This window comes from Nuphar pumila, chromosome 3 (assembly GCF_984573655.1).
Source record: "Nuphar pumila chromosome 3, dmNupPumi1.hap1.1, whole genome shotgun sequence".
Lineage (NCBI taxonomy): Eukaryota > Viridiplantae > Streptophyta > Magnoliopsida > Nymphaeales > Nymphaeaceae > Nuphar > Nuphar pumila.
The window spans coordinates 78,037,080-78,181,258 of NC_143251.1; the positions used below are offsets into that span (position 1 = coordinate 78,037,080).

The 144,179-nt window shown below is 37.8% G+C and overlaps 1 protein-coding gene across 2 annotated transcripts; it reads left to right on the forward strand.

The window, feature by feature from the left end:
• Window positions 1-16,470: 16,470 nt before the first annotated feature.
• Window positions 16,471-77,311, forward strand: LOC149843068 (exocyst complex component EXO84B-like). Of its 2 annotated transcripts, none has more exons than XM_089999574.1 (7): window positions 16,471-16,885; window positions 19,181-19,278; window positions 22,535-23,582; window positions 24,345-24,854; window positions 43,554-43,742; window positions 43,816-43,952; window positions 66,258-66,785. In XM_089999574.1, exons 1-7 carry the CDS (start codon window positions 16,721-16,723, stop codon window positions 66,418-66,420), a joined length of 2,310 nt encoding a protein of 769 aa, XP_089855700.1. In that variant the 5' UTR covers window positions 16,471-16,720; the 3' UTR covers window positions 66,421-66,785. The 2 variants fall into 2 exon arrangements, with proteins under 2 accessions (XP_089855700.1, XP_089855701.1); XM_089999575.1 differs by lacking the exon at window positions 66,258-66,785 and adding an exon at window positions 77,146-77,311 and having other exon boundaries at window positions 16,472-16,885.
• Window positions 77,312-144,179: the final 66,868 nt, after the last annotated feature.

A 144,179-nucleotide genomic window follows, 5' to 3' on the forward strand; every position in this document is an offset into this window, starting at 1 on the left:
ATGTCTCATGCTATATGACTTTTTTTCCTTTAAGAAATGATTATATGATATTGTTGTTGATCTTCACCAGCTCGCAAGAGTACTGACCCCATTTTATGGGGATACAGGTGGTGACTTTTCTAGGTGTGCGATGGAGCTCGATGTGCAGTGGAGGACATGAACCCACACTTCTAGAACGTTGAAGATCTTAGCAGATGTTTTTGTAAAAAGGGAAATGTGAATCATCTTGTAAAATGTGATTAATAAAATGTTTCAGATTCTTGTTGTTTCCTCTGTAACCCGCCCAGAGTTTCCACTTGTTTTCCCCTTTTTGGTTTTGCCGCTTTGCGCAATGCATTTCAATGTTTAAAAAAAAAATAACCCTAAAAATCTTAAGGATTTTCCAAGCTGGGATTCTGGGGCGTTATAGGGGAGGGGTTGGGCCTCCTCCTTGCGTCTTCTGGTTGTAGGGGTGGGGTCAAACCCCCTGCCTCCTTTGTTTGCAGGGGAGGGGTCGGGCCCCCTCTCTGTATCCTTTGTTTGTAGGGGAGGAGTTGAGCCCCTCCCTGCTCCCTCTATATGTTGGAGAGGGGCAGAGCCCCCTCCTTGTGCCTTCGGGTTGCAAGGGAGATGCTGAGCCCCCTCCCTGATTCTTCTGTACACAAGGAAGGGATCAAGCCTCCTCCCTGTGTCCTCTGTTTGCAGGGGAGGGGCTTTGCCCCTCCCTATTCCTTCGTACGTTGAGGAGGGGCTGAGCCCCCTCTTTCTGTTCCGCTATTGCAAGTGAGGGGTCAAGCCCCTCCTTGTTCCCTTTATACGCAGAAGAGGGGCTAGGCCCTCTCTTTTCTCTCTATGCTTTTCGATAGGTAGGGGCTTTGCCCCTGCCTCCACAACTCTTGGCATACAGGGGCATAACCTCTCCCTCCTTCCTCCTCCTCCCTTGGTGGACCGGGGTCGGGCTTGGCCTGGCAGTCGAACCCACCTTTGCCCCTTCTTCTATTCCTCTATTTATTGGCGGGTAAGATGTAGCCCTGCCCTATTTGGGGTCTCAACCCCCTTTCTTCTTTTTAAAATGTTAAGTATGATGCTCACTTTTCACTACAAGAAAATTGCTAATTAGCGACGGAAATTTGCGACGGATTTTTTCCGTCGCTAATTAGCGACAGATTAGCTAGAGATACAATCTGTCACTAATTCGCGACGGATCAGCGAGGAAACAACTTTTATCGCTAATCTGTCGCTACTTAGCGACGGATTAGCGACTGTAATTTTTTGTCGTTAATTTTTATTACAAGAACACCATTTTAGCGATGGATTTAGAGAGGGAACTCTGTCGTCGCTAATTCGTCGCTAATTAGCGACGGCGTAGCGACAGAATATATTCCGTCGCTTTTTTGGTATTTTGATTTACGACGGCTTAGCGACGGAATTTTTCCGTCGCTAAGCCGTCGCTAAATGTCGCGTAAATCCCTAATCCCATCCCTCTTTCTCTTTTTCCTGTTTCGTTGTATTGCTCCCGCCCGCCGCCCTCTCCCTCCCACCGCCCGTCGGCTCTCGCCACTGCCCGGCCACCGCCGCTCGCCAGCCGCCGCTCCCCGTCCACCGCTCGCCAACCGCCGCTCGCCAACCGTCCACCGCTCGCCAGCTGCCGCTCCCCGTCAGCCTCCCGCCACAGCTCGGCGACGCGCAGGTAATCACTTGCATCTTCTTCTTCTTCTTCTTCTTCTTCTTCTTCTTCTTCTTCTTCTTCTTCTTCTTCTTCTTCTTCTTCTGATTCCTCATCTGCAGCCTCCAGGTCATTATTTTTGCTCATATGAATGAATGGTTCTTTCAAAATCTATCCACAGTTAACGGTGCATTGAGATTCCTGTATGTTGCCAAAACATGGTTGGGCCCTTGGGGTTGCCAAAAACATCTGAATGGTGTTGAAGCGCGGTGTTTGGGCTGCCAAACTCCATTCTTAATGCAATGTTTTGACAATGCCATTGCTCTCAAACAACAGAATACATGAAAAATAAAAATAGATTGCATTTATTGTTCTTAGTTACGGTGGATTGCATTTATTTCTGTAGATCCGATTATATTGATAACGAATCTGAGTTTTTGTTTTTCGGCCATTTAGTTTGCTATATATAATGCCATTTGGAAATTTAATTGTTTTCATTTTCCCATTTAGATGTTCTGAAAGATAGTTGAACTCTCTTGTTGAATGCTCTGGTAAGTTCAAAGTGTAAGTGGCTACGTGGTTCTTTTCTCATCGTGTTGATTATATGTGGCTACGTGGTATAAGAGCTGAAGAGGTTTGGGAATTGTTTCATGTTTAACTGCCAAGGAAAATCTCTGGCTGGGGACCTTGAATTGCGGTTTCCTGAGTACCCTTGCTACTTGGGAACACTGCATTTGGTACTTTTATGCTGTAAATTGGCATTTTACCTTTTTTTTTTGGGCTAGGTTAGGGGTAAAAAGCCCCTGATGTAATCTGTTGCACATGGCCTTGAGCCCCCCCTGCTCGTTTGGAAGTACACTAAGGATGCAATCATGTAAATGTGTCGAATCCATCCTGTGGGTTTTACAATTTTTGGCGGTTCCAAATATGATTCCTGTTCGAATCCCATGTATTTATAACTGTTTCGGATCTGGGCCATTTTCCTCCCTAAATTTACACCCAACTCTAATCTTGTGACAAGGTTTGAGTCCGTGATGTTCACAAGTCATATGGACAAATCAAATAAAAAATAGCTACAATTATTAATAAAAATCTATCTCATATGGACAAATCAAAACTATCTATTGCAGTCTTTCTCAACCTCAACATAAAGTTCTTAAACATTATCTAATGACAATATATAACACTGGTGCGATAATTTGAAGTTCATAACAATGCATAAATTTTATTTATGACAAAATAAATCAAAATACAAAAGTATTAACTAAAATAGAACTCGACGGTTACCCGCAGCATAAAACTCATCTATAACTAAAGTCATAGTATATTCTCATTCGATGTAGAATGTCATATAGTCAGCAAGAAAATCGTCGTCCATTTTGTTACGAATTTTCATCTTACATGCTTCATCACTGAAAATGCTCATTCTGTAGTGATTATAGAAACTAGTAATGTCAATACAAAATAAAATAATCTAGTTAGTATGACATAACTTTCTGACTTTCCACTTGTAACCAACTTTTGATACAAATCAGGTAGAGTAGGTATTTGAAATCGAGGATCAGAAACCACATCAATTTGCTAATATTGTAACTTTGCTTTCAAGTTAAATATATCTTGGATATCAGAACATTAAAACACAAGTTAGAAATAAGGACTTTTCTATAATTCTATATAATTTGGTCATGCATTTCAAACTCATCCTTGTCACTGCTGATTTTTATAAGAGACCTATGCGATAAGGTATCAATTGCTATGTCAGGGTAGAAATCACAATCCCTCCACATGTGAATTGCTTCTTCTTAATTCATTTTTTCCATGATGTTCAATGCTTCTTTTTCACTTTATTTCATCGCATTTCATCATTAGATATATCATCAACAGTTTAGTTGTTTTTTGCATTGCATAAGTGTTTGTGTTTCCCTAATTAGCTTCAATATTCATTTTAACACAGTGTTTTTTGCAGATTTCTCAACGAAACTCGCTTGTGCCCCGCCACCCGTGGTAAGTAAGTGACAAAAACAATGCAAGTCGGGTAAATACCCGTGGTGAGTAAGTGATGCAAGCGCATCACATGTTATTTAAGTTATTAAATGTAACACTTTATTGTTCACACACTCACTTAGTTGTTGATATCTAGGACTGCTTTGTTGGAGTTTGGAGATCATGCTGAGCATGATTTTAATGTATGAATATGGAAGTGTTCTTATTTTTGGAGTACGGAGTCCATGCTATGCATGGTAGTAGTTAGTGGGATATTAAAGTGTGTTTGCTGCAGGTACATGTTTGACATTTGTTTGATATGAATTATTTTGATGTATTGCAATGTTTGATGTGATTGTATCCATGCTTACATGTAGTTACTTTCAATTTGATTATGTCTTCCATGTGAAATTGTATACTGAAAGCATGCTTCAAATGAATGTATCGTGTCATGAATAGTTTGCACATGAAAATATTAAGTTATCAATGCATGCATCATAATTCTTGTGATTGTATGACATCATATATTGCATGATAAATTTGATATTTTCTTCATCATAGCATTCTGATGGTTCTCTTTTAACTGGTTAGGATACTATTCGTAACATCATACGACAGAATGACTGCAAACCGTGAATGGATGTACCGTAGGATAGTGGACAATGAGTTATCGCATGAATATATGGATGGTGTTGACAGTTTTATTGAATTTGCAACGGCAAGTGTCAGTACGGTAGATCCCACAGGTCGGATTAGGTGTCCCTACAAGATTTGTAAGAATAATCGATTTATAGAATCTCATGGCGTTAGACATCACCTATACAGGAAGGGTTTTGTGAGTGATTATCAGAACTGGACGTTTCATGGAGAAGAATTTAGAAACGATTTTGATGCACGGGTGAATGTGGTGCACGATAATCCATATACGAATTTGATATTTGATGCCGCAGGAACAGAACTGGGTTCTGCTATGAGTTCTAGTGATGTAAGAACTGCCATAAATAAAGAATCATCAAACGATGCAGCTAGTAGATTTTATGATTTACTTAGAGATGCTGATGAGCCACTTTGGAACGGTTGTGAGAGTCACACTATCTTGTTTGCAGTTCTTCAACTAATGAATTTGAAGTCCGAGTATAATTTGAGTCAATCATGTTTTGACCGTTTGTGCATGATTGTAAAGAGTATGTTGCCTAAAGATGAGAAATTGCCACAAAATTTCTATCGTGCGAAAGTTATGGTCAACGCTCTAGGTATGGGTTACAAAAAGATTGATACTTGTCCAAATCACTGCATGTTGTATTTCAAGGAGCAGGAAAACGACATATCATGCCCGTCATGTGGGCATCCTCGGTTCAAGCCAAAGACAAGAGGCAATAGTAGCACGAGATCAAAGGAAGTTTCATACAAGTCGCTCCGCTACTTTCCTATCACTCCTAGATTGCAGCGATTGTATATGTCTTCAAGGACAGCTAAACACATGAGATGGCATGCAAATAAAGTTCGACACGATGAAAACAAGATCACGCATCCTGTTGACGCTGAAGCTTGTAAGCACTTTGATCGTACTCATCAGAACTTCGCAATGGAAGTGCGAAATGTTAGACTCGGTCTATGTACAGATGGATTTAATCCATTTGGGGGTAGATCAACTCCATACTCATGTTGGCCAGTATTTGTAACTCCATACAACCTTCCACCAAACTTGTGTATGAAACGTTCAAATATTTTCTTGTCTTTGTTGATCCCTGGTCCGACCTCACATGGCCAAAATCTTGATGTATATCTAAGGCCATTGATTGATGAATTAAAAGTACTGTGGGATGATGGTGTTACCACGTATGATGCCCACAAAAAACAAAATTTCAACATGAAGGTCGTTGTTCTATGGACAATCAGTGACTTCCCTGCATATGGTATGTTATCTGGTTGGAGCACACATGGGAGGTTGGCTTGTCCGTACTGCATGGAGGATTCCAAAGCTTTTAGATTGAGGCATGGAAGGAAGCCTTGCTGGTTTGATTGCCATCGTCGATTTCTACCCAGCGATCATCCGTTTCGACGTCAAAAGAATGCATTTAAAGCAGGCACAACTGAAACGGAAGGTTCATCCTCAAGATTGTCTGGCATAGAGATTCTAAGAAGATTGCGATACTTTCCAGATGTATTAACAGATGCCCGCAGTCCTACACCCTTCCGTGGATTTGTGAAGGATCACAATTGGACGAAAAAATCTATTTTTTGGGAACTACCGTATTGGCCGACCCTATTGATACGACATAATTTGGATGTGATGCATGTAGAGAAAAATGTGTTTGATAATGTGTTCAATACAGTAATGAATATTAAAAGAAAAATGAAGGATAATCCGAAGGCCCGTATGGATTTAAAATTAATATGTAAAAGACCAGAATTGGAACTCAAAGAGTATAATGGCAAAGTACTGAAACCAAAGGCGAAGTACGTGCTCGGACCTGATCAAATAAAACATGTATGTCAATGGTTGAGACAACTGAGATTTCCAGATGGATATGTCTCTAACATTGCTCGGGCTGTGAAGATTGACGATGGACAGTTATATGGGTTGAAGAGCCATGATTGTCATATCTTTATGCAACGATTGATACCCCTAGCATTCCATGATATGTTAGACAAACCTATATGGGGGGTATTGTCTGAGTTGAGCGGATTTTTCAGAACATTGTGCACATCGGAGGTCGTTGTATCAGATGTAAAGAATCTCGAGGACTCTGTCATCACCACTGTTTGTCTGTTAGAAAAGATATTTCCGCCAGCATTTTTCGATGTTATGGAACATTTGATCATACATCTGCCATATGAACTAAGGGTTGGTGGCCCTGTGCAATATCGATGGATGTACCCATTTGAAAGGTATATGTTTTTTTATATTTGTTTCTTTAATGACAGATATTTAAAATTTGAAATGTATATTCTTGTCAGATGCATGTTCGACCTAAAAAAAAAGGTTCGTAATAAAGCAAGAGTAGAAGGCTCTATTTGTGAGGCATACACTTTAGAAGAGATTTCAAATTTCTCATCTATGTACTTCGAACCTCATATTCCAACACGTTACACATGCCCGCCCCGTAACGATGATGGAGAACAAGTAACTGTAGCTGACAAGCTGTCGATATTTCAACCACTTGGGCATGCATTTGGTAGTTGCCGATCAAGGCTATTGACAAATCGAGAGCAAGATGCAGCACACATCTATATTCTTTTTAATTGCTCAGCGATCGACCCATACATCGAGTAAGTATATGTATATGCAACTCAATTATAAATCCTTTTATGTTCTATATGTGGATACATGGCTCGGTAATATAAGTATTTGTGGTTTGCAGACGATTTGATCTGGAGTTGCAAAGCGAAGTTTCACATCTCACTGATGCAGAAGTACAAAAAGAACGTGAAACTAAGTTTGTGGAGTGGTTGAAACAGTTGGTAAAGAAGCTAACATAAATTTTGTACTTATAAACAACACTAAGTTACTTAATTGATCGTGATCACAATAATTGTTTATGTCTGTGCGTAGGTTCGCCATGGTGATGTTAAAGATCAAGGAATATGTGATTTAGAAAATGGTCCGACCAAAGTTGTGCAATGCTACAACGGGCATATCGTAAATGGTTATCGATTTCATACAAAAGACTACGGTATAAACAAATCAACGATAAATAGTGGCGTGTGTGTCAAGGGTAGCAGCTATGGTGAAAATGAACATGATTACTACGGTGTTATAGAGGAAATAATGGAGTTGACTTACTTAGGCATGAATAACAGGGTTACGATATTCAAGTGTCATTGGTTTGATCCAACTGCAACAAGACTCGACAAAACTTCAGGTATTGTGGAGGTGAATCATAAATCCAGGTTTGGAACATATGAACCATTCATATTAGCCTCGCAAGCTCAACAAGTTTATTATACTTCATATCTGAGTATAAAAAAGTCAGATAGAAATGAATGGTGGGCAGTTTGCAAGGTGAAATCCAAACTATACCCCGAGTATGATCAGTTACAGGAAGATGAGTTAGTTGAAGACAGTGATTACTATCAATCAGATGATGTCTATGACTTCGCTTATGGTCACGATGTTGCGCATGATATGCATGTCATATCTCCATTGGCCGATGAAACATTCATAGAGGAATGTGATCCAAATGATGTACCAGGTGGATGGACAAACAATGAAGAAGAAGAAGAAGAAGAAGAAGAAGAAAGTCAAACTAGTGACGAGGAAGAATTCTCAAGCTAGTGAGCAAAATCTTATACTACAAACCTCTATTTAAATGCATTGTAATACTTGATGTGAGTTGTATTGCAATACTTGGTGTGAATTATTAAAAATTTTATTTGAATGTATATTAATACTTGATACGAATGATTCGAATGCATTGTAATACTTGATGTGAATGATTTCAATTATCTGAATGTATTATAATTTATGCAATTAACGAATGATTTGAATTAATGCAATACTTGATGTCAATGATTTGAATTATTTGAATGCATTGCAATGCTTGATGTGAATGACTTGAATGCATTGTAATACTTGATGTGAATTATTTGAATGTATTGTATGACATACGTTATTTGTTAGAATATGGTTCGTGGAGGTTATAGTGGTCGCTCATCCAGTAGTAGCCAGGCTCAGCCTTCATCTTCATGGGCTCCTGTGATAGGTATATCATATAACTAATTAGATGCTTGATTAGTTCAAATGCACATTCTGAGAATTTCTAATGTATTTTTTTACAGATGATGTTGCGCCTGTAGACGACCCACCTACACCAGTTGATCACACAAGTCAACAACCAACACAGGAAACAGGGTCTTCTCAGGCTAGAACAAGAAGACTCATTCGAATAGTGTATATCGATAATCGACCGTAAGTATTTTGTTTTCAATTATTGCATATCTTTTAAATATTTTATATTGATATTTATTGTGTAACAATTCATGTGCAGCACGAGGTTTGAGCCACAAGAAGTAGTACGGGAGATTAGGAATTCACTTCTTCAACATCTACCAGGACCAGTTGCTCAATGGAAAGAGTACCCAAAGGAGGTGTTAGACAGATTGTGGTCCTCATTCATGGTATACAGTTGTTCCTCATAGTTAATGTGTTTCATATTTAATTTATTTAAGCAATGTCTACTAACTTTCTGAAAATATTTGTAGGCTTCGAATCGCTTCGCAACTACGGTGGAAGAAAATGATGCAAGGAAGGTGTGGCAGAAGGTGGCTGTCAATCGATTTGCAGACATGCTGCACACTATGAAGACTGCATCAAAAAAAACATCTGGCGTAGTAGATGATCCATTACTGTGGAAGGGCCATGGTCCTATTACTATAAGGAGAGATTATTGGGATGAAATGTGCGATAAGTGGGCGAGAGATGCATTTAAAAATCGCTCTGCGAAGGCTTCACAAAATCGATCGAAGATGCCCGAAGCCCATCTACACACAGGTGGATCTAAGACATTTGGGAGCCACCTAAATAAAATGATAACTCATCAATATATAATATTAATTTTATAAGTATTGTTGCAAACTTGTGTACTAAATCTTTTGTCATTTAACTTCGCATGAAGCAGAAAAAGGAAGCAGTGTACCATATAAGGATGTGTTTGTAGAAACACATAAACGGAAGACCATGGGAGTCTTCGTATCAGAGAAGGCGAGAACGACAACGGTATGTATTAATTCTATTAATAATCATTGCAATATATATGCAAGTTATCATAATGTTATCATTAATTATTAATGAATACTTTAAACATTATTTTGTAGGAGGCATATGAGCAACAGATGGTAGAGCGATATGGCGATGACGCTACTCAGCATCCATCATTTGATCCTACAGCATGAGTGACTGCAACAGGTGAACCCAAAAAAGGTCGCGTGTTCGGGTTTGGGAGTAATATGAACACTTCACCAGTTATTGGTTTTTCCAGTTACGGCTCACCGACTTCTTGCGCCGACATAAGCTCCAAGCAGCCGACTATTCTTTCCAGTGATGATGTACGCCAGATCATTAATGAATCACTGAATAACTACTTTCAATACACCGTCGCCCCCTTTCTCCGAAATGAGATCAAGGCCGCTGTTCAGGATAGGGGATCTTCGATTCCAGGTCCCTCTCAGGTATAATCACATATTCAGTTTTTTGACTGCTTAAGAGCATATATGAGCATGCTATAATAACATATAGAGTTTTTTTATTGCATTAGAGCATATATGAGCATGCTATAATCACATATAAAGTTTTTTTGTCTGCCTTAGAGCACATATGAGCATTCTATAATCACATATAAAGTTGTTTTGCCTGCCTTAGAGCACATATGAGCATGCTATATTCACATATTCAATTTTTTGACTGCCTTAGCACACATACGAGCATGATCGAATCACATATATAGTTTTTTGCCTGCCTTAAAGCACATATGAGCATGATAGAATCACATATAGAGTTTTTTTAGATGCCTTAGAACAATATGAACATGCTATAATCACATATTCAATTTTTTGACTGCCTTAGCACACATATGAGCATGATAGAATCACATATATATATATATATATATATATAACTTTTTGTCTGCCTTAGAGCACATATGAGCATGATAGAATCACATATAAAGTTTTTTTTACTGCATTAGAACACATATGAGCATGCTATAATCACATATTCAGTTTTTTGACTGCCTAAGAACACATATGAGCATATTATAATCACATATTCAGTTTTTTGACTGCCTTAGCACACATATGAGCATGCTATAATTACATATAGAGTTTTTACTGCCTTAGAACACATATGAACATGTTATATATCATTTATGATAGAATCACATATAAAATTTTTGGCTTTGCCTGCCTTAGAGCACATATGAGCATGCTATATTCACATATTCAATTTTTTTACTGCCTTAGCACACATACGAGCATGATCGAATCACATATATAGTTTTTTGCCTACCTTAAAGCACATCTGAGCATGGTAGAATCACATATAGAGTTTTTTTAGATGCCTTAGAACACATATGAACATGCTATAATCACATATTCAATTTTTTGACTGCCTTAGCACACATATGAGCATGATAGAATCACATATAGAGTTTTTTTATTGCCTTAGATCACACATGAGCACATGATAGAATCACATATAGTGTGTAATTTATTTCATTATATTTTGTTTATCAATACTGACTGTTCTTTTCTTGTGTAGGCTGCTAGCGATAATCAGGGTAGTGGAGCTGAAGGGACAGATAAAGACAATGAACAAGAAGACGCACAAAATCTTGGCGATGATTAGAGGACTGTGTTGAAGAAGTTCTATTTTTTTTATTTTTCCTAATTGTAATTGTTGAATTGTAAATAATTAAACTTCTTAATTTTAAGGTGGAACGATTAATTGTTGTAGATTCTTGTTATATGATTTTTTTTTTGTGGTTTGTTTTTTATTTACAGGAAATAGAAATTGTACAGTTCTCGGTAATTAATTTTCAAATAAAATTTTTTAAATTTTTTTTCGTGTTTGCGACGGATTAGCGACAGAACCATCCATCGCTATTCATATTAATCTAGCGACGGCATAGCGACGGAAGTAAATCCGTCGCCAAGCCGTGGTCGCCGTTTAGTACCGGCGGATTGGCGACGGAATATAGCGCTCGTTATTCCGTCGCAATTAGCAACGGACCTGGCGACAGAATAATTCTGTCGCCAGTTAGCGTCAAAATATTCGCGACGTAAGCATACTGTCGCCTCGTTGTTGCTAATCCGTCGCTAACCATGTTAGCGACGGAATGTGGTAGTCGCTAATCTACTGCTTTGTTGTAGTGTTTTGCCTTTCGCAGCTCGCCTAATGGATCCCGCTCACTCCCCACGACCGAGACGTTGATAGCTTACACTCGAAGTCATGTGCACCCCCTGAAACCTCCAAGGTAGGGGAAAGTTGCATAACAAGGGCAATAGATGAACCAAATAAAGTTGAAATAATTAAAATGGTCATGCTAAATATGTTCAGATTTACTTAATTTTTTCTGTACCTATTTGCTTTGCGTATTTACATGCCTACATGCTAATTGGTCGAGGTACGGTTTTGTACATCGTGCATTATTTGCATATTTACTTGCTTGCTCAGATATTTGGCCGAGGTACAGTTTCGTACCTCATGCATTTTACTTATGCATTTTTCACTTAATGTGCGATTTCGCACATCGAGTATTGCTTAGTACTTTGCTGTCACGCTATAATATGCAAATTTTTGCAGTTATGATATACAAGTAAATACAATCTTTTATATATCCTGATTTTGCTTATCTTCAAAGGATGCGAGTTGCGCTTGTGCGCAACAGTTCTTTTTAAAAAGAATCCTTATGCGAATCCAATTTTCAAATGCACCATTTTGCAAAAGCAAAGATTGAAAGTCTCGCAGGTTGCGAAAGTGCAACTAAGTTTTCCAAGTCGGTATTTTAAAAAAGAATGTTTAACAACTATAATTTGATATTTTGATATGACTCAGAAACTTTGAAAAGGGTTACAACTTATCTAGTGTGCAGTCTTGCAAAGCAGCTCGAAGGTTTAAGGAGTTGCGATATAACAATCAAGTCTCCCAAATTGCCATGTCTTTGGAAAATGGAAGCAAGATCCGTAACGATCTTCTGCATGCAATATTGTATCATTACTTCAAAAGAGAGAATATGACATTTGAGCATTTTTCTGATTTGCATTGAGTCTTAGTGTAAATTTTTTATTGGAGTTTCTATTGGAAAACCTATACCCCTTTAGTCATAACGTACTTATAGACATGTGCGGCATGGTAGTATTACGATGATCGGATGAGAGATCTGATGCGATCTTCTATCGTGCAATATGCCATTATTGTTAATATAATTAAAAGACTTGAACTTGTCAAACTGAGTAATTATTGTATTACTTCTTTTATGAAAGATAAATGTTGGGGTTTCTTTTGAGAAATTGTTATCCTTTTATCATAGTCGTACCTTTTGACAAGTATGGCCATACCTTTGAACATGTATGTCACGTTGGTATTACGATGATCAGATGATGAGCTTGTGGCATCCTCAAAACGTATAAATGACATACATGAAAATTTTAAACTAAAATAATTGCATTGCTTCATGTTACCCTTTCATCGTAGTCATACTTGTAGACATGTACGGTCACACCTTTAGACAAGTACGTCATATGTGTGTTACAATGATTGGATAAGGAGGTTGTGACAACTTTGATGCATGCAAATGACACAATGCTGAGATCACATAAAATGACGATGATTTCGCCTTCACAGGCAAGATGCTGGAGTTGGGTTAAAAGATGAGGGCATGCAGAATGGATCTTCAGTTAACTAACCCTTGATGCACCCATTCGACCCGCTTACTTCCGTCAAGAGAGAGGATAGGAAGGTACAAAAACTTCGATGAACAGGTTGTTAACAACCACCCCACGGGCAAATGACTCAGCTTCCCCACCCATCAAAGTTAGAAGAAATGGACTACCGTAATTATCCTAGGTGATAGCTCCCCATGAGCAGGATGCATCCATTGTTTATGTATGCTTTGGGGAATTCTCGCTTGGTCACCGACAACCTCCTTAAGAGCGAACTCAGACAACTATTCAAGGTATCATAAAACACATAGCATAATAAACTTCTAGATCAGTCTCAGCTGTTTCTGCAGTCGTGCTTTATGCATACCCGCTTGACCGGTTAATATCAAAACATAAGTTAAATCTAATCACAAAATTTGTTGAGTTATGCCCGTGTGATAATTGTAGCATGTGACATGTTCTACTGCTTGTTGAATGGTGTGTGCCTGTCGTAACTTTGCTCTTGCTAGTTTAACTGCTTACGCAGTACTTTGCTTGTGGTAACTAACTTACTCGTGCCAGTTAAATGCTTGCAATAATTATAGCATTATGTTCATGATCATTTGCAACATGACACTTGTAATATTAAACTGCTTATCCTAGATTTATTTATTGATTTGCTTATATGCTTGTCGTATTAAATTTATTTTGCTTAATTCTGTTCTATATTGCTCTGTACGTGCATCTACCAGTTTTTCGTGAAAGTGGCCCATTTCATGGGTAGGTGATGCATAGGTCAATGCAACTTGCGATGGCACAATGACGTGACGAGATCAAGAAGATGCTCTTTTCCTGACGTTTCGCTCTTGAGAACATTTTGATAAATTTGCATAATAGTTTCCTTTAAAATCTCTTCTTTGTACAAGTCTTAAACTATTGAAAATTGTATTTTCATAATCTATTTAATTTCTTAAATGTACATTATTGCAAATTTGTTGTGCAAGAAAAAGTTTGCGCTGTAATACACCCAGGGTTCATTGACTTATTTTTCAAACACCATTTTTCGCTAAATTACTATTTAAAAGCTCTGATAAATGAATATTTTCAAAGCTTTCAAACTTTTCATAAAAAGTTACAAGTCCTAGATTTTGGGGTATTACATTTTCCTTTCTGTTTAAATTTCTAGAGAAATTCGTACAAAGGACTTTGGTTTTTACCCTGTATTTCAAAAATATTTCCAGGACCGAGAGTTCAGTGATGAAGTGACTTGCTACATGGAGCTTGCAAGTTTAGCATGACATGTTCTGAGTTCTCGAAAGAGTGACTCTATAGACTTTATTTATTTCTACTATTATGACATTTATTCTATTGATGAATAAAGTTAATTATTTTTTCGTTGATTCAATGCACTATATCTTGTGGTTTGGTATATGTTAAATCTGTGAGACCCCGAATCCTTGAGTTTTGTTTTCGTAATTATTTAAAAAAAAATCTAATTTTCATGAGGATAAGTTGGGGTCGTTACACTGTCTCAAAATCTGGACCTTCATCCCCGTTTCATGTCCTCCATCCCCGATCCAAACAGGGTGAGGCGGGGCGGGCCCCCGTTTCCCCTCGGTCCATTTTCATCTCTTAGGGGGATTGAAGGTGGGATGGGACGGGTGGGGCAAGGTAGGGATCGGGAAAGGATGGGGCGGGGCAAAGAAAAGCATAAGTCCATTCCTGCCTCCATCTCCGCACGGGTTTTGACTTTAACCTTCATCCCCGCTTCCATCCCGGGTCCAAATGGGGTGGGACATGGCCGTGTTTTCCCCCATCCAGTGCCATCCCTACCCACTGGCACATGGGTGTGTCCATAGCTTTCAGAGGTGGGCTACGTAAAGCAAGGGTGGTCGCGGGGCTCCACTCGGAGTTTTTTTTTTTTGCTTCTGCAAGGATTTTTCATCATAAAAAAAAGTGTATTTTTTGAAATTATGTTTAAATGTTAAGTACCAAAAAGTGCAGTCTGTACCAAGAAAAGTGAAGGGTGTAATTGAGTGGTGTAGATGTTGTTCATGTTCAAGAAAGATGGACTAAAAGACCTCCTACCCACTAGAATGTCCAGGGACAAGATTTGGTCGGATCCGTTGGTCGGCTGTGGAAACACTCAAAATGGCAGCGTCGATTATTAATAAGGTTTTTATTTAGTTGATAGTTTACCTCACAATCCAAATCTGAGACCAATTAGTCTCTGAATTCATTTACATTAAAATTCCATATCCAAACCACTAATCTGACCTGTTTACTAATGAAGGAAAACCATTTTCATGTTTGAGAGATCACTGACCGAGAAAAATGCCATTTGGTGCATTTCAAATGTAATTACCTATAATATATACAATAGCCATTTAATGTCTTCTCGGCTATGACCTGATTTATCGAAACCCCCCAATAATTAGACTCACAATCATACTGCCCCCACCCCATCAAGCAATGATATCATCACTCTATCAAGTAGGCAGAAAGGTCTCAAGATAGAATGCCAATAAAAAATAGAAAGCATATTTTTTAAAGAAAATACATAAAACTAAGAAATAATTTATTTTCAACTACTTACCCTAGAAGTCAAACTTTTAAGGGGAGCCTGGACCCATATAACTTACATGAGACCAGCCATCCAGACCCATATACAGGTCAGGTTTGGTTCGGGCCCAGATGGAATCAAACTTGGACCTGATTTTTGGGTATGGTATCGGGTACAAATCTGGGTGAAATAGGGTTCACTATAAGAAAAACCATACCTGGACCTGATAAGAACTACATGTACCTGACCCGGGCCGTAGCCGATAAAACCATATTTTTTTACCATTTTTTCATTGAAAATTGAGGGTCTTAATCAAAACTCGGGTTGGGTCCGGCTCTGATATAAAATTTCACAAACTATACCTGGGTCCATGCATTAATTTCGGGTCTTATTATTATTTATCATCATACGCGAACGCTGTAAGGTTTAATTCTTCCTGATAAACCTGACCTGTGACATATAAGGCTCCATTTTTGTCTTTTTTTATTCGGGATCCCCTGCCTGCCCGCCCACGCTTGGTTTCGGCCCAACTGGAATGGGATGAGTAGTTATTTAAGCATGTCTACGTACACGCTTAGAGCAAGGAGCCAGGACCATGGGACACTATATGGCACACTCTAAGTGTGCCTTTACACCTGTCGGGCAGCCGAGTGCAGAGGCACACTCAAAGTACGCAGGCAGCTCCGCTGTTTTTTTATTTTTTGGGGTGGTTTTCTCTGTGTAAAAAAAGTATACGCTTATGACTATGAATCGGATACCAGGCTCACTGACAGCCTTAGTCAAAGACTCGGCTTCCCAGGTTAGGGGGCAGCCTTAGTTTTACTCTCTTTCTTCCTTTCTTTACTGTTTATTAAATCGTGAAATTCCCATTTGCCTTCAAGAAAAACCAAGTATTTAATCATTTAACTATTTAGTTACTCAGAATTTCCTGTGTCAAAGAAAATCCCGCAAACTTGAAATTAGGGCAACCTCGGAAATCTGGTACGGTGGGTTGGCGGCTTGACGCCTCGTTTGAGGGATTTTGGTTACCAAACGAGGAAGAGGCGCTGCGGGTAGTTTGCCTGTGAAGGAAAAAAAAGGCCGCGCAGGGTTGGGGGGGGGGGGGGAAAGAAGAAAAAGAAACTGTGGGAGATCGGGATTAGGTTTCTTCGCGACGTGATCGATCGGAAATGGCGTCGGCGAAGTCGTCTCGATCGAGGGCAACCGGCGCCATCTCCGCAGACAATCCGCAGGAGAACGGAGTGCCGTTGGGAGACAAGCTCAAGGTTTTCAAGGCGGATTCCTTCGATCCCGACGCCTTCGTCCAGTCCAGATGCCAGAGCTTGAACGAGAAGGTTTGCCCCTCTTTCAGTCTCTTGCATCCTGTCTTGATTGTCGAGATAATCAATCGTTTACGCCGCCGTCCGTCTTTCGCGACGTTTTGTCTGCTTGATTGAAGAAATCAATGGATTGTGGCCTTGCAAGTTCGTTTGGATTGTGTGATTTAGGTCGTTGCTTGTTAAAATGGGGGGCGAAAGGGTTTGCCAATTTGGGATAGTAGGCATGTCGGGGCCTTGTTCGTTCGTTTCTTTCTATTGTGTTGATATCGTACGCGAATGGAGTCAAAGACTCTCTGGTTGATTGATAGTGTTTGTTTCGGTTTTGATTTTCGCATCAAATGCGGAAAACGGGATTCTTCGTCGCTACGTTTTGCTACTAGAAACAAATAGTTCCTCCCTCTGATGATGGATTCTATGATTTCTGGCCGTCTTCGGTTCAAATTGTCCTCTGTTTGTAGATCTTTATTGCTGATGGCTTTGGCTTGTACGTGTGGTTCCTCTTATCGTTGCTTCCTTTTATTTGATGGCTCCTTTTCTCTTATTCATTTGAATACTACAAAAGGAAGAAAATTCCTTCTCTATTGATACCTCTTCCTCTTAACCCTCTTCCCAATTTCATGTGCGTTGTGTCTTTTGGCAACTGATGGAGACAGATGGGAACATTAGTACTGGCGTATGCTTGCCTGGTATAAATATTTGGACTACAAAACCGGAAAATTTTTGGTGCCGTCTCACTTGACCAAAACGAGGACAAATCTCATCTAAAGGGGGAAACATAGGGAAAATACTGTGCAAATGATTTTTGGATGAAAATACGTTGCAAGAAATTCAAGCCTTTTGCTTTCAAATTTGGCTGAATTCCATGGGAAATTAGTGAATCAGAGAGGAAAACAGGAGGGGAAATCAAAAGCATATCAAATAGATATAGTATTAGCTCTCCCCTCTACAGCCTCTCAAAAATTTCCCTCATCCCTAAGAAAGTGGACATATGATGGAGAACAGATTTTGCTGTTTTCTGACTCTAAGCAAGGTCTATTCTTGGAATATTTTGCACTAGATAAACTTAATGGCTGTCTTAAGTCTTAACCAATTGATAAAATTTCTCGGTTATTTCTTACTTTTTGATAACCAAATATTGGTGAAAATGTCATAAAATAAAGAACGGTGTTGGTGGAAAAGGTGTATAAACCTTGTAACTGAAAGAATCAAACATATGGAGAAGCAGGAAGGGGCTACGGAAAATTGGTAAAAGGCTTTATTAGATTTAAGGAAACTGTCATGATAGGTGCTGGATGTCAAGGTCACCTCATTTTGGTTGAATCTCTTTACTATAGGATACTCTTTGGCTGCTTAATCTTGACTCTTTCCTCATTTCTTTAATGATATGGCAAGTAATAGGGAGGAGCCTGTTCAGAAAAATAATAGTCATTTTTCACTCACTGCTTAAATTTGGTGTCGTATGTTGAGATTCTGCTACATACCACTGAATATGTGGGTTAAGAAATGAATAGATGCCACAATTATGATTTAAAACCTACAGCTACGACTAGTGAATGATGTGGACATTCACAATGAAGCTTTTAAGGTGATTGAAATCATGCAACTCCGACATTAAGTGAAAATGTTGAGATTTAGAAAGGATGCTTCAGAGGAGTTTTAATGAGAAAATCTTCCTACAGCAAGCCATTTGATCTACCTGTGGAAAATCAATGCCAAGGGTAATGTGGATCTGGATTTCATCAGTTAAAGCATGGATCTTTTATTGGTTCGCTTTAGGAGAGGATATCTGCCTTGTAAATCCTTTATATACAAGAAGGAGGGTGGCACTGGCAAATATTTCAGATTTGTAACAATGCAGAGTTTTTTATGACAAGGTACCCTTGCCGAAGTGAGGGAAAATCCCCGGTGGGGCCCCACGACCACCCTGCCTTACGTAACAATTCTGAGTTGAAGATAGGTAAATGTTTTATCCTGTGAGTTGAAAATAAGATGGTTTGCGTTTTCTTCCTCTTCTTTCTTTTTGTACTGCAGGAATGCAATGCACCGGATTTTAGATAGTGTCAAACAAACAGTTGAAAAATGCTTCAATATTATCTTCTCACCCATAGGTACTATTGATTATGCTGCTTCAAAAGAACTGGCTTTCCACGAATGTAGTGTGGTCATATCTTAAATTATCTATATCCAAGTGATTTTGTGTTTCTCATCATGTTTTCACTTTTCACTTTATTATGAGGAGATATTGTTTTAAGGGAAACAGTTCAATTATGAATGCTCTTGTCATGATGATCTTCCTCCTTTCTTTTCTAGGAAATAAGACAGTTGTGCTCTTACCTTAATGATCTGAAGAAGGCTTCTGCAGAGGAAATGCGCAAAAGTGTTTATGCTAACTATTCAGCTTTCATAAGGTTTGTGCTTGTGTTCATTAAGCGTACCTTACTGGATTTCATATTAACATTGAAAGGCATTCATGTTTTCCCTACCAAGATTTTATTTTTTCTAATTGCAATGATGAATGTGGACTTTGTTCAGCCAAGGAACATACATAAATGAACACTTGTTTTCTTTTGCAAAATAATAATAATAATTTGCAGTATCCAAGCATGTGGATGATGAGGATACACAGAAAAATATGCACAATAATACCTTTTGAATCGTTTGTAACCCTTCCCTTAGAAAAAATATTGCCACTTCCATTGGGGCACATTTGGAAGTCAGAAAATGATAGAAAAAGTGGGTTTTTTTCTTATTTATAACCTGAAACCGCACCCGGCATGAAGACCTGGTCGTGCTGGCTCAGCCTGCCATACCTACGGTCGTCGTGCCAGTAGTGTAAAACTCTGAGGCGAGGACCCCTGCCCCGGGGCCTATGCTACACGTTGGCTTGCGCAGAGGGGCGACGCCCATGGGAATCGAACCTTGACTGCCCGTCTAGCAGCCAAGGCCCCACCTCACTACGCCAACCCCCCCTTGCGGCAAAAAAGTGGAGGTTGAAAAGAAAAATTTCCATTTTTGTCCATGGTTTCAAAGAGGAGAAATTTCCTCACATGATTTTTTTTCTAAAACTCTGTTCTTCATATGAATTTTTTTTGCACCTCTGGAGGTGGAGAAAATTTCCTTTCCCATCTTTCTCTCTCTCTCTCTCTCCACCTGTGAAACCCACCTGATGGATGTGAATTCGCGCTCCAACCCTCCTCTAAACCTTCTCGTCCTTGCCATGATCAATCCTCTCCCCACTGTCTCCTTCACTTCGTCATTCAAAACCTTGACCAACAAGAACTCCCCCTCACTCATCACCAACTCCTTGCCTAGGCTCAGCTCCCCTCCGACCCACCTGAACCAAGCCACCCGCAGATGCTATCGTCTCATGCGTTCCAGGTCCATCAGGGCCTGGCCTTGCTGCAGCATGCCGGGGCTACCTACAGTAAACATTGTAATCCCACGCAGTATGGGGTGCATCTGGGATCTACACCCACCATCACCATCTCCCCACTAGAGTGGTAGGCTATCTATTTTTGTTTCTAAAATCAATTTCACACAAACAAAATCATTTTTTTCATAAATATAAATTTTCATATGAGAACTCATATGTAAAATTTTCTTTTCCTGTCAGTTTTCTTTTTTTAACTTAGAAAAGTGGCCCTGATGTTGTGTTATCCTCATAGGTGTTTATCGGCGCTGTCAGGCATAATGATGAAAGGTGGTACAAATTTATTTATGCATCTTTGCCTTTTTTGGTTGGTGATGTGTGTGTGTATGCGCGCACGTGGGGTGGAGGGAAGGGGGGGGGGGTTATGTAGATTTCCTTGTTGTTTCATTATTGGTTGGTGTTTAGTTCACTTAATTAACTTAAGATGATATTAAGCTTTAAAGACTGCCTTATCTGGGAGAAGCAGTGAGTAAATAAAAGTTGTTGAACTTTGACAATCTTGGTACTGCTGTTAGATCATGTTATGCTGCAAAAGGGATGCCATATGGCATCGTTGCCTATGCTCTTATATATTTCCAGTTACATTTTAACTAGAAATACTTATTTGAACGTTCATTCAAACTATTTACAAGTTTAGCTGTCTTTGTAGATATCAGTGTTGTGAAAAGTGTTGAGGTGTAGCGAGGCGCTCCACCAAAATCTGAGGCGAGGCGTAAGCCTCAAGGCGTAAAGCGTAAGCCTCAAATTTTTTTTTGAAACTTAAAAAAAACTATAAAAAATATCTAAAATTATAAATAAAAAAATGCTTTATTGATGAAGGAATTACGCTTTATACCTATACAAGAATAGCCAAAAAATAATAAACAAAGCATGTTTGGGCTTGGCTCATTTACTAAGGGACAGAGCTAGTGACTCGTCTTCTTCTTGGAAGGACATAGGACATTTAGGAAGATGGTTTCTTGAGGGAACCATCCTTACAGGTTGCTGGTGTGTGGTGTTGGTTCAAGTCTATCATCTTTCCATTGAATGAAAAAATAAGAAATTCTTTTTCCTATTCAATAACCATGTTATGTTGACATCTGCAGAGTTTGCTAATTTCATAATATTAGTTATTTGCATTGATCACCTAAAGTTTCCTTCTTTGCCTCAATGAAAGGCAAACCAGAGAAACTTAAGCCTCAAGCTCCTCTTCAAGACAGAAACCAAAAATCAATTCTATGAGCAATACAAGTTCAGGTATCCAGCTTCCAAGAGGACCTGTACCAGTCATAGTGGAAAGCTACATGATCCTTCATGAACTACAGAACAGGTGCCTTATAACTAATTTCAAGAAAAATATGATAAAAATTACTCATGGTTATGAGGAATGCTTACAGCCAGTAGAAGTTTTACATTGTAAATAATCTGACACCGTACACATGAGCATTCAACATACCAATCACCTTTAAGGCTATAAAAGAACTTGTCAACCTGAAGCTGGAAAGTTTCATAAACTCGGACAAAAAACTACTCATAAATGTTTAAGTGGATTAGATATATAGTCAACAGACAAAACAGAAAGAATGAGTGAAGTGATTCCAGAATCATGTAGATACTGATGAGTTGTGGAGCCTGATTCAAAGTTTTTGCCCTTGCAGTAAGGGGGGTCCGGGGGCTCCTCCTGGCGCGAGTCCCGCTGCGCGGTCAGCGGGCGGGGGTCCAGGGGGGCTGCGCCCCCCGGAAGAAATTTTTTTTGGGCTTATGTTTGAGACCCGATTTCTTATGGATCAAACCCGATTTTCTTGGGCTTATTCTACTTTCGAAAGGCAAACTCAGGTTAGTTTGACAGACGAGACTGAGAGAGGTGGGAGAGAGCAGAGAAACCAGGGAGAGACGAGCAGAGAGGTGGGAGAGAGCAGACGAGTGCGAGACGAGAGAGAGGCTAGTGAGAGACGAGAGAGAGCAGACGAGTGAGAGAATTTGCAACCCTAAATTTTGGTCAAATGGGGGCTTTGACCCCCATTTGACCAAAAAAATGAGGCACCTAGGCGAGGCACACTTTTTGCTCCTTGAGGTGCATTTTTAATAACACTGGTAGATATTAAAGCATCTAAGTACTGCTTCTGCTGCTTGTCAGTCGATCTTTTCTCTAGTTGAAAAAGGCAATGCTGGTTTTAGTTCTTATAATGCTTTAATGATCATTCTTTTGTTTGATTTTGGAATTCACTTTCAATAACATGTGTATCTGATCTTAGGACTTCCAAGGAGATATCTGATCTGGAGGGAGAGCTACTGTCTATCAGGAATCTTCTCTCTACCCAAGCAGGTTTTATTCATGCTTTGGCTGAAGGTGTGAACATCAATTCCTTATCTACTGGATTTGATGGTTTGGCATCAGATAGCCTTTCTAATTTCGGGGAAGGAGAGCCTTCAGATATTGAAAAATGGGCTGCTGAGCTTCCTGATATCCTTGATGTTTTATTGGCGGAGAGGAGAATAGATGAGGCTTTGGTTGCTCTGGATGAAGGTGAAAAGGTAGCTACAGAAGCACAAAAGAAGAAAACCTTAAGCCCAACATCTCTTTCATCATTACAGACTGCTATATCTGAACATAGGATGAAGTTAGCAGATCAACTTGCAGAAGCTGCATGCCAGCCTTCTACACGGGGTGTTGAGCTTCGTTCAGCAGTTTCAGCTCTTAAAAGACTTGGAGATGGGCCTCGTGCACATACTTTGCTACTCAATGCTCATTACCAAAGGCTTCAATACAATATGCAAAGTCTACGGCCATCAAGCACCTCATATGGAGGAGCATATACTGCAGCTCTCTCACAGCTAGTATTTTCTGCCATTGCTCAAGCTGCTAGTGATTCTTTGGCTGTCTTTGGAGAGGAGTCGGCATATGCATCAGAGCTTGTTATATGGTCTAGTAAGCAGACTGAGTTTTTTGCTCTTCTTGTGAAGAGGCATGCATTAGCTTCATCAGCAGCTGCTGGAGGATTGAGAGCTGCTGCAGAATGTGTTCAAATTGCATTGGGTCACTGTTCTCTTCTCGAAGCTCATGGATTAACACTTTGTCCTGTTCTGTTGAAGCTCTTCAGGCCCAGTGTTGAGCAAGCATTAGAAGCTAACCTTAAGAGAATTGAGGAGAGCATTGCTGCTTTTGCTGCTGCGGATGATTGGGTGCTCATTCATGCACCACTTAGTAATCGCCCTCGATCATCTAATGTTGCTGTTGGTAGTGGTAGTGCTTTCCAGCCCAAGCTTTCAAGCAGTGCGCATCGGTTCAATTCAATGGTTCAGGTATTCCCTTTTTGCTTTTTGGTGAATTTTGTGATAAAATAAATAACGTTGCAGCCTTTTTACAGCCATTCACTTTTTTCCATATTTGTCATTTTGTCTTCTTGAATTATATAAAGATTCTTGACTGGAGTAAGTTGATTTTTGTTGCACTTTTACATCATCATTGTCACGTTTCATGTTTTTGGGTTCTACTGAAATCTAAATTCCCATTGCCCTGTTGGAAGATGGCTAGTATTCTGAAAATGCAACATAATTTCACTGATAAGTACAGATCAGAACTAATATTTTGACAGTCATGACAAATAGTTCACTTTTGAGTTATTGGTATTGCTTCTTAAGTTTATAAAAGTGCAGAAATAATTTGCCTAGAATCATCAAGTTTTTTACACCTCATGATTATGTTTATTTTACATGAGACTGGCTATCCCGCTAGTAGATTTATCAGTCAATCTTTGACTCATGTATGTTCTGGTCAGACACTTTGAAGCAAGCTGTCTTTCTCCTCCTGTTATGAGATTTCATCATTTCCAACTTTCTCCTCTTCAGGTTTATTTATCCCTTTCGTTTGCTCCCTTAATTTTACTGAAGCATATTCTTTAGGAATGTGTTAAAATTGCTGCTTGTGTTTACACTCAAACACCTTCTGTGTTTACGAGCATTCATGAATCTATAACTATGCGTCTTCTTTTAATCTTTTGTATGTAGCAGCTAGCTATCGTATTCTTGTCTATCCATTCTTGACCTTTTATTGTGTTCCTGCAGGATTTCTTTGAAGATGTGGCTCCGTTGCTCAGCATGCAGTTAGGCAATACAACATTAGAAGGTCTTTTTCGAGTATTTGACTCATATGTGAACTTGCTAATAAATGCTTTGCCTGGATCAATAGAAGATGATGGAGAAGGATCTGGGAATAAAATCGTTAGAATGGCTGATACTGAGGCACAACAAATAGCTTTATTAGCCAATGCTTCACTATTAGCTGATGAACTCCTCCCACGTGCTGCCATGAAGCTTGCCCCATCTTATCAAGCAAGTGCTAAGGATGATACAAGGAGGAGAGCTTCTGAAAGGCAGAGCCGGCTTCCTGAACAGAGAGAATGGAAAAAGCGGCTGCAACGTTCTGTAGACAGATTGCGTGACAGTTTCTGTAGACAACATGCTCTTGATCTTATTTTCACAGAAGATGGTGACACTCATTTGAGTTCTGAAATGTATATCAGCATGGATGGAAATGTAGATGAGCCTGATTGGTCTCCATCTCTTATCTTTCAGGTAATTCTCAAATGCACACAGCTTATGTAAATCTCCCTGCTACACAACGTATAATTCATTAATTTTTTTTTGAAAGGAAACATTTCATTAATATCTCATAAGAAACAGTCTACAAAGCAGAAGTCAGTAAGGAGTCGGCTTTTAGATCCTTTAGCAGGTTCGGAAAAGAGTTGTAGATCGGGTGAAGCCATCGTATAATTCATTAATTAATGCTGTTGATCATTCAGAATATAAAGAGTTAATTTCCTAATATCTTCTTGGTTACTTTTCCCCTTAAAGATCTATTGCAGTAGTTTTACATTTTCTTTGGTTTTTCTTTTTGGTTGAGGATACATGATGATGTAATATTTTTAGGATAAGGAGTGGCTAAAAATATGAACTTTTCAGATGCCGCATCTCTTTAACATTTTATGTAACATTTAAGACTGGAAGAGTGACAACAAGAAGGCAAAGAAGTTACATAAATCTATATGACAGGAAGAATCTGCAACCATGAAAAGAACCCCCTATTCTTGGACATCTGATGAAAATAAGCACCACTGTATCAGTTTCTCTGATTGCATAGCACAACATTGAAGATTGCCCATTATGTAATTTGTTTGTTTAATCATTTGCAGTACCATTTTTTATGCTTGCATTGTATCTGTTTATTTCCATTCTAGTTATAATTTGCATCATCTTCACCACCTTATACGCTGATAACAGTGCCCTATCCTTGTTTGTGGTGTATGTGGGGGCACCACATCTGAGGTCAATGGTTTTTGAAGAGGCTGTTTTTTTTCGCGCTCATGGAGTTGCTTGGATGATGCCCATAACCAAGTTAGGATGCTAGACCAGTTTACTAATGAATCAAGACCCTCACAAAATGTACGACTCTATCGTGGTTGGGACCTTAGTTTTCCTCAAGATATCCTCCACAATTTTGGATGTTTAATGTGTAAATTCCTATGTCACATGGGTGCGGGTGCGACACAGGTGCGGCACAATTTTAAAAATTTTGGACACGAGGACTCGGCTATATATATAGATATTTTTTAAAATATATATATATATATATAATAATAATAATATATCTAGTGTGTGCATATATGTGGATATTGTCCTCTAAAGTTTGGCACCAGCACGAGTGTTTTTACAAACTTTGCAAATTGTACTTTTGCCATTGCAGAAAGGGGGGTCCGGGGGCTCCCCCCGGCGCAGGTCCCGCTGCGCGGTCAGCGGGCGGGGGTCCAGGGGGGGCAGCACCCCCCGGAATTTTTTTTCTGGGGCTTATGTTTGAGACTCATGCTATATATATTTTAAAAAATATATAAAAAGATCATTTTTTTTGTTTTTTGCCCTAAAAATGGACATTTTTGGACTCAATCAACGTTGACCGAGTCCAAAACAAGGACACACTCGGCCTCGACTCGTTGACCGAGTCCGACTCAGCGTTGACCGAGTTCGGGCCGTGTCTGAAGCCGCACCTGTGTCGACTCGAGTGCGGCGCCTCCCTAGCCGAGTCTGTGTGACATAGGTAAATTCATGGTTTCAAATTTTTTTTGTCTTCGTATGTAGCTAAATTACACTATTTGGCCATATGCTGGAGGCTTTCTCTAATCAAAACATTTATAAATTTTGGATGAGTTGTAATTTCACAACCCAAAACTTTACTGGTATGAAAATAGATACATATAGAAAAGGCAGAGAATTGAAAAGAATAAACCTAGCTTAACTCTTATTGCCAAGGTTGTAAGTAGCGTATCTTTACCCGTATCGATCAACCCAGAGTTGTCAGTCGAGAAAGCGGGAGCGAGAAGTGAGGCACTTTCAAAATTTTAGGAACCGGGAAGCGTGGGACGACTTAAAAGCAAACCAAGAATCGTCTCGGAAGCGAACCAGAAGCCACCTAGGAAGCGAGGGGGAAGTGAAAAAGGAAAAATAAAAATAAAAATAAAAATAAAAAAAAGGAAAAAAGGGGAAGCGAGTTTCCCATAATTTGGGAAGCGTGCTTCCTAAATTTTTTGTGCACTTCCCAGCATGTTTCGGAAGCACAATGTTTCGTTTCGGGAAAGCATGCTTCCCCACTCTCTATGGCGCTTCCAGTAACTATGGGTCGACCCAATAGTAACATCGTATCGTATCGTAAATTTTTAATAAACAAATTAAAAAAACCCAAGAAAACTAAAAAAAATTATATCACATAAAACAATAATGAATTGCACAAAATACATACATAAAATCACATATGAAGCATTTATGTCTCTATTTCATACCACAAGAGTCATACTTTCATATTACATAAACAAAAACATCTCACGAGAACAAGTTTTTTAATAAAACATGATACATCAATAATCATAATCATCTTTATTATCTTCTTCTTCGACATCCATATTGTCTTCAAGATATGTGGGGTTTTAATCATCTACCTCATGTACTCCTTCCATGTTAATCCACTGAATGTCCTCTTCATTGAAAAGAATCTCTATTTCTTCTTCAACCCATGCATCCAATTCATCAAAATGTTCCAAACTGATGGGATCAAATTGCTTTTTATGCCTCCTCGCTAATAACTTTTCGATTTGCCTAAAAAGATGACATGAAAAAATTAAAATTAGTTGAGTTTTGAATGAAAATAATAAATAAACTTTATAATTCTTTATACCTCTGCTTCAGTCGTAAGTTGTAGCGAATGTAGACGAGGTCATTGAGCCTTTTGTGTTCCAATTTGTTTTTTCTTTTGATATGGATTTGCTCGATGATACTCGAGTTTCTCTTGCATCCATTTGCACTATATGTTTGACTTAGAATGCGAATGACAAAAACTCTCAGGTTTGGAACATTACTTTCAAACTTGGCCCACCACAAGTCTTAAAAAAAAACAAGAAAACGAGAAATCAATTATAAGACAATAACATATATAAATAATACAAAACATCATAACTAAATAATAATTTGAAATTAAAATTGAAATAGATAAAATAAATTACCTTGATGCATTGTGACACGGTTTCGCACTGCGGTAGGTCTCCCAATATCATATAATGCATTATCATAAGTTTTCATTTCTTTATGAATTTGATTTTGAATGCTATAATCAGGGTTTAGCCTTTCAATGCAATGCAAAAGTCCTTTGTTCACTTTCCTGTCCATTTTAAACGTAGAGAGTATCTAAATGCAAGATTTAAATAATATACTGCAACATGAAGAGGTTGATGAAGTTGTTACCTATGATTAATGATGTTCCATATAGGTATTTAGAATTTTTTCTTTTCCTTCAAATTATCTCTAACTTCTTTTGCCTTATATATGGTCTCATAGAGATAACCCATAGCCAGTCTGTCTTCATTGTCAGCCAATCGAAACACCTTCACCAAAGGTATAGTTATTCTCAATAACTTCACGCATGATTCCTAGAATTCACTTCTGAATACAATATTTACATTTTCTCTAGACTTTCTTTTTTATGCATGAGGATATGCATGCCACTCATCTGATGAAAACAATTTTTTAGTGCAACTTTATTCTTTACTAAACTTTGCACTGTCAAAAAATTCGTAGTAAATCATGAATCAACTCAGCCCCACCAGTGTGCTTTCTCATTAAGTTCAAAACCTATGCACAATTGTAAATAAATTTAGTAAATTTTTTATAGCATTCAACTGCTTGATGTACCTTGTCCATGCTGCCAACGTCCTCTAGCATGAGGTCTATACAATGTGCAACACATGGGGTCCAAAAGAAAATTTTCTGCCAATTTTTTACGTGTTCCCTATAATTTGTTGCATTATCAGTAATTAACTGTACAATGTTTTGAGGTTGGACCTCTTTCACAACTTGGTGAAAAACCCTCAATAATACATCTGCTGTCTTGGGCGTATCAGACAAATCAATTGATTTCAAAAACATAGTTTCTTTAGAGCAATAGACAATTTTTTTTATCAAGGTCCTTGACTTTTTATCTATCCACCATCTGCCATGATGCTACACCCAGTCTCTCTCCTACCTCATCTAATCACAATAAGCCTTTACTTTATTCACATTAGCATCTAAAATCTTTCCTCTTAAAGCATGATATGAAGGCATCTTGTATCTAGACCTGATAGTGGTTATGGCATCTGCCATGATCTGAAAATGAAAAGAATTTTATGTATTGAAAGGAATGAAAACATCATAGAATCATCTCCCAACCATGAGATCTGTCTCCTCCTCACCCGCAATGGTTCACATCTAACTACCAAAGTATCTCAAAAGTGATTTATGCATATTTTGCAAAATTTTAATTAACATGCAACATACACCTTGTTTCAAAACATGTTTACAATGCACATTCAAACACACACACACAACATGAATGCACATAAAGCTAAACGCATATGCATGCCAACATATGCTTGCATTACACATTATCACGATCAATTCCATGCATAAACACCCAAATATGCATATGATCATATCTATGCAATCATCAAAATAAACTTCAGATTCTGTGCGTATGATATGCACATTTGCAATATGGTGTTCGAATTCATAAGCATACCTAACCAAATTAAACATATAATCAGATACATAATCCTGCAGTCGACATGATTGTGAGTCTGAGCAGGGCAAAACTATTCAGATTTAACATACAAGGCACAATAACAGATATGATTAAAGTACACATAAACTCACATTGGCAAATATGATCAGATTGCCCAAGCCCCACATATCAGCAGTATGATCAGATTGCTCATGCACACTCCCAGGGACAGCCTGACCAGATTGCACAAGCACACAGACTGCCAAATCTGATCAGATTGCACAAGCTCAAAACCTTGACAAATCTGATCAAAATGCTCATGCACACTCATAGGCAGTCTGATTAGATTGCACATACATACACCTCAGCAGTATGATCAAATTGCATAATTACAAACCGTGACAAAATCTGATTAGATTTCACATGCAAAAATAGTGACAAACCTGATTAGATTGATGCACAAATAGTGGCAAATCTGATCAGATTGCACACTCTCAACCTGGTGGTAGATCTGATCAGATTGTGCACACGCATTGTGGTGCAGATCTGATAAGATGACACACACGCAACGTGGTGCAGATATGATCAGATTGAACCTACACACATATTGCAGATATGATCAGATGACACACATGCAACATATGCGAAATTGATAACATCAAAATGACACAAATAATTCCGATAACAGTCATAAAAAAGAACATAAGAGCATATCTGATAACAATTATCAAAAGAACATATAATTAAATCTGACAACAGTCATAAAAAATAATATATAGTTAAATTTGCTAACAGTCATCAAATTAACATATATTTGAATATGATAACAGTCATCAAAATAATATATAGTAAATCTGATAACAGTAATGAATTTAACATATATTCGAATCTGATAACAATCATCAAGATAACATGTAGTAAATCTGATAACATATTGTAAATCTGATAACAGTCATCAAGAACAACATATAGTTAAATCTAATAAGAGTCATCAAATTAATATATATATATATATATATATATATATGTATAAAGTCTGATCAACATAAAAAAACAACCTATAGGCAAGTCTGATCTAGTCATCAACAATAACGTATAATCGAGTCCGATAACAATAAACAAAATAACATATAGTTAGATTTGATAACAGTCATAAAAAATAACATATAGTCAAATCAGCAGATTCGATCAGACTGCTCACAAAAATATATAGGCAGATCTGATCAGACTGCTCTTGGAAACATATCGACAGACCTAATCAGATTGCTAAAACACTGCACAATGGCAGATTTGAGCAGGTTTGCTCATATGTTGAAATCAGCAAATTAAAGTCAGATCAAAACTGATCCCAAACAATATATATATATATATAGCATGCTTGGCAAAAAGAAATCCACAACAAAACAAGAAAAAATCGACATATAAACACAGGTATGCCTAGATTTAATACTCAAAAGAAATCAAGATCTCAAGAAATACATGAAATCGTCACTTAATATGTACACATACATATTTTTGAATCAGATTTTCCTTTTCCATCTAAACTTACACATAAAATTAGTTTATACGTATTTCTTCCCGTACAAACTTTAGAGAGAAACTTGTACCTTAATCGAAACGTAGAAAGAGATCAAAAATCGGCGGATGAATGGTGAGAATTTTTTTTCTTCCTCTTTTTCTTCTTCTTTTCTTCCTTTCTTTTTTTTCCTTCTCTCTCTCCCCAATGAGTTTGGGGTTCTCTCTCTCTAACTCTCTCCCTCTCTCTAGAATACGTTTTCTAGAGAGAGAGGAGACCAACCCCTCTTTATATGCTTTCTAGAAATTTTTATCTTCTTAATATTTTTCTTTTATTATTATTTTTTTAACTTAAGATATATCTAGAGGGTGACGTCCTTTCTAGAGGACTCTATTAGAGAGGTAGAACTCTACCTCTTCTAGATAATTCCCTTTTTAAATAATTATTTTAATTATTTGTTTATTATATTATTAAATATAATATTTTATGAAATATTCCAGAGGGTGTCACCCCCCTCTGGAAGCCTCTCTATAGTAGAGTTCTACTCCAGGTAGAACTCTACCTACTTAGTTTAAATTTTAAATGGATTTTAAAGTTTTAAATTGATCATATATGGATTCAAATCCGGATCTAAGATCCAAATCTATATCCAAAATCTATATGGATCCTATCTTGATCAGATTCTAGTTAATATTAGGTACTGGACTGGGTCGAGATTTATATCAACCTGGATCAAACAGAGCAGATCCAATCCAATCTAATCCAGAAAAAGCAAAAATAGAGGCAGGTCATTTTTGAAAAATGCGATTTTCGGGCCAACTGTAACTCGGTTTCAGAGAAACAGGGCACCAACGTGCTCAAAATTACGAGATGCATCTAACGTTTTACATACCTAATTTTTGCTTTTGAATTTCGCTTGAATTTAACTTAAAATTTGCTTGATTTTCGCTTAAATTTAAATGTTAAAAACTAAAATTTTCTCAAACTTTAATTGGCTCATCTAGGTCTTGTCAGTGGGCTCTGGGCCACGCCCAGACCCCACTGATGTCACCTTTATTTAATTGTGTTTTTCATGATTTTTATTAATTTAATTAAATATTAAATTTAAAATTCATATTTTTCAAAATTAAAAATCATAAAAAAATACACGATATTACACGCTCATATTGCAATACGAGTGTGTATCATATCGTTAAGGCAAAATGTAATGATACGTATCATACAATACGACACAATATAGACAACCTTGCTTATTGCTACCCTCGTGGGTAACCCTTAATAAAAAACTGTATTATTTTTTAGTTTTTAATGTTTTTTACTCATCTAACCCTCAGATGTGATCCACATATTTGGGTTGGTAGAAATCGGTGCTTGGATCATGTTATTTCAACATGTAAGATTTTGAAGGGGTTAAAACATCAACAGCCTACAATGTACTAAAATTTCAACCCTCATAAAATCATATTTTTTCATCGAAAAAATACGATCCAAGAGTTGATTCCTACCATTTTGACCATGCTTAACACATCCATGGGGTTAGATTTGGTTAAAACAACCACCTACCATGAGTTCCAATCCTTACCCATGAGGGGTGCCAAATACTTTCCTATATATATATATATATATATATATATATATATATATATATATATATATATATATATATATATATATACCTCCCCACACACACAAGGCAGAGTTTTGTGAGAACCTGGGTCATTCATTGGGTTGACTCACTAAGAGGCCAAGACAGGCTGAGTCAACTGAGTCACTAGGTTGACTTGGCAAGCTTTCAAATATTGGCTTATACATCAAGATAGTTGCAAAACTAGGTCTGAGCCAGTTTTCAAAATTGACCAACTCATCAAGTAGATCGATTTCATTTCATCTACATCTTTTTGAGTATTAAAGTACTAAATTCTGCCAAATGTATGAACATGATTGGCTGAATGAGAGCATGTGCATGATGATCAATATTACATTCTACATTTACTGCAATCCTTGGTAACTTCTGGAACTTCATTTAGCATCATGGCAAGACTATGTTAGTTGTACCATCTGGTGGCACCAACGGCTGCCTCTCCGATGCACCGCAGACCTCTCTCTCTCTCTCTCTCTCTCTTTCTATAACTGGGTCGGGGCCAGCCGCCTGCCGTTTGGCAGCTCTCCGGGTACGTGGAGGGGTCTTCTTTTTCCTCTTCATCTTCTTCTTCTTGTTTCTATTTTTTTTTTCAATTATTCCACGAATCATGAATGGATTTTTTTTTTTCAAATTATTCCATTAATCACTTGATAGGGTTTCGATTTTAAGGGTTTTAATTTTTTTTAACTAACATAATGTGTGATGTTGGTGTTTATGTTTTTCATTTAGTTGTTTTTTTTAATAGCATGAATGTTTAATAGGGATTAGGTTTTTTTGTGTTTTTTAGGAGTTTGGGTTTTGATTTGGTTTTTTAATGGCATAAATGTTTAGTTATGGTTTTAGGTTTTTTTGTGTTTTTTTTTTTCAAATAGCATTAGATATGACATGAATATTTAATTAGATATTTATGTATTTTTTTAATCAACATTAAACAAGATTCCATGAATGCATGCTTGATTTTGGTTAGAATTTTAGTTTTTTTTTTTCAATTAGCATATCTACTAGTGATATTTGTTAGGATTTAATGATTTGATTTGCTTTTTTTACTGTGAATTTGTGCCCACTCTAGTTTAGATTCCTGGCTCCGCCACTGATTTATTGCATGTTTGTTAGGATTACTGTTGTATCCTGTCATCCGTTGGGCATCTTGACCAGTTTTATGCGATCTGGCCTACCATGCCAATCTTTTCCTAGAGGTCCCTCAGAATTTACAGCTGATTCATAGTCCAACTTTTTTTGAGGCCTTGGTATCAATGTATTTGTGGGTAGGGTTGTAACTGGGTTGGGTATACCTGACCCGACCTGACATCCTGAACTGATTAGACCTGACCCAACCTGATATTCGTAGACCCATGATTTCGGGTTGGGTCCAAAACAGATTTACCGGAAGCGCCTAGGTAAAAGGGGAAGCGCGCTTCGGAAGTGCGAAACGTATACACGATATTGAAAAAATGAATTTTTATTAATTTAATTAAATATTAAATTTAAAATTCATATTTTTCAAAATTAAAAATCATAAAAAATACACGATATTACACGCTCATATTGCAATACGAGTGTGTATCATATCGTTAAGGCAAAATGTAATGATACGTATCATACAATACGACACAATATAGACAACCTTGCTTATTGCTACCCTCGTGGGTAACCCTTAATAAAAAACTGTTTTATTTTTTAGTTTTTAATGTTTTTTACTCATCTAACCCTCAGATGTGATCCACATATTTGGGTTGGTAGAAATCGGTGCTTGGATCATGTTATTTCAACATGTATGTAAGATTTTGAAGGGGTTAAAACATCAACAGCCTACAATGTACTAAAATTTCAACCCTCATAAAATCATATTTTTTCATCGAAAAAATACGATCCAAGAGTTGATTCTTACCATTTTGACCATGCTTAACACGTCCAAGGGGTTAGATTTGGTTAAAACAACCACCTACCATGAGTTCCAATCCTTACCCATGAGGGGTGCCAAATACTTTCCTATATATATATATATATATATATATATATATATATATATACCTCCCCACACACACAAGGCAGAGTTTTGTGAGAACCTGGGTCATTCATTGGGTTGACTCACTAAGAGGCCAAGACAGGCTGAGTCAACTGAGTCACTGGGTTGACTTGGCGAGCTTTCAAATATTGGCTTATACATCAAGATAGTTGCAAAACTAGGTCTGAGCCAGTTTTCAAAATTGACCAACTCATCAAGTAGATCGATTTCATTTCATCTACATCTTTTTGAGTATTAAAGTACTAAATTCTGCCAAATGTATGAACATGATTGGCTGAATGAGAGCATGTGCATGATGATCAATATTACATTCTACATTTACTGCAATCCTTGGTAACTTCTGGAACTTCATTTAGCATCATGGCAAGACTGTGTTAGTTGTACCATCTGGTGGCACCAATGGCTGCCTCTCCGATGCACCGCAGACCTCTCTCTCTCTCTCTTTCTATAACTGGGTCGGGGCCAGCCGCCTGCCGTTTGGCAGCTCTCCGGGTACGTGGAGGGGTCTTCTTTTTCCTCTTCATCTTCTTCTTCTTGTTTCTATTTTTTTTTTCAATTATTCCACGAATCATGAATGGATTTTTTTTTTCAAATTATTCCATTAATCACTTGATAGGGTTTCGATTTTAAGGGTTTTAATTTTTTTTAACTAACATAATGTGTGATGTTGGTGTTTATGTTTTTCATTTAGTTGTTTTTTTTAATAGCATGAATATTTAATAGGGATTAGGTTTTTTTGTGTTTTTTAGGAGTTTGGGTTTTGATTTGGTTTTTTAATGGCATAAATGTTTAGTTATGGTTTTAGGTTTTTTTGTGTTTTTTTTTCAAATAGCATTAGATATGACATGAATATTTAATTAGATATTTATGTATTTTTTTAATCAACATTAAACAAGATTCCATGAATGCATGCTTGATTTTGGTTAGAATTTTAGTTTTTTTTTTTCAATTAGCATATCTTCTAGTGATATTTGTTAGGATTTAATGATTTGATTTGCTTTTTTTACTGTGAATTTGTGCCCACTCTAGTTTAGATTCCTGGCTCCGCCACTGATTTATTGCATGTTTGTTAGGATTACTGTTGTATCCTGTCATCCGTTGGGCATCTTGACCAGTTTTATGCGATCTGGCCTACCATGCCAATCTTTTCCTAGAGGTCCCTCAGAATTTACAGCTGATTCATAGTCCAACTTTTTTTGAGGCCTTGGTATCAATGTATTTGTGGGTAGGGTTGTAACTGGGTTGGGTATACCTGACCCGACCTGACATCCTGAACCGATTAGACCTGACCCAACCTGATATTCGTAGACCCATGATTTCGGGTTGGGTCCAAAACAGATTTACCGGAAGCGCGCTTCGGAATTGCGAAACGTCGCGCTTCCGAAGTGTGAGGGGAAGCGTCCCCTTTTTTTGGGAAGCGTGCTTCCCCCTTGCTTCCCCATTTTTTTCATTTTTTTCGCTTCCCCCTCGCTTCCGGTTCACTTCCTAGGTCGATTCCGGTTCGCTTCCTAGGTCGCTTTCGAGACGGTTCAGAATTTTCTTCTAAGTGGTCCCCCGCTTCCTAAATTTTTGAAAGTGCCTCGCTTCCCGCTCCCGCTTCCCGTATCGCTTTCCGCTCCCGCTTCCTTGATTGGTAACTCTGGTCCAAAATATAGGCCCTAGAGAAAATGGGTTGGTTCTTGGGTATGGTGAATGTAAACCTAGTTTCATCTTTTTCATACCCGACCCATATGATTCCACTAATTGTCAAACTGAACCGATCTGAACCTGTTTCATACCCGAACCTATTATGTACCCAAACCTATTTCGTACTTGAACCGACTCAAACTCAAAACTATTTAGACCCGGCCGACCATTAGAACCGGTTCACACCCATTTTGCTAAGCAACATTAGCAAATAATATTCTTAATGAATAGCTGATTCCATTAAATTTTTTTCCATGAATGATGGGGAAACCACCCTCGGGATCGGAGACCTAGTCGTGTTGACTCAGCTTGCCATACTTACGGTTGCCTTCCCGACGGTGTAAACCCGTGGCGCACCCCTTGCCCCCAGGGAGTCGCCCGGCTTCGGCTGAGCAAGGGCATATCCCTTGCCCTCATTAATGCAAGAAGTTTGACATTCATGGGAATGGAACCCTGACGGTTTGTCTAGTAGCCAAGGCCCCTTTCACTGCACCAAACCCCTTGGGGCAGTTTATTCCATTAATTTACATTTTTAAATTTTAACTAGGGGATAATTGGGTTTATAATACCAATCATACTGACACCTGAGCTAAAACCAGCCCAAACTGATCATACCCGAACCCACTAATCCATATGGGTCTATATTTTCAACCATACTCGGACCCAAGCCTGGATCCGAATCAAAATGGGTAAGGTCTGGGTCTAATTCTTAGACCCGATTAAAAATAGGGTCTATCCAAGACCTGGCCTAGTACATACATGAACCTGTTAACTTATATGGGTCCACAATTTTCAGCCATACCTGGACCTGAATCAGATTGGGTCAGATTTGGGTCTAACTTTTAGACCCAATTCAGAATCGGGTCTAACAGAACCCAACCTGAACTGACCCAGTTACACCCTATGTCACCTGGGTACGGGTGTTCGTACACACGGCAATTCCAAAAAATGTGGGTATGGGGACATGTCTATCTATATATGCATATATATATATATATTAAATATCACATAAATACAAAATAAACTGAATATAATATATTATATACTAAAAAAATATATTATATAACTAAATATATATTATATACTAAAAATATAATATATAATATTTTTCCTATATGACACGCAAAATGGCATGTCCGGTACCCGTACCCGTGTCGACACGGGTAAACCACCTAAAGTGGTGTGTCCGGGTAACATAGGTTACACCCCTATTTGTGGAGGCTGTTAGTCTTGGACATCTCCTTTACCAAGTCATAATGGCATGCACTTTCTATGAACCTATGTCACAGATACGGATACTAAAACAGGATATGCCATGGGCATGAGTCGTACAAACAGAATTTTTTGAAAAATAGGATTCAGATATATATATATATATATATATGTATGTATGTATGTATGTATGGTACTGCCCTGAACACACTTGGAGTTTCTATGACAGATGGTGCATTGATGTTGGAAATGTAAAAAATTAGTGGTGACGGTGATGATGATTGATGTGGTATTATGGTGGTGAGCTGGTGACATGATTAGGATATCATTTTGATGACATATGCTACTTTAGGGTTTGTTTTGGAATTTTTTCTTTTCTTTTTTTGCAAATTTGCCACATGGCATTAAGTCTTTCTTGGGTTTGAATTTTAAATCTTTTATCATGTTTGGTTTGCAAGTTTAAGGGATATGGGATACGATTTTGACTTTATCCCCCCTGTATCCGACCCTTATCCATGCCATATCTGAACCGAATCCTTTTGGAGTGGGTTAGGCTTTAGACTGCCATATCCCTGTGACTTAGCTGTGGACCCAAGGACGCCATTAACAGTGGAGGTTTTGCTTTCCACTTGCTTCATTCTAGCATCTCTATCTCATATTCTTTTTCCATTCCTGTATCCCCCAAAGAATCTGACAATCCCTTGGTATGAAGCAAAAGCTGCTAGTGCATTTAGTAGCTGATTGATTAGTCTCCTAACCAAGTGTTGCCTGCCTCAGTTATCATCATCGATAGATTTGTACCTTATAACTGAGAAAGGTAATTACAAAATATGAACCGGTTTCCAAAATTGTTTTTCGCTAGAACCATGTAAAGGAGGATATGCTTACACATGATGTGTGCTATTGCTTTTGGAAACTTTGTGCTTTAACCCTTGCCATTTGAGGTGATTTATGCTACTAACACAACATATTAAACTTCATAATATAAACTTATTAGTTCTATGATTCTGTCTATCCTTGGAATGACACAGATGAGTAGTCTTCATTAGTGATGCCAGCTTATGATCTGTTTGCCTTTCTGTTCTACTTCGTAATCTTTGCTTAGATGACAATCACAAAGGTTGCTATGGAGTGGCCTTCAAACTATCATAACATCTGCTTTGATGAAACAAATAAAAACACTGAGGAATTGACCCTGTCTTCTTTGCTACCACTAGAACAACAATTCAATTTCCAATTAACTTCTTTTAACATATTTATGAGAAGTCTACAATACTCAAATAAATTGAAATTTATTTGTGATGATTTTATTAAGGTAACTCTTAAAATTTAAACAAATTCACAATTGGTTTTTCTGAATTTAGTTCAAAGAACACCCAGGATAACCACCTTTTGATATCAAGGATTTGTCACAAACTTTGCTGGAAACTATATGCTTAGAGACTTTTTTAAGGGGGCGTTTGTTTCACCCTATGTCACATGGGTGCGGGTGTGGGTGCGGGGATGCGACACTTCCAAAAAACCTGGGTGCAGCAGGGGAAAAAATGTAAAATATATATATATATATATATATAATTTTGAAGTTTTAACAGTAAACATTGTCATAATATGATTCATCATGCATGCAGTATATCAACCTAAATATCAAATTATCAATCAAATAAGTAAAGCAATTACATAAATCGACCTAAATATCAATCAAATAAGTATTGTATAAAAGAACTAAATTACATACCATAGTATATCCTGATGAAGTAATGGATGTTAATAATTTTCTTCTTCATCATCAAATGCATCATTAGAAGGAATACTGGGCTCAGCTAAATCTATGTTTGTTATGTTCAATTCATGTTCTTCCTCGAAGTCACACTCTTCTGGGTTTACATCCCAAAATTTTGATGTTCCTTGTCTGCGTTATAAACCCAATTTGAAAATGATAAATACAATACAAGTATATTTAAATAGAAACTAAGAAATAATCAAATAACTAAGAGAGCAAATTAGTACCTGTATTCATCATTGCTTGACAAAAGTAATCGAAGATTTGAATGAACATATACTAAATCCCCTGCACGCTTGCTGGTGGGTTTGTTTCTCTTCATGTTGTGGATTTGAGAATATGTGCTCCAATTTCTTTCACAATAAGATGAACTAGCAGGCTGCGATAGCAATCTTAATGCAAGACGTTGCAGAAGAGGTGTTTCTGATCCAAATGTTGACCACCATGTGATAGGATCTATATTATCTTCTTCTCTCGCGAATAATGCCGGTCCATATAATCTCGAAGATGAAAATTTTTCAAACTCTTGTGTGACTTGATGTAGAAGATATGCTTCTGGAAAAAGTCTTGTCATACACATATTTCTATGTCTTGATAGCTCTGGGTCTAAATTTGGAGGGACACGACCAATACCACCAGCCCGCCACTTATTTGCATAATATTTTGGATTAAGAGAATGTGCCATGCAATGCAAATGAGTGTTGCTCTTATCCCATCTTCTGACTAAAATTGAATGAATATGATTAAAAAAATCTGAATCATCCAATGCATGATTTTTTTCTTCATGCATGAAAACTATAATTTGTATTTTTTCAATCATGTTATCCCATATTTCATAAACTCTCTGAAGCATGGGCTCATCCTTATCAACTTCTCTTAACATTTCCCAAATAGGTTGCGTAAATTGAAGGAAGTATACCACTTTGTCCCAAAACTCATCATCAAGAATGAATTTCTTAATTTCTTGAGCCTTGATATCATCATCAGCACGATAGAATGTCCAATTTTCATCAGTCACCATGTTAATCAAAGCATTCTTCACTCTTTTAATCCTCTTTATCATCACAATGATGGATGCAAAACGTGTTTCAGCGACCTTCAACAATTTCAAATCAGAATGCCTATTAAATATAACATTAGCACAATGGTGGTTAACAACAAAATTCCTAATGCTTTTGACATTTCTTTCTAAATCTTCAATCCATGAACATAAAGCATATGCTTGTGAATTTTCTTCTTCTTTGGGGTTGCAGATGCTCTTTAGGGCTAGATTTAAGCTGTGTGCTACACAGGGAGTCCAAAAAATATGAGGGTACTCACTCTTCAAACTCAACGCTGCACTTTTACAAACTGGAGCGTTGTCTGTAATGATTTGTACCACTTTTTGATCACCCACTTCTTTTATCACTTCTATAAACAATCCCTTTAAATACTCTGCATTTTTATATTCCCTAGATGCATCAACTACTTTCAAGAATATTGGGCCACTAAGCGAACAAGCAATGAAATTGATTAATGGACGCATTTGAATATCTGTCCATCCATCAGACACGATAGAAACTCCATTTTGCTCCCATGAATATTTTTTAAACTCCATTTTGCTCCCATGAATATTTTTTTATCTCTAGCAACCTCTCCACATTTGCCCTCTCTTCTGTAAGAAGTGTGGTTCGTATTTTTTCTGAACTTGGAGGCACATAACCACTCAAATTACAATTTGCCAAGGATGTTACTAAATCCTTCAAATAAGGATTTCTAGCCGCATTAAATGGGAGTGAACCAGAATAAAAATACCTCCCAACTTTTCTATCCAATTCTTCTCTTCCATATGTATTGAATGCTGCTTGTATCGTTCCTCTACCTCCTACATTGACTTTTCTTTTTTTTTCAGCATCTTCTTGGTGGCTTGCAAATGACACACTGACTCCAGAAGAATCGGCCATTGCTTTTCTCTTCTCATATTCTTCTTGTATTTTCTTGTATTGTCTTCGCATTGCCTCATCAACTTTTCTGCAAGCTGAAATGCCATGTCCTGGTATCTTCAACAAATGAGCCTTCACTCTTGTGTAAGACCCAACAAAATCTCTTTCGCAGAGCTTGCATCGAAATCTCTTGTTTCCACCACCTCCTTCTCTAGTTTTTGCAAGTTTATCTACATGTACCCATAGTGGCCCCACATCATCAATCCCACTGCAACTATCAACAAAACTAGCAGCAGAACTCACATGTTGGGATGAGGATGACACAAGTCCTTTCCCTTTATCCGTCATTTTTATCCTGAAAACACAAAAAAAATACATTAAAATTTTCAAATCAATTCGAAAACACAGGGAGAAGGGGGGGCTCAGCCCCTTCCCTGCCAACCCAACAAGAGAGCGAGAGCGAGGGGGGCTCGACCCCTCCCCTGCTGAAAACAGAGGGAGCAGGGGGGGGGGGGGGCTCAGCCCCTACCCTGCCGACCCAAAAAGAGAGCCAGAGGGGGGAGGGGCTCGACCCCTCCCCTGTCGACCCCAAAAAAGAGCCAGAGGGGGGAGGGGCTCGGCCCCTCCCCTGTCGACCCAAAAAAAAAGCCAGATGGGGGAGGGGCTCAACCCCTCCCCTGTCGACCCAAAAAAAGAGCCAGATGGGGGAGGGGCTCGACCCCTCCCCTGTCGACCCAAAAAAAAAGCTAGATGGGGGAGGGGCTCGGCCCCTCCACTGTCGACCCAAAAAAAGAGCCAGATGGGGGAGGGGCTCGACCCCTCCCCTGTCGACCCAAAAAAAAAGCCAGATGGGGGAGGGGCTCGGCCCCTCCCCTGTCGACCCAAAAAAAGAGCCAGATGGGGGAGGGGCTCGACCCCTCCCCTGTCGACCCAAAAAAAAAGCTAGATGGGGGAGGGGCTCGGCCCCTCCCCTGTTGACCCAAAAAAAAGAGCCAGATGGGGGAGGGGCTCGACCCCTCCCCTGTCGACCCAAAAAAAAGCTAGATGGGGGAGGGGCTCGGCCCCTCCACTGTCGACCCAAAAAAAGAGCCAGATGGGGGAGGGGCTCGACCCCTCCCCTATCGACCAAAAAAAAAAGCCAGATGGGGGAGGGGCTCGGCCCCTCCCCTGTCGACCCAAAAAAAGAGCCAGATGGGGGAGGGGCTCGGCCCCTCCCCTGTCGACCCAAAAAAAAAGCCAGATGGGGGAGGGGCTCGATCCCTCCTGTGCCGAAAAACGAGGGAGCAGGGGGGGCTCAGCCCCTCCCCTGCCGACCCAACAAGAGACCGAGAGGGGGGGGGGGCTTGGCCCCTTCCCTGTCGACCCAACAAGAGAGCGAGAAGGGAAGGGGGTGCTCGGCCCCTCCCCTGCCGACCCAAGAAGAGAGTGAGAGAGAGTACATACCTGCGAAAGGAGAGGAGGAGCCGAGAGGAGGAGCATGGGAGGCAGAGCTAGGGCGGCGATGGGAGAGAGCTCGAGCTCAGGGGGAGAGAGATGAGAGATTAGGGCAATTTTTTTTCCCTAATCCTTCTTTTCATTGGGGATTTTTTTAACGCCCAAACAGTGGACAAAAATGACCCTAGGTGCGTTGACCGCACCCAGGGTCGTGTTGACCGCACCCGGTGCCGCACGCGCACCCGCGTCGCGTCGCGTCGACGCGGGTGCGGCATCTGTTTTGCCGAGTCCCTGTGACATAGGTTTCACCCATTTTGGAGAGAAAATGAGTCACTTTGATATGGAAAATGGCTCCTTTTCTCAAGGTGAAACAAACACAGCATTTTTGTGGGGGAAATGGTCAAAGAGAAATAACTCTCTTTAACTGTATATTTTATATGAAAGTGAGATCATACCTCCCCCTCTGGGGAAGGGTTTTCCTGCCATGTTTTTCCATGGTGCATTTTTTAATGAATCCAAAAGGCTACTTTTTGGATGTGGGCTCATTTTTATGACTTTTTTTCTCTAGCATGGAGCAACAGGTTCTCTTTGATAAATGCATATGTACCTTTTTGCAAGTAGGGCCCCTTGTCTTTTTTGCTTTTTCCACTCAACATGAAACAAACATGAAACCATGCAGTTTCTTATGAAAACTGTTTTACATGATTTTGTTATCGTGTGAAACACAAATCAGGTGAGATTTGTGTTTCTCTCTCACCTCCCTAACATTTGTTCATTGTCTGTTTTGTATAGTTTTGATGGACAAGTCAGGAAGGCTAATTTTTTGCATAAAGTAAAGAAAATCAGAAAAAACAGAATGTTACTGATAAATGCAGTGAACAGAGCATCCATATTAGATGCATTGCTAAAAAAGAATGCTCTAGTTCATATGCCTCTGAGTAATCCTTTTCTTTCTTTTTCTCTTTGTGTGTGTTCAGGAACTTTATCTGAAGCTGAACAGGATGGCAAGTATAGCTGCAGATATGTTTGTTGGCAGAGAAAGATTTGCTACTATTCTACTGATGAGGCTTACAGAGACTGTTATTTTATGGCTTTCTGAAGACCAGAGTTTCTGGGAGGATATTGTAGATGGCCCAAAGACATTGGGACCTCTTGGCCTGAAGCAGGTATATAATTTGATTGCCATGCCTATTGTATTCTTGAATAGTATCTTATTGGCTATTTTTTTTTTCAATGCAGTTTTTGTTAGATATGGAATTTGTAGTTAGAATTTCATCCCAAGGACGTTATTTATCCCGGCATTTGCATCAAGTTATCAAGGACATTATATCTAGAGCTATGGGGGCCTTTGCTTCAACTGGGATGGACCCTTACAGGTAAATGCTCTGCAGTTGTAATTAAATTTTGTTGTCTTCCCAGTGTATGGTTTATTTATGCAATGTCAGAGATCGCTGTGTGGGGAAAATCTTTGCGAGCAAAAATCTCATGATAATTACAAAGGAAAAGTTTTTTTAGTAGAATCTTGGAAAATTCTTGGTATATATATAAATTCACATATAAAAATATTATAAAATTATGAAAATGTAGCATATAAAAACATAGAAAGTGATTGTCACATTAATGTTGTTTATTTATTTTTCTCATGGATTAAGATTTTTAAAATTTTTGGCAATGTATCCGTCATTGGATTTATGTCACACAAAGATAGTTAAAGAGATGGTCCAACTCTTCCTACTGCAATTTTAGGGGAAAAATGGTATTTTCATAGTGGTTATGATTAATTGAACTCTCTGATATGTTTTATTTTTTTTTTACATTTTCACTGTGCTTTGAAACACAATTTTTGAGGAAACCTAAAAATTTTTAGTTTGATAAATCAAGTTGGCTTCAGCAGTCTGAGTTTTCCTAGGCTTATTGTTATCCATATGCTAAATGGTTAACATCTTTTTGAATTTTAAGGTTAATTCAAAATTTGTTATTTCAACTGTTATGTCGATCCCTTCATGTTTGAATTTAGGACATTCTGTTATGAGGGACAATTCTTCTCACACAGCTGTGTGCATGTACTAATTACTGTCCATTGCTTCATAACATGAGGTATCTACAGCTCCCATTTTACAATTACATATTTTAAATACCAAAACTGATATCGACATTTCTTGGAGAGACCATCTTTTATTAAAATTCTTGCCTTTCTATTAAGTTCTTGAGAAGTTTGGGTAGTTATGAAGAAAAGAACAAGCACGGGAAAGGAAAAATAAAAGAAAATATGTTGAAAAATAATTGGAGGATGTTACTGACAGCTTTTAGTAAACATGGCAAGTTTGTTAATCACTCCTAGCAAATACTGAAATACCATTGTGACATTTTATAATGATTTCCACCAGTAAGGATATTTTGGCAATTTTATAAAGAATTTCCATGAAAGACTTCTTACATTCTCAGTATGACTAGTAAATGTGTCTTGATTTTCACAAAAATTGATAATTCCCCTTATGAAAATGATTAGTGTATGGAACCAGCGTGGAAGTCTTAAGCTTGTTAGAGAGGGGGGGGGGACACAAAGATGATAAAGTCCATTATATAATATAGGCACACACAACACCTTTACTATCCAAATGCCTCTCCTGTTAAAATATATATAGTGTGTGTGTGTGTGTGTGGTAATGATAGGTTTCTCATGGAGTACCTACTCCCACCTAATAGAAGATTTAGATTGTCAAATTTCTTAAAACATTTTTAGTTGATCAGATCCTATAGATATGATCTATAAACATTATTTAGTTGAAAACAAGTTTTAGATCATGTGATTATATATATATATATATATCTGTTTTTTAAGACCTTTAAAAATCAACGACTCACAATGTATCAAAATTTCATGACTTTAAAAAATCCTACTTTTATGTCCAAAAGTCATGATCCAAAGCATGATTCCTATCAAATAAGCTATGTTGAGTACATCCATATGGTTTAATTGAGAAGATACAACCTCCAACCATGATTTCTAGCTATGTCACATGGGTGCGGGTGGGGGGGGGGGGTGCGGCACTTTCAAAAAACTTGGGTGCGGAAGTGCGGCAAAAATATAAAAAATTATATAGATAAAGTCCAAAAGTTGGACATAAATGATCTTGGGTGCGTTGACTGCACCCAGGGTCAGGTTGATCGCATCGGGTGCGGGTGTGACAACTAGTTGAAGAGTCCCTGTGACATATATTTCTAGTATGTGGGAGTAGGTACTCCCGGATCACCATAGCATTACTCTCTCTCTCTCTATATATATATATATATTCTGTTGTGTACAGTTTTGTAATAGGTAACACCCTATAGCGGCATTTTAGTCTTTTTACATCATGTAATAGGGACCGTTCATTAGGAACAATTTTCTTCTTCTTTTTATCTTTTCTCCTGTTGAGCATGGGATCCATGGTCCGTTGACCATAGAGTCCTTGGGGGCTCCCCAACGGTCATAAATATGACAATTAGGAGCTCCCAACAACTTTATTAGGAGCTCCCATATGGCCTCTCTCTCTTGTATATGTATAAATAGGGGTGTAGTCCCCCTTTATTCTTTAATACTTTTGCTTAAGGATTTCATCAATAAATTCTATATTTTTTTATATTTGGTTCCTCTTGTTATAGCCATTGCTGGCTTTTGTATTGTCCCGTAGTGGACTTGTGCATGTGCACTTTGTGTTGATGATCTTGTAAGCCCTTAGAGGGTCGTGTTTTGTGTTTTCGCATATCTTATCAAATGGTATCAGAGCCATAGTGCTCCTGGTCTTGTGGAAAGTGGACATCAAGTGTTCGTGATTGCGGAAAAAGTATCCAAAAGTGTTCGTGGTATTTGCGGTGACTCAAGTGGACGTGTTCTTCCACATTCTTCTCTTTGTCTTTCCCTCTCTCTTCCCTCATTCAAAATGAGGCCTGATTATAAAATTTATCTCTCCAAGCTAAATGGCTCCAACTACATAATATGGGCATCCATTATTGAGAATAACCTCAAGAGAAAGAAGCTTTCGAGATATATGATGAGCACTATCCCGAAGCCTCAACTCAAACTCACCAAACTAGGAGGTCAAGAGAAGGCTTTAGAAGGAGATACTCGAATTAAGGCTATTAAAGATCATCAATTTAAGGTAAAAGATTGAGAGATTAACCATGCAAAAATTCTTGCATGATTTATGAATAATGTTGAGCTTAAAATATGTGCCAACATTACAAAATTTCGTAAAGCTAATGAAGCATGACTCTTTACGAAGGGTATAAATACCTAAAAAGATCTTGCAAGATAATATTACTTACAAAAAAAGATTAGGACTACCAAGCAAGGAGACTTGAGTGTCCGATATTTTTTAGTACTCCATCCCTTTTATGGGATGAATTGACACTTTTGGAGCCTAAGTGGGTTGCCATTGAAGATATGGAACTTAGGTGTCAACAAATGGAAAGAACAATTTTTTCAATTCCCTTATGGACTTCGCCCGAGTTTGAACAAGTTAGATCTTCTCTTCTTCATAGATCTGCACCTCTTCCGTTAGAAGATGCGGTTGTCGAAATATGCCAAGAAGAAACTCGTCTTTGTATGATGAAGGGAGGAGATGAAGTGTTGGTGGTATCTAAGTTTGACAACCATGTGAAGTTTTATAAGTCTCCATATTTTGGGAGGCAAAATAACTATAGTGGTAATAATAACTATAGTGAGGGTAGAAAAGTCATTTGTCACTATTTTAATAAGTCGGGACATATAAGGTTCACTTGTCCCAAGCTCAATGGTACCTCCAAATACGAGGTAGCTTCCGTTGAAGAATCCACACCAAAAAAGGAAGAATCAATTAAAAGAGGAGACTCTAAAGACTCATTCTGTCTTTCTCAACTATCAAGGGCACTTCAATAATTACTCAAATTCCCATCAACTTCGGGTGTCAGGATAGCTTCATTCTCTCCTCTAGGTATGTGCTATTGGATTCTTGATTTGGGAGCTTTCTTTTATATGACACTACATGAGAATGTTCTATCCGATATATGCACTAATTCAAAATTATTTTGTGTTTCTACCATCGATGATACATCTTTGCAAATCAAAAGTATTGGTACCTTAGATTATAAAAATTCTCAAATTTTATGTTTTAAAAACTAGGGTGATTCCAAAATTGATTTTTTTTTTCAGTTTCTCAAATCTCCGACCATAGATGTGAAATCTCCTTTTCATCTAAGGGATGCTCTATGCAGGATCTTCAGTTTGGGAAGCAGATTGGGCAAGGCCATAGGTGTAATATTCGGGATTTTTCAAGACCTTTTCGTAAATTTTTGAATTTTCGTATTATGTGCAAAATTTTAAATTCTAATTTTTTAGCTAGAAATGTACTAAAGATGTTTGTGGGGTTAGTTGAGAAGTTTTAAAAATGGGAAAAAAATAATTAAAAAGGTATTTAACCCTACATGCCTAGAGTCTTTGGAAATTCAAGTCGTATTTTGGTAAAATCCAGACTTAGCATTAGTTAGAATTAATTTAAAATAAATAATTTAGATGCTTAAAACTTTGAAAGTAAACTAATAAAATTTAGTTAGGTATGAATCTGCTTAAATTACATTCATTAGAATTTATGTGAATTTTGATTTAATTACGAAATTATTTTAATTTAATTTAGAATGAATTTGGCTTGAATTTCATGGAATGGATTTAAAAAACTAACTAGAATATATAAAAGGGTAGGAGTCCATAGGTGAGCCCTCCCATGTGATGTGGTATCCTAATTTAAAGTTTAAAATGTTAAAAACCAAAAATCAACTTAAAAAAGAAGTTAAAATCAAAGTTACCAAAAAAATATTGGATTAGTCAACTTGCTTGCCAAGCAAGCAAGTTGCTAATTCTTGAAATATGGTAAGTTGGCTCCCATAGAGGGGTCGACCAACCTTATAGCATATAAATTATATATTATATATGTTGTGTTATGAATATAGTATAAATCATGTATCTTATGCTAACAAAAAAAAAGAAGAGAAAAAAAAACAACAAAAAGGGAAAGTAAAGGGCAATGCAATGGGATTCAAATTTTTTTTGATCTTAATCAAGGGTTAGAAATCAATCCAGCCCTTGACCACTCCCTAGAAAATCTATAAAGTTATGGAGGGGCTCACGCCCCCCCCCCCTATTTTGATCCCCTTGGAATTTTTGTGAGCTTTTCTCTCTCCCCAAAATTCTCTTCTATTTTTTCCTTAGTTGTTCTCCTTTTCTCACCCAAACCCATAACCTTTTCTCTCTTGGGTCTATAAGAGAGGCCTCCACGTGACTAAGGAAGGAGTCAACAGTGTTGAAGTGTGCGTGGAGTGATCGGAGCATGTGAAAAGATTCACCGACATACGTAAAAGCGATTTTTCGACAAAAAGTAGGTGGATTTATACTTCTCTTACGAAACGGAATTCATAGCACGAATTCCACTGATTTTTCATAAGAATAGATCCTAAACAAACCCTCCCATACATGGGTTTGGCTTAGGGCTATTGAAAGATGAAAAAAGAAGGGTTTTCCAAGAGAAAACCCCTTTTAAAAACATGTTTTGCTCAAAAACTGGTTTCTTAAAAAATAAATCTGTAAATTTTGAAAATACGCAAATTATGCTATAATTTTCTTGAAAGTATTGATTTGGATTAGTAGAGTAGGTTGTTGTAGACATTCTGTAAAAATTTGATGAATTTTCATGGTCGAAATTTTGAGATATTTCAATTTTAGTCAAATCAGGTTTTTCAGAAAAGATTTCGGTAAATTAGGGAAATCTTGAAGTTCGTAAGTAAGACCATGTAATTTTTTTATTGTAGTTGGTAGAATATATGCATGTAGAGATTCTTTGATTTTTGAATATTTTTTTGATTTTTAATTTTGTATAAATTCCATGATTTAGCCATTTAATTGTGTATTTTACCGAATTAATTTATGAGAAAATAATACATGTGTGAGACAAGTGTATTTTTTCGGCCAAACGACTGAGAAAAAATATGATTTGTCTCAGTGATATTAGATCAGACTTAGATGTGTAGTTTGATTGTGATTTTTAATTAAATTATATCAAAAAACTTTCGGGTGTAAGGATTCGGGTGACCTGGTTTGGGTCCACCCGAATGCATAGAACCAGAATCACAGTTTTTCGGTCAGACATTCGATCAATAAAACACTCATAACTCTCTCGTCCAGGGAAGTTTTGATGAGCGATTTGTTACGTTGGAAAGCTAACAAAATTTCCTACCTTCTGTGAAATTTTTAGCTCTATTCATGGTCTGAGCACGGTTCTGCAACAGTTGAAACACGTCTGACATGTCTGTAGTAAAACATTCGTAACTCCCTCATACAGAGGAATTTTTACGAACAGTTTGTGCCTATGGAAAGCTGACGAAATTTTCTACGATATGTGAAAATTTCAGCTCTGTTCACCGACGGTAAAATTTTCTGTGAATTCCGAAACTGTTGGACAAAGTTGAGAGTTTCGCATTTTTAGAGTTGGTCTAAAGGTCCAACTCCGATTCATGCGTAGTTATTTATGTTTCATGAAAATTTTTGTATGATTTGTATGCATAATGTATTTGTATACACATTTCTGATTTATATAGTGTAAGATGTGCCTACCTTATGTCATGAATGAAAATTGTAATAACTAAACATGTTGCGAAAAAAGGAGCTAAGCGTTTATGAATGGACCGAAGGGTCTAACATGCAAAGTGTGATGTTAAATCCCAAATGTTAGTTGTGGTTGTATATTTGAACGTGTTATGATGATGTTGATGTTACAATTATGTGGATACATGCAAAACATGTTTCTTTATTGTATTATTCATGTACATGCATATGTGTTAACCAAAGCATAAATGAATTAATGTTTCACTGCTTTGCAAGTGCATCCATTGCCCTATACGAGGCCAAATCCTTTTTATGGATTAAGTATGATTTCATGTAAAACATCAAGTAATCAAGTAAAACAATGCAACATTGTAAACAAAAGATACTTACTGGGAGAGTGACAAGTGGTATAAAACTTCGTGGGTCAAGTAAGTTTCGAGCACGGAAGGTTGCTCCTCCCCTCCCACGATTTTATGGGAAAACCTCAGCATTAGACTGCAGCATAGAGGGTGAAAGTACTCATGAGAAAATCTGATGCATCGAGATTAAATGTGTTGGGAATCTCTCTCAAATTATCGTCCATCACTCTGTCAGTGGTGAAAGGTGTCTGGCCAGGTCAAAGCCACTCTTATGTATGAAAATATCTCTGCGCCATGGCCCTGATCCAGTTTTCAAGTCTGTGTCATACCGGCGGCATTAAAAAGTGATAACTTGAGGATGTATGTGCATTAGTTAGGCATTGCATTTGTCATTTAAGAAAGAACACTTAATCGAAGATAAAATAAATTTATGCATGCATTCAATGACTTTTGCATTTGGTAAGTTCATGCATTAAATTTGATTCGAATTAAAAATGAAGAATGCATGTTTATTCAAATTTGATATTCATGTGTTTGTTGCTTAATTAAGATGCATGTTTAGTCTCTTAGATTTAATTCACTATGGAAAATTAGATGAAATTCATGATTCTTATTTCATTTTACAAGTTTAGTATATTTCACTCTACCGAGACATGTTATGTTTGGCTCTATATGATTTAATGTTTTTCAACTAATGAGTAGCGGCTTACATGCGAAGGCAAAATATTGCGATGGGGACCGAGCCTATCTTTCCTTTGCCTTCAAGACGTTTTGGACTCTGATTAATCTTTAAATTTTAATTCAATGATAAATGTAATTAATTTTGGACATGCGTGGACTTTTGAGTTATTTTATGCATGGTTGATTATTTGTTAAATTTTGAATTCTACAATTGTACGATTGTAAATGTTCTCATGTGAAGTATCACGCCAAATTTTAGACCCGATGTGTTTTTCCGTTGTAATTGTTAAAGTATTTTGAAAGTATTTAAAAAAAAATTTCCACCATTTTTCAAGTTATAAAACTTGGAGTGTTGTAATAGGCAAGGAGATGTCTACTTTATGAATTTTTTAAATCTTCTTGCAAAGTCTTTTGTTAATTATGTCCATGATAAAGACATTGAAATTTGACATAAAAGACTTGACATCCAAGCTATTCAAAGATGTATCTCTTCTCTTTTGAAGAAAAATTTTGTAATGAAAAAGATGTCATTTGTAAAGATTGTATTCTTGGAAGGATGAAATCTATTTCATTTCCTAGTCGAACCTTTGTTTCTAAAAAACCTTTGAATTATTGCATTTGGATGTATGAGGACTTTCTCCGGTCATATCAAAAGGGGGCTACTCGTATTATGTTACATTTAGTGCTGATTTCACTAGATATGTGTTGGTCTACTTTTTCAATTTCAAGTTCGATGTATTTTATTTCTTTAAATAATTTCATATGATTGTTAAAAATCAATTTCAAAGCAATATTGCCATTCTTAGATCTGACTCGGGTTGTGAATATTTGTCCAATGAATTAAAAATTATTTAAAACAAAATAGAATTTATCACAAAAAATCTTGCCCTAGAACTCAAAAAAATGGGCTAGCTGAAAGAAAACATAAGCATATTATGAAAACCGCTAAGGTTATACTTATTTCTAAAGATATTTCAAAGAGTTTTTGGGCCATGCCGTTTTAACATTAACTTATTTAATAAATAGAATGTCCTCATCATCTTTACAAAATAGGTTTCCGTATGTAGAACTATTTGAAATAACACCCGATTTTAAGCATTTACGAATTTTTGGTTGTAAGTATTTTGTTTTCTTACATAAAAAAAATAAGTTATCTCCAAAAGCCATTGAATGCGTTTTCATTGGTTATGGGGAAAACCAAAAAGGCTATAGATGTTTTGATTTTAAGAATAATAAACTTTATGTTTCTAAAGATGTAACCTTCTTAGAAAATAAAATGGGCTTGATAAAATTAAGGAGAAAGAGTAAGTAGATTATATGTTTTTATTTGGTCTCTTACCAAGAGAAGTTAATTCTTCTTGTGATATTTCCTTGAATGATAATGAAGAAAACTTAGTTGGTAATGATAATGAGCATTCTAATGATGAGAATGCCGAATCACCAAGTAATGATGATGTTGAAAAACCTATATAAATATATACCCGACGTGAGCAAAAAAATCCTCTAAGCGCTTTACAAACATACACTTAACTCTACTATAGAAAAAGCCTCACTTAAAAGATCCAGTCGTGTCTCTATCTCACCAAGTAGGTTTGTATCTTATGACACTTTGACACCAAACTATAGGGCATGTTTAATAGCCTTACACTCTTATTATGAACCATTATACTATAATGAAGCCAAAAACATTTCACATTGGGTTGAAACTATAAATGTAGAATTAGATGCCTTTAAGAAAGCCATGGCGTAGAAAGTAGTTACATTACCCTTAGGAAAGAAAGTTTTAGGTTGCATATGAGTTTTTAAGGTTAAACCAAGAGTGATGGGATCCTAGAAAAATATGAAGCTAATTTAGTGGCCAAAGAATATTTACAAGAATACAAAATTGACTATGAGAAAACCTTTGTACCAGTGGTTAGGATGACTTGTGTTAAAACTCTCATAGCCATTGCATCTGTTAAAAATTGACCATATATCAACTCGTTGTTAAAAATATGTTTTTCAATGGAGAATTAAATGAGGAGGTTGATTGGATCCTCCACAGGGATTTGGTGTTGAAAAGGGTAAAACTTTTAGACTTAAGAAGGCTTTGTATGGTCTTAAACATGCTCCTAAGGCCTGATATAATAAATTTAGTCATGTTGTCTCTCATTTGAGTTTTCATTCTTGCTATACTGACACTATTATTTTTTGTCAAAAGTACAGGTTTTAAGGTTGTTATATTTGTATTGTATGTAGATGACATGATAATAACTAGAAGTGACAAACAGGGAGTTAGTCATGTTAAAAATGTTTTAAAAGAAAATTTTGATATGTATGATTTGGGCTTTTTAAGATATTTCTTATGTATTGAAGTTGCTCATTCTCTGAGAGGGTATATTTTTTATCAAATGAAGCTTGTTGCTGATATTTGTGCTAAGTCTGACATTTTAGATAATAAGTAGAAACCTCTGAAGTGATCAATGCAAAATTAAGGCTTGAAGATGAAACTCTTCTCGAAGATCTCACACCTTATCGACAACTAATCGGGTCACTCACTTGTCTATCACTAGACCACAGATATAACTCCTTCCGTTCATTCTGGTTTCAGCATGCTCCAACCACTATCCACATGAGTGTTGTGTTAAGAATTATCAGATATATAAAACAGTCCATAACCAAGGGACTTTTCTTATCCTCATTCTCTTCCTTAAATTTACTTGCTTATACTGATGTTGATTGAGGAAAAATTTTCAATCATAGAGTCTTAACTACGAGTTTTTGTGTTTTATTAGGAGATTGTTTAATTTCGTGAAGATGCAATAAGCAACAAAAAATATCTTTGTCATTAATTGAAGCTGAATATTGTGACAACAATGAAGTTTGTGTGGCTAAAACATCTTCTAAAAACATGAGACTAATTATATCAAAACCTTCGAAGATATGCTGCAATAATAAGAGTGCAATTTACATTGCAAGCAACCACACCTTTCATGAGGGAACTAAACACATTGAGATGGATTGTCATTATCTACGTAATGAGTATCCGACAAAAACTATTGAGATGCCGTATGTTACATTAGAGTACCAACTTGCAAATTTCTTCACTAAAGATCTTCCTGCACCTCAGTTTATATTTCTCAACAAACTTTCGGTAACTTCATCGTAAGTTTTAGGGGGGTGTTAATATATATATATATATTCTGTTGTGTATAATTTTGTAATAGGTAATGCCCTAAAGCGGCATTTTAGTCTTTTTACATCATGTAATAGGGGCTTCATTAGGAACAATTTTTCTTATTTACTTTATTTATTTATTTTTTTTGTCTTTTCTTCTTTTGAGCATGGGCTCTATGGCCTTTTGACCATAGAGTTGTTGGGGGGAGCTCCCATATGCCCTCTCTCTCTTTTATGTTTATAAATAAGGGTGTTGTCCATTTTTTAATGCTTTTGCTTAAGCATTTCATCAATAAATTCTATATTTTTTATATTTGGTTCCTCTTGTTATAGCCATTGTTGGCTTTTGTATTGTCTTATGGTGGACTTGTGCATGTGCACTTTGTGTTGATGATTTTGTAAGCCCTTGGATGCTCGTGTTTTGTGTTTTTGCATATCTCATTACATCTCCCACTGGAGGGATCTAAATCAAATACCAAGTGGATTAATCTTTTAAAAATTAAAAGAAAGTTTTCTATTTATCTTATCTAAGTTGTGTAATTTGATAAGTCAAACTTGATGTAATTTTTCCATTTCTGATATGTAAGGCTATTATATGCTTATGATAAATAGGTAAAACAAAATAAATGAAGATGAATCCAGATCTTTCTTATTTTCTCTCTGCCCTTTCCTTCTTGTTTGTTGTTTAAAATGGTAGGGGGAAAGACAACTAGCATTCCCTTTTAACAAAGGATGAGCTATAGTATCGAAGTAGGGTACCGGCTATGTCACATGGGTGCGGGTGCGACACGGGTGCGGCGCAATTTCAAAAATTTTGGACACGGGGACTCGGCTATATATATATATATAAAAGACTCTGTCAAAGTTGTGCCCATCAGGGGACAGGTGATGAGTTGTGAAGCCTGATTCAGGGTTTTTTTTTTCCTTACAGGAGGAGGGGGGGGGGGGGGGTTCCCCCGGCGCGGGTCTCGCTGCATGGTCAGCGGGCGGGGGGTTTTGTTTTTTAAATTCTGTAGCCCAGAAATTTTTTTTAAAAATTCAAAAAAATGGACCAAAATGACCCTAGGTGCGTTGACCGCACCCAGGGTCGGGTTGACCAAGTCCGAGCCGCACCCGTGTCAGTGCGTGTCGACGCGGGTGCATCGACCTTGGAGCCGAGTCCGTGTGACGTAGGGTACTGGATATTATGATCAATCCCTTTAAAGCACCTAACAAAGACCCAAGCCCATAAAAGGTTCCCTATATAGTAATAAAGAGTAGGTATTCATATACTACTGATAAGGAAAGATAACTGTAATAGCTGTAGATGACTTGCTTTTTCTACAGAAGTCTCGCCTGTTGCATCTGAAGGAATTAAGCCAAAATGGCTATAGCAGATAAAAGAAATGCAGGCATTCCAAATAGGCTTTTCTCTCTTCATTCTCCCTAAATGCGACAAAATAAAATATCATTGGTGATGCACATGGTCTCTTTGTCATGTCCCACATCTGTGCCCATTCCTATGGGGCATAGCTTAGACATCTTACAGCCTCTGCCCTGCCCTTTCTGTCAATTAGAACAGCCTTCACCTTGTCTTGATGTAAGGATTGCCTAATCTTCCTAAGATCAAGATCCCTCAGTATAAGATACCTTTCTTTCATGATAAAGAAAATTTTGAAGCAAACCACCCTTGCAACAATTTGTCAAGTGTTGGATATAGGCTGCTGTTGATGTGCACAACCTTGTATGTAGTAAAGCTACAAAGTATGAAACTGCCTTTGCTTAATGTGTCATTCAAGATTGCGTGCTATGAAATTTTGGAACTTGTTAAGCTCTGCTATAAGTTGTGAATTTAAGTACTTTTATATATAAGATAATTTAAGCGTTTTATAATTTAAAATTAGTAATGCAGATCTGGCTTCTGAATTTATGTTATTACTTTAGGGGTAGATTAGACTTTTATTTTGGAGCAAAAAGCAAATGTCAAATCAGATACTAAAAAAGTAACAAACGCTAAGTCAATAATTAGAATTTGTAAACGTGACTTTTTGGCCCAAAAAGTAACAAATGCCACTATGTTAAGAGTTCTTTTGTAATTTAAGGTAGTTTAAATCATAGTGACAAATCTTGCGAGATTTATGAAAATATTGGCGATATCGGTGGCACTGGTTCTACATGCTTGATTTTATAAGAATTGACTCTTGGATCATCCGATTCTGTACGCAGGTAGGTTTTTATGAGGTTTAAAAATCAATGGTCTAAGATTTACATAAATATTCATGGCTTAAAACTCTTGTTTTTTTTTTCGAAAAAACATGATCCAAGTATCTTTTCCTAGCAAATCAACCATGCTGAACACATCTGCAGGGATAGATTTGCGAAAAACAACCCAAAAACATCGTTCACTTGTGGTAGGCTAGAAATGTGGTAGGTGTTAGATTTCACTAGGATCCGTCACACGTGAAAGAGAAAGAGGGAGCTGCTGCTATCACGATTTCCAATAATGAAATCGTGACCTAAAACATGTATATATATCATTTGTTTACCGTATGGGTTAGGTCTGATACATTATCCAGACCCGAAATACAAAATAACAAATACAAGTAAAGAATACATAGACAAAGAGACTTTTTCACCTCCCCTCAAGTTGATCATGGTGTTGAACCATAAACAACTTGCCTTTAAGTGTCCAAAAACGATCCTTGGTCAAGCCTTTTGTGAATATGTTTGTAACTTGTCTTTCAGTGTTAACAAATTCGAGCTCGATCTCATTTTCTTCAACCTTTTGTCTCACAAAATGTTGATCTATCTCAATGTACTTAGCACGACTGTGATGAACCAGATTGAATGACATGTTGAGAGCACTTTGATTGTCGCACAGCAAGATAGACCGAGATATCACCACTTCAGTTAGCAAATGTATGACCCATGTGACTTCAACAGTAGCGGCAACCATAGATCTGTACTCAGCCTCAATACTTGATCTAGCAATGGCCTTTTGTTTTCTACTGCTCTAGGATACTAAATTTCTTTCAATGAAGATGCAATATCCTGATGTAGACCTTCGTTCATCTGGATCCCATGCCCAGTCTGCATCACAATATACAGTAATCTCGCGCATGTCCTTGCCAGATGGTTTTGGAGAATATATCAAACCATCCCCAACTGTTCCTTTCAGATATTTGAGTATCCTTTTAACAACCTCCATATGCCCAGTACGCGGTTCATGCATGAACTGAGACACCTGATTGACTGAATAAACAATATCAGGTCGAGTGAATGTGAGATACTGTAACATCTCTATTAAATTGTGGTACCTGGTGGGATCCTCACACAAGTCTCCATCATGAGTGCTCAGTTTTTGGTGAAGAATACTTGGAGTCCCTAGAGGTTTACAATCCTTCATACCTGCTTTGGTTAGAACGTCCATCGTATACTTGTGTTGGGTGAGAGTCAACCTATCAGCTCGGCTATCAACTTCAACTCCAAGAAAATAACGCAAGGCACCAAGGTCTTTCATTTTGAATATTTGACTCAGTAATTTCTTTACTTCTTTGATATGATCCTCAGAGTTTCCTGTGATAACAATATCATCAACATAAATTAGCAATAAGGTGATCACATTTTGCCCTCTAAAGATGAACAATGAGTGATCTAGTAGGGAGTGAGCAAAGCCATGCTTCTGAATCTCAACATAGAAGCTATCAAACCAAGAGCGAGATGCTTGCTTTAGGCCATAGATAGCCCTTTTTAGTCTGCATACATTTGTCTTACAATCTTCCTTATAGTATCTAGGTGGTTGTTCCATGTAAACTTCCTCCTTCAAATCTCTATGCAAAAATGCATTCTTAACATCAAGCTGACTCAGTGTCCATCAATGTTCAACAACTAAGGAAAGAATGATTCAAATCGTTCCCATTCTCACCACTGGACTAAAAGTCTCATCATAGTCTTGTCCTGCTTTTTGTGTGAAACCCTTTGCCACGAGTCTTGCCTTGTATCGTTCAATAGTCCTATCTGGTTTATATTTTATTTTATAGACCCATTTGCATCCTACCACATTTCTGTCAGACGGTCTGGGAACAATTTCCCAGGTTCCACATTCATGCAAGACTTGCATCTCATCGTTCATGGCTTCTACTCATTTCTTAGAAGTGGCTGCTTGGTAGTACATAATAGGTTCATCTTCCTTGTTGAGAACAGTAAAACAGAGTTGAAAATCCATGGAGAAATTGTTGTAGCTAACCCACCTATCAATAGGATGCTGCATGCGAGTGGATCTCCTGACGTCAAGGGTGTGTGAGGAAGTAGGTGCAGCCTCTTGAGCCCGATTTAGGAGTCCTGAAGCAGCCGTCCTCTGTCTAGTGTAGGAAATGCCCTTATACCTTCCCGATTCCAATAGTGGTGCTACTTCACAGTTCTGCGATTCCGATGTACCAACGATCTTGGGACTCTCTTCTTCGTGTTGCACACAGTTCGAATGACATTCTTCATTCGAACTATCAAAGAGCTCAGAATTCAGCCACGAGTAATAAACTTCAACTGAGGAAGAGGACATGTCACATGTGCCAATTTTATGATCGAAGTTCAGCTCGTCAAAAACAACATTTCTCGAGATTTTGATGTGTTTGCTAATGGGATCATAACATCTGTATCCTTTGTAGTCATCCGCATATCCCACAAATCTATACTTCTGAGCCTTATCCTGAAACTTGTTTTTCAAGGACTGATCAATATGCACATAACAAACACATCCAAAAAACACGTAAGTCATGATAATCAGGATGAGTTCCAAAAAGGCAATGATAAAGAGACTTGTTTTCTAAGACAATCATGAGCAGTCTATTTATCACATGTACAACAGAATGAAAGGCTTCTGTCCACAGATTAATAGGAAGATGACTGTCATGAAGCATACTCATCGCACTTTCAACAATATGCCCATGTTTACGCTCAACAATCCCATTCTGTTGTGGCGTGTGTGGGCAGGACACTCTTCTTCCTATCCCATTATTTTGAAGAAAAGAAATGAAGTCAATGGATGTGAACTCCCCTCCTTCATCACATTGGAAAAATTGAATGGACTCGGAGAATTGATTTTTTACTAAGGACAAGAAGTTCTGAAATAAAAGGAAAGCTTCAGACTTATTTTTCATGAAGTATATCCAGGTGTATCTAGAGTAACTGTCAACAAAAATTAGATAGTACTTGCTTCCAGATCCAGAGATGACTGGAGCAGGCCCCTATACATCAGAACATATTATCTCAAAAGGCTTTGAAGCTTTTTTATTAATAGAACGAAAAGGTAATACACGACTCTTGCATAAAAGACAACTGAAACACTTTTGACTTCGCTCTTCCACATTGAGACTTTCTTTTGGAATAAGATTATTAAAAACAAGTTTCTCAATAAAATGACTCCCACAATGCCCTAAACGACTGTGCCATAGAGAAGGCTTATTACACTCATAAATACTAAGAACATTTTCAGAAAGACATAACTCTAATGGGGACTTCAAATCCGGGTGAGCAGGACAAGCCGAATGACATGGATTTTCTTGAAAGACATACATATTGCCTTGTCTCTTTCCTTCAACGAATGTTTCCCTTGTGCGAAAGTCCTTGACCTGCACAGAGAATGGAGTAAATTCGACTGAAACATGATTATCATCAACAAGTTTAGAAACAGAGACAATATTTTTCTTGATATTGGGAGCACGAAGGACATTGGAGAGTTTAAGAGTAGAATGTGACATGGGGATGATAGACTTTTCAATGTGAGTAAAAGGGTGGTAAGATCCATCTCCAGTGACAATCTTACTTTTTCCTAAATAGGGAATAGGTTTAAAAAGTTTACCTGCATCACCGGTCACGTGAGTTGTTGCCCCAGAGTCAACGACTCAAGTTCATTGTTCATTCTGCTTTAGATTCAATCCCGACAAGGCAGATATTAACAATTCTTTAATCTGTCCACTGTCTTTGGTGCTGCTGGACTTCTTTTTGGATGTTGTCTGATGAGTGTTTCCTTTATTTTTAGGATTATGCCAATAATTCGCCTTGATATGCCCCTTTTTGTTACAAAAGAAGCATGTGGGAATGGGTCTTGATCCCTGAGTAACAGTAGGAGTGGGAAGTAATCTACATCCCCCGTATCCATTTTGCCCTTGTCCTCCTTGCCCTCCTCGACCATAAGTCATTCTTGTGGCAAAGACCTGTTGGGTATTCATATGAGTGTGATTATCCTCAGAAAAGCCTTTCAGAGTCATTTCATACTGGATTAATTTAGCCCGAAGTTCATCAAAGGTAGGAAGAGCAGGCAAACACAGTAATGAGGTAACAACCATGTTATATTCTGATCTCAATCCACTAAAGGTTTGTTGCACCATATCACTGTCGCTCACTGCACATCCTATAACCGCAACTTGATTTGTGATAGTCTTCATCTTGTTTAGATACTCCATGATAGTCATAAAGTCTTTTCTCAGTAGCTGAAATTATCTCTTGAGAAAAACCATTCTTGTCTGAGAAACTTGTAAATATGTCTGAACCAGTCTCTCCCAAAGTTGCATGGTTGTGCAATTGTCAGGAATTGCAATAAGTACCTCTTGAGAGAGTGTAGAGGTAATGTACGCGACCACTGACTGATCTTTTTTTTCCCAGTTGAGATATTCTGCATTTTTGACATACATAATTGAGATTGCCCCTTTATCATCCTTCTCTTCTCGCCCAACAAATTCCAGTGGAGCTGAAGCGGTTTCATCCAGATGACCTAAGAGACCTTGACTCCTTATAAAAGGAATGATTTGTCTTTTCCAAATCAAGAAGTTTGAGGTGGTCAATTTTTCAGAAACAAGCTGATTGAGAAAACTCGAAGAGAGACCAGATTGGGAAGAATGGGAGGAGTCCATAGCTTAAAGTTAACAAGGTGTTCACAAGATGCACAATCCACTGTTTTTTTTTTTGCTGTGATAAATGCAGGAAAGGGAGCAGAACAACTCACGCTGAACAAACTTTAATAAATCGCAGATGGGAACTATGCTGGTTCAAGAACAAAGGGTTTCGTGAATATGGAATTTGACAATAGGTATATTTCATACACAACGATTTGCAGACATAACGATTTACAGGCACAACGATTTGTGGACACAGCGATTTGTAGGCATAACGATTTGTAAGCACACCAATTTGTAGACACAGCGATTTGCAGGCACAACGATTTGTAGGCACAACGATTTGTATGCACAACGATTTATAGACACAACGATTTGTAGGCACAACGATTTGCGTGATTCAACAATCAAGAAATATGGTATTCCAGATCTGATACGATACTGATGGATGATCCGATCCGATTGTTTCAGACAAGGTTTGGCAGAAATAGAAATTGCGAGACTAAGAATATTCACGATCAGATCTGAGTATTTCAGATCTGACAGAATGAGGAAGCGCGAGACGGAGAATATGCACGATCAAGAAAATTTGGGATCTGATGCAAGGATTGAATATTTCAGATCTGACGCATGTACACGATCAGATCTGAGTATTCAATACAAACCGTGAGACGAGAATAGAAAGAAGAACCGAAGTCTTTCAGGTCTAACGCAGATTCACGTCAAATCTGAATATTTAGGCACGAAGAATAGTAGAGGAGTAAATGAAAGAAAGAAGAAGAAGATGGAAGAAAGGTGTGGAAGAAGAAAACCTCTTGATTGGATGCAGGTTGATCTCTCAGGTCAGACCTTCTGGAAGCAACTTCGAAGCCCTAGATGGATCTCTGCACTGATACCATGTTAGATTTCACTAGGATCTGTCACACGTGAAAGAGAGATGAAAGAGAAAGAGGGAGATGCGGCTGTCATGATTTCCAATAATGAAATCGTGACCTAAAACATGTATATATATTCTTTGTTTACAGTATGGGCTGGGTCTGATACATTATCCAGACCCGAAATACAAAATAACAAATACAAGTAAAGAATACATAGACAAAGAGACCTTTTCAGTAGGCGGCTATCACTTTTCCTATATATATGTATGTTTGTGTGTATGTTCATACAATGAAAAAAAAACTGAAAGTCAGATATAACTTGAAAGAGTAAAATCATTTGCTAAAATTTTTAATAAGATACTAGGAATCCATATTGCTGTATCTCTCTGCAACTATTTGACTCAGGTGAAGCACTTAATTATTGAATATGATTTTCCTTTTTCAAATACCTAGAGCATTCAATGACTGTAATTTTCCCGTTTAGCAGTATGAACACCTCTGATGTGAGGACCACTTTCTGAAAAGGTTTTCTATTTGCATGATATTCTTGTTCAGCATTTGATTAGTTCGTTTATTATCAAGAATCTAAATATATATGCGATATCTAAAATATATATTATATACTGAAACTATAAAGCTATAAACTGAAAATATAATTATAAATTATAAATTGAATGCAAACTTGTATGTACAGAGGGTAAAATGTCGTGTCCAGGTGTCTGACATGTGTCAACACGGGGACATGCGTGTCAACACGGGTATAGAGGGCAAAATGGAGTGTCCGAGTGACAGTGTATTTGTCTGTGTGTGTAATTCACTGGAGCATGAATGGAAAGCAAGAACATGACCCAACTAGAAGAATCCATTAGCACATTTTAACTCCTTTATTAAAATACTGGAAACAATAGACGTACTACTGTTTAACCACAAGTTCAGTTGGGGATATTTCCGTCTGAGGTTTACTACTTGGTCTACTGCATAGTTACTAAAGTCTCTTTAAGTCCTTAGCATTGTGTCCAAGGAAGGGCACTTCAAAAACATTCACTTACATATATCAAAGCTTTAAGGGAAACACACTTGCATGCTTCCTTATTGTCTGAAACACTTTCCGCTGGTGTTGGAACTTTGCTTCGCTTGCTAAAAGAGTTGTAGTTCACTTTAAAATTGTTTCTCCTATAAAACCTGTATACTTGATGGGTAAAATATTCCATAGAAAAGATGAAGAAAGCACATTTAAGTTAAATACTGAAAAACCATTATTTTTATGCCCTTTTGCTCGCTACTTTTTCCTACTTGCTTCTTCTGCCACATCCATGTCATTTTGCTACTACTTCCTACGTGATTTTTCTACCACTTCTATGCCACTTGGTACTTGCTTCCGCTAATACTTTTTAGTACTTCATAATTCACTCACCAGTACATCCCTTGGACACTTATTTGTCACCTCCCACTAGTGCATATTTCTTTTATGGCAACTATTATCTTCTATCATTTTAGGTAGGGTTCATCTGTTTACACAGGAATTGTGTGAAGCTATGTGATTTAGCTGTCATGAGATTATTAATTGCTGTTCCAGCCATTTCATTGGTCTTAGAAAACTGATTTATGAAATAGATGTTCAACCAATAAATGAAGCTAGCAAATTTAGGCAAGAGAAAAGGAGAAACATATTACCAGATCTGATACTTGTAATAAACTTCTTTGGATGGTCTTCAACTTTTACCAAGAACAACATAGCTGGTACCCATAGCCCATGGTAATGTAATTGTAAACTGTGCATTTTCTTTGCTTTGGGTACTTGAAAGGAACGAACATCATAGTATTGAATAAAAAGTAATGCTAGTTAATGTATGCAGTCTGGGCTTTGGACTAGGTCCAACGTGAGAAATGGAGTAATCTCCATGGTTTGATCAAGGACATGAGTGATTTCATGCAAGACCTGGGGTATGTTTGATTAAGCCTCATGACATTCAGATTCTCATTCAAATGAGATTCTGAATCTCATTTGACCCCATAACCGACCAAAAATATTTGTAGTCACATGAGAAACCAAATCATATTTAATTCAGTTTCTCTCCAACTCATGAGATTTCATGTGATTTCAAATCATACGATTCAAAATCACGTTGGGTTGACCCTATGTAGTCAAAAGCGCTAGGTGGTGCCTAGTCGGTAGACCCCTAAAAAAGGCTAGGTGAGGACTAGTTGGTACCCCAATTACAATATAAAAATGTATACAAAATATACATAAAATATGTTTAATTCTTTTACTAATAAGATGTTTTCATTACACAAATACAAAATTACTCATGTTTTCATTACACAAGTACAAAATTACTCATGCTTTCACAAAATATATTAATATACATAACCATAATATACATATATATAATTGTACACACACACACACACATATATATATATATATATACATTTTAATTATTCATAACATATTCAGTATAATCAACAAAATATGCTTTCAACCTTTCACAAAAGCACAATAACACATACATATATAACATATTACATAATTCATAATACTAAACATGCTTTTAGGATTTTATAGAAAAAATCATAAACAAACACACAAATATAAAAAACATAATCAATTAAAATTAACTGTGCATGCTTTCAATGTTTCTGAGAAAATCATAAAAGCACACACACACACACACACACACACACACACACACACACACATATATATATATATATAAGCATGATTTCACAAAACAAATCACACAAACACACACACACACACACACATATATATATATATATATTTACATATACAAAAAAAATAACAATATATATAAGAATAATAAATAGCTAAACTGCCCTCGTGCCTAGGTGGGGGTAGCTTAGTCGCCGACTATGTGCCTTATTCAGTGCCTAGTCGAAAAAATTGATACCTTTTAAGGTACCCACCTAGTTATTGCAAAGCCTAAGCATTTTACTTACGTCTGACCGACTAGGCGGACTAATCGGTGCCTAGTCAGGGCTTTTTACTACTGTTGACCCTTTGGCCTGCAAAAAAGTATGTGAACGTTAGGGCATTGAAGCCCAATGTTCATCTCCTTCGCCCTTCTTTAGATCAGGGGGCAGGTTGGGGATGACGCCAGAGGCACCTCCACCCAGCCTGCTAGGACTGCCGGAAAGTAGACTCTTGCTAAGAATCGCTGGTGATGCTACACCCCATCCTGTCATTCAGGCACACATTTTTTTTTCTTGCTCACTGCTACTGTCCGGAACCACCTGAACCCACCAGAGGTCTGTGGCAAGTCCTCCCTTCACTCCCAAGAAGGGTCCCAGTGAGGTGGAGCCCCTTTGCTGCTTTGAATGAGGCACTCCTGCTGCAAGCAGGATCTCATTGGAGGTGCTAAAGGGGATGTGAGCCCCTTTGGGATGGATATTGCTAATGCCAACCTTCACTGAGGGGGCAGGGCAAGCCCATCCCTACCACTGCCAACTTTCACTGAAGGGGCTCAACAGGGTGAGCCTCTCTAGGTGTCCTTTTCCTTTTCGGTGGGATGGGGCTCACCGGCCGGCGGGCTTCACTCCTCTCCCCGTTGTTTTTATTGGGAGAGCTGATGTGGGGTTGATCTCATCGGAATTCACCATGATCAAGCTCCAACCCCTCCCTGCTGGGACTCAAAGGGATGGCACTCCCAGCAAGCATCAGAATCACTGCTGTTACTTTCTCCTTTTTTTTTGTTTGTTTTTCTCACACTAAACAAACATCAGAATTGGAATCACATGAGATTCTAAATCATGTGATTTTGAATCTCATCTGATTTATTTTCACTTTTGCAAATTACAACCAAACATACCCTTGATGTTGGTGGTTCAGTTGACTGGGGCATTTGGCTGAGCCTTCTCTTTTGTTTGTTTTCTCTTATGTACTCAAGTCTCTTGAATGTAGTCTATATTGAAGTAGTTCAAGGTTTGGGAGATATCTTTTTACGCGAAAACCAGTATGCTTAACACGTTGTACGGGGAGATGTTCTAACCATGACCTGGTTTCACAGATACTTCATTGGTCCCTTTGGTGACTATGAGACTTGTTACAAACTTACATTTTTTTCTGAAAATTGTCATGCTAATCATTTTTCTGGTTTGACAGTGAACTGCCATATGATGACTGGTTTGGTGAGGTCTCGGAAGAGGCTATGCTTCGATTAAGTGGCAGAACTAAAATGATGAATGGGGAGCGGGATCTTAATAGTCCAACTGCATCTTTATCAGCTCAGTCGATGTCTTCATTCAGATCTCATGGAAGCAACTAGTCATCAGTTAATGGCACCGTTTGTGATCTGTGGTGTGAGAGCAGGGTCATTGTGTTGCCTCGAGATAAGCCAATTCCTGACAGGCCTGCACATGCGCTGCCATTGTGTGGCAGGGTCATGTATAAATACAAGACTGTTTATTCTTTTAAAAAGCTGCCTTTGGTGTTTTAACCTGTGTAGGTTGCGATTATTTTTAGAGTTTAGGAATTCTTTTACTTGCATTGGCCTAGCAAACCAATTTGAGATTGTAAATGTTGTGATCCATTCTTTCTTTTTGTTAATGCTGTATTGTATCATTATCATACATTGTCATGTTAGTTTGGATGTACAATTATTGAATTTCTGGCTGGGATGTGTTTCTGGTTTGCTGAGTGTACATTGATAAGAATTCTTTCCGATGGAAAGACCATGATTAGCACGTCTATAGTCAAACCGTGTGGAGCATGACACCTCCCTGATATTTAACTGTAAACTGCAAAATCACATATCAAGCACCAATGACATTTTATCGGGGATATCCGCCATTCAGACATATATAAGATTTCATAGTGTCAGTTTTAGTTACATTCGATCATATTGTATTCAGCCTAAATGATATGTGGGTACACCGAAGCATACTTATATTTAGAAACTGGTTCAAAGATGTTGCCATTCAAGCAACAATTGAACTATATTAATATTTATAAACTGCTTCAAATAGACCGTCATTCAAGCAAAAGTAGTCTACTTATGCTTATTGTGTATAAATATTTGCCAATGCTATTTTTTGTTTTATTGTTTTTTTAAAATGTGGGTGTCAATTAGTTTTGTATTAAATGTATGAGATTTTAGCCCTTTCATTTATTTTGATGAAATTATTGTTTGTGGAGGATTTTGCATGGTTATAAAAAATGTTTATGTAGCTTGCAAACTATTCATCAATTTTTTTTGATAAGCAACTATTCATCAAATTTGAGATCTAAATGGTTCCATCTTTGCTACACTCTACATGGAGCTATTTCCAAATGGCTCGAGCACTTTCGATTTGCAGGCACTTGGGTCTTAAAGTTGCCACAGAAAGTGCAAAAGAATTGCATGGTCCAAAACGTATTATGCAGTAAATGAGTTCCTGAGTGTTGAAAGGGTTTAGGAATGACCTTGAAGCAAAGTCATAGCTCCTAATGAACTACGCAACAATTACATAAGGGTAATTTTCTTAAAGGCTCACAGTGCATCTTCACTTTTCTTCTCATGTAGTTTTTTTTTTAAAAGAAGGAATAAAACATTTCATTCAGCAGCAAAAGCGATCTCATACAAGCTGGTTGGTTGTTGAGAATTAGACATCAAGCAAATCGAACAAACTTCGCATATAGAGGTCACCCACCATCATAGCCACATCTGAAACGATGGATCGGTGGAGGATACAACATTGCAGCTTCTCTTTGAAGATTCTGGCATTCCTCGCTAGATAGCCCACCAGGCTGAGATGATCCAACAGCGCCAGACAGAGCACCAACGTTTACTATGAGCAAATCACGAAGGCCCAAGAAGGAGATCTCTTGCCCAGGATTCCATCCTAACCATTGGGTAAGGCGGCAACCAGGCTAGCTGGAAGAGCTGCTTGAAGAATGGGCAGTCCGAAAAGAGATGGTGCCAAGTTTCCTCAATGGCGCAGCACAGAACACAATGGCTCGGCAGTTGCATGCCCCACTTTTTCAGGTCTCCTATCCAAGAGTAGCAACCAGGCGAAGAGCTTGTCTCTAGGGGATGGACCCCTACCCAAAATGGTATCTGCGGGCAACTGTGCTAACCCCGGATCAGTGAGAGAGTAGTACCAACTATTAGTAATTAAAGCAAGAAATAAATAAACTGAAAGATGATCACAGTGTATGACAAAAAATGATGCATTTCCCGAAAAACCCTACATTTTTTAAAAATCTCATGATGTCCCAAACCGCAAATGTTTGTCGTTAAAAGAACTCTTTTAACCTTTGCATAACATACCTCCTAAGGTTTCACGAGATATATTGGTACGCTCGCCGGGTATTGCACCCTCTCACTTAAAGGTAGATTCACATGATTTTTTTTCGGACCGCGTCAAGTTCGCATAACCAAAAGTACAAACCTCCTATTAAACTAAAACCTTGAAACATCACAAATATCATATTAAATTTGCACATATAACATGAAATTCACGAGATATAGTGCAAACCTCATGTTAATATATCGTAACTTCGCAAATGTCCTACTAAATTCATGGGATATAGTGCGAACTTCTTATGATCTTCAAGAAGTCCGCAAATTTGGTACTAACTTCGCAAATCATGTCATTGCGAATATGCTTGTTTGTGAATTTTTGTACAAGCATTAAATGTAACGCCCCAGAATCCCAGCTTGAAAAATCCTTTAGATTTTTAGGGTAGACTATTTTTTTTTTGAAATACATTGCGCAAAGCGAAAAACTAGAAAGGGAAAACAAGTGAAAAACTCTGGGCGGGTTACAGAGAACAACAAGATGAAACATTTTATTAATCACATTTTACAAGATGATACAACATTTTCCTTTTTACAAAAACCAACTGCCAAGATCTTCAACGTTCTAGAAGTGTGGGTTCAGTCCTCCGCCGCACATCGAGCTCCATCACACCACGAGAAGTAAAACACCTGTATCCCCATAAAACAGGGTCAGTACTCTTGCGAGCTGGTGAGAAATCATTCACGACAATCCATTTACGCAAATCATAGCATTAATAACATAATTAATCCAAGCAACAACATAAACGAACTTATCATGTCAGAACAGATAAGATATCACAAGCAGTGCATATGTACAAGTGAACATATATGTGCATCGTGGTGAGACAGTTAGCATAATTGAAGTGATTAAATAAGTGTAATTGCAACAAGTAAACATGCAGTAAAGGAACAATGCTAAGTAATAAACGACAACGTCATCCACCAACACACTTAGGCAGGTACTTCAATCATTTAAGCAAGTGAGAAAGGAATGTGCAACTCTTGCATCATGACCAAGATAAGCAGTGCGATCGTGATCGAGCGACTAACATGATTAACATTAACATTTAACAATGAATATTTCATTAATCATCTAACCAAAGGAAGACCTCTCTAGAATTATATCTCATGAGATATTCATAAGAAAGAAAGTACGAGTAACTGCACATTTCTGACACAAGTGAGCTCAACTCACAAGGTGGGTCCATTGCCGGCACTAACTCGCCACAAAGTTTTTAGCTTCCCACAAAGTCTCACTGACAAATACACAAGGTGCCTCGAGTCCCCTTTATACTTACGAGACAGATCAAGTGCCAAAGGTGAATTGTGTGATCAATGCAAACATACATGAAACACAATCAAATATTCATTAAATGCTAAGACACTTAAATTATCAACATGATTCATGCAATTACACTAAGTTTGGTGACATGATGTGCAAGTAAAAGTACTCATTCGTGTTATAACATTTATGTCACATTGTTCTCATGTAGTGTGTAAGCGTACATAAATCAAAGCAATACGAGCATAATATCATATGTTGGCTAATCCCAATTTGACCATATTAGATGATAAACAAGCTTAATTAAGCTGTTTGAGTTCAGTGACTTGGTGTCTCAGCTGGGCTACACACAACTCGACCCCAAAAGGAGAGATTTAAAACAAGCTAAAAGAAAATCATGACTTCCTATAACAGCAAAAAAATTTATATTTTTGAGATATTTAGGCAAAGATTCATCCCTGACCCTAAACATAAAAGTTGTAGAGTTATTTCTTAGCTTTCTACAAAATCAAACCAATTGAATTTTCATTGAGGGAGTCAGGAGAAATCCTAAAAATATGAGTGTCAAGAGCGTTTTGGACTGAACATGAACCAACAAAAATCTGAATGTTTTATATTTTGATAGAGGATTTGGAGGACTCTGCGAACCGAATCAAGAAATGTCCTCAACTACAAAGTTAGCGGACTTTGTCTTGGATTTCCAAAATGTCCAAGAACACAGAAATCAGACTTGTATCCAGAGCGATACAGTCGATTTATCATAAGTATTTCTGACAACTCTAAATTCAGAAAAGAATCAATGCATGCAAAAGTCCTATTTTTTGGCAGAGATTTTAGACGCCCATACAAACCGAATCAGGCCAAACCTTTAACTACAAAGTTAAAGATCTGAGTTTGATCTTTCAAGAATGTCCAAGAACACCAAAATTGGACTTGTATTCAGAGCGATACAGTCAATTTATCAGAGGTGTCTCTGATAACTCTAGATTCGGGAAAGACTAATGCATGAAAAAACCATATTTTTGGTAGAGATTTTAGACGATACATACCGAATCATGCCAAACCTTTAACTACAAAGTTAGAGGTCTAAATCTGATCTTTTTAGAATGTCCAAAACCACCAAAATTGGGCTTATATCCAGAGCGATATAGTCAATTTATTAGAGGTGTCTCTGACAACTCTAGATTCGAGAAAGAATCAATGCATGCAAAAACCATATTTTTGGCAGAGATTTTAGACAACCATACAAACCGAATCAGGCCAAACCTTTAACTAAAAAATTAGAGGTCTGATCTTTCTAGAATATCCAAGACCACCAAAATCGGACTTGTATCTAGAGCGATACAATCGATTTATAAGAGATGTCTCTGACAACTCTGGATTCAGGAGAGACTAATGCATGCAAAAAGGATATTTTTGACAAAGTTTTTAGAGAACTTTGTATTCTGAATCTGGAAAAGTTGTCAACTACAAAGTTGGAGGACTAGGTCTGGGCTTTCCAGAATATTTAAGAACACCAAAATCTGACCAGTATCTAGGGAGATACGATCAAATCTTCAAAGGTATCTTTGACAACTCTAGATTCGAGAAACTCGTTTTGACAAAATACATATATGTATTTTTTTTTGAAACATAAGTGTGTGCGTGTTCACGTGATGCATCTCACATAAGTGCTATAAACTGAATGTAAGGAATAACACACAAATCTAATCCACATGCAACTCACACCCATGCATTTGGGAAATTTGGTTTCACGAAGGAAGAATATACAATCACATATATTTCTTTAAAACAAAAACAAAGGATTTGCTAATAGAAGATGAAAGAAAACTCACCCTTGATGCTACCAGAACAATGGAATGATCTCCTTTTGCTTGGGCATGTAGGATGAAGTCCCACGTGGTACCCAACCCTATACACTAGCAAGGTGGAGAGAAGGAAGGTCAGCTATGGTGGGAGTCCCACAATTTTGGGAGAGAGAGAAAGAGGGGAGAGAGAAGGGAGAGAGAAAGAGAAGATAATGACTTTTTCTCTCTTCTTAAAGGTTAAATATGCTAGAGTTTTAAGTGGATGACTGAGATTAAAAGTTAGAAATGAATGGCTAGGATGTATGTCACACCCTTCTAGGTGATGGCATACTAGTAATACTTTAGTTCTACTTTTCCAGTACCAATAGACTTATTTTGTTTGAATTTCTTTGAAAACCTTTCAAAAATGCCACCGCCCAACTGGTCAACCCTTGACCAGCTGGTCCACCAAGGCCAAACACGTTCGGAAAGGTGGTTGACCAAGGGCTTGGGTCTCCCCCTCCCTAGTCGGACCTACGACCAACCTAAATAATAAATATTATTAAAATTTATTTACACACTCAATTTCAACCAAATTTTTAAGACAAATTCTTGTTTAAATTTCCAATTGCAACTAAATTCTCAAAGCATATTTTTATATTTTCATCATTTATGAAAATTGCTCCCGTTAAGATCCATATTCTATCGATATACGCTTTCTAGTAATTCACATGAAATAACGAGGGTTTTTCGTCGTTTGGGCCTCAAATTTGAGGATTGACTAATCATATATATATATTATGAATTTAATTTAAGGTTCTCAAAAATTAATGTATTATAAATTGCTTTCAATCATGCCATACATCTTATGCGATTTAGGGTCTCGTATATCCATACTTATATATATACATATGTATAATGCATAACTATATGCGAAACCTCATAATTAACACAAGCCATTTACCATCACTGAATTACATCATACATTGCCTTTTCTAAGAAAAATCTCGGGTATTACATTAAATGTGAATTTTTTTCATTTATATAAAAACTGTGTCACACTCGAGGGCCATTTTTGCATAAACTAGGTTTTTTTAGTCCTTAATGTGCTTCTCCATGGCAAATTTTTTTGGCAAATTATCGATGGCAATTCATCAACATAAAATAAAAAGTGGGGGCATTTTTTTCGATAAGCACATCTTTAACGGATGAACCTGTTATTTTTTTTAAACAACAATTTGAATCATTTATTTTTTAAAACATTGGCATAAGTTAATTTATGTTGCAGAAGAATTTCATGGTTTTCGAGTTATCTTTGCATGTTTAATAGCCTATTATGTTTCTTCTTTGATTAAATCATTTGCGTGTGAGTGTATGTGTGATTATATGTGGCGTATATTATATTATAAACATGATTATAGAACACTCTTTGTTTCTTTTGATTGTCTATTTAATGGTTCGAGTTTTTTATATGCTATTCTTTTGTTTTTTGCAATGTTTTTTCAATAGCCTATGTCTTGTCTTCGTTGTCCGCATGTATATCTATATTTCCTGTGTTGTTATTGCAGAAAATTCAGAATTTGTTTAATATAGCGACTGAGAATATTGACTTGAGGGGAGACACACCCACAACATCCGATATTGTTGGAACACTTGGGCAAAAGAAGAAAAAAAACACATTGGGTGATAGTTCGTATTATGAAGTACAAAGTAGGATTGACATGTGAGTAGAGAGGGACCCTGCTTCGTGGCCAAAAGTTTGAGTGTTCAACATTGTTCATAGAAAATGTAGCATCAATAAATTGAGACCAAGACTTCTACACTCAAACTTTGCAGCAACTAATACCTTTAATACAACGACAACAAACATTTCAAGCGTGACCCAAATCTAAGTATGAAAAAAAAAAACTGTTAACGAGTATATGGCTACATTGATGTCTCCCATCCCAAAAACATCTAAAGAGGGGGAGGGAGACTCAATGATGAAGTTTCACCCATTAGTTGACTCTTAGGTTATTGTAATACCTACAAAATTTTAAGGAATTTTCATATTTTCTTTATTGAATAATAAATTACAATTTTTTTTTTGTATGGAGCTAGGCACTGAGCGATAGGGTATGTAGGATTTTGAAATTTTTTCTAAGGACAAGAAAACACACCTACATGCCCAAGGGTTTCATCGACCCTGTGGAGTTTCATTTCTTCAGAAATGATTTCTGAAAAATGTGAATTATCCTTAGGAAGAATACGTAAAATAAATGAATTAGATACAAGAAAATTCAAATTTCAATAAATGAAATCCATTTACATTTAAGCCTAACTTAAAAATCATTTAGTGTCATTTCATGTAATTTCACATGTTGAATCTTTATAGAATTTCATTTAAATTTAATTTGAATTAATTAAGAATTTCATTTAGTGGAATGAAACTAAAAAAATAATTAAATTTTATAATTAGGTAGGAGCCCATAGGTGGGTCGTCCCATCCTATGTGGCACTCCAATATAAAGTTTTAAAAACATAAAAACCAATAAAAACTTTAAAATCAAGTTTTAATTAAAACTTACCTAATTCCAAGGCAAGTTTTGAAAAGTCAAAACTTGCCTTATTTTGAATTAAGGGTCCCATGAGAGGGACGTCCCCTCCTGGAGGGTTCTAGGAGGGGGTGGGCTGGATTAAGAAAAAAAAAGAAAGGAAAAAGAAAAGAAAGAAAGGAAAGAAAAAAATATAAAAATAAAAATATAAGCCTAGTCAACTTGCTTGCCAAGCAAGCAACTTTTCAAAATTTGGAAAGGGGGTCAACTCCATGGGGGTCGACCAACCCTTTTGGATATATATATATATATAAATATATATATATATATATAATATAATACATAGTATATACTATGATATGTAGAATAAATATTATATATCATAAGCGAACAAAAAGGAAATACACAAAAAAAATAGACAAATAAGAAAAAAAGAAAAAAGGAAGGTAGAATGCATTGAGAAAAGGAAACAAACCTTGATGAAGATCAAGGGTTGGGATTACTCCAGCCCTTGACCTCTCTTAAAATATTATAAATACATGGGAGGGGCTCACGCCCCTCCGTATTTGCCTCCTTTAAAATTCCCCCCCTTGTTTTCCCTTCTCCCAAATCCCTCTCTTCTTCTCTCCTTTTCTCATAGCAAAACCTTGGTATTTTCACCCTTGACTCAATAAGAGAGACACCCATGTTCGTGCAAGGAGCGAAAGGAGGTCATGGGTGAGGCCGTTGCTCGTGTTGGACGACCGGTTCATGTTAGAAGATCGACTTACGCACATAGGAACCAATTTTTTCCAAAAAGGTAGATGGTTCTATGCTGTACACTTAAATCAGAATTCGTGGGCACGAATTCCTTCGGTTTTTCATAAGGTCAGACCCTAAACTATGCCTCTCACACATGGGTTTGGCTTAGGGTTGTCAAAATATGTGAAAGAAAGGGGTTTTCAAAAGAAATTTCTTTTAAAAATCAATTTCTCTAAAAATTGATTTCTCAAAAATAAAATCCGTAAAAATTTAAAAATACATATGTTACTCAATTGTTTTTCTGCAAATTTTGGTTAGAATTAGTAGATCATGTTTATATGGATGTACTGTAAAAGTTAGAATGATTTCCATGGTTGTTTTCATAGGAAAACACATGTTTTATGTTATCAGGTTTATTATAAAAAATTCTACAATTTTAGCAAAAACCATGTTTTATCGAATTGATTTCACGCGAATTTTAATTAAAAATTTATAGTGTATGTACATATAAATACCCTGAAATTATAGCATAATTTTTTGATTTTATTTCATAGAAAAAAATTATGTGTTTTCCATGCTTAATGGAGAAATTTACCAAATCTATTTATGAGAAAATAGGCTTCGGGAAGATGGGTCTGTTTTTTAGCCTAATAACTGCAAAAAATGACTTGTCCATGGTAGAGTGGTTAGAACTAATTTAGATGTGGTTTTTTTCAATTTTGGAAAAGTATTTATGTATTTTTTTTTGAAATTTCGAATTCGGGTGGCCTATTTTGGCCCACCCGAATGCCTAATTCTCATGATTTTATATTTCTGGCTTGACACCCGACTGATAAATCACGTGTATCTCCCTTGTCAAGAGGAGTTTTAATTAACAGTTTATTGCGTTAGAAAGATAACAAAATTTTAAAATTACTGTAAAATTTTAAGCTCTGTTCATAGATTGAGTACTGTTCTGTGACAGTGAGAACAAAAAAGTATAGGTCTGCACCAAAACATTCATAACTGCCTTATATGAATAAATTTTTATAAACGGTCTATAGCATCGAAAAGCAGACAAATTTTTTTACAAACTGTGAAAATTTCAGCTTTGACCATCGAATAAATTTTTTTTGTAGCTTCTGTAACAGTCGGATAGAATTGGGTTTTCGCAAGTTTGGAACCGGTTTAAGAACCAACCCCTGAACACTTGCATAAATTATGTCTTGATGTGCGTGCCTTTAGGAATGGTTGTCAGCTTGTTTATGTACTGCCATAAGATATTTTTTTGCAGAGAATTTAATACCTATCTATGGGGCATGAACGGAATGCTAAGCGAATGAACGTGCTCACCTATGTAGCCCTTTTCTACTTAAGAGACCTAGGTATCCATATTGCGAATTATGGGTATATGTGAATAGATGGTTTATGTTGTATGTTTTCTTATATGACTGCCATGATGATCGTGTTAATGATGATGATGTAAATGAATAGATGCATGCAATGCATAACTATTTGATTATGATGTCTATGCATGTGCGCATACGATAGACAAGAAAAAAGCACGAGCATGAATACAAATGCAATGTTTTAAATATGCATCCATTTACCCTGCAAAGACCGAATCCCCTCATATGGATTCATATGTGGTGTTGTATATAAGACATTTAATTTAAATAAGTGAAACATGTAACACTAAAGCAAGGGCTTGCAAAGAAAGGGCAAGTGGTACTTATGGCTTCGTGGGAATACATTTTGAGTACAAAATATTGCTCCTCCTCAACCACAAAGATAGGGAAAACCCTCTGCAATAGACTGCAACATAAGGAAAAGAAACTCATGAGTGAAAGTTTGATGCATCGAGATGGTGGTGTTGAGAGCTTCTCTCGCCCTTATTGTCCCTCACTCGGTACTGGTGAAAGGTGCTCGACTAGGCCAAAACCACCTATGTATGAAAACAACACATGTACTATGACCCTGATCTAGTTATATGCCTGTATGTGTACTCACAGGGCTAAGAAGATAAACCTAAATGTATGTGCATTAGAAAGGCATGACATGCATTATCTGCGAAAGAAAAGATAATTAAAGATAAGAATTGGTTCATGTATAAGAACGACTTCTGCAAAGGTAAGTGCATGCATTCTTAACTGTTCATGCATTTTTAATTATATTCATGCATTTTAAATTTCTATTGCTTGTATGAATGATTGATGAAAATTAGTTTCACAATTATATGATTTTAAGAGTTATTAAAAATGCATGTTAATTGTTGTAAATATTTTTGTTAAATGCATAAAAATTTGTAGTAATTCCTGCTTGGTAATTCTAATTTATATGTTTAGTATAGTTCTACCCTATTGAATTATTTTTTTTGTCTGACCCTATGGTTTTTAATATTTTTCAGGAAGTGAGTGAGCTCACATGCAATAACACGAGGTTGCGACGAGGACCAAGCCATACCTTCCCAAACCTTAGAGTGTTTTGGATTGAAAGCAATTTTATTTGCTCAAAGAGTGATAAATTTAAATTTGTTAAATAAATATTTATATTTAATTTTGGACATATATGGATATTTTATTCCATTTATGAATGTTTAATTCCTAAGTTCAAATACATGTATGAATGTGAATGTAAATAAGAAGTAATGCGCCAAGTTTTAGTCCCATGTGATTTTTCTATTGTAATTTTATAAAAGCATTTAAAAGTATTTCAAAAAAAAATTCATGATTTTTCAGGACTTAAAAATTTGGTGTGTTCCAACTTGGTATCAGAGCAAGGGAAAATGTGGCTTAAATCATGTTCAACCGACCACTATCGTTGTGAGTATGATCTAATTTTATGTTTATCTTATGTTTGATATGAAAAAATATGTTGCAATTGCTTACATTAAATGAATTATGCAAAATCAGAACTTAGATGCCTAGTAGGGTTATTAGAACAAATCAATTGTTTATGCAAAACTTAGAAGTTAATTTAATTTAAATTTTATTATAAATATCTTTACGACAACCATTTGGTTGGACTGCTCAGAGGGACTTTCTCTTTGAAGCCCTCGCTACACTGACGGCTAGATGCCAGAACCTCGCTGATAATGAAGGTAATGGCAATAGCAGCCATTAACCTGATGGCAATGGACCGACCAGCACTGCAAACCATGGAGTGTCGTATAAATATTTCATGAAACTAAGTCCCCCAGCCTTCACAGAGAAGGAGGACCCAGATGCAGCAGAGGAGTGGGTCAATGCCATCAGCGAGATCCTCAAGGTTCCCACTGAAAGGCAGGTCACCTTCGCTACCTACCAACTCTAGGCCAACACCAATAGTTGGTGGAAAACTACTCGAGAGGTGCGCTGCGCACTGACCTGTGAGGAGTTTTCTGAGGTGTTCCTAGACACCTACTTCCCCCATTATGCTCAAGATTGCAAGATGTCAGAGTTCTTGGATCTCCAGCAGAGTTCCATTAAGGTGGCCGAGTATACTACACGATTCTGGCATTTGAAGAAGTATTGCCCACACACTTACACGACAGATGAGGCTCGAGTAAAGAAGTATGCTCATGGGTTGCAAGACAAGCTGAGGACCCACGGCTTACTAGCTATCATCAGAACCTCAATCAGACCATCAGGATGGCCACTGTACTTCAAGTGAAAAAATGAAATTTAATTCTTTTATGATAAAAAAGACAACCCCGAATATATAGTAACTACGATTTATGTGTTGCAAAATGATTGAGAGTCTTCTAAAAAGACTCAGCCGAATAGGTTCGACACATCAAGGGGCAATGAAACCAAAGCCCCTAGACCTGTTACCGAGATGAGTAGAGCGCAACCTGCGAAGAAGGCCAAGGTGCAACAGGGTGGTACTCTACCATAACAGACGATTGCAGTATGTTTGTACTACAAGAAGACCCACACAAGAGTGTGCCACAGGGCAACATGAGTTTACTTGAAATGCGGCGAGATGGGACACTTCATCAAGGACTGCCCTAAGAAGTTGGCTCAGGAGGGAGTGAACCCCACACCTTGGGCAGCTACAGCAGCAACGACCCCGACAACCCTAGCAGCATTCCTAGGCTTAGGGATAGAGAAAAGCTACGGGTCATGTCTACGTGACTTCTACAGAAGAGTTGCAAGAGGATGTGAACGTCATTGAAGGTACTATCCCTATCGCGAAGTTCGATGCTAAGGTTTTGTTTGATACTGATGCTACACATTCTTTTATATCTATGAGGTTTGCTAAGTTACTTGACATCACACCTATCATATTGGGTTATATTTTGAATATAATCACACCATCGAGCGGTAGTTCCATCGCTCGTACCTTTTTAATCAATGTAGAAGTAATAATTTTAGGGCAGAACCTCTCTGCCAATCTTATCCTATTGGACATGGTGAGCTATGAAGTTATCTTTGGCATCAACTGGATGTATGAGCACTATGCTTGTATGATATGTCATGAGCAACATATCTAGTTTACTCACACAGATCAACCTGTACTTGAATACAAGCAAGTAAAAAGGAAAGAAAAGGATGGTTGATCTCGGTGATGAAGGCATAATGATGCATGAAAAATGATTGCGAGGCCTTCTTGGCCAGCGTTTCTTTGATAGACCTTAGCATGACCCCGATGAAGGACTTGGATGTGGTTCATGAGTTTACAGATGTATTCTTAGATGACTTGCCAGGCATACCACCTACAATAGAGGCCGATTTTGCCATAGAGTTGGTGCCTGGAATGACCCCAATATCCAGAGCTCCTTATTGTATGGCCCCTACGGAGTTGGAGGAACTGAAGAAGAAACTGCAAGAGTTGATGGACAAAGGCTTTATTCGGTCGAGCATTTCACCATGGGGTGCTCCAATTTTGTTCATCAAGAAGGATGGGTCGATGCGCTTGAGAATTAACTATCGCATGCTGAATCAGGTGACGATCAAGAACAAATACCCTCTTTCATGGATTGATGACTTGTTCAATCAACTTCGTAATGCCAAAGTCTTCTCCAAGATAGATCTTCAATCGAGTTACCACCAATTGAGGATCAAGGAGTCAGATATGCAGAAGATGACTTTCAAGATGTAGTACAACCATTATGAGTTCTTGGTAATGCCCTTCGGGCTAACCAATGCTTCAACAACATTCATGGATCTGATGAATTGGATCTTTCGGCCCTACCTGGATCGGTTCATGATTGTTTTTCATAGATGACATATTGATCTACTCAGAGAGCAAGGAAGACCACCGAGAGCACTTGAGGATTGTTCTCGAGACCCTTAGACACCATCAATTGTATGCTAAGTACTCAAAGTGCAAATTCTGGTTAAAATAGGCCATGTTTTTGAAACACGCAATTTCCAAAGACGGGGGGTGTCAGTGGACCCTACTAAGGTAATGCACCTCAACAATAATGTTTTGAGGAAAATTATCTGGATTTTTATTTTGATCTGCTTGAATCTTGTGTTTGGATCTAGGTGGAAGCAGTCTTAGACTAGAAACAACATAAGAATGTATCAGATATTCATAGTTTCCTTGAACTTGAAGGATACTACCAAAGATTTATTCAGGACTTCTCGAAGATTGCTACACCAATGACGAAGCTGCTTCGCAAAAGAATCAAGTTTGTATGAACTCAGTAGTGCGAAGAAAGCTTTCCGAAGCTGAAGAAGAGACTTACTACTGCCCTAGTACTCACATTGCCCTCAAAACAGGAAGGCTTTGTGGTCTATAGCGATGCAACAGGTACTGGATTGGGATGTGTGTTGATGCAGCATGACAAGGTCATAACGTACGCATTGCGCCAACTCAATATGCATGATCAAAATTAACCTACACACGACTTGGAGCTTGCAGCAGTGGTCTTTGCACTTAAGGTTTGGCGTCATTACTTGTACAGAGAGCAGTTTGAGGTTATCTCTGATCATAAGAGCCTCAAATATATCTTTTTGCAGAAGGACCTGAACAAAATGCAGAGACGGTGGTTAGAGTTTTTAAAGGACTATAACTTCTTTATATCTTACCACCGGAGAAAAGCCAATGTAGTGGCCAATGCTTTGAGCATAAAGGTAGGAAGTCTTGCGAGCTTTATGAGTAGTGATGATGCATAAATATTACATTTTTTTAACATATTTTCACTACATAAATGCATCACCTATAGGTTTAAGATCCACACTTAGGTGCATATTGATGTTATAGAGCTTTGGTTCGAATTTCATCAAAATCAGACTTAAAATGAAGAAATTAATGCATTTTTAGTGTTGCGGGTCAAACCTCGGAGTTGAATCGGGTATTCAGGATCCAAATCGCCCATCTAGGTCTTGGATCTGGACCAAAACACTTAAAGATCCACCCCAGCCAACCCAATTCACGTTTTCATAGAATAATTTCTAAAAACCCCCTGTAGAAAGAGGTGCCCAAGTAATATTTTGTTTTTAAACTTCTTTCTGAAAATAACTCAAAAGAGCCCAAAACGTTAAAAGAGAGAAGGACGCCCATTGTAGACTGTCTTGGCCTAGGGTTTCACACCATAGAGGACCGACTCTTGCTCCAATCACTCTCTTCTCAGCCATCCCTCATTCATCTTCTTCATCTTCAATGGAACTTGATGAAAAACATCAACTCCAATGGGGGCGCCATTTCCTTTCTTCCATTCTTTTCTCCCAAACCTTTTCTTTTCTACTCACCTTGCTGAAACTAATTATCAAGGTTGTCTTTTGCAGGTATTTGCAGCATTGGAGTGTTCTAGCCATGGTAGGGGTGCCGTCTACTTCTCCATGGCCGATCGTCTCTACCTCCGTACGACCCTCTATGCATCTTCACCACCACATCTTCTTCTTCCTCATTTCGGAACACCACCACCTGTGGATCCCTGTAAAAGTACAGCAAAGCGATGTTAGACAGCATCACCGAGGACTTTTTGGCGTAGACTTGAAGCAAAGACCGCTCTGCCTTTCCCCTCAGTCGTCGGATTGCCCTGGAGGTTAGATCTTCTCACCCCTTTCTTCTAGTTAAAACCTAATCTGTGCGTGAGTTTTGTGTGTTGTGTTTTTCTGTTTTTCCTCAAGCTTTAGCATAGATATTTCGTGCATAAACCAGCACGTAGGTGTGTTTAGGTATTTGTTTTAGTTAAATGTTATTTTTAATCCATCGTCTAATGGTTTTGGGTGTGTGCGTGTGATCCAAATTTGCTGCTGTGTGTCTGTGTTTTCCTCATGTTCTTCCATTAGTTGTTAGGTCTGCATGTGTTCTTATTAGCATGATTTTATTTAGATAATTGAATAGTGATGTCATTTTTAGTTTCTTGATCATATGACTGATTTTTGTAAATGGCGAGTTATGTAGTTTAGCTTAATGGATTATGTTAAAATGCTGTAACGTGTTTTCTGTATATGATTCAGTTGATAGATTATGTGTTTAGTTAAATTATTGAGTATATTTAAGTTGTGTTAGCATGATAGTTAATCTAGATAATTGTGATAATTCCTGTTTTGCGTTTTGATCTTAGTCGAGTGTAGTGTAACTAGCTATAGCATGTTTTCTGTTTTGATTTAATTCCCAGCATGTTAATTAGATTAGTTTTAGTGTTTCATAGTTTTCAAAGTTTATGTTTAATCGTATGTTAATGTAATAGAATTTAGTTTTTGATTAGAGTATGTTATTAGTTTCATATATTTTAGTTTGTAGTTTAGTAATGTCTTGTGCAATTCGTTTTTAGTTTAAAGTTTTGTAGATAGCAGTCTTTAGATTAATATTTGATGGGTTTAATAATTAGGTTAGTCATAGGTTGATTTTCGTAATGATGTATGGCTTAGATTTTGTATAATTAGCTTAGTCATTTTTATGTTAATTGAGTATTATCGATTTTTGTGTAATGTCTAACATAGTTGTTTCTTCTAATTCGTGTGTACATTATCTTTACTTTTTGTGTTCTTTGTATATACGTTAATTTAGTTAGATTAATGTATATTAGCCTAGTTAGTAATTGAATTGCATTTTAGATAAGGGCATTGAGGTCATTGTAGTGCATTGCGTTTTTGGGAAGGAGAATATGCCATTCAAATTCGTGGGAACCATATTTAGAAGGTTTTGACCTTGTGAAATCCAGCAAAGAGATGAGATTTTATCCTTTGACATGTTTGGAAACTGATTTGAAATTCAATTCATTTTCTAAAATTGTGGCCAATGCTTTTGGAAAGGTTTTCACAAGGGATCATGTGCTTTGAATATTAAAACCCTTTCTAAAAGTGATTACACGAGTGTAAACACCCCAAATTTTCACTCACCTCCCCGACAGTTCCACCAAGCATCAACATCCAGCCTCTGAAATCGCTAGAGGGCAAAATGGTCATTTTCTGAGCCCGGACCTTGCAAAAGTCTAAATTTCATCTGAAACTCTCAAAATTTCTCTAATTTTAACTCAGATGTTAAAAAATTTATTCCTGACAGGAGACAGACAACTCCAAGTCTTGATTCAAGATTGCATTTCATAAGACATGACATTGCATATCATTGCATGAGCATTTCAAATCACTGCACTGCACAGCATGTCATTTCGAGGTCCAGAACTCTTGATTTCAAAATTTTCAATCCAGATTAGAATTTTAACTCTTTTCAAAATTGATTTCAAAACCCTGGGTCTTCAAAGTTATCAATTCTCCCCATTTTACCCCCAGGGCCCTAAATTTCAAAATATTTCCTCAAGAAAACAATCTGGATAATTTTCAATAAATTTTAACTCAGATTTTGCCTTTTGTCAGCTATTTCAACTATCCTCTTTTTACAAAATTGCCCTACAAGGGCCAACTCTTTCCAAAAATTCCTGTTTTACCAATTAGTTCAGATTTTATGAAAATTCCAAAAAGAAGTTGTGGTTTTATCCTTATTTCAATAAAGAAGCAATGTGGGACCCACACTGAGGTGGCGTCACACAAGCTTTCCTTTTGAAAATTTGAATTTTGAAAAACCCAAAAAAATAGGAGCCTTGTCCCCTGGATTGGTGCCACTTGTCTTTTCTCTCTCCTCCCATTTCCATGCCAAGTGTCAGTGTGGGGCTACCTTAAGAAGCCGCCACATGTCATCCCATTTTATCTGCCATGTGTCACCCTATCCATCCTGCGCCATGTGTCATTCCAAGACTGCCAGGAGATGCCAAGTGTCATAGGTTGTCCTGTCTAGAAAAGTGGAGCTTGTCTCCTCTGAGGTGGCGCCACTTGAAGTGTGTCTTCTGCAGAGGACACGTGTCAACCTCTCCCTCCTTCAGAAAAAGTAGCCTGACACATGTCTCTCCCTACTTTTCTCAAAAAAGTAGGCGACATGTGTCACTCCTAAATTCCTACAGAAAAGGTAGGCTTGTCTCCTCTGAGATGGCGCCATCTGGAGTGTCTCCTGCAGAGGACACATGGCAAGCTCTCATTTCCTCAGAAAAAGCAAGTGCCATGTGTCATTTTCTGCTTTCTTCAGAAAAGCTAGAATTCAAATATTCAAAAATCCCCATAGGTGGCGAAAATCCTGAACTCCTACCTTTTTCATCCTGTCTGAGATGGCGCCACATGGCCTGACCCACCTTCTCTTCCCTCTGCCACATGTCATTCTCTGCTTCTTTCAGAAAAAGTAGAGGACACATGTCTTCTCCCTACTTCTTTCAAAAAAGTAGGAGACACATGTCACTCCTGGCTTTCTTCAGAAAAAGCAAACCATTCAAAATTCAAATAAGGCACTAGGTGGCAAAAATCCTGAGCTCTGATCTTTCCAGATGGCCTGAGATGGCGCCACATGTCCCTTTCCCTCCTTTTCCTCCCTCTTGCCACATGGCATTGTAGGAGCCACCCTGAGGTGGCGCCACATGTCCACCCTCCATTCCTCCAGGGCCAACCTCCATTTGAATTTCAAACTTCCCCCTGAGGTGGCGCCATTTGAGAAAGCCTCTCCAGACATCTGACACTTGTCCGCCACATGTCCAGATCTCCTTTCTCCAGAAAAGGTAGAATTCAAATTCCTCTGAGGTGGCACCTTCTGAGCCCACTGCTCTGACCTTCTGACATGTGTCAAACACCTTTTGAGGTGGCACCATTCCAGGACTCCACTTGGCTCCATTTTTATTTTTTATTTTATTTTTAATAAAAGTAGCCCACCATGAGGTGGCGCCACCTGAGGACTCCCTACAAAAAGTGAATTTGAAATTCAAACTCCAAGAGAGCACCCTCTGAGGTGGCGCTTTCTGGGAGTTCCCTGCAGAGAGAATCAAGCAAACTTTTAAAAAATTCCAAATCCCCCTGCTGAGGTGTCTCACCCATAAAATTTCCATTTTCTTCTATTTTTCTCAAAATCAAAACACCTTTTGAGGTGGCGCCACCTGAGGGCTCCCTGCAGAAGACAAATTCGAATTTCAAACCCCTTAGATGGCACCCCCTGAGATGGCGCCACATGGAGGGCTCAGATCCAGCCTGTTTGAATTTAAAAAATTTTCAGAAAATTTATAAAAACAAGGGTTCACGCCCAGCCTAGAGAGATCATTTTTTCTAGCTCTGGTGAACTTGGAAAATCCGACCTAGCCTTCCTAGAATCAGATTTTGAACTGTGGAAATCGTGCCCCCTTTGGCGTATTGAAGAAGGTGGAGTAGAGCTTGTGCTGTGGCCAATTCAATTCCAACAGAGGTCGATTTTGGTGGACCATCCGAAGCTCGGAGCGAAGGACGAAGAAAGCTCATGATAGCTGCCCCTTTCAAGAGCTCCTACGCTGCGTAACGAAGCAAGGTGCACTTCTTTTCCCATTGATTGGATTCCATAATTCGAATCGGGGGTCGTTTGAAGAAAGAGCTCATCCGAGGGATGGATTTAGCTATTCTCATAAAACGACATACATAAAAATGTTTCATTATGCTTCCTTGATGATTTTTAACATGCATGTAGTTAGCTAGATTTAATTTGCATTTTATTTCATTAATTTAGCATATTTCATGAATTAATTAGGATTAATTTAGCATTTATTTCAATTCTGCTTATTTTCAGTAGGTCTCTGTTTTTGTCAGTCAGTCCACACGTCATTTCATGCATTTAGTTTTTATTAAAAATCCCAAAAAAATTACGAAATGCGCCCTTAGGTGTCCCTGAAATTTTGCCAAAAATTCGGAGGCATTTGAATTTGTTTACTATGGTAAACATTCAAAATGGCAAGTCGGGTTTTGTTACCCGGGATACGTTTTGAAAATCATTTGCCGACTTGTAAAATCTAGATATCCCTCATGGGAGATCCTATTTTCGATCCGAAAGATGTTCTGAACTCGGGAGAATGTCTAGTTTTTAATATGAGGTTTTCCGATTTTTATGATTTTTTTTTATGTCTGACAAAAATCAGAGAGTTCGGGACATGTGTCAGAGCCTAATTTGGGCCTCTGAGATCTTGGATCTACTTAGGGCTATGGTTTCTCTTTGTGTGTTGCTCCAAATCCGAAACTGTAAAAAGTGAAAGTGGTGTCCAAGATGTCCTCTGTTTGAATCTGAAAGCCTGTAATTTTTAAAACAGTTTTGACCCGTGCTTCGGATTTTTCTTGTCAGCCCCCTGTTTTGCTACATTTGTCTGTTCTGTTAGTTTAGGCAGGAATAGTTATATTTTAATCTGTGTTTCCGTTGATCAAATGCCGAAGGCATAAACATAAAAGTTGTTCATGTAGGTGTCGTGCATAACTCTGATTAATTTCATAAATTTCCATGGCCGTTTTGTATTTCTTTAGCATTTTCCATCAGATTAGTGTGATTTTTACCTCTGTCAGAACTAAATCTCTGTTATTGAACTCACCATGGCTCAAATCCCGAGGCTATAAAAACAAAAAATGTTCCATTTCGTGTCTTTTAGCAGTCTGCAAAATATCAGAAGTTTCCATGGTGTAAATCTTGCATTATCATATTAGGCATTGCATTTGGTTCGGATCCATAGGCAAAATCCACCATTTTAGGACTTTCCTTGAATTTTAGCATTTAAATCATATCATTTCGTGATTTTTAGCATTCTAGGTTGTTTATCAGAGTGTTTAGATGCTTCATACCGAATTTGGTGCAATTTGGAATCCATTTGAGGTTCGGATCATCCATAATACCAAAACAGGGTCCCGCAGGACCCGGATCCAAGCGAAAAACAAGCGAAAATCGTTATTTTTGATAAATTGAAAAATACCAAATTCTGATTTTACAGTCTTAATGTGTCTAGCAGCATGTCATCATATCTTTTATTGCATTTCATCATCATTTGATTCAATTTGAACTTCAAAATCTCAATTTTACCAAGTTTTCCTTCAAAAAACCCTGATTTTAAATGTATAACTTTATAATTAGGGGTATTTTGATCATTTTGACCATCAATTCCGAATTTCAAACTGTTTTCCACTGAATTCCCTGCATTTACATCATTTCAAAACATCAAGGAAGCATGAGAATAGGGTTTATATCCAAGTAAGTCCAATAATCTCATAATATTATTGGAAAATTTTGGAAAAACCCACATATTTGAGCTAACTTTATTTCAAGTTTGGCAGGAACAATCAAAAGAAGGAGCTGAAGTCTACAAATTTCTTTTATTTCCTTTATTTAAGTGATGTAATGATGTAAATTTTGGAATAAGAGATTTAATTTCCTGCTTAGACTAGGATAAAAAATATCATATAGTTCGAATTTATGCAATATCCTGTTTCTATGATTCATGCATTTTATTTCAAAAGCACTATGGATGTTCACGAATGGCACGTGCACCAACTCTTAGGGAGTTGATGGACTCGGTGGGATCCATATTTACGGCCCTAGTCGGAATATGGACGAGACCCAGATCCGTCATCTTTCTACTAGTCACATTGAGCCTACACTCTTAGGCTATCTTAAAATGCACATCATATTTCCAAAGTTTTCAAAATCATGTGCATCAAATCAACTAAGTTCTGAACATATTCATGGCCACAGTCAGAATATGTGAAGGATTTATTTGTACTTAATGCACATTTTCCAACCAATTCCTCAGAAATCTTTTCAAAGTGCATTCATTCACTTATGTCATTTGCATCATGAAATCATTGATTTTCTCAAGATTTTCTCAAGAAAACTTCATTCTCAAGAAATCGATTTCTCAAGAAATTCTAAGGATTTTTCAAAATCGGTTTTCCAAAAGACAAGTTTTTCCACAGTTTTCCCAGGAAAATGATATTTTCTTAAGATATTCAAAAGAGTTTTCCAATCTTTCTTCAAGATCCAAAATCGATTTCCAAGTATTTCAAAAGGTAAAATTCCCAGGATTTCGATTCCCCAAGTTTTGAATTTCCTTCTCCAATGAGTTTTCCTATAAATTTTACATCATTTTCCTAAGAAAACTCTCAAAGTCCAAGTTTTCCTAAGAAGTGTTTAACTTTTCAAAAGGTTCATCTTTTCTCAAGAATCACTTCCATTTTCCCAAGATTTTCAACTATTTCTGATTTTCCACATCTTTATAAGCTTTCTCATGTTTTCAAAAACCCCTTTTTTATCTGAGTTTCCTGAGAAATTGACCTTTTTCCTGAGAGATTCTTTCCAACTCCAAATATTTTCCAAGCATACATCATATTTTCCCAAGCTGCATTTTCCAAAATCTCATAGCACATGCCTGAATTCTCTGTGCATTTAGGATAGAACATAACTTTGATAATTTCGCTAAGTCAAGCATAGTTTTGGTCCTTGGTTCGATTACCCCTATTAAAGGCGGCAGGAACGGTCAAACCTCGTACCGACAGGTCGAGCCCCATCCCATGGATTTTCCCGCAATTTTAAAAAACGGAGGCGAGTATTTCAAAAGCAATTTCCAAAATCCGGTCAAGTTTGAATCGCGAAAGCGTTTCCTCTTTCTCTCTTCCGCAAGGAAGGGAAGACTGGGGGAAAATTTGGCGACGAAAACAGGTTTGGCGACCGTGATGGGACCTGTCCTTGTCTGACCTAAATTATGCTTGACTTAGTTTAATTATCAAAATTATGTTCACAAAATGTCAGCTCTTTTACTTTCAATATCATGTGAGCCTAGGAGCCTAGATTCTGACCCAGCTGACATTGAATGCATATAGCTTAGGCATGGTTTGGTAGGACCATATTGAGGAGATATTTTCATGCTCACATAGACTTAGGTCTAAATACAACTCTCCTCAATTTAGGATCTGAATGCAAACAATGTATGCTTCTTCAAAGATTTTCAAAAGTCTATCTCTCTAGGACTTAGAGCCCTCTATTTCTTGCATGTGATCATTTTTTCAAAACTCTCTTACCTATCTTTACCCGGTCTTCACGTTGCTGGGCTCTCTTCCAGAACCCTAGTTTGGGACAGAGCCTCACAACTGGGCCAACTATTTGGGTTAACACCCCCCTACCACGTACCGCGGGCCACAGTCCGAAGTATATCAGTAGGCGCTCAAGGATGTTGGAAAACCTTACCTTAGAACCGGAGTTGAAACTCTATGCCACGTACCTCGGATTTCGATTCGGGTATATCGGCATAACTGGATTGGACAAAGATGATCTGAACTTAGAGTTAGGATTAAGGTCCTACAGCTGTTTTCAAAATGATGCATCTAGAGTCAGCTTTTTAGGGAGTGCTGAATGTGCATAAATGTTTATGCAGGATGTGAGTTTGTATGCTACTTTTATTTCTCTCATATTTTTTTCAAAAATATCTTTCCAAATATCCATATTCTCATATTTTCCTTTATTTTCTAAAACCCTGGATGGTTTTTCCCAAATATTCCATTTCTTTCAAAACTCCAGGTGATTTTTCCTTCTTCCGTTCTACTGGATCTCGAATTTCTAGCTGCATTTTTATCCTGCCTGCAATTTTTCAAAATCATATGTTTTCTCTCATTGGATTTTCGATCCTGTTGTTTACTTGCAAAATTCTTCACCGCATTTTTCTCGTGCATACCTTGATTATTGTGGTGGAAATTGTTTACCCACTTGCCTTCTTCTTACTTTAAATCTGTTTCCGGATTGTTTTTCCAAGAGGTATCTCTTTCCTTCAAAATGGTATTTTCCTCGTGGTTGATGACCTCGCCTAGGTAACAAGGCACATTTTCCGTTGTTCATTTCTCTAATGACAACATAATTGTCGTGACTCCAACGACGACTCCATCCCTAGTAATGGGATATTCTTTCAATTGTCCACCATATAATTTTCTTCCCAATCCAAAAATTTTCTCAGAGTCTAATCAAGACCTTATCCTGCAGAGAGCCTTCGCAACATTTGATGGTTCAGACAAGGTCAGGGAAGAAGACCGCACCAATTCAGCGTATCAGTTACTCATCAACATCAGAAGGAGAGATGAATTCGCCAAGGTCAGACAAAGACCAAGAGCAGCCAGAAGATGATGGTATCGACCCTCAGATGTACGCAATGTTTCAGAAGATGATGAAGAGGATGATGAGTGAGCAGGCTGGCACCAGCTCAGACAAAAATCCATTCAGTCAGAGAATTAGAGATCGTGTGGCCAAGAGGTCAACCAAGTCCTCTGAGGAGAATGTTCAAGATACTTCAGACGAAGATGATACCGATGAAGAATATGAGGTGCCTCCGGCATTTCAGAAATGTGGCCAAAGGAGGAGTCACAAATCAAAAAGTCAGGTCGCAGAAGAGCCCCTGCAAGCATAATTTAGGGAAATGGCCAGAGTGGTCAAGGATCTGCAAGCCCGCGACAAGGGCAAGAAAGTCTTCACCAGCGAGGACTTCTACGACGGTTTAGAAGGGGATGATGATCTGGAGAATCTTCCCCAAAAATTCATCAAGTTCGATGGTTCTGGCGACCCAAAAGCCCATCTCGCCATATTCTTTGCTGAATGCTCTAGGTTCAAAAGAGACAATAGAGCACTGTTCTTATGCTTTCCTCGCAGCCTGGAAGGAGTCGCGGCCAAATGGTACGCGGAACATGTCAATCCTATAGAACTGAAAGAGTTCGACAAAGTCGTGAATTTGTTCGTTGAACGATTCTTGTTCAATACTGAAGCGCTCCCAACATTGAGCCATCTCTACAATCTAAGGCAGAATGAAAATGAAAAGGCAAGGGACTTCATTCGCAGATGGAGAGAGACCTGCAACAAAATGAGGGATCCTATATCAGAAAGACATGCTTTATCATTGATCCTCAATAATTTTTTGCAACCACTGAGAGGATTAATTTCTACCTCACCATCCAAATCTTTCGTTGAACTCATTGAACGAGCAGAATGGCTCGAGTTGAGTGTGGAGAATGGAGTCTATGAAGGCTTCACATTTTCCAAGAACAACCCTCAAGGTGAACAAAAGAAGAAGGCTCACTTCACTTTTGCGGCTAAATCTTTCAATAATAGCAAAGGCAACAAGAATGATCATGGCAACAGTTTTGAGGGAATCAAAAAAACAAAAGGGGAAGGATATCAACAGTGATAAACCTCTCCAATCCAGCCCTCAGCATCAAAAGAAAGATCAGGAAAAATCAAAGCGCAAGGACTGGAGAACTGATCGAGAATTCACCGCTCTGGATCAGACACTCGAGAGTATCCTCGAGTATATGCTTGAGAAAGACCTTGTCTGGTTGCCTAAAGATGCTGATCCTCCAGCAATTATGGGCAGATTCAAAGAACAATTTTGCAAGTTTCATCGAGCAGTAGGGCATGATACAGAAAACTGCTTCGTCCTTAAGAACATTGTTCAAGACTGCATTGACAAGAAGCTCTTCGTTGAAGATGAAAAGGAAGACTAGTCATCCTGACAAAGATTTTTTCTACAATCATTCAAGAAGATGACAATGCCAACAATTTCCCATTTCCCATCTTGCTTTTTCAAAAGAATAATGTAATCCCATTCTCTTTCCTTGATTTTAAAGCATCAATAAAGTCATCAAATTTTTTTCAATAGCTTGGTGTCGTCTTATTTACTTCCTCTTCCTTTTCATAATGTCTCTCTTATGAAGAATATCTTGAGGACATCTATCAGTCAAGAAGCTTGTCGCCTTATTCATCAATTATCCTTCTTTTATTCAAAATTTTCTCCCTAGTTACACTGGGGCATTTTTTTTGGAAAATTTATCTTTACCTCAAAACATCCTGTATGCAGGCAGGATAAACCATTCTCTCATTTTGCATATATATGCACTCATTTGCACTTCATTTGCATTTCATGTGCATGTGCATTGCATTTGCATTGACTATGCACCCAATTCTATTTCCCCTTCAGGTTAAGGGATAAACCTGAATCATTTTCCATAATTCTTCAATTTCGACCCTCGGGTCATCCAATTCTTCAATTTCGACCTCCGGGTCACCCAATTCCCAATTTTAAAATCACCAAAATTCTCAATTTCGATCGCCAGGTCATCCAATTTTCAGTCCCCGTTCAGGATAAGGGGATAATCCTGAAACCATTCATAGAAGCGATTCAACTCTCTATAATGGTCCTTGTTCTTCATTGAACTGATAGTGTTCCAAACGAACTGATAGTCGTTCTTCATTGAACTGATAGTGTTCCTAACGAACTGATAGTCGTTCTTCACTGAACTGATAGTGTTCCAAGCGAACTAATAGTCGTTCCAAGCGAACTGATAGTTGTTCCAAACGAACTGATAGTCGTTCTTCATTGAACTGATAGTGTTCCAAACGAACTGATAGTCGTTCTTCATTGAACTGATAGTGTTCCAAGTGAACTGATAGTCGTTCTTCATTGAACTGATAGTGTTCCAAGTGAACTGATAGTCGTTCTTCATTGAACTGATAGTGTTCAAGTGAACTGATAGTCGTTCTTCATTGAACTGATAGTGTTCCAAGTGAACTGATATTGTTCCAAGTGAACTGATAGTCGTTCTTCATTGAACTGATATTGTTCCCAGTGAACTGATAGTCGTTCTTCATCGAACTGATAGTGTTCCAAGTGAACTGATAGTCGTTCTTCATCGAACTGATAGTGTTCCAAGTGAACTGATAGTCGTTCTTCATCGAACTGATAGTGTTCCAAGTGAACTGATAGTCATTCTTCATTGAACTGATAGTATTCCAAGCAAACTGATAGTCGTTCTTCATTGAATTGATAGTGTTCCAAGCGAACTGATAGTCGTTCTTAATTGAACTGATATTATTCCCACCGATGGTTGTTCTTAATTGAACTGATATTGTTCCTAGCAAACCGATGGGCGTTCTTAATTGAACTGATATTGTTTCCAGCGAACCGATGGTCGTTCTTAATTGAACTGATATTGTTCCCAGTGAACTGATAGTCACCTCCTTTGAGGAAAAGAGAGGAGAATTTTTGTCACGGATGCGTTAAGATGGACCTCATGTGCTCTCTTTCATCAAGGATTTCAAGAAAATTTTGTCAATTTGTCAATCAATTGTTGATTTCAGAATCTTTATTGCACAAATCTTTATTTCAGTTTACCTTCAGCATTACTTCCAAAAGAGTGAAGCTTTTGCGAAAAGGAATTCAAAATTCAAATTCTTTCTATTGGCCAACCAAAAGGATGAAGGATAAATCCTCGATATGGCCAGAAAAGAAGATTCAAGGTTATTGAAAAGCCGTAGATGATCGATATTGATCGCAGTCAATGGCGCATCGTTAAAGGCTATTCTTGTAAGGACGAGACAGTGGAAATATTCTGAGTGCTAGAAAAGAGAGAATTCGCCCAAACCCTGTCTCCTCAGAATCACCTAAGCTGCAATTAAATATCCGCAAAAGGGATCTCTCACCTGTCGTCAAGATGAAGGCGAATTAGGCGAGTAGACCCCCGGGGCCAAAGAAGATTCGAAACATCTCCAAGATGACGGAGTTTGTGACGGATCCTTCCAGGGAAAGTCCAAAGCACTGTCGAGATGAAGGCATATGCGATGAACCTCTCGACAATCCCTAAAAGATATTTAATTTCAGCTATCGCCCAAAGATCTCCGAACCCATCATCCAAGAAGGATCGAAACATCTCCAAGTTGAAGGAGTTTGTGACGTATCCTTCCGAAAAGACAGAAAGAGAGGAAAAAGAAAGAGAGAAAAAGTCAGAACATCTCCAAAATGAAGGAGAATGTAGCAAAAACCCAGAGAGCCAAAAGAGTGCAGAAAGATTGTCAAGAGAGAACCTCCCAGGATATCAAACTGCCAAATTTATCAAGAATCCTCTTTAACTTTGTGAAATTCTATTATCAATATTCTTTCATCAATTGCTTTCATAATATCAAATTCTCTTTCCTGCTCATATCAAGGAAATTGATAACTTCCTTGAAGAAGGTCAATTGCAAGCAATTTGGATTTCAAGTCTCGATTCTACAAAGTGAACCTTGTTTGGAGGTAATGCTTTAGGTAGAAAAGAAGGAATATCTTTGCAACAATGTGCAACATTTTCAAATATTTTGAATCAACAGCAAAATTTCCAACATTTTGACAATATTTTCTAGCTATCCTGACATGAAGTGAGAGCTCGATATCCGTTTTCGATGCATCCTAACACCAATTTTAAATCCCTCCTAAGGACTTGATTCCTTCCCTTCTTTGAGAGCATGAACTCTCAAATTTGCACACTTCCCTGTGTCCCCACTGTCCCACCATAGACAGTCCCATTTCGGTTCGAGGTCGAACCACCAATCATTTCCCGCAAAAGGCAATTTCAAAAGCTGATTTTAGTCTCAACAATGAGACGCCCAAGATCAATCCCTTTTCAAGCTTTAGGGACCCTATTTTCCTTCCTTTTGCAAAAAAAAACCTTGTCGGATTTATTGTGCAAGATCCGAAGGTTCCATCATGGTCTCTTCCTTCGAGGATTCCATTCATTTTTCGCCTGATCAGGATAAGGGTACAAACCTGAGCCTCAATCAAAGAGGTACTTCATTTTCCACCCGATCAGGATAAGGGTACAAACCTGAGCCTCAATCAAAGAGGTACTTCATTTTCCACCCGATCAGGATAAGGGTATAAACCTGAGCCTCAATCAAAGAGGTACTTCATTTTCCACCCGATCAGGATAAGGGTACAAACCTGAGCCTCATTCAAAGAGGTATTTCATTTTCCGCCCGATCAGGATAAGGGTATAAACCTGAGCCTAATTCAAAGAGGTATTTCATTTTCCGCCCGATCAGGATAAGGGTACAAACCTGAGCCTCATTGAAAGAGGTATTTCATTTTCCGCCCGATCAGGTTAAGGGTACAAACCTGAGTCTCATTTCGATGAGATATTCCATTCCCCAATCAAGTCAAGGGTCAAAACCTGAGCTTCGTTCCATGCGAGGTATTTTTGTCCCATCCAGGTCAAGGGCATAAACCTGAACTTCGCTCTCATAGAGCAAATCTTTCCTCTTCATTCTTCATTCCATATCTACCATCTTCCTCGGGCTAATTTCTTCACACTCAGTCAGATCCTTCTAACTGGGGCATTTTTTTATGTATAGCCCAAATTTGGTGTGTTTTTCTTTGCCACTAAGCTCGGCCATGAGCCGGCTTAGTAGCAAAGAGGGGCATCTGTAAACACCCCAAATTTTCACTCACCACCCCGACAGTTCCACCAAGCATCAACATCCAGCCTCTGAAATTGCTAGAGGGCAAAATGGTCATTTTCTGAGCCCGGACCTTGCAAAAGTCTAAATTTCATCTGAAACTCTCAAAATTTCTCTAATTTTAACTCAGATGTTCAAAAATTTATTCCTGACAGGAGACAGACAGCTCCAAGTCTTGATTCAAGATTGCATTTCATAAGACATGACATTGCATATCATTGCATGAGCATTTCAAATCACTGCACTGCACAGCATGTCATTTCGAGGTCCAGAACTCTTGATTTCAAAATTTTCAATCCAGATTAGAATTTTAACTCTTTTCAAAATTGATTTCAAAACCCTGGGTCTTCAAAGTTATCAATTCTCCCCATTTTACCCCCAGGGCCCTAAATTTCAAAATATTTCCTCAAGAAAACAATCTGGATAATTTTCAATAAATTTTAACTCAGATTTTGCCTTTTGTCAGCTATTTCAACTATCCTCTTTTTACAAAATTGCCCTACAAGGGCCAACTCTTTCCAAAAATTCCTGTTTTACCAATTAGTTCAGATTTTATGAAAATTCCAAAAAGAAGTTGTGGTTTTATCCTTATTTCAATAAAGAAGCAATGTGGGACCCACACTGAGGTGGCGTCACACAAGCTTTCCTTTTGAAAATTTGAATTTTGTAAAACCCAAAAAAATAGGAGCCTTGTCCCCTGGATTGGTGCCACTTGTCTTTTCTCTCTCCTCCCATTTCCATGCCAAGTGTCAGTGTGGGGCTACCTTAAGAAGCCGCCACATGTCATCCCATTTTATCTGCCATGTGTCACCCTATCCATCCTGCGCCATGTGTCATTCCAAGACTGCCAGGAGATGCCAAGTGTCATAGGTTGTCCTGTCTAGAAAAGTGGAGCTTGTCTCCTCTAAGGTGGCGCTACTTGAAGTGTGTCTTCTGCAGAGGACACGTGTCAACCTCTCCCTCCTTCAGAAAAAGTAGCCTGACACATGTCTCTCCCTACTTTTCTCAAAAAAGTAGGCGACATGTGTCACTCCTAAATTCCTACAGAAAAGGTAGGCTTGTCTCCTCTGAGGTGGCGCCATCTGGAGTGTCTCCTGCAGAGGACACATGGCAAGCTCTCATTTCCTCAGAAAAAGCAAGTGCCATGTGTCATTTTCTGCTTTCTTCAGAAAAGCTAGAATTCAAATATTCAAAAATCCCCATAGGTGGCGAAAATCCTGAACTCCTACCTTTTTCATCCTGTCTGAGATGGCGCCACATGGCCTGGCCCACCTTCTCTTCCCTCTGCCACATGTCATTCTCTGCTTCTTTCAGAAAAAGTAGAGGACACATGTCTTCTCCCTACTTCTTTCAAAAAAGTAGGAGACACATGTCACTCCTGGATTTCTTCAGAAAAAGCAAACCATTCAAAATTCAAACAAGGCACTAGGTGGCAAAAATCCTGAGCTCTGATCTTTCCAGATGGCCTGAGATGGCGCCACATGTCCCTTTCCCTCCTTTTCCTCCCTCTTGCCACATGGCATTGTAGGAGCCACCCTGAGGTGGCGCCACATGTCCACCCTCCATTCCTCCAGGGCCAACCTCCATTTGAATTTCAAACTTCCCCCTGAGGTGGCGCCATTTGAGAAAGCCTCTCCAGACATCTGACACTTGTCCGCCACATGTCCAGATCTCCTTTCTCCAGAAAAGGTAGAATTCAAATTCCTCTGAGGTGGCGCCTTCTGAGCCCACTGCTCTGACCTTCTGACATGTGTCAAACACCTTTTGAGGTGGCACCATTCCAGGACTCCACTTGGCTCCATTTTTATTTTTTATTTTATTTTTAATAAAGGTAGCCCACCATGAGGTGGCGCCACCTGAGGACTCCCTACAAAAAGTGAATTTGAAATTCAAACTCTAAGAGAGCACCCTCTGAGGTGGCGCTTTCTGGGAGTTCCCTGCAGAGAGAATCAAGCAAACTTTTAAAAAATTCCAAATCCCCCTGCTGAGGTGTCTCACCCACAAAATTTCCATTTTCTTCTATTTTTCTCAAAATCAAAACACCTTTTGAGGTGGCGCCACCTGAGGGCTCCCTGCAGAAGACAAATTCGAATTTCAAACCCCTTAGATGGCACCCCCTGAGATGGCGCCACATGGAGGGCTCAGATCCAGCCTGTTTGAATTTAAAAAATTTTCAGAAAATTTATAAAAACAAGGGTTCACGCCCAGCCTAGAGAGATCATTTTTTCTAGCTCTGGTGAACTTGGAAAATCCGACCTAGCCTTCCTAGAATCAGATTTTGAACTGTGGAAATCGTGCCCCCTTTGGCGCATTGAAGAAGGTGGAGTAGAGCTCGTGCTGTGGCCAATTCAATTCCAACAGAGGTCGATTTTGGTGGACCATCCGAAGCTCGGAGCGAAGGACGAAGAAAGCTCGTGATAGCTCCCCCTTTCAAGAGCTCCTACGCTGCGTAACGAAGCAAGGTGCACTTCTTTTCCCATTGATTGGATTCCATAATTCGAATCGGGGGTCGTTTGAAGAAAGAGCTCATCCGAGGGATGGATTTAGCTATTCTCATAAAACGACATACATAAAAATGTTTCATTATGCTTCCTTGATGATTTTTAACATGCATGTAGTTAGCTAGATTTAATTTGCATTTTATTTCATTAATTTAGCATATTTCATGAATTAATTAGGATTAATTTAACATTTATTTCAATTCTGCTTATTTTCAGTAGGTCTCTGTTTTTGTCAGTCAGTCCGCACGTCATTTCATGCATTTAGTTTTTATTAAAAATCCCAAAAAAATTACGAAATGCGCCCTTAGGTGTCCCTGAAATTTTGCCAAAAATTCGGAGGCATTTGAATTTGTTTACTATGGTAAACATTCAAAATGGCAAGTCGGGTTTTGTTACCCGGGATACGTTTTGAAAATCATTTGCCGACTTGTAAAATCTAGATATCCCTCATGGGAGATCCTATTTTCGATCCGAAAGATGTTCTGAACTCGGGAGAATGTCTAGTTTTTAATATGAGGTTTTCCGATTTTTATGATTTTTTTTATGTCTGACAAAAATCAGAGAGTTCGGGACATGTGTCAGAGCCTAATTTGGGCCTCTGAGATCTTGGATCTACTTAGGGCTATGGTTTCTCTTTGTGTGTTGCTCCAAATCCGAAACTGTAAAAAGTGAAAGTGGTGTCCAAGATGTCCTCTGTTTGAATCTGAAAGCCTGTAATTTTTAGAACAGTTTTGACCCGTGCTTCGGATTTTTCTTGTCAGCCCCCTGTTTTGCTACATTTGTCTGTTCTGTTAGTTTAGGCAGGAATAGTTATATTTTAATCTGTGTTTCCGTTGATCAAATGCCGAAGGCATAAACATAAAAGTTGTTCATGTAGGTGTCGTGCATAACTCTGATTAATTTCATAAATTTCCATGGCCGTTTTGTATTTCGTTAGCATTTTCCATCAGATTAGTGTGATTTTTACCTCTGTCAGAACTAAATCTCTGTTATTGAACTCACCATGGCTCAAATCCCGAGGCTATAAAAACAAAAAATGTTTCATTTCGTGTCTTTTAGCAGTCTGCAAAATATCAGAAGTTTCCATGGTGTAAATTTTGCATTATCATATTAGGCATTTCATTTGGTTCGGATCCATAGGCAAAATCCACCATTTTAGGACTTTCCTTGAATTTTAGCATTTAAATCATATCATTTCGTGTTTTTTAGCATTCTAGGTTGTTTATCAGAGTGTTTAGATGCTTCATACCGAATTTGGTGCAATTTGGAATCCATTTGAGGTTCGGATCATCCATAATACCAAAACAGGGTCCCGCAGGACCCGGATCCAAGCGAAAAACAAGCTAAAATCATTATTTTTGATAAATTGAAAAATACCAAATTCTGATTTTACAGTCTTAATGTGTCTAGCAGCATGTCATCATATCTTTTATTGCATTTCATCATCATTTGATTCAATTTGAACTTCAAAATCTCAATTTTACCAAGTTTTCCTTCAAAAAACCCTGATTTTAAAGGTATAACTTTATAATTAGGGGTATTTTGGTCATTTTGACCATCAATTCCGAATTTCAAACTGTTTTCCACTGAATTCCCTGCATTTACATCATTTCAAAACATCAAGGAAGCATGAGAATAGGGTTTATATCCAAGTAAGTCCAATAATCTCATAATATTATTGGAAAATTTTGGAAAAACCCACATATTTGAGCTAACTTTATTTCAAGTTTGGCAGGAACAATCAAAAGAAGGAGCTGAAGTCTGCAAATTTCTTTTATTTCCTTTATTTAAGTGATGTAATGATGTAAATTTTGGAATAAGAGATTTAATTTCCTGCTTAGACTAGGATAAAAAATATCATATAGTTCGAATTTATGCAATATCCTGTTTCTATGATTCATGCATTTTATTTCAAAAGCACTATGGATGTTCACGAATGGCACGTGCACCAACTCTTAGGGAGTTGATGGACTCGGTGGGATCCATATTTACGGCCCTAGTCGGAATATGGACGAGACCCAGATCCGTCATCTTTCTACTAGTCACATTGAGCCTACACTCTTAGGCTATCTTAAAATGCACATCATATTTCCAAAGTTTTCAAAATCATGTGCATCAAATCAACTAAGTTCTGAACATATTCATGGCTACAGTCAGAATATGTGAAGGATTTATTTGTACTTAATGCACATTTTCCAACCAATTCCTCAGAAATCTTTTCAAAGTGCATTCATTCACTTATGTCATTTGCATCATGAAATCATTGATTTTCTCAAGATTTTCTCAAGAAAACTTCATTCTCAAGAAATCGATTTCTCAAGAAATTCTAAGGATTTTTCAAAATCGGTTTTCCAAAAGACAAGTTTTTCCACAGTTTTCCCAGGAAAATGATATTTTCTTAAGATATTCAAAAGAGTTTTCCAATCTTTCTTCAAGATCCAAAATCGATTTCCAAGTATTTCAAAAGGTAAAATTCCCAGGATTTCGATTCCTCAAGTTTTGAATTTCCTTCTCCAATGAGTTTTCCTATAAATTTTACATCATTTTCCTAAGAAAACTCTCAAAGTCCAAGTTTTCCTAAGAAGTGTTTACCTTTTCAAAAGGTTTATCTTTTCTCAAGAATCACTTCCATTTTCCCAAGATTTTCAACTATTTCTGATTTTTCCACATCTTTATAAGCTTTCTCATGTTTTCAAAAACCCCTTTTTTATCTGAGTTTTTTGAGAAATTGACCTTTTTCCTGAGAGATTCTTTCCAACTCCAAATATTTTCCAAGCATACATCATATTTTCCCAAGCTGCATTTTCCAAAATCTCATAGCACATGCCTGAATTCTCTGTGCATTTAGGATAGAACATAACTTTGATAATTTTGCTAAGTCAAGCATAGTTTTGGTCCTTGGTTCGATTACCCCTGTTAAAGGCGGCAGGAACGGTCAAACCTCGTACCGACAGGTCGAGCCCCATCCCATGGATTTTCCCGCAATTTTCAAAAACGGAGGCGAGTATTTCAAAAGCAATTTCCAAAATCCGGTCAAGTTTGAATCGCGAAAGCGTTTCCTCTTTCTCTCTTCCGCAAGGAAGGGAAGACTGGGGGAAAATTTGGCGACGATAACGAGTTTGGGGTAAGAATTTAAATGTTTCAATTTTTGTAAAGTCAACCTCAAAACCGTGTGGGGTCCACAGTTGGACGATTTTACTTCCTTAAGTTTCCCCTTTGAGTTATTAGGCTGATTATGGAGTATCATGCCTTTCCAATTTCGTTAATTCTATTTGAGAAGCCCTTTATTACTTTCTTACATTGGCATAGAGTAGATAGGATGTTATTAATGTAGTAAGTATTAATTTAGTTAAAAGTTTTACAAAACCATGTATGCTCACTTAGGTAGGTTTGCATTAATGTTAGTTAGATTTCAATTAGGAATTAACTTAGGTTTTTATTATTGTTTTAGTAAATAATATATATAGTTATTAGGATAATAGCCCATATAGGGTGGCGTGTAAATTAAAGCCTTATCCTATGTCGCCACCCTAACTAACCATAGTTAGTAGCTAGCCTAGGTAGTTAACTATTTTAGTTAACCCTACTAACCCCAACCGATCCTAGTTAGTTAAAACCTATTAACCCTAGATACCTAATCCTAACCATACCCCTAACTCTAGTAATTAGTTCCTAACCCTAGGTAGTTAACCATAGTTGATTAATTAATTTTAGCTACCCTAGTTAACTAACCTATAGCAAGCCATAGTTAGCCGATTGACCTTAGTCGACCTTAGTTAGGACCTAACCTTAGTTAATGTCTAACCTAGTTAGTAAGTAACCCTAGGTAGTTAATTAACCTTAGTTTAGTTAAAGCTCACTAGTATTTAATTTTAGTTAGCTTAACCGTAAGTTAGTAGTTGTCTCAATTAGGTTTTAGGGTTGTTAGTTAGATGATTAATTAATCAATTAAGTTTAGGTTAGATATAGTATTAATTAGATTTAGATGTAGTTAGCTAGTATAATTAGAATATGATCTTAGTTAGGGTAGATTAGACTTAACGAGTGGTGTAGATTAGAACTAATCTTAGTTGTGTAGGTTATTTCTTAATTTTATAATTAGTTTAATTGTTGCATTTTCCTGTAGTTTAACAGTAGGTTAAATTAGTTTAGGACTGTCTTTGTTCGTGGTTTAATGTTGAAATGTGAATTGTAGATTTAAATAAATGAATAGTGCACTGAATTTTAAAACTGATTTTTACCCTGTCGTGCACTCATCATTTTATGTGGATTTTTCTAGAGTTTTCTAAAAATTATTTTTCTATTCTCTACATCTGTGTGTTAACTGTCTTCAGACCAACTTTCAGCTTGATCCAAGTTGATTTGGTCTGTTTTTTAAGCGTTTTGTGAAAACAACTTTTTCGGATTTTAAAATTTCGGGTTCTGCGATTTCCAAGATTATCCTGATTTTGAAACGCTTATATCTGGAGATCCAGAACGTATTTTTCAAATCTGTAAAATGTGTCAAATTTTTGGATCTGTCAGTTACAGAATAGAAGTGATTTCATGAATTTTGGAATTCGTTTGATCCCTCAACTCTTCGATTTGCGAAAAGCTGTCAGAGTCCACTTTTGCATTCTTTAGAGACAAAACAATCACTTAGCTATTTGTCTGATTTTACGTAGTTTTAGTGTTTTCTAGTAGTGTAGTTAGTGAATTAGAGTTAGTTAGACTAATTAGAGTTGCTTTGCTTAGTTAGATTAGTTAGATATTGTAATTGTAGTTTTCTTTAGTTGTTTAAGTGTAATTTAATTTCTGTATTAGTTTAGAAATAAGTGTAGATGTAATTTAGAGTTAATTATTAATTTGTTTACTAACTTTGTGTTTTCATTGTTGTAGGTTGATAAATTAGAACAGGTTTACAGGTGTAATTCAATTATGAAGTGCACTATGCACATGTGGTGAAAAGACAATATTGCCCCTGGAGATCTACAAAAGACTTAACTTTCTGCTGTAGTTTATTTTTATAATTTAGATTGTTAAATTGTAATATTGACATAGTTGTAAACTTTGTTATATTAATAAAGTGTTATTTTAGAATGTATCTCGTTCCCTGTGGATTCGACCCACACTCGCCACTATGTGGAAAGTCAATTTTTATATCTTTGGTTGACGATTTTCCCTTGTTTTCATTGAAAAATTATCTTTTAAAAGAGCATTCATAAAAAGTACAACCAAGTAGCGAGTGGAGATTGCATGAGGACTTGATCGATTGGAGACCGTTTGACACTTATTTAGGTCACATCCAGATTGCCAGCTTGGTTGTGAGGACAAAGTTTATGGACCGGATCATCGCTCAACAGAAGGATGACCCAGGCTTCAAGAACATGGTTGCAACTTGTAAGCAGAATGAGACAACTCTTCATCTGGAAGAAGATCGAAGCATCTGGTATAGTCAGAGGCTTTGGGTACCCGATGATCCTCAATTGAGAAAAGAACTTCTAGACGAGGCACATCGTGTAAGACCCATAAAATTTTCTGAGGAATTCACTGTTTGCATAGTATTGAAATGTATGCTTTCGTGTGTTTGTGAGGCTATAGCACATAATTAAGTATAAATTGACTATGCATTGTATTTCATCTTTGTGCGCGCGACACGAAAATCACGTAAGTTCAGTGTATGAATAAGAAGAGCCTAATTCCAAACGAATTAACCTCTGAAACTTTAAGGGTAAGTTTATAATATATTTATATAGCTTGTCCTCGAATTTGGGACCTATACGACGTAAAAACCTCGTCAGTGCATGTGAATTACGAGAATTGCTTAACGATAGTACGTGAATCATAACGAGCTTATTTCTTGCAAACGAAGGAGAACTTCTCAAAGAAGCATTGAACATTCCATGTCAATTAAGGTTTTGAAAATAAAAAAAGGATTTATTGAAGACGAATTTCATTTTGAAATTATTAAATATGCATTTCCTTTTTAATAGTGCATTTTCATTATGGATTTGGATCCGGATCGACTAGAGGAGGCCCAAACCCATGTGGCGCCCCCTCTAGCGGATGTTTTTGATCATGGTAGACCAGCTGGTCAAGGGTTGACCAGCTGGGTGGCATTCTTGCAAAAGAATGCATGGCTTGGGAAAAGAGGGCCATGATTGGCCATCCTCTTGTTCCAAGATCACATGATGAGGCTTAGAGCTCATCATGAGGGGTGCATTTCCAAGGAGGAAGGCATGGGGCTGGTGCCCCATGGCCTTTTTGTAAATAATTTGAAGGTTTTCAAATGGTGAAAAATGAGTGGCTGGATGGGGGGGGGCAAGCCTTGAGCAGCCATTGTAAAATTTTCAAAGATTAAAGGCTTTTATGAAACCTCCTCCATGGCGTTTTTGAAAGAAATGTTTGAGATTTCAAAAAGAGAACATGCAATGGAGGAGTGGGCGGCTATGGGGGGGCGTGGAGCACCCCAGCCCTCCATCTCCTCTCCTTTAATCTCCACCGTCCAATCTAGTAGCCCTAGGTATTTATCCCTTCATGGAAGAGAGAGAGAAAGCATTTTCCTCTTGGGTGATTTTTGGAGTCTCTCTTCCTCTCTCCCATTCCTTTCTTCTTCTTCTCCAAGACATGTCAGAGAGAGATAGTGAGAGTGGTTGTAAACACCCCAAATTTTCACTCACCTCCCTAACATCGCCCTCAATCACCACATTTTGGTTCTCCGGAACCCATGAAGGGCAAAATGGTCATTTTCCAAGATTGAACCTTGCAGAAAGTCCTAAATTCCATTCTCGAGTCTCAAAACCTCTCTATTTAGACTCAGAGACATCTTCAAATTACAAATCCTCCAAATCTCATGCTTAACCAAAAGTCAGAATTTTTAAATCCAAATTTAGAGTGACAACTTTGTAGGACATGTCTTTGCATAACATCACATGAGCATTTCATATCACTGCACTGCACAACATGTCATTTCGAGGTCTAGAACTCTCGATTTCAAATTTGTCAATCCAGATTTGATTTTTTAAAACTTTTCAAAATTGATTTCAAAACCCTGGGTTTTCAAATTTGCCAATCTTTCCCATTTTACCCCCAGGACTTGGATTTACAAAAGTTTTCTCAAGAAAACAATCTGGATGGTTTCGATATTTCAAAATTTCGTCAGTTGAAAAGAGGGGGACACAATTCCAAATTCATAAGACTTTATTTCAAACTTTTACAAAAAGAGCTCCGAATTTCTCCACTTCTTTCAAAAGTTCGCCCTGAAGAACCATTTCTTCCAAGTTTTGAAATCAAGCCAAATTTTGCTTCGTGTTTTCCAAAAACTAGCCTACTATTATGAAAATTTCAAAATATATCTCACTTGGCTCAGATTTCAAATAAATGATGTGGGACCCGCCTCGAGGTGGGGTCACACTCAAATTCTCAAAAATTTCTCCTATTTTCAAAACAGTGCCCACCCAGAAGTGGCACCGATTTATAAAATTCTTTTATTTTAAATTTTAATAAAATATTTAGTGGGCCCACGTAGGTGGCACCCCACTAAGACTCTTTGCCAAAAGAAAGATTTTTTTTTTTTGAAATGGCACACCAAAACCAAATCCGTCTTCTACTCAATTTTTTATTTTATTTTATTACTTTCCAGCCCCAAATGGAGCCACCGTGAAACTCTACCAAGATTTTCGTTCTTTACTTACTTTTTTTTTTGGAGAAAAGGAGCCGCCCCCTCCCAAATGGCGACATTTTTGAAATTTTTCAAAAGTCTGTTTTTTTTTAAAGCTTATCAAAACCTTTCACGAAGGATCCCGAGTTTTTGGCTGAAAGGGCGGAACATTTTTTTAAAGAGGGGGCTTAGGCCACCGAAAAAGAGGAGCTTGGATTTTTCCCCTAACCCTTCAGCGCCCCATTCTTCACGGATTCCCCTCTCGGCTAGCAGGAGAGAGCTTTTGGAGGTCCTCTTGGCAGAAACCCTCTGCTCCCCTCTGAAGATTCGATCCCCTTTCCTCAACCGCTGTATAACTCAGCTTACACCGATCCAGTTTCTTCAAGAAGCAGTCGAGGAGGGCATTCCCCTTTCCTTCTCCATCCTCTGGCCCCTCTCCCGATTTGGTGGAAGGATTTGATCCATTCCAGCACACGAAGGAAGCACCGTCTCTCTTGATTCACAGTAAGTAATTCATCATTTCCTCTAATCGATGCCCCATTTTTTTTCTCTCGATATTCACCATTTCCATTTCCTTTCCCAACTCACGGTGCATCCAAAAGCAGGTCGTGTGTTGTTGAACTGTCTATAGCAGCATCAACAATACATATTTGCAACAGTAATATTCGCCCATTGTAGTTGAGGCTAACATAAATCTTATAACTTTCCCTATGCTTTAATGTATTGTTTGCATCCTCCATTTTTTTTTGTCTGTTATGTTTCTTAGATGAACCCTGTTCATTACCCCCCCCCCCCCCTTTTTTTTCATTTTCTGTTTTAGCAGCTACAACATCCCTCACTGTGGCATTACACCAATCCCTGTGTATTTCACATGCCTGTTGTCATGTAGAACCTTATAATCAACCCACATCCTGTATTGTGTTGGTTCCCCTGCGCACTTAGTCATTCGTTATTTGCTATACATATTTTTTTTTCCTTTGCTCTTTTCTCTAGTACATTACTTTGAACATTCACAGTAAACTTGATCCTGAGAATAGTGAGTGTTTTGCTATTACTGAGATGCTCAAGTATTAGATATCACCATCACTGCATAAAAAGTTTTTTTCTTTACAGAAGTCAATCTCCATCGCTTGAATGTGGTTTGAGAATGATGTGAGTAGCAGGTGCCTTAAACCAATCATCCTAATAAAATAAAGCAGTTTAATGGCATTTGTGGAGTAAGAGTAGGGAGATCTCGAAGACGGTTGTAATGGTCCTGTCTTGATGGTCATATAAGTCCTTAATTTAGTCTGTAAATTTGCCTCAGCAGGCTCGGCACTAGCAAATTTCATATTTGCTTCTTTATAAAAGATGCTGCATTCAATAGTGGAACGTCATTAACATCGTTGCCTGTGCTGAAAATAGCTCAAGACCTACGTGAATACTTTATTCCACTGTACTCATGTTTGTTTCAAAACCATCTGTGAGTTCAGGGATTCCTTTCTCAGTCCGTCGGTTCCCCTTTTTTTTGTTTTTTTTCTCTTTTTCGGTGGCTTTGATGAAGAAGTAGCCACAGAAATTGGCAGGAGTTCAACCTCTTCTTTCTTCAGAAAATCAGACCTAAAGAGTCTGTCTTTTGGGTCAACAGTGCTAACCCTGGGCCTTCGATCTGTAACCTTCACTATGGAGCTGATGGATTATCATGAAAATCTTGAACATAGAAATAGTAGAAGGATTGAAAGTTGAGCTCTTAATTGCGATGTATGTGGATGAGAAAATGACAGGGTATACCTTGGTATTCAAAATTCTTACCCATAACGAGAAAGCATCTTGCATTAAAATTGATTTAAGCATGTTGTATTGCTCATTCATCGTGTAACACTGAAATTCTTTTTCCATACATGGGGCACAGGACTGCTAGCTAAACTATATTCTGTGATCTTATCTTCTTTCACGATCCTGCAGTTGATAGTGAGGATATTTCCCAAAAGCCAAGGATTCCTTCAAGTTTATGCCATAATGCTAAAAAATTATTTTCCTGTTAACCAATCTATAACATAGTTGATGAGTCTAGATATTGGCCTTTCTGGCATTCATTTTGATTCCCTTTTGATTTATTTCATGGTAATATAATCTGGTTCCTTGATTGACTGATTTGCTATGTTTTTCCTTCCCCTTGTTAATACAGAAATATGACCATTTTGTATATATTGGCCTTGCTTTTTAGTTATGTGGAGGATAATAATTGGGGTGCAGCATGTTTAATTTCTACCGTTTGAAATAAAAAAAAAGTAACATCTAAATTTATGCAAGCACTAATGATTCTTACTCATGTCATTGGTAAAGAGCCAATCTCACTTACTTGCACAAGCTTCACTCATAAAACGATACTATTCATCTATCATGGGTCGGCAACTCCAATTGCATTGCTTATGCAACACCAGGGCATTTGCGTTTCCCTTTGTATGGTGTATTTTTGTGTTAACCCACTTTTGCAGGAAACTCTGGAGGCTGCTGATGTATATTTTTTTTGTTTTTATTTTATTTTATTTTGCTTTATGTCAGAGATGTAATAATTCAATTTGGAATAATATTTACTTTTACTGCTTAGATTAGGCTGCATCTCATATAGTTTGATTTCAGTAATATCCTGATTCTATGATGCATATATCTCAATTTTCAAAATTCACCGTGGATGGACACGAATGGCACGTGCACCAACTCTTAGAGAGTTGACGAACTCGGTGGAGTCCATATTTACGGCCCTAGTCGGAATATGGACGAGACCCAGATCCATCATCTCTCTACCAGTCACATTGAGCCTACACTCTTAGGCTATCTTAAAATGCACCTCATATTTCCAATGTTTTCAAAATATTGTGAATTAACTCAAATAAACTCTGAACATATTCATGGCCACAGTCAGAATATGTGAAGAATTTATTTTGCTTAATACACATTTTTCCAACAAATTTCTTAGAAAATCTTTCAAAGTGCATTCATTCACTCATATCATTTGCATCCTGAAATCATTGATTTTCTCATGATTTTCTTAAAAAAATTTCATTCTCAAGAAATTGATTTCTCAAAAAACTCTGAGAATTTTTCAAAATCGGTTTTCCCAAGTCAAGTTTTTCCACAGTTTTCCATGGAAAAGGTTATTTTCTCAAGATTTTCAAAAGGAGTCTCTCATCTTTCTCAAAGATCAAAATTGACTTCCAAGTGTTTCAAGGCTAAGATTCTCAGGATTTCAGTTTCCCGAGTTTCAATTCTCCCTCTCCAAAGAATTTTCCAATGCATTTTAATCATTTCCCAAAGAAAGCTTTCAAAACTTGAAGCTTTTCCTAACAAGCTTTTTTTCTTCAAATGTTTACCTTTTTCTCAAGAATTCTTTCCATTTTCTCAGGATTTTCATCCATTCATGAACTTTCTCATGATTTCAAAACCCTTTCGTCAGAGTTTCCTGAGTGATTGATTTCCATCTTTTTCCTGAGAAATATCTTTCAACTCCAAATATTTTCCAAGCATACATCATATTTTTCCAATTTGCATTTTCCAAAAATCTCATAGCACATGCCTGAATTCTCTGTGCATTTAGGATAGAACACAATTTCGGTAATTTCACTAACTCAAGCACAATTTTGGTCCTTGGTTCAATTACCCCTGTTAAAGGCGGCAGGAACAGTCGAACCTCGTACCGACAGGTCGAGCCCCATCCCATGGATTTTCCCATAATTTTCAAAACGGAGGTGAGTATTTCTAAACAATTTCCAAAATCCGGTCAAGTTTGAATCGCGAAAGCGTTTCCCTCTCTCTCTTCCGCAAGGAAGGGAAGACGGGAAAAATTTTGCGACGATAACAATGGTGTGGGTGCTAAGCACCACTTAGTTGCAGCTCCTAACCCTAGCGTCATCTCCACCATTCTTTGAAAGCCTCGAAGGTGAGACGCTCCTACACATGTCCATGAACGCAATTTTCGGTTGAACATTTCAGTTTTTATTACTCATTAGTCGATTTCATTGAGTAGGCTTGCATGCATCATGTTTGTGGGTTTCGATTGAGCAAGTGTATCCGTGATTCTTGCATTTTCACAAGCTACTATTAGTTATATTTCAGATTTATGGATTTAACGTGTATGCTTGCATGCATTGTGGATGTGTTTTCGGTTGCACAATGGCTGGAAGCCATTTCATATTTATGATTTTTCCTTTGTTTGTCGCATCTTGTTCATTTGGATTGTTTCGTGTCAGCCAAGGTTTTTCTTCCAAGGCATGGTTCGGTTGGCTAGGAAGCCTTAGACAGACCCCTTTGTCGAGCCGCCATACCCACCTGGGTCGACCCTCTTGGGTTCAGATGATGCTGAACTGGGGAAGGTAGGCTGAGCCGGGATGGCCCAACACCATCGCTCCCTTCTTTCTTTTTGGTGCTGACCGGCTTGGGATGTCTTGGCCCCCTTACTGTTCGGTTGGACCAATCCAACCAGCTGGACGTGTCTAGCAATGGCCTTCCCCTCTTTTGCGCCTTTCAACACTTCGCAACCTGTGAGCCGATCTCCATTTAGGGGCTATGGGTTTTGGATTTTTGCCTTGGGCCTAACATGGTCTGGACCGGATAAGGTCCAGACTTGTCAAAGGCTGTCCCAAGCCAGGGTATTGAGCCCCTTTTCGTTTTTCTTCTTTTTCTGGGGTTCACGTTCTTGCTGCAGCGATGCAGCTGTTGGACTGCAACCGAGTGCAGGGAGGTGGTTTGCACCCCTTCCTTCGGTGCTGGCTGGTGCCCTTCGGACCAGCTGCAGCTAGTGCAACAAAATGACTGCAACCGGGTGCAGGCTGGAAGGTCTGCGCCCCTCCAGATGGTGGTGGCTGTGCCACGTTTGGGGTCTGGACACTCGGTCCAGACCTTGCTCTAGTTTGGCAGCATCTCTGTGGGTCTGGACCAGTTCGGCTCTGTTATCATCGCAAAAAATTTTTCCCTCCCTTGCGAGAAAGAAACAAATTTCGCGAGTCAAACTCGACCAAAGTTTTGAAAATTGTTTTGAAAATTTACTCGCCTCCGTTTTGAAAATTTGCGGGAAAATTCCATGGAATGGGATCCGCCTGTCGGTACGAGGTTCAACCGTTCCTGGCGCCTTTACCAGGGGTAATTGAACCAAGGACCAATTATGTGCTTTAACTTGACTCAAATATCTAAATTATGCTCTATTTTTCCTAGAATGCACAAAGAATCAGGCTTGTGCTATGAAATTTTGAAAAATGCAAGTTTGAGAAAATATGATGTTTGCTTTGGAAAATTGAAATATGCTGGAAAAATGATTGGAAAAGTACTTGAAATTGGGATTCCTGGGAAAATCATTGAAGTTCATTGAAAATCAGAAATTTGCATTGGAAAGTGATTTCTCAGGAAAGCTTAAAAATCTGAGAAAATTGGTTTTGAGATTGGAAACTTGGAATTGATTTTATGAGAAAATGGATTTGAGAAATGCTGGGAAAATCAGGAAATTCATTGGAAAAGGATTTCTGAAAAGGAGAATGAATTCTCAAGAAAACTGGGTTCTCAGGAAAATAGGAAATCTGAGAAAATCGATTTTTGAAAACTTGGGATTTTGAAATTTGAGAATTTTAAAACATTGGAAAATCTTGGTGTGAACTTGGGAAATATTTTGAAATCTCTTTTGAAAACTCAGGATTTTGAGAAAATCAGATCCTGAGAAAGACTTGAGAATTCTTGAGAAAGCTGAATTTTCTGAAATTGAAATTGGAAAATGAATTTGAGAATAATGCAATTTGAATGATATGAATGAATGAATATGAATTTGAAAAAGGGAATTTCATTGAGGAATTGGGAAATCCTTTTAAAACTTTAAAAAATGCAGTGCATTTTGAAGTTAGCCTAAGTGTGTAGGCTGAATGTGGCTAATATGAAGATCATAAATCTTGGTTTTCTTCGTATTCTGACTATGGCCATAAATACGAATCCCACCGAGTTTATAAACTCCATAAGAGCTTGTGCACGTGCCATTCATGTAAACCATAGTGAATTTGAAATAATGTGCATGAATCATACATCACATATTAAAATTTTGCAGAAATTAAACTATATGCAATGCAACCCTATTCTAAGCAGAAAAATAACTCTTATTCCAAATTATTACATTTGAGGTTACATTGAATTGAAATAAAAAAATAAAAGCTAAGTCTTCTTCTTGAATGTTCCTGCAAAACTAGAAAACAAGGTTAGCACAAAAATGTAGGTTTTTCTGAATTTATCCGAAAATATGGAAAATTATCGGATATTATTCAGATATAAACCCAGAATCATACCCCCTTTGATATAAACATGAGAAATAATGAATAAATTTTGAAAATAAACTTGAAAATTCGAAATTGGGGTCAAAATGACCAAAATACCCCTGATGACCTTGAAATCAGGGTTTTACGAAAGAATTTTTGTAAATTTTGGAATTTTGAAAATCAAATGAAATAAATCAAACATAATATGATAAGATATGATGATATGCATGAAATTTTGGAGAATTAGAAATGAAAATTTCGAAATTTAGGTCAAAATGACCAAAATACCCCCGATAACAAGACTATGGCCTTGAAACCAGGGTTTTCTGAAATAAATTTTGCAAAATAGAAAAATATGAAATGCAAATGAGATTAAAATTAACCCTAATATGATTCTACATGCTTATGTACATGATAAAAACCCTAACATGGCGAAAATATCATAAAATATCGAATTTAACTTGATTTTCGCTTCTGAATTTAAAGATAAACTAACACATGGAGCAAATGAACTTGGAATTAAACCAAATTTGGCATGGACAACTAAAATAACCCTAGAAACATAATTGATCTCTAAAATATAATTTTTTGTATTTTTAAATATGGAAATTCAAATAAAAACCCTAAATTTTGTGATTTTTGCCTAAAATATTGATTCTAAAGGGAATTTAGGATATCAAACTTCCATAAAAATTTCCCAAATTTTATGGGATGACAGAGGACAGTAAGACAAGGATTTGTTCCTTTGACACTTTCTGGTTTTGACCTATGGTCGGAGCTGTACCACTCCGGCAAGTCGGATCGGAATCCGGCGACTCTAGTAAATGAAGGAAACAGATAGGTTTTGGTAGAAAATATGGGAAAAATAGCAGACCGATGGGAAAATGGCTGAAATTGTGGGAAAATGTCCCTGACAAACAGAGGAAGATTTGATATTTTGACACTATTGAGATTCGGGTTACGGTTTGGAAAAGACCACACTATTATCAGAGACCTAAATCTCTGGAATTTCTGGACATTGGAATCTGTTAGACAGAAAGAGAAAATCCGGGAAAAATAATGAAACAGATCCAAAAATTCCAAAATTTTGGGAAATGACAGGAAATCATGTTAGGAACAACTTTTATGTTGAAAGTTTTTGCAGACAGGCTATAGATTGAACAGACTCGATGTATTAGGATATGTCTGTACCCTGACACAGGAAAATCAAAATTTTCCCAGGGGTCTGGGAAATCCGATTTTTGACAGAGGTCAAAACTTATTGGAAAAAGCTCAAAATTTCCAGATCATTAGTAGATTCAATCATGAATCCACTGTGATTTTTGTAGAGCAATCCGAATCTCCCACAAGGGTGGTGTCGGAGGTTCTTTTCTGCTAAAGCAGAAATTGGAAATTCGGGAGGGTTCAAAAACCCGATCCAGTGTTTTATATTTTTTTTATGGGGTTATAAAACCCGAATGAACCTGAGTTTTTTTACTGGGAATCACAAACACATAGATGCATCTACCAAAAAAATATTCAAGATTTATTGACAAGAATTTAAGCATGAAGTAATGAATGGACTAGACATATGACTGAAATTTATAAGATTGATAAAGAAATCTAAATAAACTAGCCTAAGTATGCAAAATGAAATCAACTACCATGCTCATAACATAAAACTTATTAAAAAATGATAAAAATTTATCATAGGGTGGTAGAAAAACTGTTTAATGTATGCTATTAGTGAGAGGGGATCCGATCCATAGATTGGATGAATCCTATTCTCTCATATAGCAAAAACATGGAATGTATAGAAAAGTAAACAACCATATAACCATTTTTTTTTTGTTTGATAAGATGGAGAGATCTTACCTTGAGGGTTACTTGGAAGGGCCGATGGAGTGCTGAGGCAATGGGAGTGAAAGTGTTTGAAGGAATGCTGGAGGTAAGCTACAACTGGGCGTCACCAAGGAAGGGGTTGCACTTGCTGTGGCTGAAGGAGAGGAGCTTCACTTGCTGCACCGGCTGGAGCTTGAAGACTGCTTTGATATGGAGGTAGTAGCTGCAGCAAGGAGATGTGGCAGTGATGGTTGGCTGTTGTCCAAGTGAAGGAGGCTGTGTTGCTGCAAAGAGAGAGAGAGAGAGAGAGAGAGAGAGAGAGAGATGGGTTAGGAGGCAGCCGTATGGCCTTCTTCCTTCTTTTCCATAAAATCAAAACTTAGCCCCTCATGTCCCTCCACTTAGGTCTTAATAGCTTAATGAAAAAAAGAATCTCCCAACAGCCTACGTGAATGGGAAAGGGAAGTGCGTGAATGGCTCTCTTGGGCAGCCATAGGTTGAGAGAGTGAAATCATCTTTTACGTGAATGGTTGGCAGCCATACGGCTGTGGAGGGAAATGGCAAGGGAGTAAGGAAGAAAGGGGAAAGAAGGAAAGAAGAGGAAGAAGAAAAAGAAAGAAAAGGGGAAAAAGAAAGGAAAGAAAGAAAAGGAGGGAAAAAGGAAAAGGGAAAGAAAAAAATGAGAAAAAAAATGGAAAGTGGGGCTGGAGGCTTGGGTGACCACCTTGTGGGTCCCACCTCCTCTCTAAAAAAAATAAAAATAAAAAATAAATAAAAATGAATAAAAACAAAAAATAAACAAATAAAAAGAAGCATCTTTTTTTTTTTTTTAATAAAATAAAAATGCAAATGAATGGGCCATCTCAGAGCGGGTCCAAATTTTGACTTTGAAATTCATTTTGACGATTAGAGGGGCAAAATAGTCTTTTTAGAAAATTTTTAGACGAAACGAGCTATTTTTGGCAGTTTTTGAAACAAGCTCGGATTTTAAAGTTCAATACCCCGTTGCGAAGCAAATCCAATGTAGAATTTGAAAATTTGATTTTGAAAGAAATTCAGATTGTTTTTCTCAAGAAAATATTTCCAAACGAAACGAGCTATTTTTGGCAGTTTTTTGAAACGAGCTCCGATTTTGAAGTTCAATACCCCGTTGCGAAGCAAATCCAATGTAGAATTTAAAAATATAATTTTGAAAGAAATCCAGATTGTTTTTCTTGAGAAAATGCTTCCAAATCTATTTTTAGACAAAACGAGCTATTTTTGGTAGTTTTTGAAATGAGCTCGGATTTTGAAGTTCAATACCTCATTGCGAAGCAAATCCAGTGTAGAATTTGAAAATTTGATTTTGAAAGAAATCCAGATTGTTTTTCTTGAGAAAATATTTCCAAACGAAACGAGCTATTTTTGGCAGTTTTTGAAACGATCGCGAATTTTGAAGTTTAATAGCTCGTTGCGAAGCAAATTCAGTGTAGAACTTGAAAATTTGATTTTGAAAGAAATCCAGATTATTTTTCTTGAGAAAATATTTCCAAATTTAGACTCCTGGGGTGAAAATGTCAATTTTGGAAACCTGAGGTTTGAAATTGATTTCTGAAAACTTTTAAAACTCAATCTGGATTGAAATTTATAAAGCTGGAGTTCTGGACTTCGAAAATGAAATGAAATGTGATGAAATGTTATGAAATGCTGAGAAATGATATGAAATGATGAGAAATGACATGAAATGTTATGCGAAATGCTAACCTTGAATAAAGAATTTTGGATGTCACACCCCGATTGACACTTGTACCAGTTTAAAAAGCATTAAAATTGATAAAATTTGCAAAATAGCTCAAGAAATGGTTTTCGGGACTCTACTGGGTCAGAGTGACACTAAAAATTGGGGTTCGAGCTGGATTGAACTGAGATGAGCTAGATTGAGCTGGGTTTTAGAGTTTCAGAACTCAAATGAACTGACCAGGCACTGACTCAACTGACCTTTCCGACTGAATTTTCAAGAAAAGTTGCCATTTTTAGAGAAATGGTACGGAATGATCACTAGAGTGAAGTGAATTACGAACCTGAACTGGGTTTGAGCTAGAACAAAGGTCAGTAATACTGATATGAACTAAAATCAAAGCTTGAACACTAGCTCAATTGACTGAACTCAGCTCAATTTCAGCTGAAAGAGCTAAAATGGACTAAAATGGGCTCCTAGACACTTGGAAATGGTTTTGAACTGAAACTGGAGCACTTGAACTCTTGGTGAGCTCAAGTTAGACTCTGGGGAACATGACTGACTGGGAATGACGGACTCAAAGACAATTTGTTTGGATTTGAGTGAGAAATGAGCTCATTTCTGAAGAAATGATCCCATTTTGGCAGGAATGGTCAGAAATGAAAATGGCTTTCTCACTATGATTTCAAATGAGCTTGAAATGACTGATATTCTAAATGTTTTGAACTCACCAATGAGATTGGTTGACTCCGACTGACTGGGGTCTGGGATGACCTAGGGGTAAAATGGGTAAAATGGTGATTTTCTGAAACTGACTCAGGGTTTGACTCCTACACTGACCTAACAAGGTTGGCACTGCATGAGGGGGGTTGTTTGAGAATGAATGTGGAAAATTTGGGGTGTTTACAGATGCCCCTCTTTGCTACTAAGCCGGCTTGAAGACGAGCTTAGTGGCAAAGAAAAACACACCAAATTTTGGCTATAAAAATGCCCCAGTTAGAAGGATCCGACTGGATATGAAGATATTAGCCCTGATGAAAATGGTAGATATGAAATGGAGAATAAAGAAAAAAAAAATTTTACTTCAAAAGAAGTGAGATTCAGGTTTTGCCCTTAACCTGGATGGGACGGGCAATACCTCGTGTAGAAACGAAGCTCAGGTTTGACCCTTAACCTGACCGGGGAATGAAATACCTCATCAAAGGAGGCTCAGGTTTGTACCCTTATCCTGATTGGGAGGAAAATGAAATACCTCATCAAAGGAGGCTCAGGTTTGTACCCTTATCCTGATTGGGCGGAAAATGAAATACCTCATCAAAGGAGGCTCAGGTTTGTACCCTTATCCTGATTGGGCAGAAAATGAAATACCTCATCAAAGGAGGCCCAGGTTTATACCCTTAACCTGATCGGGTAGAAAATGAAATACCTCATCAAAGGAGGCTCAGGTTTGTACCCTTATCCTGATTGGGCGAAAAATGAAATACCTCATCAAAGGAGGCTCAGGTTTGTACCCTTATCCTGATTGGGAGGAAAATGAAATACCTCATCAAAGGAGGCTCAGGTTTGTACCCTTATCCTGATTGGGCGGAAAATGAAATACCTCATCAAAGGAGGCTCAGGTTTGTACCCTTATCCTGATTGGGCAGAAAATGAAATACCTCATCAAAGGAGGCCCAGGTTTATACCCTTAACCTGATCGGGTAGAAAATGAAATACCTCATCAAAGGAGGCTCAGGTTTGTACCCTTATCCTGATTGGGCGAAAAATGAAATACCTCATCAAAGGAGGCTCAGGTTTGTACCCTTATCCTGATTGGGCAGAAAATGAATGGAATCCTCGAAGGAAGAAACCATGATGGAACCTTCGGATCTCCGCACAATGAGTCCGATAGGGGTTTTGCAAAAGGATGAAATTGGGGTCCCTAAAGCTTGAAAAGGGGTTTGATTTTGGGCGCCTCATTGCTGAGACTAAACAACTTTTGAAATTGATGACCTTTTGCGAGAAAATTATTGGTGGCTTAACCTCAAGCCGAAATTGGACTGTCTATGGTGGGACAGTGGGGACACAGGGAAGTGTGCGAATCCGAGAGCCCATGCGCTCAGATTATACCAACAGAAGGGAAGGAATCTTGAAAACTCCCATTATCAAGTCCTTAAAAGGGATAACAACTGATGTCAGGATGCGCCAAAGATGAACCTCAAGCTCTCGCTTCACGCCAGGATAGCTAGAAAATATTGTCAAAATGTTGAAAATTATTGTTGATTCGAAATAATTGAAAGTGATGCACATTGCTTTGAAAATATTCCCTCTTTTCTTCCTGAAGTATTATCTCCGATTGGGCTTAACTTCGTAAAATCAAGATTCGAATTCAAATTGCTTGCAATTGGCTTTCTTTCAAGGAAGCTATCAATTTCCCTGATATGAGCAGAAAAGAGAGTATTCTTGATATTGTGAAAGCAATTGGTGAAGGAATATTGATAATAGAATTTCACAAATCTTAAAGAAGATTCTTGACAGATTCGGCAGTCTGATATCCTGGGATTCTTTTCTCATGATGATCTTTCTGCCCACTTTTTTTTTTTTTGACAAAATTAGAGCTCTCTTGGGTTTTTGGAGATTACATCATCCTTCATTTTGGAGATGTCTTGACTTTTCTCTCTCTTTTTTTTTAGAAGGGTACGTCACAAACTCCTTCATCTCAGAGATGCTCCGATCCTTCTTTTTTATCTCAGGGATTATATCGACGGTTATTGGCTCATTGGTTGGAAATCTCTTGATGATAGCAGAAATTAAATATCCTTTAGGGTTTATCGGGAGGCTCATCGCAGTCACCTTCATCTTGACGGTGCTCTGAACTTTCCCTGGAAGGATCCGTCACAAACTCCTTCATCTTGGAGATGATCCAAATCTTCTTTGGCCCCGGGGGTCTACTCGCCTAATTCGCCTTCATCTTGACGACAGTTGAGAGATCCCTTTTGCAGATATTTAATTGCAGCTTTAGGTGATTGAGGAGATATAGGGATTGAATGGATTTTTCTGTATCACCCAGAAGATTTTGACTGCTTTATTTTCCAAGAATGATCTTTAAAAATGTGCCATTGACTGCGATCAATACCGATCACTTATGGCTTTGCAACAACATTGAATTTCCTTTGCTGGCCATATCGAGGATTTATTCTTCATCCTTTTGGTCGGCTAATAGAAAGAATTTGAATTTTGAATCCTTTTTCACGAAAGCTTTGACCTTTCAGAGATAATACTGAAGGTATTCTGAGGTAATGTTTTTGTGCAATAAAAATTTTGAAATCAACAAATATTTAATGACAAATTGACAAGATTTTCTTGAAATCCTTTGTGGAAGCGAGTATTTGAAGCACAACGTAACACATCCATGACAAAAATTTTCTTCTCCTTTCCCCAAAGGAGAAGATTCAGACATTGGAAATAGAAATTACTCCTCTCTTCCCTGAAGAGGAGGTGTTTGCAAAACGAACTTTCGAAGAGAAATTAAGCTTTCGTCAAAACTTCCTAACATTAGGCTTCTCTTATGGAAAGGGGCCCGGTAATGATGAGGTCGGTGAATTGGTCATGAAGGAACGAGTCCATCACACTCTCCCTGAAAAGAGGGTCCTTCATGATGAAATAGCCTAGTTTGAAATTGCGGTCACAAGGAAAGCGAGCTTCCGTCGAAGCTCTCCCTGAATTAAGGGTTCCTTGTATGAAATTGGAAATTTGTTTTGCAAACGGTTCACATAGACACGAGTCCCTTCAAACTCTCCCTGAAAAGGGGCTAGGTGAACAAAGGATAGCATGCGAAAAGAACGAGCTCCCTCGAACTCTCCCTATAAAAAGGGTCTCTCGCAAGAGAAATTTATTGGAATTGGTATTGGATGACCAAAAGGGTCAAATTTTGGAAATTGGAATTTTGAAATTTGATATTTGAAATTGGAAATTGGAAATTGATAATTGGAAATTGGAAATTGGAAATTGGAAATTGATTGGCTAACAAGGTCAAAATTGTGAATTGGTTTACTGAGAATGACATGGGTTCTATAGGGATTCCTCCTAAGAACGACATTGGTTCTATTGAGAACGACATTGGTTTCGCAGGGGTTCGACCTGGGTTCAATAGGGATTCAGCCTAAGAACGACATTGGTTCAATTGAGAACGACATTGGTTCACTAGGAAGGACATGGGTTCGATAGGTATTCAGCCTACGAACGACATTGGTTCAATTAAGAACGACATTGGTTCACTAGGAACGACATGGGTTCGATAGGTATTCAGCTTATGAACGACATTGGTTCAATTGAGAACGACATTGGTTCACTAGGAACGACATGGGTTCGATAGGTATTCAACCTACGAACGACATTGGTTCAATTAAGAACGACATTGGTTCACTAGGAACGACATGGGTTCGATAGGTATTCAGCCTACGAACGACATTGGTTCATTTGGAACACTATCAGTTCAATGAAGAACGACTATCAGTTCGCTTGGAACACTATCCGTTCAATGAAGAACGACTATTAGTTTGCTTAGAATATTATCAGTTCAATGAAGAACGACTATCAGTTCGCTTGGAACACTATCAGTTCGATGAAGAACGACTATCAGTTCACTCGGAACACTATCAGTTCAATGAAGAACGAGGACTATTATATAGACTTGGATTGCTTCTATGAACGGTTTCAGGATTATCCCCTTATCCTGAACGGGGATAGAAATTGGATGACTCGAAGGTCGAAATTGACATAATTAATATTGAACTTGAATTCTGATGAAAGGTCAGCGTGAAGACTGCACCTAAGAGATCGAATAACGCGACCAATGGGCAAGACACCAACACGAGTGTTAGATTTTTAAAGGGTACCAGTACGAGCACTGGATTTTGAAAATATACCAGTACAAGCATTATGTTTTGAAAGATTACCAGTACGAATACTGGGTTTTGGAAGATTACCAGTACGAGCACTGGATTTTGAGAGATTACCAATACAAGCACTGGATTTAGAAGAATTTACGAGCACGAACCTTGGATTTTGAAAATCTTACCATCACGAACACTGGATTTTTGAAAATTTACCAGCACGAACACTGGATTTAGAAAATTTTTACCAGCACGAACCTTGGATTTTGAAAATCTTACCAGCATGAACACTGGATTTTTGAAAATTTACCAGCACGAACACTGGATTTAGAAAATTTTTACCAACACGAACCCTGGATTTTGAAAATCTTTCCAGCACGAACACTGGATTTTTGAGAATTTACTAATTGATTTTGATAGAAGATTTTCAGTCTTCACCCTCACGACGACTTGGACAACTGTCGGGGTCTCAGGATTTATCCCTTAACCTGAAGGGGAAGTTCAGGTTTATCCCTTAACCTGAAGGGGAAGTTCAGGTTTATCCCTTAACCTGAAGGGGAAGTTCAGGTTTATCCCTTAACCTGAAAGGGAAGTGAATTTGATGCAAATGAATGTAAATGGATGCATGTAAATGTAAATGAATGCAAATGTATGCAAAATGATGTAAAATGATGTAAAAGGATGCACATGCATGCAAAATGAAAGATTTGTTTGATCCTGCCTGCATACAAGATGTTTTGAAAACAATTTTCAAAATAATGCCCCAGTGTAACTGGGAAAGAAGAATTTGACCATTGTTGAAGAAAGTATATTGAGGGATTACAAAGGATGGAATAGAGGTTTTAAGTATAGAAAATTTTCAAATGTTGAGCATTGATGGGGTCTGATAATTCCACACCATCGGCATTGATGAGCAGATATGAATTGTGAGGTAATGCTTCCTCGACAACATAGGGCCCTTCCCAATTCGATGACCATTTGCCACCCGGGCGGTGCTTGAGATAGGTCGTTGATCTGATCACTAGATCATTGACTCAGAATTTCCTTTGAATGACAAATTTTGCATATTGCCTGGCTATCTTCTGACGATATGATTGAGCATGCTCTACTGCTCTGAGTCTTCTTTCATTGAGCAAATCAAGTTGTACCAGCCGCTGTTGTTGATATTGATCAAGCGATAACTCCAGCAGTGATGCGAACTTCAAGGCAAGTTTCTGAACATGTAGAGGCAATACTACTTCAGTTCCGTAGACAAGTTCTGACGGAGTAGCATTAGTTGGAGTACAAATGGTGGTTCTGTATGCCCATAATGCATCATGGATCTTCTCATGCCAATTATGGCCTGTTTCCAAGGTTCGCTCCAAGATTCAAATTAGAATTTTATTGGCGGCCTCTGCCTGACCATTCCCTTGAGGATAATAGGGAGCGGAGAAATGATGCTGAATTCTGAACTTCGAGCCAAATGTTCTCATTCTCTCATTCTTGAAATGACTGTTATTGTTTGACACAATATCGTGCGGTATGCCGAAACGACAAAGGATACTCTTGTGGATGAATGAGACTACGTGTCGACCTTCTACTGCACGCAAAGTGATAGCTTCGACCCATTTAGTGAAATATTCTGTTGCGGCAAGAAAATATTTGTAGTTGTTTAAAGCTGGAGTGATGGGGCCCACAACATCAAAGGTCCACATAGAAAATGGCCATGGAAAGATGACAAATTGCAAATATGTCGTTGGCGCATGAATAGAAGGTGCATGCATCTGACATTGAACGCACTTCTTCACAAAACGATAGCAATTTTGTTGCAGAGTTCTCCAGTAATATCCTGCTCGGATGATTTGCTTGATAAGAGTTTGGTAGCCGATGTGACTACTGCAAATGCCTCTGTGTACCTCCTGCACAACTTCTTTGGCTTCATCTTCGTCTAGGCATTTGGAATATTCATAACTGAATCAACGACAATAGAGGACGTCGGCAAGAATAAAATATCGGCCTGACATGCACTGAATCGCTCGTTGCTCTTACCAATGATACTCTGAGAGAAGGAGACTGATGTCTTCTCCTTGATGGGAGCCTTTCTGAAACAGTCCTCAGCTTGCTCAGACATCATCCTAATCATCATTTTCTTGAACATCTGATATGTAGCAGGATCAATGTCATCCCTATCATTCAAACTCTGTCTTCTGGCAGATCTTGGAGAATCCATTTCTTCTCACCTGCTTCTAAAATCACGGATGCCCTGATATAGTGGTGTCTTCTTGCTTGATCTGATCTGAACCACTTTGGAATACTAACGCTCTCTACAGAATGGATGATTAAATTTCGATGATGAAGATTCAGGATAGAAATGAATATTTTATGAGAATTTGGTAGATAATTGAAAGAGTATCCCGTTACTAGGGATTGAGTCATCGCTGGGATTACGACAATTGCGTTGTCATTCCTTTGCAAAGAAAATAAACAACTGAAAATCATACCTTGTTACCTAGGCGAGGTCGTCAAACCAAGAATGAAGAATTTGAAAGATTTTTATTCATTGAAGGGAAAACATGCTTGTATTAATAATAAACTTGAGAAAGAGGGGGCGGACAAACAATTTGCCACCACTCTTTATGATCAGCAGAGACACGAGGATTGGAGAAAAGAGTGAGAATAATGAAAGAATCCCAGCCATATATGGCAGAATGGTATGTTTCAGACCATTGTGCTGATGTAAGGTCAAACTTTGGCATAACCCCTGATAGTAGCCGAGCTTCTACGCGCTTTTGTCTCTGAGAGAATTGTCTGATGCATCACTCTGGATAGTAGTAGGTACAGGAAAATGGGCCAAGTAGCTTGAATCTCTTGCCATATGCATAGGTGTATCTGGGAGGTGATAATTCTCGATCAAAGTAGTCCCACACCACTTCTTCTTCCTACAGATAATCGATCATGAATCGGTACCGCGCAACTGGAAGAAGTTCCTTGCCATTGTATCTGAACGAACTAGCTCTAGTTGGCACATGTTGAAGGAACCAAGACTGAAGAGCATAAGTACATCCCTCGACTAAGATGGACTCTCCAAGTGTGAAGCGGGTCAGTCCTCTGTATAGAAAAGCAAGCGCGGCCATGGCTATCGAGAGACGGCTGGTCTGTCGACTTCCCCATCTTCTCAAAAGTTGAACTATTCTGACATCCACATAATTTTGTCCATCTGGAAAGAAAGCAAGTCCCACAGTACACAAAACCATCGCATGCTGAATTCTCTCTCGAGCTGTCCTGGACAACAAGCTGACTTCTGCGAATTCTCCATACTGTCGGTAGATCTCGATCAGACTCACGTATTCATTCCCATTTTCTTCAATCAGTGGCCAAGACTTGCGCCCTGTCATGCGAGCTACGGCATCTTTGGGGTTCAGACCCTTGACATTGATCAGAAACTGGTGCTCTAACGGATCTCCAGGCTGACCGGCTGGTTCAGGCAGTCCCATAATCTCTGAAAATTCATCCATCAGTAGTGTCATCTCGCCCCACGGGAACCAGAACGTGCAAGTGCGCGGATTCCACCGCTCTGCCAGTGCATGAATCAGATTGCTGTTGACTGTCAACTTTTCCACTGCAGATGCCAGTTCTAACCCGCAATCGCTCAAGTGGTCCGGAAACATACGAGAGAAGTTTTTGAACCAGACATAGTACCACCGGGGAAAGAAGGGTCCGGTGCTAAGAGATCGATGCTCAGAAAGACTTTGTCGCACCTCGTAGGAGATGTGACCCTCAGGAAAAATAGAATCGAGCTGACTAGATGCCATTGGACTTAGGGACAAGAAGACTGGAATTAGACTTTGGAAAAATACAAGAATTTTGAAAATTGCAGGCAGGATAAAATGAAAGCTGGAAATTCGAAGTCCAGAGGAACGAAAGAATGGAAAATCTCCTGGAGTTTTGAAGAAAAGGTGGATAATTTAGAAAAATCATCCAGGGTTTTTGAGAAAAAGGAGATATTTCACAAAAGATGGAAAATGAGGTATTTTGGAAAATTGTCTGGTATTTTGGAAAAATTGAAAAAAAATATGAGAAAATAAGGCAAAAGTGACTATCATACATTCAATTACAAACAATTATGCACATACAGCATTTCCTAAGAAGCTGACTCTAAATGCATCGATTTTGAAAGAGCTTTAGGACCCTAATCCTGACTCTAGGCTCAGATCAACTGTGTCCAATCATGCTATGCCGATATACTCGAGTCGAGGCTCGATGTACGTGGCATAAAACTCATCTCCAGGTCTAGGCTTGTGTTTTCCCAACATCCTTGAGCGCCTGCCGATATACGTTGGACTATGGCCCTTGGTACGTGGCAGGGGGGTGTTAGCCCAAATAAGTGGCCCAGTTGTGAGGCTCTGTCCCGAACTATGGTTTTGGAAGAGAGCCCAGCAACATGAAGACCGGGTAGACATAGGTGGGGTGGTTTTTGAAATATGATCACATGCAGGCAAACAGAGGGCTCTAAGTCCTAAAGAGATAGAATTTTGAAATTTTTTGAAGAAGCAAACATTGTTTTCATACAAGTCCTAGATTGAGGAGTGTTGTATTTCAGACCTAAGTCTAAGTGAGCATGCATAATTCTCCTCAATATGGTCCTACCAAACCATGCCTAGTCTACATGCAATCCATGTCAGCTGGGTTCAAGTCTAGGCTCCTAGGTTCACATGATATCAGAAATTAAAAGCTGACATTCCATAGAGCCTAATTTTGATAATTGAGCTAAGTTAAAGCACATACTTGATCAGGCGAAGACAGGTCCCATCACGGTCGCCAAACCTGTTATCATCGCAAAAAAATTTTCCCTCCCTTGCGAGAAAGAAATAAATTTCGCGAGTCAAACTCGACCAAAGTTTTGAAAATTTACTCGCCTCCGTTTTGAAAATTTGCGGGAAAATTCCATGGAATGGGATCCGCCTGTCGGTACGAGGTTCAACCGTTCCTGGCACCTTTACCAGGGGTAATTGAACCAAGGACCAATTATGTGCTTTAACTTGACTCAAATATCTAAATTATGCTCTATTTTTCCTAGAATGCACAAAGAATCAGGCTTGTGCTATGAAATTTTGAAAAATGCAAGTTTGAGAAAATATGATGTTTGCTTTGGAAAATTGAAATATGCTGGAAAAATGATTGGAAAAGTACTTGAAATTGGGATTCCTGGGAAAATCATTGAAGTTCATTGAAAATCAGAAATTTGCATTGGAAAGTGATTTCTCAGGAAAGCTTAAAAATCTGAGAAAATTGGTTTTGAGATTGGAAACTTGGAATTGATTTTATGAGAAAATGGATTTGAGAAATGCTGAGAAAATCAGGAAATTCATTGGAAAAGGATTTCTGAAAAGGAGAATGAATTCTCAAGAAAACTGGGTTCTCAGGAAAATAGGAAATCTGAGAAAATCGATTTTTGAAAACTTGGGATTTTGAAAATTGAGAATTTTAAAACATTGGAAAATCTTGGTGTGAACTTGGGAAATGCTTTGAAATCTCTTTTGAAAACTCAGGATTTTGAGAAAATCAGATCCTGAGAAAGACTTGAGAATTCTTGAGAAAGCTGAATTTTCTGAAATTGAAATTGGAAAATGAATTTGAGAATAATGCAATTTGAATGATATGAATGAATGAATATGAATTTGAAAAGGGAATTTCATTGAGGAATTGGGAAATCCTTTTAAAACTTTAAAAAATGCAGTGCATTTTGAAGTTAGCCTAAGTGTGTAGGCTGAATGTGGCTAATATGAAGATCATAAATCTTGGTTTTCTTCGTATTCTGACTATGGCCATAAATACGAATCCCACCGAGTTTATAAACTCCATAAGAGCTTGTGCACGTGCCATTCGTGTAAACCATAGTGAATTTGAAATAATGTGCATGAATCATACATCACATATTAAAATTTTGCAGAAATTAAACTATATGCAATGCAACCCTATTCTAAGCAGAAAAATAACTCTTATTCCAAATTATTACATTTGAGGTTACATTGAATTGAAATAAAAAAATAAAAGCTAAGTCTTCTTCTTGAATGTTCCTGCAAAACTAGAAAACAAGGTTAGCACAAAAATGTAGGTTTTTCTGAATTTATCCGAAAATATGGAAAATTATCGGATATTATTCAGATATAAACCCAGAATCATACCCCCTTTGATATAAACATGAGAAATAATGAATAAATTTTGAAAATAAACTTGAAAATTCGAAATTGGGGTCAAAATGACCAAAATACCCCTGATGACCTTGAAATCAGGGTTTTACGAAAGAATTTTTGTAAATTTTGGAATTTTGAAAATCAAATGAAATAAATCAAACATAATATGATAAGATATGATGATATGCATGAAATTTTGGAGAATTAGAAATGAAAATTTCGAAATTTAGGTCAAAATGACCAAAATACCCCCGATAACAAGACTATGGCCTTGAAACCAGGGTTTTCTGAAATAAATTTTGCAAAATAGAAAAATATGAAATGCAAATGAGATTAAAATTAACCCTAATATGATTCTACATGCTTATGTACATGATAAAAACCCTAACATGGCGAAAATATCATAAAATATCGAATTTAACTTGATTTTCGCTTCTGAATTTAAAGATAAACTAACACATGGAGCAAATGAACTTGGAATTAAACCAAATTTGGCATGGACAACTAAAATAACCCTAGAAACATAATTGATCTCTAAAATATAATTTTTTGTATTTTTAAATATGGAAATTCAAATAAAAACCCTAAATTTTGTGATTTTTTCCTAAAATATTGATTCTAAAGGGAATTTAGGATATCAAACTTCCATAAAAATTTCCCAAGTTTTATGGGATGACAGAGGACAGTAAGACAAGGATTTGTTCCTTTGACACTTTCTGGTTTTGACCTATGGTCGGAGCTGTACCACTCCGGCAAGTCGGATCGGAATCCGGCGACTCTAGTAAATGAAGGAAACAGATAGGTTTTGGTAGAAAATATGGGAAAAATGGCAGACCGATGGGAAAATGGCTGAAATTGTGGGAAAATGTCCCTGACAAACAGAGGAAGATTTGATATTTTGACACTATTGAGATTCGGGTTACGGTTTGGAAAAGACCACACTATTATTAGAGACCTAAATCTCTGGAATTTCTGGACATTGGAATCTGTTAGACAGAAAGAGAAAATCCGGGAAAAATAATGAAACAGATCCAAAAATTCCAAAATTTTGGGAAATGACAGGAAATCATGTTAGGAACAACTTTTATGTTGAAAGTTTTTGCAGACAGGCTATAGATTGAACAGACTCGATGTATTAGGATATGTCTGTACCCTGACACAGGAAAATCAAAATTTTCCCAGGGGTCTGGGAAATCCGATTTTTGACAGAGGTCAAAACTTATTGGAAAAAGCTCAAAATTTCCAGATCATTAGTAGATTCAATCATGAATCCACTGTGATTTTTGTAGAGCAATCCGAATCTCCCACAAGGGTGGTGTCGGAGGTTCTTTTCTGCTAAAGCAGAAATTGGAAATTCGGGAGGGTTCAAAAACCCGATCCAGTGTTTTATATTTTTTTATGGGGTTATAAAACCCGAATGAACCTGAGTTTTTTTACTGGGAATCACAAACACATAGATGCATCTACCAAAAAAATATTCAAGATTTATTGACAAGAATTTAAGCATGAAGTAATGAATGGACTAGACATATGACTGAAATTTATAAGATTGATAAATAAATCTAAATAAACTAGCCTAAGTATGCAAAATGAAATCAACTACCATGCTCATAACATAAAACTTATTAAAAAATGATAAAAATTTATCATAGGGTGGTAGAAAAACTGTTTAATGTATGCTATTAGTGAGAGGGGATCCGATCCATAGATTGGATGAATCCTATTCTCTCATATAGCAAAAACATGGAATGTATAGAAAAGTAAACAACCATATAACCATTTTTTTTTTGTTTGATAAGATGGAGAGATCTTACCTTGAGGGTTACTTGGAAGGGCCGATGGAGTGCTGAGGCAATGGGAGTGAAAGTGTTTGAAGGAATGCTGGAGGTAAGCTACAACTGGGCGTCACCAAGGAAGGGGTTGCACTTGCTGTGGCTGAAGGAGAGGAGCTTCACTTGCTGCACCGGCTGGAGCTTGAAGACTGCTTTGATATGGAGGTAGTAGCTGCAGCAAGGAGATGTGGCAGTGATGGTTGGCTGTTGTCCAAGTGAAGGAGGCTGTGTTGCTGCAATGAGAGAGAGAGAGAGAGAGAGAGAGAGAGAGATGGGTTAGGAGGCAGCCGTATGGCCTTCTTCCTTCTTTTCCATAAAATCAAAACTTAGCCCCTCATGTCCCTCCACTTAGGTCTTAATAGCTTAATGAAAAAAAGAATCTCCCAACAGCCTACGTGAATGGGAAAGGGAAGTGCGTGAATGGCTCTCTTGGGCAGCCATAGGTTGAGAGAGTGAAATCATCTTTTACGTGAATGGTTGGCAGCCATACGGCTGTGGAGGGAAATGGCAAGGGAGTAAGGAAGAAAGGGGAAAGAAGGAAAGAAGAGGAAGAAGAAAAAGAAAGAAAAGGGGAAAAAGAAAGGAAAGAAAGAAAAGGAGGGAAAAAGGAAAAGGGAAAGAAAAAAATGAGAAAAAAAATGGAAAGTGGGGCTGGAGGCTTGGGTGACCACCTTGTGGGTCCCACCTCCTCTCTAAAAAAAATAAAAATAAAAAATAAATAAAAATGAATAAAAACAAAAAATAAACAAATAAAAAGAAGCATCTTTTTTTTTTTTTTTAATAAAATAAAAATGCAAATGAATGGGCCATCTCAGAGCGGGTCCAAATTTTGACTTTGAAATTCATTTTGACGATTAGAGGGGCAAAATAGTCTTTTTAGAAAATTTTTAGACGAAACGAGCTATTTTTGGCAGTTTTTGAAACAAGCTCGGATTTTAAAGTTCAATACCCCGTTGCGAAGCAAATCCAATGTAGAATTTGAAAATTTGATTTTGAAAGAAATTCAGATTGTTTTTCTCAAGAAAATATTTCCAAACGAAACGAGCTATTTTTGGCAGTTTTTTGAAACGAGCTCCGATTTTGAAGTTCAATACCCCGTTGCGAAGCAAATCCAATGTAGAATTTAAAAATATAATTTTGAAAGAAATCCAGATTGTTTTTCTTGAGAAAATGCTTCCAAATCTATTTTTAGACAAAACGAGCTATTTTTGGTAGTTTTTGAAATGAGCTCGGATTTTGAAGTTCAATACCTCATTGCGAAGCAAATCCAGTGTAGAATTTGAAAATTTGATTTTGAAAGAAATCCAGATTGTTTTTCTTGAGAAAATATTTCCAAACGAAACGAGCTATTTTTGGCAGTTTTTGAAACGATCGCGAATTTTGAAGTTTAATAGCTCGTTGCGAAGCAAATTCAGTGTAGAACTTGAAAATTTGATTTTGAAAGAAATCCAGATTATTTTTCTTGAGAAAATATTTCCAAATTTAGACTCCTGGGGTGAAAATGTCAATTTTGGAAACCTGAGGTTTGAAATTGATTTCTGAAAACTTTTAAAACTCAATCTGGATTGAAATTTATAAAGCTGGAGTTCTGGACTTCGAAAATGAAATGAAATGTGATGAAATGTTATGAAATGCTGAGAAATGATATGAAATGATGAGAAATGACATGAAATGTTATGCGAAATGCTAACCTTGAATAAAGAATTTTGGATGTCACACCCCGATTGACACTTGTACCAGTTTAAAAAGCATTAAAATTGATAAAATTTGCAAAATAGCTCAAGAAATGGTTTTCGGGACTCTACTGGGTCAGAGTGACACTAAAAATTGGGGTTCGAGCTGGATTGAACTGAGATGAGCTAGATTGAGCTGGGTTTTAGAGTTTCAGAACTCAAATGAACTGACCAGGCACTGACTCAACTGACCTTTCCGACTGAATTTTCAAGAAAAGTTGCCATTTTTAGAGAAATGGTACGGAATGATCACTAGAGTGAAGTGAATTACGAACCTGAACTGGGTTTGAGCTAGAACAAAGGTCAGTAATACTGATATGAACTAAAATCAAAGCTTGAACACTAGCTCAATTGACTGAACTCAGCTCAATTTCAGCTGAAAGAGCTAAAATGGACTAAAATGGGCTCCTAGACACTTGGAAATGGTTTTGAACTGAAACTGGAGCACTTGAACTCTTGGTGAGCTCAAGTTAGACTCTGGGGAACATGACTGACTGGGAATGACGGACTCAAAGACAATTTGTTTGGATTTGAGTGAGAAATGAGCTCATTTCTGAAGAAATGATCCCATTTTGGCAGGAATGGTCAGAAATGAAAATGGCTTTCTCACTATGATTTCAAATGAGCTTGAAATGACTGATATTCTAAATGTTTTGAACTCACCAATGAGATTGGTTGACTCCGACTGACTGGGGTCTGGGATGACCTAGGGGTAAAATGGGTAAAATGGTGATTTTCTGAAACTGACTCAGGGTTTGACTCCTACACTGACCTAACAAGGTTGGCACTGCATGAGGGGGGTTGTTTGAGAATGAATGTGGAAAATTTGGGGTGTTTACAGATGCCCCTCTTTGCTACTAAGCCGGCTTGAAGACGAGCTTAGTGGCAAAGAAAAACACACCAAATTTTGGCTATAAAAATGCCCCAGTTAGAAGGATCCGACTGGATATGAAGATATTAGCCCTGATGAAAATGGTAGATATGAAATGGAGAATAAAGAAAAAAAAAATTTTACTTCAAAAGAAGTGAGATTCAGGTTTTGCCCTTAACCTGGATGGGACGGGCAATACCTCGTGTAGAAACGAAGCTCAGGTTTGACCCTTAACCTGACCGGGGAATGAAATACCTCATCAAAGGAGGCTCAGGTTTGTACCCTTATCCTGATTGGGAGGAAAATGAAATACCTCATCAAAGGAGGCTCAGGTTTGTACCCTTATCCTGATTGGGCGGAAAATGAAATACCTCATCAAAGGAGGCTCAGGTTTGTACCCTTATCCTGATTGGGCAGAAAATGAAATACCTCATCAAAGGAGGCCCAGGTTTATACCCTTAACCTGATCGGGTAGAAAATGAAATACCTCATCAAAGGAGGCTCAGGTTTGTACCCTTATCCTGATTGGGCGAAAAATGAAATACCTCATCAAAGGAGGCTCAGGTTTGTACCCTTATCCTGATTGGGAGGAAAATGAAATACCTCATCAAAGGAGGCTCAGGTTTGTACCCTTATCCTGATTGGGCGGAAAATGAAATACCTCATCAAAGGAGGCTCAGGTTTGTACCCTTATCCTGATTGGGCAGAAAATGAAATACCTCATCAAAGGAGGCCCAGGTTTATACCCTTAACCTGATCGGGTAGAAAATGAAATACCTCATCAAAGGAGGCTCAGGTTTGTACCCTTATCCTGATTGGGCGAAAAATGAAATACCTCATCAAAGGAGGCTCAGGTTTGTACCCTTATCCTGATTGGGCAGAAAATGAATGGAATCCTCGAAGGAAGAAACCATGATGGAACCTTCGGATCTCCGCACAATGAGTCCGATAGGGGTTTTGCAAAAGGATGAAATTGGGGTCCCTAAAGCTTGAAAAGGGGTTTGATTTTGGGCGCCTCATTGCTGAGACTAAACAACTTTTGAAATTGATGACCTTTTGCGAGAAAATTATTGGTGGCTTAACCTCAAGCCGAAATTGGACTGTCTATGGTGGGACAGTGGGGACACAGGGAAGTGTGCGAATCCGAGAGCCCATGCGCTCAGATTATACCAACAGAAGGGAAGGAATCTTGAAAACTCCCATTATCAAGTCCTTAAAAGGGATAACAACTGATGTCAGGATGCGCCAAAGATGAACCTCAAGCTCTCGCTTCACGCCAGGATAGCTAGAAAATATTGTCAAAATGTTGAAAATTATTGTTGATTCGAAATAATTGAAAGTGATGCACATTGCTTTGAAAATATTCCCTCTTTTCTTCCTGAAGTATTATCTCCGATTGGGCTTAACTTCGTAAAATCAAGATTCGAATTCAAATTGCTTGCAATTGGCTTTCTTTCAAGGAAGCTATCAATTTCCCTGATATGAGCAGAAAAGAGAGTATTCTTGATATTGTGAAAGCAATTGGTGAAGGAATATTGATAATAGAATTTCACAAATCTTAAAGAAGATTCTTGACAGATTCGGCAGTCTGATATCCTGGGATTCTTTTCTCATGATGATCTTTCTGCCCACTTTTTTTTTTTTTGACAAAATTAGAGCTCTCTTGGGTTTTTGGAGATTACATCATCCTTCATTTTGGAGATGTCTTGACTTTTCTCTCTCTTTTTTTTTAGAAGGGTACGTCACAAACTCCTTCATCTCAGAGATGCTCCGATCCTTCTTTTTTATCTCAGGGATTATATCGACGGTTATTGGCTCATTGGTTGGAAATCTCTTGATGATAGCAGAAATTAAATATCCTTTAGGGTTTATCGGGAGGCTCATCGCAGTCACCTTCATCTTGACGGTGCTCTGAACTTTCCCTGGAAGGATCCGTCACAAACTCCTTCATCTTGGAGATGATCTAAATCTTCTTTGGCCCCGGGGGTCTACTCGCCTAATTCGCCTTCATCTTGACGACAGTTGAGAGATCCCTTTTGCAGATATTTAATTGCAGCTTTAGGTGATTGAGGAGATATAGGGATTGAATGGATTTTTCTGTATCACCCAGAAGATTTTGACTGCTTTATTTTCCAAGAATGATCTTTAAAAATGTGCCATTGACTGCGATCAATACCGATCACTTATGGCTTTGCAACAACATTGAATTTCCTTTGCTGGCCATATCGAGGATTTATTCTTCATCCCTTTGGTCGGCTAATAGAAAGAATTTGAATTTTGAATCCTTTTTCACGAAAGCTTTGACCTTTCAGAGATAATACTGAAGGTATTCTGAGGTAATGTTTTTGTGCAATAAAAATTTTGAAATCAACAAATATTTAATGACAAATTGACAAGATTTTCTTGAAATCCTTTGTGGAAGCGAGTATTTGAAGCACAACGTAACACATCCATGACAAAAATTTTCTTCTCCTTTCCCCAAAGGAGAAGATTCAGACATTGGAAATAGAAATTACTCCTCTCTTCCCTGAAGAGGAGGTGTTTGCAAAACGAACTTTCGAAGAGAAATTAAGCTTTCGTCAAAACTTCCTAACATTAGGCTTCTCTTATGGAAAGGGGCCCGGTAATGATGAGGTCGGTGAATTGGTCATGAAGGAACGAGTCCATCACACTCTCCCTGAAAAGAGGGTCCTTCATGATGAAATGGCCTAGTTTGAAATTGCGGTCACAAGGAAAGCGAGCTTCCGTCGAAGCTCTCCCTGAATTAAGGGTTCCTTGTATGAAATTGGAAATTTGTTTTGCAAACGGTTCACATAGACACGAGTCCCTTCAAACTCTCCCTGAAAAGGGGCTAGGTGAACAAAGGATAGCATGCGAAAAGAACGAGCTCCCTCGAACTCTCCCTATAAAAAGGGTCTCTCGCAAGAGAAATTTATTGGAATTGGTATTGGATGACCAAAAGGGTCAAATTTTGGAAATTGGAATTTTGAAATTTGATATTTGAAATTGGAAATTGGAAATTGATAATTGGAAATTGGAAATTGGAAATTGGAAATTGATTGGCTAACAAGGTCAAAATTGTGAATTGGTTTACTGAGAATGACATGGGTTCTATAGGGATTCCTCCTAAGAACGACATTGGTTCTATTGAGAACGACATTGGTTTCGCAGGGGTTCGACCTGGGTTCAATAGGGATTCAGCCTAAGAACGACATTGGTTCAATTGAGAACGACATTGGTTCACTAGGAAGGACATGGGTTCGATAGGTATTCAGCCTACGAACGACATTGGTTCAATTAAGAACGACATTGGTTCACTAGGAACGACATGGGTTCGATAGGTATTCAGCTTATGAACGACATTGGTTCAATTGAGAACGACATTGGTTCACTAGGAACGACATGGGTTCGATAGGTATTCAACCTACGAACGACATTGGTTCAATTAAGAACGACATTGGTTCACTAGGAACGACATGGGTTCGATAGGTATTCAGCCTACGAACGACATTGGTTCATTTGGAACACTATCAGTTCAATGAAGAACGACTATCAGTTCGCTTGGAACACTATCCGTTCAATGAAGAACGACTATTAGTTTGCTTAGAATATTATCAGTTCAATGAAGAACGACTATCAGTTCGCTTGGAACACTATCAGTTCGATGAAGAACGACTATCAGTTCACTCGGAACACTATCAGTTCAATGAAGAACGAGGACTATTATATAGACTTGGATTGCTTCTATGAACGGTTTCAGGATTATCCCCTTATCCTGAACGGGGATAGAAATTGGATGACTCGAAGGTCGAAATTGACATAATTAATATTGAACTTGAATTCTGATGAAAGGTCAGCGTGAAGACTGCACCTAAGAGATCGAATAACGCGACCAATGGGCAAGACACCAACACGAGTGTTAGATTTTTAAAGGGTACCAGTACGAGCACTGGATTTTGAAAATATACCAGTACAAGCATTATGTTTTGAAAGATTACCAGTACGAATACTGGGTTTTGGAAGATTACCAGTACGAGCACTGGATTTTGAGAGATTACCAATACAAGCACTGGATTTAGAAGAATTTACGAGCACGAACCTTGGATTTTGAAAATCTTACCATCACGAACACTGGATTTTTGAAAATTTACCAGCACGAACACTGGATTTAGAAAATTTTTACCAGCACGAACCTTGGATTTTGAAAATCTTACCAGCATGAACACTGGATTTTTGAAAATTTACCAGCACGAACACTGGATTTAGAAAATTTTTACCAACACGAACCCTGGATTTTGAAAATCTTTCCAGCACGAACACTGGATTTTTGAGAATTTACTAATTGATTTTGATAGAAGATTTTCAGTCTTCACCCTCACGACGACTTGGACAACTGTCGGGGTCTCAGGATTTATCCCTTAACCTGAAGGGGAAGTTCAGGTTTATCCCTTAACCTGAAGGGGAAGTTCAGGTTTATCCCTTAACCTGAAGGGGAAGTTCAGGTTTATCCCTTAACCTGAAAGGGAAGTGAATTTGATGCAAATGAATGTAAATGGATGCATGTAAATGTAAATGAATGCAAATGTATGCAAAATGATGTAAAATGATGTAAAAGGATGCACATGCATGCAAAATGAAAGATTTGTTTGATCCTGCCTGCATACAAGATGTTTTGAAAACAATTTTCAAAATAATGCCCCAGTGTAACTGGGAAAGAAGAATTTGACCATTGTTGAAGAAAGTATATTGAGGGATTACAAAGGATGGAATAGAGGTTTTAAGTATAGAAAATTTTCAAATGTTGAGCATTGATGGGGTCTGATAATTCCACACCATCGGCATTGATGAGCAGATATGAATTGTGAGGTAATGCTTCCTCGACAACATAGGGCCCTTCCCAATTCGATGACCATTTGCCACCCGGGCGGTGCTTGAGATAGGTCGTTGATCTGATCACTAGATCATTGACTCAGAATTTCCTTTGAATGACAAATTTTGCATATTGCCTGGCTATCTTCTGACGATATGATTGAGCATGCTCTACTGCTCTGAGTCTTCTTTCATTGAGCAAATCAAGTTGTACCAGCCGCTGTTGTTGATATTGATCAAGCGATAACTCCAGCAGTGATGCGAACTTCAAGGCAAGTTTCTGAACATGTAGAGGCAATACTACTTCAGTTCCGTAGACAAGTTCTGACGGAGTAGCATTAGTTGGAGTACAAATGGTGGTTCTGTATGCCCATAATGCATCATGGATCTTCTCATGCCAATTATGGCCTGTTTCCAAGGTTCGCTCCAAGATTCAAATTAGAATTTTATTGGCGGCCTCTGCCTGACCATTCCCTTGAGGATAATAGGGAGCGGAGAAATGATGCTGAATTCTGAACTTCGAGCCAAATGTTCTCATTCTCTCATTCTTGAAATGACTGTTATTGTTTGACACAATATCGTGCGGTATGCCGAAACGACAAAGGATACTCTTGTGGATGAATGAGACTACGTGTCGACCTTCTACTGCACGCAAAGTGATAGCTTCGACCCATTTAGTGAAATATTCTGTTGCGGCAAGAAAATATTTGTAGTTGTTTAAAGCTGGAGTGATGGGGCCCACAACATCAAAGGTCCACATAGAAAATGGCCATGGAAAGATGACAAATTGCAAATATGTCGTTGGCGCATGAATAGAAGGTGCATGCATCTGACATTGAACGCACTTCTTCACAAAACGATAGCAATTTTGTTGCAGAGTTCTCCAGTAATATCCTGCTCGGATGATTTGCTTGATAAGAGTTTGGTAGCCGATGTGACTACTGCAAATGCCTCTGTGTACCTCCTGCACAACTTCTTTGGCTTCATCTTCGTCTAGGCATTTGGAATATTCATAACTGAATCAACGACAATAGAGGACGTCGGCAAGAATAAAATATCGGCCTGACATGCACTGAATCGCTCGTTGCTCTTACCAATGATACTCTGAGAGAAGGAGACTGATGTCTTCTCCTTGATGGGAGCCTTTCTGAAACAGTCCTCAGCTTGCTCAGACATCATCCTAATCATCATTTTCTTGAACATCTGATATGTAGCAGGATCAATGTCATCCCTATCATTCAAACTCTGTCTTCTGGCAGATCTTGGAGAATCCATTTCTTCTCACCTGCTTCTAAAATCACGGATGCCCTGATATAGTGGTGTCTTCTTGCTTGATCTGATCTGAACCACTTTGGAATACTAACGCTCTCTACAGAATGGATGATTAAATTTCGATGATGAAGATTCAGGATAGAAATGAATATTTTATGAGAATTTGGTAGATAATTGAAAGAGTATCCCGTTACTAGGGATTGAGTCATCGCTGGGATTACGACAATTGCGTTGTCATTCCTTTGCAAAGAAAATAAACAACTGAAAATCATACCTTGTTACCTAGGCGAGGTCGTCAAACCAAGAATGAAGAATTTGAAAGATTTTTATTCATTGAAGGGAAAACATGCTTGTATTAATAATAAACTTGAGAAAGAGGGGGCGGACAAACAATTTGCCACCACTCTTTATGATCAGCAGAGACACGAGGATTGGAGAAAAGAGTGAGAATAATGAAAGAATCCCAGCCATATATGGCAGAATGGTATGTTTCAGACCATTGTGCTGATGTAAGGTCAAACTTTGGCATAACCCCTGATAGTAGCCGAGCTTCTACGCGCTTTTGTCTCTGAGAGAATTGTCTGATGCATCACTCTGGATAGTAGTAGGTACAGGAAAATGGGCCAAGTAGCTTGAATCTCTTGCCATATGCATAGGTGTATCTGGGAGGTGATAATTCTCGATCAAAGTAGTCCCACACCACTTCTTCTTCCTACAGATAATCGATCATGAATCGGTACCGCGCAACTGGAAGAAGTTCCTTGCCATTGTATCTGAACGAACTAGCTCTAGTTGGCACATGTTGAAGGAACCAAGACTGAAGAGCATAAGTACATCCCTCGACTAAGATGGACTCTCCAAGTGTGAAGCGGGTCAGTCCTCTGTATAGAAAAGCAAGCGCGGCCATGGCTATCGAGAGACGGCTGGTCTGTCGACTTCCCCATCTTCTCAAAAGTTGAACTATTCTGACATCCACATAATTTTGTCCATCTGGAAAGAAAGCAAGTCCCACAGTACACAAAACCATCGCATGCTGAATTCTCTCTCGAGCTGTCCTGGACAACAAGCTGACTTCTGCGAATTCTCCATACTGTCGGTAGATCTCGATCAGACTCACGTATTCATTCCCATTTTCTTCAATCAGTGGCCAAGACTTGCGCCCTGTCATGCGAGCTACGGCATCTTTGGGGTTCAGACCCTTGACATTGATCAGAAACTGGTGCTCTAACGGATCTCCAGGCTGACCGGCTGGTTCAGGCAGTCCCATAATCTCTGAAAATTCATCCATCAGTAGTGTCATCTCGCCCCACGGGAACCAGAACGTGCAAGTGCGCGGATTCCACCGCTCTGCCAGTGCATGAATCAGATTGCTGTTGACTGTCAACTTTTCCACTGCAGATGCCAGTTCTAACCCGCAATCGCTCAAGTGGTCCGGAAACATACGAGAGAAGTTTTTGAACCAGACATAGTACCACCGGGGGAAGAAGGGTCCGGTGCTAAGAGATCGATGCTCAGAAAGACTTTGTCGCACCTCGTAGGAGATGTGACCCTCAGGAAAAATAGAATCGAGCTGACTAGATGCCATTGGACTTAGGGACAAGAAGACTGGAATTAGACTTTGGAAAAATACAAGAATTTTGAAAATTGCAGGCAGGATAAAATGAAAGCTGGAAATTCGAAGTCCAGAGGAACGAAAGAATGGAAAATCTCCTGGAGTTTTGAAGAAAAGGTGGATAATTTAGAAAAATCATCCAGGGTTTTTGAGAAAAAGGAGATATTTCACAAAAGATGGAAAATGAGGTATTTTGGAAAATTGTCTGGTATTTTGGAAAAATTGAAAAAAAATATGAGAAAATAAGGCAAAAGTGACTATCATACATTCAATTACAAACAATTATGCACATACAGCATTTCCTAAGAAGCTGACTCTAAATGCATCGATTTTGAAAGAGCTTTAGGACCCTAATCCTGACTCTAGGCTCAGATCAACTGTGTCCAATCATGCTATGCCGATATACTCGAGTCGAGGCTCGATGTACGTGGCATAAAACTCATCTCCAGGTCTAGGCTTGTGTTTTCCCAACATCCTTGAGCGCCTGCCGATATACGTTGGACTATGGCCCTTGGTACGTGGCAGGGGGGTGTTAGCCCAAATAAGTGGCCCAGTTGTGAGGCTCTGTCCCGAACTATGGTTTTGGAAGAGAGCCCAGCAACATGAAGACCGGGTAGACATAGGTGGGGTGGTTTTTGAAATATGATCACATGCAGGCAAACAGAGGGCTCTAAGTCCTAAAGAGATAGAATTTTGAAATTTTTTGAAGAAGCAAACATTGTTTTCATACAAGTCCTAGATTGAGGAGTGTTGTATTTCAGACCTAAGTCTAAGTGAGCATGCATAATTCTCCTCAATATGGTCCTACCAAACCATGCCTAGTCTACATGCAATCCATGTCAGCTGGGTTCAAGTCTAGGCTCCTAGGTTCACATGATATCAGAAATTAAAAGCTGACATTCCATAGAGCCTAATTTTGATAATTGAGCTAAGTTAAAGCACATACTTGATCAGGCGAAGACAGGTCCCATCACGGTCGCCAAACCTGTTATCATCGCAAAAAAATTTTCCCTCCCTTGCGAGAAAGAAATAAATTTCGCGAGTCAAACTCGACCAAAGTTTTGAAAATTTACTCGCCTCCGTTTTGAAAATTTGCGGGAAAATTCCATGGAATGGGATCCGCCTGTCGGTACGAGGTTCAACCGTTCCTGGCACCTTTACCAGGGGTAATTGAACCAAGGACCAATTATGTGCTTTAACTTGACTCAAATATCTAAATTATGCTCTATTTTTCCTAGAATGCACAAAGAATCAGGCTTGTGCTATGAAATTTTGAAAAATGCAAGTTTGAGAAAATATGATGTTTGCTTTGGAAAATTGAAATATGCTGGAAAAATGATTGGAAAAGTACTTGAAATTGGGATTCCTGGGAAAATCATTGAAGTTCATTGAAAATCAGAAATTTGCATTGGAAAGTGATTTCTCAGGAAAGCTTAAAAATCTGAGAAAATTGGTTTTGAGATTGGAAACTTGGAATTGATTTTATGAGAAAATGGATTTGAGAAATGCTGAGAAAATCAGGAAATTCATTGGAAAAGGATTTCTGAAAAGGAGAATGAATTCTCAAGAAAACTGGGTTCTCAGGAAAATAGGAAATCTGAGAAAATCGATTTTTGAAAACTTGGGATTTTGAAAATTGAGAATTTTAAAACATTGGAAAATCTTGGTGTGAACTTGGGAAATGCTTTGAAATCTCTTTTGAAAACTCAGGATTTTGAGAAAATCAGATCCTGAGAAAGACTTGAGAATTCTTGAGAAAGCTGAATTTTCTGAAATTGAAATTGGAAAATGAATTTGAGAATAATGCAATTTGAATGATATGAATGAATGAATATGAATTTGAAAAGGGAATTTCATTGAGGAATTGGGAAATCCTTTTAAAACTTTAAAAAATGCAGTGCATTTTGAAGTTAGCCTAAGTGTGTAGGCTGAATGTGGCTAATATGAAGATCATAAATCTTGGTTTTCTTCGTATTCTGACTATGGCCATAAATACGAATCCCACCGAGTTTATAAACTCCATAAGAGCTTGTGCACGTGCCATTCGTGTAAACCATAGTGAATTTGAAATAATGTGCATGAATCATACATCACATATTAAAATTTTGCAGAAATTAAACTATATGCAATGCAACCCTATTCTAAGCAGAAAAATAACTCTTATTCCAAATTATTACATTTGAGGTTACATTGAATTGAAATAAAAAAATAAAAGCTAAGTCTTCTTCTTGAATGTTCCTGCAAAACTAGAAAACAAGGTTAGCACAAAAATGTAGGTTTTTCTGAATTTATCCGAAAATATGGAAAATTATCGGATATTATTCAGATATAAACCCAGAATCATACCCCCTTTGATATAAACATGAGAAATAATGAATAAATTTTGAAAATAAACTTGAAAATTCGAAATTGGGGTCAAAATGACCAAAATACCCCTGATGACCTTGAAATCAGGGTTTTACGAAAGAATTTTTGTAAATTTTGGAATTTTGAAAATCAAATGAAATAAATCAAACATAATATGATAAGATATGATGATATGCATGAAATTTTGGAGAATTAGAAATGAAAATTTCGAAATTTAGGTCAAAATGACCAAAATACCCCCGATAACAAGACTATGGCCTTGAAACCAGGGTTTTCTGAAATAAATTTTGCAAAATAGAAAAATATGAAATGCAAATGAGATTAAAATTAACCCTAATATGATTCTACATGCTTATGTACATGATAAAAACCCTAACATGGCGAAAATATCATAAAATATCGAATTTAACTTGATTTTCGCTTCTGAATTTAAAGATAAACTAACACATGGAGCAAATGAACTTGGAATTAAACCAAATTTGGCATGGACAACTAAAATAACCCTAGAAACATAATTGATCTCTAAAATATAATTTTTTGTATTTTTAAATATGGAAATTCAAATAAAAACCCTAAATTTTGTGATTTTTTCCTAAAATATTGATTCTAAAGGGAATTTAGGATATCAAACTTCCATAAAAATTTCCCAAATTTTATGGGATGACAGAGGACAGTAAGACAAGGATTTGTTCCTTTGACACTTTCTGGTTTTGACCTATGGTCGGAGCTGTACCACTCCGGCAAGTCGGATCGGAATCCGGCGACTCTAGTAAATGAAGGAAACAGATAGGTTTTGGTAGAAAATATGGGAAAAATAGCAGACCGATGGGAAAATGGCTGAAATTGTGGGAAAATGTCCCTGACAAACAGAGGAAGATTTGATATTTTGACACTATTGAGATTCGGGTTACGGTTTGGAAAAGACCACACTATTATTAGAGACCTAAATCTCTAGAATTTCTGGACATTGGAATCTGTTAGACAGAAAGAGAAAATCCGGGAAAAATAATGAAACAGATCCAAAAATTCCAAAATTTTGGGAAATGACAGGAAATCATGTTAGGAACAACTTTTATGTTGAAAGTTTTTGCAGACAGGCTATAGATTGAACAGACTCGATGTATTAGGATATGTCTGTACCCTGACACAGGAAAATCAAAATTTTCCCAGGGGTCTGGGAAATCCGATTTTTGACAGAGGTCAAAACTTATTGGAAAAAGCTCAAAATTTCCAGATCATTAGTAGATTCAATCATGAATCCACTGTGATTTTTGTAGAGCAATCCGAATCTCCCACAAGGGTGGTGTCGGAGGTTCTTTTCTGCTAAAGCAGAAATTGGAAATTCGGGAGGGTTCAAAAACCCGATCCAGTGTTTTATATTTTTTTATGGGGTTATAAAACCCGAATGAACCTGAGTTTTTTTACTGGGAATCACAAACACATAGATGCATCTACCAAAAAAATATTCAAGATTTATTGACAAGAATTTAAGCATGAAGTAATGAATGGACTAGACATATGACTGAAATTTATAAGATTGATAAATAAATCTAAATAAACTAGCCTAAGTATGCAAAATGAAATCAACTACCATGCTCATAACATAAAACTTATTAAAAAATGATAAAAATTTATCATAGGGTGGTAGAAAAACTGTTTAATGTATGCTATTAGTGAGAGGGGATCCGATCCATAGATTGGATGAATCCTATTCTCTCATATAGCAAAAACATGGAATGTATAGAAAAGTAAACAACCATATAACCATTTTTTTTTTGTTTGATAAGATGGAGAGATCTTACCTTGAGGGTTACTTGGAAGGGCCGATGGAGTGCTGAGGCAATGGGAGTGAAAGTGTTTGAAGGAATGCTGGAGGTAAGCTACAACTGGGCGTCACCAAGGAAGGGGTTGCACTTGCTGTGGCTGAAGGAGAGGAGCTTCACATGCTGCACCGGCTGGAGCTTGAAGACTGCTTTGATATGGAGGTAGTAGCTGCAGCAAGGAGATGTGGCAGTGATGGTTGGCTGTTGTCCAAGTGAAGGAGGCTGTGTTGCTGCAATGAGAGAGAGAGAGAGAGAGAGAGAGAGATGGGTTAGGAGGCAGCCGTATGGCCTTCTTCCTTCTTTTCCATAAAATCAAAACTTAGCCCCTCATGTCCCTCCACTTAGGTCTTAATAGCTTAATGAAAAAAAGAATCTCCCAACAGCCTACGTGAATGGGAAAGGGAAGTGCGTGAATGGCTCTCTTGGGCAGCCATAGGTTGAGAGAGTGAAATCATCTTTTACGTGAATGGTTGGCAGCCATACGGCTGTGGAGGGAAATGGCAAGGGAGTAAGGAAGAAAGGGGAAAGAAGGAAAGAAGAGGAAGAAGAAAAAGAAAGAAAAGGGGAAAAAGAAAGGAAAGAAAGAAAAGGAGGGAAAAAGGAAAAGGGAAAGAAAAAAATGAGAAAAAAAATGGAAAGTGGGGCTGGAGGCTTGGGTGACCACCTTGTGGGTCCCACCTCCTCTCTAAAAAAAATAAAAATAAAAAATAAATAAAAATGAATAAAAACAAAAAATAAACAAATAAAAAGAAGCATCTTTTTTTTTTTTTTTAATAAAATAAAAATGCAAATGAATGGGCCATCTCAGAGCGGGTCCAAATTTTGACTTTGAAATTCATTTTGACGATTAGAGGGGCAAAATAGTCTTTTTAGAAAATTTTTAGACGAAACGAGCTATTTTTGGCAGTTTTTGAAACAAGCTCGGATTTTAAAGTTCAATACCCCGTTGCGAAGCAAATCCAATGTAGAATTTGAAAATTTGATTTTGAAAGAAATTCAGATTGTTTTTCTCAAGAAAATATTTCCAAACGAAACGAGCTATTTTTGGCAGTTTTTTGAAACGAGCTCTGATTTTGAAGTTCAATACCCCGTTGCGAAGCAAATCCAATGTAGAATTTAAAAATATAATTTTGAAAGAAATCCAGATTGTTTTTCTTGAGAAAATGCTTCCAAATCTATTTTTAGACAAAACGAGCTATTTTTGGTAGTTTTTGAAATGAGCTCGGATTTTGAAGTTCAATACCTCATTGCGAAGCAAATCCAGTGTAGAATTTGAAAATTTGATTTTGAAAGAAATCCAGATTGTTTTTCTTGAGAAAATATTTCCAAACGAAACGAGCTATTTTTGGCAGTTTTTGAAACGATCGCGAATTTTGAAGTTTAATAGCTCGTTGCGAAGCAAATTCAGTGTAGAACTTGAAAATTTGATTTTGAAAGAAATCCAGATTATTTTTCTTGAGAAAATATTTCCAAATTTAGACTCCTGGGGTGAAAATGTCAATTTTGGAAACCTGAGGTTTGAAATTGATTTCTGAAAACTTTTAAAACTCAATCTGGATTGAAATTTATAAAGCTGGAGTT

What these genes read in the sequence shown, in the direction of transcription:
- LOC149843068 (XM_089999574.1), top strand. Translation starts at nt 16,721, where the DNA reads ATGGCGTCGGCGAAGTCGTCTCGATCGAGGGCAACCGGCGCCATCTCC. An exon ending in CTCCATCTCTTATCTTTCAG is followed by an intron (nt 24,855 to 43,553) that starts GTAATTCTCAAA and finishes GTGTGTGTTCAG; the next exon opens with GAACTTTATCTGAAGCTGAA. An exon ending in GACCTCTTGGCCTGAAGCAG is followed by an intron (nt 43,743 to 43,815) that starts GTATATAATTTG and finishes TTTTCAATGCAG; the next exon opens with TTTTTGTTAGATATGGAATT.